The 144,179-nt window shown below is 28.4% G+C and overlaps 6 protein-coding genes across 11 annotated transcripts in view; 3 read left to right on the forward strand and 3 right to left on the reverse strand.

Moving 5' to 3' along the window:
* Positions 1 to 8,674: 8,674 nt before the first annotated feature.
* On the reverse strand, positions 8,675 to 29,504 carry LOC111033158 (protein PF14_0175-like). Its single transcript, XM_022313763.1, is given in 9 exon segments — positions 8,675 to 11,284; positions 13,384 to 19,339; positions 20,977 to 21,333; positions 21,413 to 21,645; positions 21,723 to 21,949; positions 24,778 to 24,923; positions 27,399 to 27,440; positions 27,442 to 27,489; positions 28,958 to 29,504. Coding segments are annotated over 9 exon segments (8,184 nt in total). The 5' UTR covers positions 28,961 to 29,504; the 3' UTR covers positions 8,675 to 10,112.
* Positions 29,505 to 57,114: 27,610 nt separating this feature from the next.
* On the reverse strand, positions 57,115 to 97,987 carry LOC111033142 (MFS-type transporter SLC18B1-like). 3 transcript variants are annotated; one of them, XM_022313741.1, is made up of 14 exons: positions 86,755 to 86,874; positions 77,049 to 77,600; positions 70,598 to 70,693; positions 69,175 to 69,248; positions 65,170 to 65,317; positions 65,009 to 65,077; positions 64,817 to 64,907; positions 64,561 to 64,715; positions 62,380 to 62,573; positions 60,673 to 60,768; positions 59,011 to 59,085; positions 58,665 to 58,758; positions 57,365 to 57,562; positions 57,115 to 57,221 (listed from the first exon to the last, which is right to left on the reverse strand). In XM_022313741.1, exons 1-13 carry the CDS (start codon positions 86,806 to 86,808, stop codon positions 57,374 to 57,376), a joined length of 1,887 nt encoding a protein of 628 aa, XP_022169433.1. In that variant the 5' UTR covers positions 86,809 to 86,874; the 3' UTR covers positions 57,115 to 57,221; positions 57,365 to 57,373. The 3 variants fall into 3 exon arrangements, with proteins under 3 accessions (XP_022169433.1, XP_022169434.1, XP_022169435.1); XM_022313742.1 differs by lacking the exons at positions 57,115 to 57,221; positions 86,755 to 86,874 and adding an exon at positions 97,728 to 97,987 and having other exon boundaries at positions 57,374 to 57,562; XM_022313743.1 differs by lacking the exons at positions 57,115 to 57,221; positions 57,365 to 57,562 and adding an exon at positions 57,616 to 57,742 and having other exon boundaries at positions 86,755 to 86,876.
* A 9,211-nt stretch (positions 97,988 to 107,198) lies between these two features.
* LOC111033157 lies at positions 107,199 to 111,763 on the forward strand. Its single transcript, XM_022313762.1, has 9 exons — positions 107,199 to 107,427; positions 107,511 to 107,591; positions 107,661 to 107,955; positions 109,006 to 109,318; positions 109,698 to 109,797; positions 109,925 to 110,274; positions 110,337 to 110,595; positions 110,768 to 110,935; positions 111,046 to 111,763. The coding sequence occupies exons 1-9, from the start codon at positions 107,368 to 107,370 to the stop codon at positions 111,571 to 111,573; spliced, it is 2,154 nt and encodes a 717-aa protein (XP_022169454.1). The 5' UTR covers positions 107,199 to 107,367; the 3' UTR covers positions 111,574 to 111,763.
* A 1,644-nt stretch (positions 111,764 to 113,407) lies between these two features.
* LOC111033154 (cytoplasmic dynein 1 light intermediate chain 2-like) lies at positions 113,408 to 117,941 on the forward strand. The gene is made up of 10 exons (XM_022313758.1): positions 113,408 to 113,588; positions 113,845 to 113,918; positions 113,989 to 114,105; positions 114,230 to 114,460; positions 115,210 to 115,337; positions 115,724 to 115,953; positions 116,101 to 116,212; positions 116,278 to 116,487; positions 116,563 to 116,680; positions 116,765 to 117,941. Exons 1-10 carry the CDS (start codon positions 113,566 to 113,568, stop codon positions 116,959 to 116,961), a joined length of 1,440 nt encoding a protein of 479 aa, XP_022169450.1. The 5' UTR covers positions 113,408 to 113,565; the 3' UTR covers positions 116,962 to 117,941.
* A 3,958-nt stretch (positions 117,942 to 121,899) lies between these two features.
* LOC111033148 lies at positions 121,900 to 124,208 on the forward strand. Of its 2 annotated transcripts, XM_022313753.1 has the most exons (3): positions 121,900 to 122,523; positions 123,491 to 123,791; positions 123,878 to 124,208. In XM_022313753.1, the coding sequence occupies exons 2-3, from the start codon at positions 123,565 to 123,567 to the stop codon at positions 124,083 to 124,085; spliced, it is 435 nt and encodes a 144-aa protein (XP_022169445.1). In that variant the 5' UTR covers positions 121,900 to 122,523; positions 123,491 to 123,564; the 3' UTR covers positions 124,086 to 124,208. The 2 variants fall into 2 exon arrangements, with proteins under 2 accessions (XP_022169445.1, XP_022169444.1); XM_022313752.1 differs by lacking the exon at positions 121,900 to 122,523 and having other exon boundaries at positions 123,070 to 123,791.
* A 3,200-nt stretch (positions 124,209 to 127,408) lies between these two features.
* The window catches only part of LOC111033146, a 16,829-nt gene continuing 58 nt past the window's right edge, over positions 127,409 to 144,179 (reverse strand). The window contains exons 1-21 of one of the 3 annotated variants that reach the window (XM_022313749.1): positions 143,971 to 144,179; positions 143,758 to 143,849; positions 141,250 to 141,456; positions 140,209 to 140,613; positions 140,002 to 140,140; positions 139,744 to 139,926; positions 138,191 to 138,379; positions 137,149 to 137,246; positions 135,961 to 136,003; positions 135,503 to 135,702; positions 135,342 to 135,438; positions 134,763 to 134,895; positions 133,963 to 134,098; positions 133,031 to 133,196; positions 131,532 to 131,644; positions 131,274 to 131,465; positions 130,855 to 131,042; positions 130,630 to 130,774; positions 128,410 to 128,622; positions 128,280 to 128,353; positions 127,703 to 127,810 (exon numbers count right to left, since the gene is read on the reverse strand). The exon at positions 143,971 to 144,179 is cut by the window's right edge and continues 58 nt beyond it. In XM_022313749.1, the coding sequence (XP_022169441.1) occupies positions 127,711 to 127,810; positions 128,280 to 128,353; positions 128,410 to 128,622; positions 130,630 to 130,774; positions 130,855 to 131,042; positions 131,274 to 131,465; positions 131,532 to 131,644; positions 133,031 to 133,196; positions 133,963 to 134,098; positions 134,763 to 134,895; positions 135,342 to 135,438; positions 135,503 to 135,702; positions 135,961 to 136,003; positions 137,149 to 137,246; positions 138,191 to 138,379; positions 139,744 to 139,926; positions 140,002 to 140,140; positions 140,209 to 140,613; positions 141,250 to 141,438 (3,003 nt within the window). In that variant the 5' untranslated portion in view covers positions 141,439 to 141,456; positions 143,758 to 143,849; positions 143,971 to 144,179 and the 3' untranslated portion in view covers positions 127,703 to 127,710. Of the gene's footprint in view, positions 127,811 to 128,279; positions 128,354 to 128,409; positions 128,623 to 130,629; positions 130,775 to 130,854; positions 131,043 to 131,273; positions 131,466 to 131,531; positions 131,645 to 133,030; positions 133,197 to 133,962; positions 134,099 to 134,762; positions 134,896 to 135,341; positions 135,439 to 135,502; positions 135,703 to 135,960; positions 136,004 to 137,148; positions 137,247 to 138,190; positions 138,380 to 139,743; positions 139,927 to 140,001; positions 140,141 to 140,208; positions 140,614 to 141,249; positions 141,457 to 143,757; positions 143,850 to 143,970 lie in introns of all 3 variants that reach the window. The other 2 variants (XM_022313750.1, XM_022313748.1) reach the window with 2 other exon arrangements.

The raw sequence follows: 144,179 nt of genomic DNA on the forward strand, positions 1-144,179 counted from the left end.
ACGTGTCCGCCTGCCGACAATACGTCCGGCCGACGTGCCGGTAACTAACACCCCGAGACGGCTGACGAGCGCGACGACGACCGCGCCGACGGGACACGTGGTCCCGCGACACGGCCGGCCGCGACACGCCAAACCGCCAGGGTGGTCCGGCACCGCCCAGACACAGATCCGACTACGAGCTTTTTAACCGCAACAACTTTAATATACGCTATTGGAGCTGGAATTACCGCGGCTGCTGGCACCAGACTTGCCCTCCAATTGATCCTCGTTTAAAGGTTTTAAAGTGTTCTCATTCCGATTACGGGGCCTCGGATGAGTCCCGTATCGTTATTTTTCGTCACTACCTCCCCGTTCCGGGAGTGGGTAATTTGCGCGCCTGCTGCCTTCCTTGGATGTGGTAGCCGTTTCTCAGGCTCCCTCTCCGGAATCGAACCCTGATTCCCCGTTACCCGTTACCACCACGGTAGGCATGGAACCTACCGTCGACAGTTGATAAGGCAGACATTTGAAAGATGCGTCGCCGGTACGGAGACCGTGCGATCAGCTCGAAGTTATTCAGAGTCACCAGGTCTTTGCGCGGGCCGCGATCGGGACGCGCACGAAGCGCGCCGCGACGGGCCGGTTTTGATCTAATAAAAGCGTTCCTCCCGCGCGCGACACCCGAGGGCGCCGCGACGGTCGGAACTCTGTCGGCATGTATTAGCTCTAGAATTACCACAGTTATCCAAGTAACTTGGGTACGATCTAAGGAACCACAACTGATTTAATGAGCCTTTCGCGGTTTCACCTTAATGCGGCTTGCACTGAGACATGCATGGCTTAATCTTTGAGACAAGCATATGACTACTGGCAGGATCAACCAGGGATCTCGGTTTTTTATAGCGACCGGTCGACGGATACGCGCCGTCGGCCGGGGCCGACGACGCGGACGCGATTACCCGGTCACGCGTGCATCCGAGCGCCGGTCCGCCCGGAGGCGGGCCGACGTCGAGGGCGGTCGCACGACCGCGACCGCTGGGGTCCCGGCGTACGACCGACCGCGGTTCGTGTGTGCGTACGAGGTGTGCAGACGCAACTCGTGTTAACCAGAGCTATAAGAGCGGCCCGACTCGAGGGTCGAACCGAAACTCACTCTCACCCGATTTATAACGGCCCCCAGCCGAGATCGCGAGGGAAGCCGGGACGCGACGCGAAATCCGTCTTTCCCGGCTTTCGCCACGGCGACCGCCGGGCACGGCGACGATGGCCGGCCGCGGCGGGAATGTTCTGGCATCAAGAGCCCGTAAATTGCGAAACGGTAACGGGAGTCATCATCAATGTTACGATGTATGATTTTCGCATTGGGAACCCACCGGTAGGAGGGCCCGCAACGCCGGTTGAGGTGTGCCACTCGGCGTGCGAGATGGGTCGGTAGCCGAAACTTGGACGTATACCATCTACCGGCACACTGGATCTCACCATTCCAAAGACTGGCAGACCAGTACTCGGAGATGGACGCGTTGGCTTCGGCGTCGCCCGTGGCTTTGCTGTCGTACGTGATCGGCGAACGGACGTCGGCGGAGTGCCGACGTCCAAGCCGCTCACAATATTACAAAATGTCGGGTTTTACCACCGGCCGGCCGGGTATCGACACGTGGTGGTTCATCCGAATCGATAGCATACTGCCATCTGCGTGCGTAGTGGTAATGTTCGTCATTATTTAAACTTCAACTAGATACTTCTAGTTCAGTACTTCGTTTACATTTTTTAAAGTACTTTCAGTAAATATTATTTTATTTTGAGTATCAGTTTCTTTTCTATTTTCCTCTTTTTTTTCGTCAATGTCTAATAAAGATAGATATTCTTCGAGTGCGTTCGTATTAATATCTACACTACTAGTATTATGAATCCAAACAACCATTTTGGATGAAAAACACTCATTATATCAAATATTGATGTTTAATCGCTATTATAGTAATTTTAATAATTTTTACCTGCACCCGAACCCGAACACATACCGGCAGTATCGATATCGAGTACTGGTAATAATAATAAATAAGCTGAATAGCAATCGGCATATTTTTTTTCCTTTTAATACTAAAATTAAAGATGTGTACGAGTAAAATAAAATCAAAATTATTTTATAATGCCGAAAGTAACAATAAAGAATAATTTTTTATTCATTAATATATGAAGACATGTATATATGAAAATTGAATTCAATGATCGTCAAACTTGGATATGCATATATTTTTATTTATTACTTATACCTACTTTAAAAAAAAATTGAGTGTAATTCCACAAATATTTTTATTAGTGTTTCAAGTTAAATTTTTTAGGATTTCTGATATTATAGGATATTCAAGTGAAAACTATAATGATTTCTTATCAAAAGATTTCTTTATATTGTATATCTAATTCAAAAATGTATAACTGTAAGAACTTGTTTTATTTTTACCTAATGCTTATATTCTATTCATTTTCCACATAATATTGTGTAGTAATTTTTAAACCATTTTGAGCTATTTATTATATATATTTGATATAATAAACATCAATACAAAAATATTAGCATGGTCAGTGTTAGAAAATGTAATAAAAGCCATTATAACGTTCCTCATAAGTTTTAATTATATAGTCATCGAATAATATTAATGATACAAAGTACGATTTTATTTTTATAGATATTTTGAAGCTCAAATTTTATCAAAATTCAATGTTTAAACGAATAATAACGATCTTATTTATTTTGTTGTAATTCAAAAACATTATTCGTGACGATTTTTCTTTATACGTATAACCTACTACTTACTGTATCATGTATCTACACATCTCGTGTTTTTAAAATTGCTTATAAAAAATAGTACTAAACAGTATCAAACATTACTTGGTTTTGTAATATAAGTTTATAACTATTATAAAATATTATGCCTAATTATATAACTAAATTAGTTATACCAAGTGATATTTCAACTTATATTAATCATAATACAAAGTTTCAAGTTTAATTGGACGTGACTTCAGACTTTTTTATATTATACTATACCTATATTTTATGTAGGTATGTAATTTACTAATATGTATATAATATAGTACAATGTGTCTGCGTTTTACACTTTTAATGTACGACTGTACAAAGTGACTTAGGACCAAACTTATACTATACCTAGTAGTCAGCGTTGTATGAGGACACGAGCTGTTTTTGAGGTCGTAAATTGCTCTCGACAGATATTATAGGATCTGAAAGATTAGAGTTTCATTTCGAATAGATTTATGTGTCGCAAACTCACAACACGCCCACTCGAAAGGCGCAAACGATGAATTCATTCGTCACTTACCTATTCATAAGCATAAAGTCGGATATGCAAATGCAGTTTCTGTTTCAGGCGGCGACCAATGACCCGGTGACGGGTCGTACGTGTCACGTGTGACAATGCCACTGCTACGTACTATTATGCCAAGCCCAAAAATTTGACCATCACGCAAAACATTCTTTTTCAGCCTCGTTCGTTAATGTAAACGCATATATATTATATACTAGCTGTCCCGTCACGGAGTTGCCTGCAGTGTATTTTATAGCTATATAAAAAAACCCATCTTACCCCCCTAGTGGCCTGATTTTGAAAAATCCTTTCAAAGAAAATAATAATAAATAATAATAATATTTACAAATTATTCCAATGATTCTATACACATATTGTAATTAAAAAATGATTCTATATAGTTATAATTTATAAATATAATTTGTATAATTAATTATTTTGATTGTGTACACGCCGATGAGCGGCTATGAGTGTAACTCAGCCGACAGACTCCTTAGCAATGTACTAAAATTCAATTTGATACATTCCTAAACCTGATCTGCCCGATTAACCAATGGCGACCAAAAAATTAAAAAAATACCAAGTTCTAATAAAAAATTTAAAAAGTTGAGCGGACAATTAGTTATTAATTAAAATAAACATGGAAATTGTATACCTTTTATAAAAAAGGGCCCGCGGGTGACTTAAGTTTGTTTAAAATTTTAAGCGTGATTGCTTAAACTAACCTGATGAACAAACACTTATCAAAAAAATCACTATACAATTTTTCATGAATCTTCCGATTGATTCCACTGTGAAATGAGCACTAAGAAATTATATATTAACTGTTTTATACTTTTATATCATAGATAGAAGATAGATGGGTCTATTTTAAATTTTTAAATGATAAGCGATAAGCGTGATGCCTCGACTAAGGGTAATAGGGATTTAATTTTATGTACCTAGATAGATATAGATAGATTGTAGAATGTTTCTTCTCGGAACAGTTCATATTTACACGCCGACCAAACACATAGTTAGACGGACAAAAAATTATGATTGCATGTCGCTATGGAAACCCACATGTCGCTGTGCTGTAAAATTTGTATATAATATATATTATGTACAATTTGTACGTAAACAATTTATTTTTACCTATTTCAATCCTTTAAAATCGAAATTTTGAAAATCGGGCGACGTGGTGACACTTAGGAAGGTATTTGGAACAACAATGTGAAAAAAATTAGAAAAAAATTAAATTGCGTTGTCGCAAAATCGGTACATAAAAAATACCTGTTCTTTTATGTATTTAAGGATAAAATATAAAAGGTGGGACAGAATGATCTAACGAATGAAATAACTTTTGTTGTGATCAATATAATATTGTAATATTAATATATTTATATAATTATTAATTTTTCTATATAATTTATAGATGCATGTGCACATGAGCTGCAAGTAACTACGGTATAAAATTGTTTATTTTAATTTTTGATGCTGAGCGGAGCGATGAATGATTGAATTCACAATGATGTGTGTTTTTTTATTTTTGTGTCTGTGATCAGACAGTAAAAGTGCTTCGATTTTCTTCAACAGCAACTTTTCTGGTAGGAAAGTGAATCTAGTAGGTGCATTCTGGATGTCAAAATTTGAAATTCCCAATAGTTTTCAATAGCGACAAGAAAACAAATAATAAATTAAGAAAAAACAGACATTTTTACACAAAACCAGCTTTTTAAAAAATCGATTTTATTTTTTAGTGTAACTCTAAAAAAAATTACCATCAAGCTCAATTTTTATGAGCGTTTGTAGTTGAAATTTTTACAACATTAGATATTCGCTCGATTTCTCATTTAGCGATTTTCTTATTTATTTATTGTAATTTAGACGGACATTTTTAATTTGCCATTTTTTTTTGTTTTTTTTTTTTTTCTATAATTGTCAATAAACTGTATTATTTTGTTGAGTCAAAAAAACATGAAGATTTAATACAAAACTTTTGGTATATTGTTATAATAGCAATTGAAAAATATTAAAAATACATATGCACGATTTTTTTATAAGGATTTAAAGTTCAAATTTTGACAGCATTTATCAAATTGAAAATCAAAAAATAATTTTGTAGTTAAAAATGTATAAGATTTTTATTTTTGATAGATAAGGAATGAAAATGTAAAACAAGGTTCTACTTAGCAGTATTTTCCGTAGCTAAACATCAAAAAAATATATAAATACAGTTATTTTTTACAGGCATTTTAAGTTCAAATTTAGCAGAAATACATATTAAAACAAAGAATAACGATTTTTATCATTTTGTTGTAATTCGGTTCCAAAGTAGCTCAATTTTACATAAGTATATTATATACTATTTTTCCAGCATCGCCGATAATTTAAGAATAACTTTATGAATGCAGAATTATAATAATTCAACTTACCGGCTAGTGGCTACCGTATTAATAATAAGTATTAACAGTATAAAAAATCCTAGACTGACATACCGTCTCCACTCAGAATCGTTTTTCGTTTACAATCATAATTATATCATTGAATTCAAATGTTATACCATCCATTACAGCGACCTTCTAGACATCTAATGTAGCCATGTAGGTACGGAAGAGTGACACCCACTTACCCGCTTTTTTTGTCATACCTACTGAAAATAAAATATGTTATTAAATTGTTTTTGGATAAATTCAACATAGGATTATAGAAACCTTACCTATTTTACTATTTTTCAACATTTTTTTTTGCTTTAAAGAAAAAGTATACTTATACACTGACGAAACTAACTCACTTATAGATACAGTTTAGCAAAAATATTTCCCTTATACGTAATATACTTAAAGATGTTTATTCGTAATTCCAGAATAATGTATTTTTGAATATTTACATTATTCGAATTATTTCAAAAAGCATACGAATAGTTATTTTTCTAATTGTATTAAGCTACAGGTATTTGCAGTCACAAATTGAATTATAATAAATAACAGTAAGACTTGACGCACAAGAGGGTACAGCGTACGTACATCGTTGTCTGTACAAGTATACAGCTATTAATTAATATAAGGATTGAATGAAATTCAGTTTCAATTTCAGTTCTGCTTTGAGTGAAATTTGCATTTCTCTGTAGCCTGAAAACATTTATGAGAAACACCATTGGCCAAGAATGATTTACTAACATGACTATTTTACGCATCATTGAAAAAACTTTTATAATTAATTTTGATACAATTATTGATCATTTTTATTATATTACCTATATATATTTTTAATGTTATGGAAAGAGCAATTACTTTAATGCACTAAAAAATCATAAAAATATCCCTTTAATAATACACGGTTAAATATGCCCTAAAAAAAATTGAGTGCCCAATGCCCATATCACACTAAAAAATGTAATCATATAATATTTATTATTTATTAAGTTTGTACATTAATTAAATATGCTCTAACAATAAAAAGATTAGATTTATTCTTTTAATATTTTAATCAGTTTATTTTATTTTAATTATTTTAGGTACTAACTTAATGTTATTAATGTAATTATATATAATATATACCTATAAAAAAACAAACAATTATACAGTCAATACTGACCACATTATTCATTCAAATTTAATATGATTGTTGACCTTCAATCATGAAAAAAATATATATAGGAGTACTTGATTTTTGATAAACTATTAAAATATGCTCATATAATCAAGAATGTCTTTTAAACCCAAAAATATCAAATTACGAAAATATACACTAAAAACTTTGGATAGGTATTTGGTTACATTGATATGCCATCATTTCATCAAGCTTTTTCCATTAGGTACGTCATTTAATTTTAAATACTTCAATAAAGATTTAACTTGTATAATATCATGTTATACTTTCCACAGATTAAGTCTAATATCTAGTATTTAAGTATACGGTATATCGACATAAAATAAAGTTTGCCCTTCAATAAAATATACAATTTTGTAAAATCATAAACGATAACTATCCTAATATACCCATATCTCTTATACATTTGTAGAATGTAATTATAACATGTAGCTAAATTCACTAAAAGGGCAAATATTTATTAATTTATAGCTGACATAATTCAAAATTGAAAATTAGAGAATTTTTTATACCACATCAAAATACTAGGTGTTTAAATCAAAAACATGCTATAACTTAATTTGAATACCTATCCAATGATATGATAAATTTTAGTTTGGTTATAGTTATAACTCGGCAACTGTTTAGCATAATAATTATAAAAATACATCCATGCAATCTGCAATAGGAAAAAGTAATCATTAACATAAAAAAAAAAACATGACAAATTTTCAAAATCAAATTTAGTGTATTAAAATCAAAGACAATGTAAACTAAATCAAAATCAGCTTGTGTTTAACATGAACAGCAGTCGATAAATCCTTAAAACTATCACATTACTTATCTACTGAAGCAAATAAGATTTATATTTTTTATAATACGTAAAAATCCCTAAGTCATATTTTTTTATTTAGAATGAAATAACATTGATTTAATGTTGTTAATGACCAATCACTTATAAAAACAATCGATTTTAATACAATATAAAATGGGATGTGGGTCAAAAATAAAATCAATTAAAACAAAATCTCACTACAAATTATCATATTAACAGTGAAAATTAAAAATAAATTTAAATCAAACAATGTCATTCTATTCAATGAAAATGCTAAGACATGAATAAATAAAATGAATATAAAATAAAGCTACTAATGGAAATCCTGTGTAATAGCAAATTAAATTTAATAATCAAGTGTTAAAATCGTTCAATTACAAATTAATAACATAAAGATTTATTTTAGTTTTAAATTTATGTAGTTCAACATTTTGTTGCACTTAAGATTTTATACAAATTCAATTAATAAAATAACAATACATATTGGAAAGACGAGGGATTCTTCTTTAAATAATCATAATTTATATTATAAATACATTAAGTCTTTTTCATGAACAATACATTATTTTCTCAAAATGTTGCATTTTTAAATTATATTTATACAATTGGTTACTTAATTTTTAACTTTTCAATAAACATTTTCATGTATTCAATTTCTTTGGTAATTTTCAAAAACAAAATAGTATAATATATAAATAAATAATAAACAAAAACAATTATCTATTATAATAGTACACTATTGTTATCTTTACAAACAAATTTACAAATTAAACAAAACAATGTTCAAGTTAATTATAAAGTTTTACACCTTATATTACTAATTCTATATACATTATTGAAAATAACTCTTTGTTTATTGTGTTCTCAAAAAAAAAAAAAAATATATTTATTGAATAACATATTTGACTGAATTTCTATCCGAATAGTATATAATATTTATTTGTTTTAAAAAATATTTGTACATGGTTATGATAACAATTTAAGTACAATATCTGGGAAGCAAATATATTTTTTACAAATACTGTTTTAATAAAATATACATTTCAACATACTTATTAAATATTGATGCAAATTTAAATGTCTCTAGCCTCATTGAAAATATTATAAGTTACAATTATATGAATATAATAACAAAATAAATTCACCAGCAAATGTATTTTAAAACAAAATAAGATAATTTTTTACTTATTAAATCATCTATTTGAATCATAATAAGTTAAATTGCACTCAAAATCGGAAAATAGGATATAAATAATATAATATATATATAATATGATAATTTAGTTTAAAGTAATGGCAATAAAATAATGAATAAAAACTAAATTTTTAATAACTGTGCTAACTGTTAAATAAATTTGAACCAGATGCTACTATTAGTTTGCAGTTTAAAAGTATGAATTATACATAGTACATACTATATAACTTTAAAAAAAAAAGATTTACATGTAAGCAATGAGTAAAAATAAGACAATTTTGAAATCCAATTATTTTAATTTATTCAAAGTTCAATTTTCAAAAGCTTCATTAATCATAAAAACTTGGTTTAAGTTTTCTACTGTGAATTAGTACAATTGTATATTGATGAATATTGTGCTTATTATGCAACTTAAATATATCTGTATTCTAATGGAAATTAAGATTATATAGATTCAATTTTTCTCATACCTCTTTAATTACTTACATGACAAAATCTAGGAAAAACAAATCTAATTATCTCTTATTATTTTATAATAAAAATTACAGTTTAAATTGTAACCATACAGTTATAGTCGAAATTAAAATATTTAACGAATAATTTATGATGGTACAGTTAAAATAGTTTTTATACTTTTTAATACACAAGTGAACAAGATAGACATAAGTCTTGTATTTAAAAAATATATCATATAATATTATAATATAATACTAAATTATTAATGTATATGTACAATGCTACTCATTTCAAATTATTGTATGATAATAAAATATTTATTTTATCATGCATAAAAATGATTATTTCTTATTATTTAATTAGGTATTCAATTAATGGTACAAGTAGTTGAATTAAAGAAGGTAAAATGTATCAACTAAAATATAAGTTCAAAATAACAAAAAAAAAATGTACACTGATAAATACTTTCTCAACACCTTAAAAAAAAAAACAAACATAATTTGGTTTCAAAAACAATTTAAAAATGGGTATGATAATTTTTAGTAACAAGCAAAACCAAACTGAGTGTAAATAATGGCTATACTCAATGACATTTTACAATTTTGATTTTTTTATGGAAATATATTCTTATTATAAATTAACAACGAGTACATATTTTCTGATTTTTGAGCTAGATAACAATCCAGCATTATTAATGGTAACTTAAGTAGCATTTAATAAATAACATATTTATATACTTAAACTCTGAAATTAATCAATTAGTTTTTCTAGAAACTCTCCTAAGAGATGCTCGTGTTGATGTTAGCTTATAAGATGGAATATCTAGCTGCGGAGATTTGCTTGATACTTGCTGATTATTCTTGACATTATTGTTTTTTAGACGACTCGATATTCTTCTATTGTGACATTCTTTTTTTTCAACTATTGGCTTTTGTTCGGGTGTCTGGGTCTTTAGGTTATTCAGTTTAGAGAGTTCAGATTTTTCTTCATTTTCTTCTGATGTACGACCTCTATACATTCGTTTTATTACCTGAGATTCAATAAATCCATCCTCTTCAACATTTTTGCGTTTACTTTTACGAAAGTTATAATGTGGTGTTCCACTGCTAATTGTTGAAGTACTGTCTTCCGACATACATGTTTCTGAATCCATGGCAGTAATATTTGGTGGTGATTCCGGACATGAATCAATTTGTTCAATTGAATCTAAAACAGTCTTGATGCCATTCATAAACGGTTTAGTCTCGCTATCATTAGAGTCTTGATTCATTTCATTATACAAAGCTTGTTTTAAAAATGATACTTTTGTTTTGTTTTTCTTGCAAACAGTTGTCTGTTCCCCACCAGCTGGAATAACTGTAGTGGTTGTTGTATGAGACAAAACTGATTTACGCCTAGCTTGCAAAGGACCAGTATCATTTGACTTTGACGTAGATGCTTGTAATAGGCAGAGTGTCGGACTTACAGATTTGTCTAAATCATTTAATATGGCCACTTCAGGAAAAAGTTCGTTTGTGCTTGGTTTATCAACACCAAGACCATCAATATCTTCAAACAAATCATACTCTTTGGGTGTTTCAACATTATTGTCAAATTTTTTACACTGCTCAAATACAAATAATTTCAAATCTTTAAAAGTTTTTATTTTGATACTTTGAAATGATTCTTGTAATTGTCTTAAATTTTCACCTTCCAACATTTTTTCAGTTCCTGGAAGCATTATTTTAGATAAACAATTAATCCAATTCTTTGCTGATTTGTCATTTTTTAAACGGAGAGTCAATGATCCAATTTTTGTATTAGTACTGTTTGCAGACTGGTTATCAAGCATATTATAAACAGTATTACTTAAGGTATTTTCGTTTTCATTTTCTGATTCACACTCAGTCTTAACAGCTTTTGGTGATAATTCGTCTTTTTGTTTATCTGAGAACAAAACAAATAAGAATTTGAGTTAATCAAAAACAATTTAAAATTATCATGATTGGGGAAAAAAATATTGATTTAATATAATATGAAGAAAATAGTGGTTGGTTTTGAATAGAATTTTTATCCAAATAAATTACCCTCTACCACATAAATAAAAATTAACTTATAAATTGTATTTATATTAGGTTTTAAATAGAAAAAAAAGAAGAATGATAGCTATTAAATAATAATGGAATAGTAAATTATTTAAAATAGATAACTTAATTTTTGTATAACAATATTTGCAATCTTTACCATAAAATTATACGAAATACACAATGAAAATATATAAAAACATAAAAATTATAAATAATTTTAGATTCTGAGTGTAGCGAAAAAATTTAATGATTTTACAATTGCTGGTTTTTTCCATCGACAACCTTAGAGGCAGCGTTTTTTTGGGAGAGGGGAGAGGGGGTTTGAAGACACTTAATTTTTTTCTCGAATATTCACAATGCTAGAATATCAACTTATGACCCCTTTGTTTATAATGTTTTAACTATACGCCTACTTTTTTTATGACTGTATAATTATGTTAACAACTATGGTTCCTACAAATCCAACATAAAATAAAATATTAACATTATTGTAAACTATAATTTTTTGTCAGAATATTATTACAATTTACTAATAAGAATACTAGACTTAAGCTTTAGGGTCTGGATTTGAATGCCATTAAAAACCATACAAATATATTCTAAAAATACCCATAAATTCCCTTAAAATGCATTTTACCACAAAAAATACCTTAAAGAAGCCATGTATTTTTTTGAAAAAATTTGGAATTTTTAAATAAGATATAATTATTTTATTTAAAAAAACTGAAATTTAAAAAATTGACATGATGTTGACACGCATGTTTTGGCCTTTTGGGGCAATATTATTTATACTAAGCATACTAAAATATACATTAAGAATTATATGAATAAATACCAAGAAAACATTTTGTATTTAGATAATATTTTGAGTAGGCTAAATATGCATTAAAACCAATAAAATAACCTAATAATAATAATAATTCTAAAAATGCTCTCAACATTAAAAAGTCGAAAAATACAAAAAAAAAAAATGCAAAATAAAATGTTTATCTTTGAAACACTGGTTACACAAAATGAATTATGTTCTTGGAAAGCATTGACTAAAATCAACCAAAAAAATATGCACTTTGCATAGAAATCCAGGCCCTACTAATGACCACATTATATTTTAATTTTTATCAAATATGATACTATCAACAAGCCCAAAAAAAATATTAATAAAGATTTTGGGGGTGGTAATAAGTATATATAGTTGAAATTTTCAAAATATTTTGACTCTTTTTGATCTATTAATAGCCATAAGAAATAAGGTTATTTTAAAGTATTTTTTTCAACTATTGTCAATAATAATTTTTCACTCGATCAATTGACTTAAAAATGTAATACAGAATTCAACATAAGTTTTTAATAGTAAAATTTAAAAAAAGGTTAAATCCACTAAAATTGTCTGAAGTTAGAATTTTAAAAAAATTAATAAAAATGCAAAATGTTGCAAATAGAAATTAGAAATTCATAAAAACATTTGAAAATTCAATAAAAATTCATTAAGTTTTTGTACTTTAAATAAAATAAAAGTTTACCAGAATGTTATTTTTTTTAACTATTAAATTTGATTATTCAAGAATATTAGGCTACAGCACCCGGTCACTACTCAGAATCATTTTTTGTATACAATAATTCATCATTGAATTCACAAATTTAACACATCTATCACAATGATGTACTCAAAAACTACTCAACAGCAGAGCAGTACCCACTTGTTCACCTTATTACTATCTTTATTAGTCTATTACTAAAATAAGACATCTAAACTTCGGTTCTAGTGTACATTTTAAAATTGTTTTAAGGTAATTAATTTATACTCACAGTACTCAAATTTATTAGTTTAAGAATATAAATTACAGGAACTTAAACCACATTAATAGAAGTATGTTTTGAATTTATACAAATCCATATTTTTTAACATACTGACTAAAATATTCACAATTTAAAGAAACAATAATACAAATTGTTACTTACAAGTATTTGAAGCTTGAGTGACAGTCGAAATTATTTCAGCAGCTGAAGCAGCAGCAACATTGTCTATCACTGTATTTGATTTGTTATTTTCTTCTTTTTTAGGGCTGGTAAGTTCTAAAATATTAGGTCTTTCCTCAATAGTAATATCATGTGTGTCATGTTCTTGCTTAACAATTGTACCGTCCTCACACTTCACAACGTGCTCATCATTTAAATTATTAGATACTTTATTGTTACTCAAACAATCAACCAAAGTTTGGCTAACATTTGTATTCTCAAATTTGTTTTCATTTGAGTTTGATGTGTTTTGTTGGCTATTTTTATTATTAATAATGGTCAAGTTTTCATTAGTTTCTTCTTCCTCATGAGTGTCAAATGATGGAAACTCAATATCTTCATAAGGAAGGCTACTGCTTTCTAACGATTCAGGTGGAATAAAAGGTGGTTCTTTTTTAAGAGCTGTACTTAATTTTTCTTGCTTATTAACAAATTGATTCATACTAGAGTTATTAATCTGTTCTTGGTTCATGTTTGTGTTTTGTTCATTATCACAATAATCTTTATGAATACTTTCTGAAATATTATTTTGAGCTTCAGATAATAATTCATTATTATCAGTTGGTTCTGATTTAGGTGTACACGGAAGAGTATGAATGACACTAAATGTACTTTGAGATGCTTGATTTTTTTTCATAACTGGAAATGACAATTGTTTTTGACTATTATCAAGTACTTGAGCTTTTTCCATTGATTCCAAAAGAATATCAGGTTTATTTATTTTATGATCAAAGTTTTGTAAGGTACTATGTACAATTTCACTTCCTAAACTTGTATTGGCAATTTGTAAATCATCCGCTGATAAAGCTGATAGGATAGTTGATTCACTTATGTTCTGTCCTAATATGTTAGAAGCCATTTTAACATCATTTGAGCAAGAATCTTTAGCGGTAATCTGATGAAAAACTACAGGTCCTGGTCCAGTTACTGGACAATGTAGCCTATACATTTTTTGATTATTCCCTGCTGCAACAAGAAGTCTAACATTTGCTGCATTACCATCAGGTATAGATAAAAATGATCCAGATGCACCACTTACAACAATTTGGGTGGATTGAGAAACTTTAGACTTCATTTCAGCTTCAATATTAATTTTTTTAATAACATCATTCACATTAATTAATGCATTTTCAATTAAAGGTGTTTCTGAAATCACCGTGGATTGTTCATCTGAATTTCTGGATGGAGAGTTGATAATATGTGAAAAATGACTAACAGCATTAGAACTATCCTCACTGTCAATAGCTTGCATATCAGATGTAGGGCTCATTTCCATACCAGATGATGAGCAAGATGTTTGTTGAGAGCATGTTTTTAAATTTAATTGATTTGTCTTTTTACGTTTGGCGTTCAAGCTTGGATTTGTTGGTGGGTTGGTTCTACGTCTTGGAGCTGGCTTATTTTTCAACTCGGGCGAATTACGAAGTTGTTCAGCGTATTTATCAAGTATTGCATAAATTCGCTGAGTAGTTTGTTCGTCTTCTTGTAATTTAGGCAAAGGTTTTTGCAAAACTGGAACTTTTACAGCTGAAGTAGATGGAGAACTTGCTGGTGTCTTAATAACAGGTTTTACTTTATTCGCAATCTGCTGCTTAACACACTGTGAATCAACAGGATTTATTGACACGTTGTTATTAGGTGATGTTAAAGGGGGTGTGGGAGTAACACTACGAACTGAAATTATAGTTGGTTGTATTGTTACTAGTTCTTTATCATCGCTAGCCAAATCATTTACATTCGACAGTGTTTGATTCAAAAATGAAAATGAACAACGATCTCGTTCATTATTCAAAATTGATTTTTTATTTAGAGGAAATAATGTTTGATTGCTATCGGTATTAAGCAAGTCAACATTTTCAGTAGGAGAAGGAATTTGTATAATTTCATGATTTATTTGTGGTAACATGCTGGCTGTACTCATTTCATTCATCAATGAAGTTTTCCTTACTTCCTCTAATACTGATTCAAATTCCCTCACTTGTTCCATCATCAAAGTGCTAACATTAGTTTCTGGAAGATTTGGTTTAATAGTACTTATTGATATTTTATTATTTAAAGACTCTATAGTAGTTTTAACAATATTTGGCACATTTGCAGGTAAGATCCTTTCTATTGAGGATGTCTGAACTTCTGTACTTTGTTTACCTTGACGAAAACTATTTTGTTGCCAAGTAGGATGTTTCCGTAACACTGTTTGAATTATTGATGGAGACATCTTTAGTTGTCTTTGTAGTTGTGTTACACCTTGTAAAGGTTTATCTATATTACTATTAGCAGATTTTGAGTCATTTAATATAGGAATTGAATATATTAAATTAGAACTAGATGATGCTATTGATGAATTGATACAACTAGTGGTAAATGTAGTTGGAACTTTTGAAATAGGCATACTAGGGAGTCCTTTTTTAATTTCAATGTTGCTGGTAAGAAGTTGATGAGTAGACGAGGCTGAAACTTGTGGGATATTGTTCGCAGAAGTGACAGCTTTGCATGTCATTATCACATTGTTTTTGTTGTTTCCAATGGCCATAACATTACTAGATTTTGACATATTAACAGTATGCTGAAGCTTATTTTCTACTATTTTTGGTGGTATACAATTCATATTAGAGCTAATTGTATCAACATCATGATTAGTCTGTACACCTTTTGAAGACGAATACACTCGTGACGTAGATGTATTGGTTCGATTAACAATTGGTCCAAGATTTGAAGAGAGATTACTTGCTACACTAGTTGAACACAGAGATGAAGTGTCATTAATAACAGTTGAATTTGGAAATTTTGTTTTACCAAAAACTTGTTGAAATCTTGGTAACATCGAGCCTGTGATTGTGATATTTGGAGAGGCATTTGGGGAAAGTTTTGACTTTTCCAAACATTCTTTAGACTGTCGATTTTGCATTTTTACATTAGTTGGAGCATTATTTCTGGGAGAGATGACCGATTTGGTAGGCTCTATATGACCAACAATTTCGTCTTGAACTGCATACAATGTTCCTTTCTCAAATACAAACATATCAGACATATTAGCTTGTTTAAGAGCTCTAGTTTTACTTTCGTAAGTTCTCATATTACCTCGTCCTCTAGTTGATGTTTTAGAACTTAGCTCATTTTCTTGACTGATTGGTGACACACCTTCAGAAGAACTTTGAAAAACGGCACGATTTGAAGTACTGTTTTTATCTGTACTTTGAATTAGACGTTGCGATTCCGTACTACTGGTAACAAATTTAATTGCTTCTGATGTAGCTGTAAATGTTTGGCTTATTAATTTCAGATTGTCAATCTTTTTTTGTTCATCAGATCTATTAGTTTGAGAAGTATGACTCAAGTCATTCAGCTGCATTCTTTGATTATGTGGGGATGTGTACGTTGAATTGGACTTGATAACCTGACTTTGTGTTGAAGCAATCATCAATGATATAACTGAAGCATTAGGATGAGAAACTTCGTTGGGTAGCCGTAAACCAACACAGGTTTGAGTCTGTATACTTGAAACTGGATTTACCATGGGAATGTTTGATTTTAAATTATCAAATGAATTTTCCTTTATAAATGAAGCATTCACAACTGAGGAATGGTTTACTCTACCATTTGCGGAATTCATTATTTGATCATTTAATAAGGACATATTAGTCGAATTATCTGTGATGTTGGTACCTACTTGTGTTCCTTGATCATTTGGGGACATAATACTTTGTATACTGTCAGACTGTTGGTTGTTGAAATTGACTTGCAAGCCTACTGATGTTTGAATTGGAGAATTTTGTTGAACTTTTGAGTCAAAGTTTGATTTATTTGTGTTTATCGCAAGTGGTATATTTGCAGAACGATTACTGTTGGTTGATATAGAAGAAATTGATGCTGGCAACGATAAATCAATAAATCGGTCTCGTGATTTAACACAATAAGTAGATGATTTTTTTGAAGCATAAGTCATATGCCCAGTAGTTTGAGTAACATGACTTGGATTTATTACATCAGATGTTCGTACTATCACATTTGAGGATAAATGTACAGCACTTTCGATAGCAGATTGTAATCGCTCTCCAGAATTTTGTAGTTGAATATCATTCCAATGTTGATGATCCAAGTTAATTTGATTTTGATCCAATAACACATCCTGTGTCCCAATAGGTTTACTTGGATCTTGTTGAACAGTGTTGTGAACATTTGTAGTTGAATCAGTAGTAATCCTTTGATTGCTTACAGATACACTTCCAGTGAAACTACATTCCCCTTGATGAATTCCAACATTTTGAACAGAATTCATACTATTATTTAATGAACTAGATTGATACACTGAAACAAAATCATCCAACGAATGAGTATTAGTTTGGTTTTCACTAGTTTTTTTTTCTATTTCGTTATTAGAATGATGATTTGAAACTCTTTCTGTTTGTGTTTGTGATACATTTGTTAGAGTATTTGAAGTTGTTTGAATTTGTACTACATTAACAATGTGATTTGTATTTGCTGGCACTATGAAATCTAATGAACTTAGTTGAGGTATTCGTTCTGATAACATATTTAAATGTTCATTAGTGGAATGCGAAAGTTCAAAATTAGCAGAGAAGCTTTTGGTTTGGTCACCTTTACATGGTTTTCCTACTGAATTGATTTTATTGTTTCCAAGTGCCTCATTAATCAATAAATCGTTTTTAACAGATTTTCCTTTTTTTCTGAGAGACCATGAATAGTCAAAGTCTTTGTGTTGATTTTTATTGATAGTCCTTTTTTCTCGTGTTTTTTTAAGCTGATGTTTAAATTTTAAAGGTAATCCATCATTTTTAACAGTTTCCATGATAGTTTCTTCTAAAACAGAATCAACAGAATTTTCTTCCATTTCATCATTAGTATTTGTATCTTTGTATTGAGCATCATCATTTAATAAAGATCCGACAGTTGAGTCATCAGTTTCATCAATACTTATACTTTTATTGGATCTCAAACTCCGACGCAGACCAACTGTAGGTTGTTTTTGAGTAGTCATGGGTTTTGGTTTATTTTTAGGACAAACTTTTCGCCGTTTTTGGGAACCAGCCTTTGGTTTACGTAAACTAACTTTTCGTTTGCGAGAACCACTTTTGGATGGTTTATTCCTATAGTTAACCATTTCTCCAGATGAAGCAATTGATGCTATGGACTCATCATCACTATAATTATTATCACTGCTAAAATAACCTTTATCATTTGTTAATTTTTTCATATTTATTTCTGCACACTTATTATATTCCTCAATATCAATGTCAAGATATGTTAAATCAGAACGTTTAAGTGTATTTCGCTTTAATACTAAATCCAAATTTTCTAAATATTGTAGACATACAATTTTCATTCTTGGCCATTCAAGGTTCCAATTGAATGTCCCATAACGAGGGTACTTGATAACTGAAATAAGGTCTTCTTGCATGACTGGCGTCAATGGATCATTCAATTTACTGAGGTCAGAATGAATCTTAGAATAACTTTCAGCAGAAGCATCAAGAATAGATTTTGAGTTTTTATCAGACTTGCGAGCTTTTGATTTACGTTTACGAACAGGTTTAAGTTTCGAAGTAGATCCCTTTTTGGATTTGTCAATGGAATTTTCAGGAACATTTGTTGGATCTATTGGGATCAGCTTACCACTCTTGACAGCCAAATTTTCTACTCTCATCATAAGATCACTGGAAGGCATTAAAGAATATGCCGTTAATACACATTCTCGGCATATGCTTAAAATATCTTCAAGTAGATTAGCCAATTTCAAATACCCTTGGACTAACTTTTTTAATGATTCAAATGATCCATCTCCGTCACTCAATTGTTTGCATTTTTCTTTTTCATTTATATTAGTAGATAACGCTCTGATATATATTTCTATATACAATGTCCGAGGCAATTTAGAACCAAACTGTAAAAATAAAACGTTCTACAGTTAGAAAACATAATAAAGTGTTATAAATTCAAGTATCCATGGGTTCTAATGTAAATTATATCCAACAACAGTTTTAATTTAAATGTGATTCATATTCAGAGGACAAGATGTTTCCAGTTAAGATAAATATTATAATAGATTTAAAGAAGTTAATTATTTAATGATTAACAAAAAATATATATATAAATTTGATAAAATGTCAACCATCATATTTTATTGAATACAAATAATGTATTATATTAAATAACGAGAAAATGTTAAAAAATGTATAATTCTGACAAACATGAAAATTTAATTATTGCGTAATAAATGATATTTTTTAAGTAATAAATTAACAGCCTATTTTATATTACTATAATTAAGGTAGTTAATATCTAGTTTTTGTAAAATATAAACCCTAAATTATAAGTAAGGATATTAAATAACTTTATAATGAGTAATGATTTATAAATCATATCAAAATAAATTAAGAACAATATTTAAATGTGAAAAAATTGTTAAAAATATAACCATCAAAAGAATTTAATATAAACTTGAATCTTACAACTTGAAATTATACAATTTATTAAAAGGAATACATAGTATTTTGGAATAACTCATTAATTGTGTTCACATTCATGATATATTTCAAATAATGCATGAACAAATAACTCGCATATTATATTACTTATAATTTTACTATAAATTCATATTTTTAATATTACTCTCAAGTTATTGTGAGATTTTACTTGCATGTTATTTATTTCTCGTTATTTTATAATATTTAAGATTATTTTGAAATGTTTATAGTCTAAAACATATGTGTTAGAGGCAATGAAGACTTTTTATTTGGCTTTTACTTTATGTATGTCAATAGATAGGTGTGATGTTATATAATTTATATTGGAAATGAATTCTATTTTTATAATTGATATAGTTTTATGGATTAATAACTATAGAATGGGGAAAAAATTTGGATAAATAATTTAAATTTCAAACTATACCCAACATACCACACAGAAAATTTTTTTAATTATTTGATATTGTATTAATTGTATGTTTCAATAACATGACTGCGATTTTAATAAATTTGGTATCCTACATCACTAGAAGTGATGATATTGGATAAAAGTAAAAGTATTTCATGTTATAGGTCATTTCATTGATAATGAATAATCTTATATTAAATTGTATTCTACAAGATTTAATTATTAATACTAAATTAAGTAAAAAAAATAAATAACTTTTATCAAAATGATTTAATCCATACACAACATTTAATTAAACATTTATAAAATAATGATTACAATAAACATGTTCATTTTTTAAGAATATTAATATGAGCATTACTTCAAATAATTAAAAATTAACATTAACAACTCATTTTTAACACTTTAAAAGTGAGTGTGATCACATTGAAAATTTGGTGACTAAAATAAAAAGTAAATTAATGCAGTACAGCATTCAGTGAGAATACTAGACATATGAATAATGTAGGTGAATTTAATTTTAATAAACAAAATAATATTTATACTATTATGTATTATGTATTAGACTTCAGGAGTTTTTTTTTTACTTTATTAGCATTTACGACTTAAAAAAATAATTTATTAATTTTTAATATTTTTACTTACTTCACTATAAAGAACATCACATATCAGATATAAATGACTAGCTGATGGTGCAACATCAATAAATGTACGAATTTTCTCTTTTATAATGGAGTAATTCATATCAGGTCGCAAATCAGTTTCCATCATCGTTATCACTATAAGACTCCACTTCTTTAAAAGGTCCGCAATATTATCAAAAACATTAGAATTTTTTAATGAATTCATAACCATAATGCAAGCAGCCATCTCACAAACAAACACAATATGTTTACAAATCCTTGGTCTGATTTCTTTTTGCAAATTTTTAAGTGACTGAATCTTTTTACAATAATTTTCCATTAGAATCTTCCCATCATTCTCAGGAGAATATTTCATTAACTAAAATAAACATTTGAATTTAACTTTTAAGTAAGTACTACAAGTTGACTATAAATTAAAATATATGAAGAAAACTTACATGACCAATAAGTTCCTTTCTATTATTTGTTCTATCAAGGCATGCATAATAAATATCTCTGATAAATTCATAATCATGTTCTTCAATTTGATATTTGTTTTTTAAATTCGAATTTTGCAAATCCATTGCTAATGATGACAGTTTAAGTGCTTGATCTTCACATTTTCCCTCACAAAGCATTCTTAAGCGCAGAACAAACACATAACTCTTTTCGTACTTCATAAATTTTGAAACTAAAATAAATATATTTAAAAAAATTAAATGTTAAGTTATTGTTTTTTTTTCCAACTGAATTATTTCAACAAATTACCTTCTGTTTGAGATGGATTTCCATAAAGTAATTTTGGCAAATTACGATGACCCCATGGATTTTTCATTAAGGATATCAAAAATTGACAATTCCTTATTGCCTCTGGTTGTTTTTGACTCAAACGTCTTAAAGCAAATAAAATGTGTCCCAAAACTGTAGATATGTCCTTTTTTAATTTTTTTGTAACATTTGCCCAGCCAGCATCCAAAAATAATGTAGTAGATTCCCTAGAAAAAAAAAATAATGAAATTTAGCATAATGTATTCAAATTGCACAAAGTATAGCCCACAAGGTAAAAGTCCACAATTTGGAGGCTAATTGTACATTTTCTAAAGATTTCTTTATGAAAAACATACTAAGTGTTACATATTAATATATCATACATTGTCAAGATTGGACAAGATAAAATATAGTTAAAAAATAATGGTAGAACGTCTGAACAAAAAATATATTTATTCATACAAGTTAAAAATCTAAAATTTGAGAATGTGATCAAGTTATTTATAAACAAAAAAATCAATGTATGTAATTTTTTTCTTCATTAGTAAGAGTAATAAAAACTCATAAGTAGATAGTAAAAATTTAAGGTTTGTACCGGGTATTTGAGCATTTTAAGGAGCATAATTAGTACACACATTCAAGTGTTTTTGAGTACATGAACTTTTATAAATGATATTCATAAAATATAATTATACAGCAAACATTAATTTTACATAACACATATAATTCACTACATTTGGGTGTGACATTTTACAGACATCAAACAAAATAATGTTAACACAATAAATATACAACATTACATAGTACTGTGTAAATAGTTAACAATTACACATTTAAATTTAATTTTTATTCATTTATTAAAGTCATCGAAGATTAAAAGTATATAAAATATTTATGTTATTGTGTTAAAAATATTAGTATTTACATTAATAAAATCAAGAATAAGTTACACTTGACAAAATTTATTTGTTCACACATTCCATCTGATATTATAGTCAAATGTATGAGCGGTTGGTAAATGCCCTTAACATGAGGCGTTCTAAAGCTAGTACAACAAATTTATTTTGAGCGATATACCTATAGGAATGCAATTTTATTGTGTGAACATTGCCTAAAATATCAGGTTGGTACTAATTAAAGGCAGTCGGAGGCAGAGTCACAGACAGAGTATACAACAATTGTATGTGAAAAAATGATGCACAGAAGAGTCCAAAATAAAACATTGTGTTATACTTAATAAAATGTTTTTTTATCATTAGAATAATTATTATCAAATCAAAAGTATTGTAATTTTGTCGTAATTTACATTTTTTATTGAATTAATTATGAACAAAAATATTGAAAAATTAAAATGAATTTTGTATTTTAAAATTAAATTACAAAGTGTAAAATTTATACAGCATGATCATAAAAATGTACTTAGATACAAGGTAACAAACCTACCAAAAATATTAACCCTGAAGAGCTTTACCTTGCCAACAAATTAATAAAATCTCTTGTTAAAAAATGCTTCATTTCAGGATATTTTTGGTATAAGTCCCTATATAAAAATTAAAAGTTGATATTAGTTTAATGAATAAGCACTGTTGTTGCCGGAACACAACAACAAAATAAGTATGAACATTTGTGATCAAGGGATGAACATCTGGTCTCATACTCTTTTATATTATATATTGTGTTAGCGAGTATTGCTACTAATATTAATATACCGAGAGGACAAAAATCCCAGCTAATAAATGTCTTTTAAATTATTTAGGAAAGGACTCGCTAGCCAGTCTGCTCTCCGCAAATTGTGAATTTTTTATTATTATTAAAATATTGTTGAGCCAGAAGTACCGCATATTATTTTTATACTTATATCATATCTATACTAATACATAAGACTCGTCAAATAGCTGCCAACATATTTTTTATTCTGTTGGCCCAGGAGGGCTAATATAAAATCATTTTTTTCTGTTTGTTTTTAAGGGCCGTGCACCTGTAACTTTTATCCTCTTTATACATTTGTGTAGCTGTGATTTATTTCTATATTTTAGACCATCAATTACTATTCAAATTGTGTATTATACAGCAACTCAACTACTAAAAACTGTGTTACAATTTTTTTGATAAATTTAAATTATTAACGCACCTCTTCACATACATCCTTATACACAAATACATAATTTGTCCTATATTATAGTACATAACACGTGCTAAATAGCTCAACAGTATTTGCCCTGCGATCACGACCTCTGCTCCTCGAGCTATTATACCACTACACACACCCTGCTAGTTATCCATATTTTTTACAACCAAAGTGTTATTGGGGTACACTACTCAGTTTGTGTCTAAAAGTTTAACAAAAATTAACCAATAAAATAGAATTAGCCTAACACACACACTACCATGTGCCATAGGATATTGTTTTATCGATACGCCAAGCATATTTTTAGATGTCTTAACAACATTTATACATGCTTTTGTACTTGAAAAAAATATTTAAAAATATAAAAAAAATATGTATACTACAACTACAATTTTTAAATGATTTCTGCTAAGGCACTACACTTTTTTGAAGCGCCGTGCAAAAATCAATCATATAAAACCATATTAATTTACAGTTGCTAAAGGTCATATGGCATGGTAGTAATGAAAAACTATGGACACTGGAGAGCATAAAAGCATAGAAATTGAACATTGAAGTATATCAGCCAGCAGGAACATGGCGGTAAGCGTGTTAAAATGGATCACTATGTAGAATTAATCATTCTCCCAATGTAATATATCATAAAATAACATGGTGTCTTTTAATTTCAGTGTATACTGTATAAATATGTATGTATATATTGTAAAACTATTTGAGCATACAAATTTAAATTTAAATAAAATAATTTTTAGTTACTCAAATCTATAAATTAAATGTATTCTATTATTTGCTTTGTGTTATAATGTAATATACAATGACTACAATGACAACACACTAAGCAAAATTCAATTTAAGATTTCATACGTAACACACCATATATATTATATAAAAATCAAATAAAAACAAATATTAATTGTATTTTATTACCTGGTAGCTTGATGCATAAAAGTAGTTAATTCAGAGGCAAAGGAATCAGCAAGTATTACAGTACTAGACTTCTCCCATGCGAATAATAACATTAATGCCCTTTTTAAAAAATCCTTTTTTGTATCTTTATTTACTGACTCAAACATCTAATTAACAAAAAAATATTAAATTAATAACAAATTAACTATTACCTACATAAGTTAATAAATGAATTTGTTCACTATTCATCACAATACCAGTACGGACATCATGATTGCATTTGTTTCAATTAATTTAATTTCTATGTTAAGGTCTAAGGTCAAATAATAAAAAAGTATATACATGATGAATTAAAATTTTACTTGACAAGAACAATTATATTTTATACTTAGAATTTCATAAAAAAATTAATTAATTAGGTAGTTGAATGGTAGTAAATAATGCTATCTTATATAGTAATGATCATTAATAATGGGATCCTTGTAAAATTTATCTTTGGAGTCTAGATTAGTTGTTTAGTTTCATATTAAATATTTGGAAATATGTAGAAACAAAGGAGTACAAAATACAATATAAATAACTAATGTAAAATCATGCCTTATTGTAAAAATAAATCATTGAAAAATAAATCATGTTAAAAAAGAATTAGTAAATTTTAAAATTATTAATGCTGGATTCCAATAAAAAATTTTATAACATAACTAATTAGTTTCTTTCATAATTAACTTAATAGCGTAACTAGTTTAAGTAACTATTATAATAACTATGCTTTTTCCAATGAATTTTAAAATTAATGAACATGTCAAGTTCAAATCAAGTTTACAGATATCCATAACAATCATAACCGTAATAAAAATGAATAATTAATCCAATTTTTTGAAGTTTAATGACTGTACTTACTACTCTATATAATTATCATAATAAATAAAAATAACCCTATACATATATTTTTAGAATTATTTATTTAATGAATTCAATTTTAAAGTTGCACAATCATTGAGAGATGAACCACGTCAAAATTGAAGAAAATATAAAGTTATAATATATTTTCTTATTAATAAGACTAAGAAGAACTTATGTATTTTCATGTATCTTAGGAAACTGCATATTCAAAATATGATTTGGCACAAATTGTTTTCATAATACACACCACTCACAAAAATGTATATTGCATATTTTACCAATTTTAATAGAGTTTGAATATTTTATAGTTGTATACATATAAGCTGTTCATAAATCAACAACAAAAATATTCAATCACAGAATTACACTTCTTATAATTGGGCCAATGCCCAGCAAGTTAAAACTAAATTCAATTCAATAACCCTCCAATAATATAAAATCTTAATCTACGACAGTATTATAATAGTAATCAACCAAAAAATAATGTTATGTTAAAAAAATAGTATATTAGTAACAAAATATATATACAAATTTCCTTTGACATGTTAATATAAATACAATCCACTCTACTCAATACTATTTCATTAAGAGTTAAAAGTGAACTGAATGCAAGGTATACAAATACATTACGTATACTACGCAATATTTATTATTTAACATACAGTTAGGCCAGTATAACAGTTTTTAATCTAACTGTAACAGATGAACAAAAATTAGCTATTATTAATTACTGTTATTCTCATTTTTTTAACTTTTAATACTGATAATATTTTATCAAATTTATAAATAATAAACACTAGATATTTCTTATATTGTATTTAATTTTAATAAGTTTATAATGCATACCTATTATTTTTTAGGGATCTTTGTGAAACGCAATATAATAATGATTAAAGGACATTTCCTATAATAGGGTAATCCCTATTTTTGTAATATGTTTACAATGTTGAGTTGTAAATTAACATTAATATAAGTACACAGGTATACTGATTTTCTACTCAATCAGTTTTATAGAAAACACACATTGCTAACTTTTATGTCAGAGAATAGGCTAGATGTAGAACTACAATAGGTTTATAGTTTGAAGAAATGTTCAATCGTTTAGAAGTTATTTTAATGTTAATAGTGAGTGGTGAAACATTATCGATTCTTTACACCATACACCAGAGAACAATCTAAGCATATTGTTAAGTATATTGGTAAAAGTATCTATCTAATTTTTATTTTTTTTTTAAATGTCTACTCTTTCAATTTTTTAAATATAGGTGTGTTGAAATTTCATGAAAAAATAAATAAAAAGTGATCAGAACTATTTGACATCCTTACATTCTTGTACTTATTAGAGTTTTTAAAAATTCTTATTGAAGTACACATTTTGCGCGACTGTTGGAATTAGAATGAGTATTTTTCAAGAGATTTTTCATTAAAAGAATCTGATGATTACAATACCCATCAAAAGGGTAATTTCACATTTTAATACATTATGTAAATGTAGGAATTTGTTTTGTCCCCTTTATATTAAAATAGAAATGTAAGAATAGTATAACATAGTACATAATATATAAAAATACATAGGTAAGTAAATGTATTAATGCTATTTAAATTTAAAAAAAAATTTTACTGAATAATAACTACATTTTATATAATATAGATAACAAGCATGTTAGTAATTTAAATACATTTAAATATATTATGTTTATGAATATGCCTAAATATTGGCATACTCGTGTAGTACTAACCTCAACTGCAGTAAAATTAGGTGATGACGTCATTTTTTTTTTCTGGATACATAAAACATTCAATTGATCTATGGTTTTCAATCAGCAGAATCTGTAAACATAAAACGCTATGAATAAATAAATAGTAATAAAGGAAATATTAATTTAACGATTAACAAATAACTGGCAAGGTTTTTTTAGTACCTAATTTTTAAAATATAAGTCCCTAAAAATGTTCAACTTTATTATAAGTACCTAGTTAAAAAATAACAGATTGAACTAAAGGAGTTCGAAGAAATGTTCTGGAAATTCTACAAAACTGTATATTTAAATGATAAAAAAAAATGTCAAAAATACTGTACAGTTTAATTTATAAATTAATAAGAAATACTAGAATTTTTGCACTGCTTTTGGATCTGAAAGAATTCATTAATAAAAAAAAAAAAATTGTATTGTGGAAAACAAACACAGAAACCTATCTTTTCTTAAACTACTCAGAATGTAAGTTTTTATTAAAATTTACTGATAGGTACCATCTACCCCTCGATCTACCCAATTACAAAAATAAAAAAAGGGCATAAAATAAATCAACACTTATTAATAATTACTTACCCATAGGGTAAACAATTTAAATTTATAGCAATGACGACTTGTATGATGGGTTTAAAATGTTAGTTACATAGTGAGGATAAGTATAGATTTGATCAATGACATTGGAAACAAATATTTCTTAAGTCACTACTGTTACACGATATGATAATAATAATTTATTACTTATTAGGTACTATTAGGTAGGTACCTGGTAGTATCTGTTGATACTATCATTCAATGTTCTTTTTAAATATCCTCGTAAATATCACTGTATAATCCTTATTGATAATTGAACTCATTTTTATCATAGGTATCAAACAAAATTAGGTTACAGAAATGTTTAAATAAAATACTTGATTTATGTGAATGATTACTGAAATTTAGGTAAAAGTTTGAAATGGAAATGTTGAACATTTAAGATGACATATTATTTACCTATAAATGCCTATTTTTTTTTTTTTTTTTTTTTATTATATTGAATCATTATCATTAGCCACAGTATAAATAATTACAAAGTAGGTAGTACTACCTATCTCTATCGAAAATAGTAATTTTAATTGAATGTTACAGCTAAAATATAAAATTTCATTATTAACTTGGCAAACACCCACAAACAAAGTCAAAGGTTGCAAATGTTAAGAAAATAATAATCAATTATCTACAATGCATATTATGAGTAAGTAGCTGAAAGCTCGTCCTCACAACACGAGAGCTGTCGACAACTAACATTTGAAAACATGGTAGGTACCCATAAAAAAAATGTTTAAGGTATAGCTAAAACCATTCAAAGCAGATAGTGCCAGGTGTGAGTGGAAATTTATTTTACCGCCCAACACAATATCATTAAACGTAGGTGCTCAACTGCGACAATCAACGCAACGGCCAGCGCAGTAAAGCGCTGTGCACCGACGACAAGAGCGGTGACGGCGAGAGTAGGATGCTTAGGTACCATAACAGTGACGGGCGGCGACAAGCATCGTCGGACTTACCATGCGACCGGATCAGCGTCGTGGAGACATGTCAGACGACACGACGTAGTTGTCTATACTCTATAGTACGTCTGTCTGTCGCCGAGCTACTACAACAGGTGCAGCGGCGATGACGGCGGCGGCGGAGCGGGCGGCTACGACATTTTCGGCGGAACCGTGCTGAGCGCGCGATAGACGGTGTCCGTGCGTAGAGCTGCTACTCTCTGTGCTCGGCGGACGCGAGAGACAACGCACCGAAATAATAATAATAATAGTTTTACGGGACCTGACACTAGGTACACCGTGCGCGAAACGTTATGAATGACGGACAAGCGATGGACTGTGTGAGAAGCGTCCGGTCGAAGACGAACGATTGTCGTAAGTTTTCATTACCGCGACACGATATATTACGGTGAGTGTTGGTACGTCGTCGGACGTCGCACGGCATTAAAAACGAAATGGTCGAAAACAAAAACCCAATGCGCGATTGAAGATAACGTCTTGTGCGCGCGCGGTGTGTGTGTGTGTATGTGTGTGTGTGTGTGTGTGCGCGCGCGCACGCCCGTGTGTGTGTATCTGCGTGCGTGTGTGTGCGTCTGTGTGTGTTGTGTATAATAATATAATAGCGAATAATAATAATAATAATAATATAATATAATAATAATAATAATAATATAATATCACTGTCGCGCGTGCGTGTGCGCGCATTTGCGTTCACGAGAGCGCGCCGGTCGTGAGGTGCGTGAACGTGTGCGTGCGCGCGCGCGAGTGTACGCGGCGGGGGTGCGGAGAGGAGACAAAAAAATTTGTATATATATATACACAACGCAAGAACCCGAAAGAAAATAAAATCTAACAACCTCTGCGCGAGTACGATCAACGAAAAAGGAAGTGCCTGCGATAAGTGGTAGTAGTTGCGCTGGTACAAACCACATGGGCGGTGGTGAATCGCCCCGACAGTGTGGCCGGTGGCGACGGCGGGCGGACGACGCTCCGCCGCCGCGGGCGCCCACGGTACAGCCAACCCTCGCAAGTCGCGCGGGGGTGTGTTTTTCGGGCGGCCGATGACCGCCGCCGCCGACGTCGCGGACACCCTGCGCCCGTGTTGCTGTGCGTGAGGGCGTCCGTCCGTCCGTCCGGCGGCGGCGGCGGCGGCGGCGGCTGCACCTGTGCGTGTGCCGAGCCGTGGAGGTAAACGAGTGAGCCGTTATCAACGACGACGGCGAGCCTCCGAACGTGATAACAACGGAACGCACGTTTGTTTTGTCATGTTGTTATTGTTATCGTCCGTGTGACGCCCATTCGCGTTATCTGACGATAATAATAATATTATTATTATAGTAATTTAAAACCTCGAAGACTAGAAATCAGATTATTCTCTGGTCGTCGGGAATGTATGAAAATATAATATCAAATAATAATTCTCGGGCCCAATACACTATCAATTTAATTGTGTCGGTATAAATTTAGGTTTAGGCAGTGTATTAAAGGTGACAATAATATGAAAGCGTATTCAATAAATTATTTAAAATATCAAAACAATTTTGATGTTAATCGATGAATAATAAAATAATAACAATAAAATTGATCCATAGTAATATAGTATTATAATATTAGTCTATTGTCAGTAGTCTGCTATAGCGCAAAGTAAAGCGCGTTCAAACAATGTATAGGTATACATACATATTTGCCGTGTATTTACGTAACAATAATGACAAATTAAAATCATAATAACACGGCGAAATGAGATGAATAAATTTGAATAATTATAGGAGGACAAAAATATTTTTTCATAAATCTGCTTTTTGTTATATTTCTAGATTTTAAACCGTATAGTCAAGCGATTAAGCAAAGGTCTGAAGTCCTGGATAAGGCACCCGGAAGTAAACATTGGTCTTATCGATTTCTTTTCTTATTGTAATCCATTTGTAATAATTATTTTTGTTTGGTTATCTCAATTTTAGAATATTAGTCGCCTAAGTATACACTTTCAATAATTCAACATTAGATTCCGATTACCTAGTAGGTATTGCAACGACGTAGTCTTAGCACCCGCAAAGAGTAAACATCGTTGAGTCGACTTTGGAGTTCAGACCGATTTTATTTTTTGTAATTATTTGTCCTATCTCCTAACACAGTAACACCTTCATGTGTATTGACATGGGACATTGATACAAATAATTGATTATTTTTTACACTCGACACAACTTCATAAAAAAAACTATAAAACGTTAAAACAATACGAACAATCAATTCATTTTTTTATAATTATTTGAAATGCAAATATGTAATCAATGGAAATGATCAAATGTACATATAGTAAACTTTAAATTTAATGTATAATAAATAAATAAATATTTATAATTTATAATGCAGCAGACGTATTCAGGCCCGGACTATACCGGCGAGCTACTGAGAAAATCTCGGTGGGCCGCTTAAAAATAATGTATTGTGTTAAAATAATTGTTCATACCTATTAGTTATTACCTACATCTAATTATATAAATGTATATATATAAGCAAATCTAATTTTAAAATTATAAAGTCATTGTAAATTGATTAAAAATAATGGTCATACTCATACACTCATACTACTCATACTAAAGTCATGATGACTGACGAATATAAAATGAAATGTGTAAAAATTGCATATATCTAGTTCTAAACTTATATTTTGAGTTTTTTTTTTAATATTATACCTAAGTACGTGTATATTAAGTAACTTAATTTAATGTATTAGATAATTTGCAAATTTGTTATAGAGAAACAATTATGAATTAAAGTACACATACTAAAAGAGTGATCATAAAAATGTTTTTGTCAAATGGGCTGATATTTCGTTGAAGGCCGGTAGAAATTTAAAATCTCGGTAGGCCCAATTAGACTCAATCCGGAGCTGGGCGTATTTTAAATGTTTGAACTATGTGTAATATGTAGAATCTTTTAGCACCCCTGAATTTTACCATTAATGTTCAATTTAATAATTACTAATAAATAATAATTAATCTAAATTAAAACTTAATTAAAGTTAAGTTAACATTTGTTAAACATGATTTGTATTGTAGGTAATTAATATTTAATATACTTAGTACAATATAATCTAATTTCAGTCAGAAATTTAAAGTTTTTTCGCAATATTTTGATAAATATATTAATCTAATAATTAGGTTTCGGAAATTGTTGCATTTGAATGGTTTTTGGGAGGCTAGATTTATTGCTAAGTTAAATTAATATAACAACAGCACGAATAAAATATTAATAGCTTATAGCCCATATTTTTGAGTATGTGATGATTCATCATAATGTGTTTAAAATACAATTTTTAAATTTGACAATAAAAAAAAATACTTTATAATGTAGGTATATATTTTATTTTTAGAGTTTTCACTAGGTATTGGCTTATTGCGTCGATATACGATCTGCTGTACATCAGTTGTCGAGTGTACCTTAACACCTCGCGATTGAGTAGAAGGGGGGGACTGGATATTTTTGGTCCAGAGAACAAAATTAATTTACGGGGGAGGGGGGTAGATATCTGGGGGATCTTTAAAGGCCTTTTTATCAGTGTTTCTGATAAACAAAAATTATATTTTTAATTATAGTCTTAGAAGACAGTGTTTTTAATAATCAAATAGTGCATGTTAAAATATCAGCCATGCCAAGACAAAATAATTTGACCATCACTGGGCTCTGGCACTGAGATCCAGTGACGTTCTACGACTTCTACGAGGGGAAGGATGAATATTATAAAACCAATTTGATATTAATTATTATAAATTATGATAATACGATTGTCGATGTTTGTTATTGTATATTTGAATTAATATGAATTCGATTTAATACTCGTATACCCTGATTCCTGGTATAAACATCGTTTGTCGAAGACTCGACTGCTGATTATAATTGAATCACAGGCCACAGCTAAAAATAAATTTGAACTCGATTCCAACGTAAATGGACAAAATGAACGAATGAACGAGTTAATTTGTTTTTTCTTATTGATGCTTCTACTATTGAGGCTTCACAATATAGATTATAATTTATATTCAAAATAAAATTATGGCAGTAGTGTAAGTCTATAGGTAATTTATTGTCAACTGCTTTAGAGCTACGTACCTATAGTGTAATATTGGTGTGTTTATTTCTGTGTTTAAAATGAATTTGAATAGTTTTAAAAAGAGTGTTGGGAAAAAATTCTTCAAATAAATTTGACAAGAATAACCAATTGGAAAAGAAAATTATAAAAATAGGTAGGTACATAGCAATTTCTTTTAAAAACTGATAAGTGTAATAAGTATATGTTCCTGTCAATAGAATTTCATACTTGTAAGTTTATTAATGTAAGAAATTATTTCAAATTTAAGTTATACAAAATATCACAAATTACAATATAACTATTGAGATATTAAATATTTAAATCAAAAACGAAAGTTCATCGTGGTTAAAATATTTAACTTGTGAATATTTAAACAGATAATGAAGGAGCACTATTATTAATTATTTAGAACTTATTTATTTAGATGATTCAATAAAAAATAATTTTTCTAAAGATTTGAAACGGTATGGATCATTTTTAATTGTTACGGCACTTATCAGTTATCATGAACCGTTTTAATTTTTAATCATTGGACCATTTATATTTTACTAGACTCTAGAGAGTATTGAACGTGCAAATACCAAATGTACAATCAGAATAACAGTAATAACACACTATTACACTAACTACTGACGTCTAACACACAGATTTTATCATATATCATATACTACAGACAGGGCCGGCGCAAGAAGTATTGGAGCTCTGGGCGAAACCATGTTTTGGCGCCCTTAACAAGCCCCCCCCTCCCACCTAGTTTGAGTAGTAGTAAAATTAAGTTGGTTTTTTAATAATATCTAAGTTAAATAAAATTAGTATGTATCATAACTTTAAAAACAATAAATTCGAAAACAATAAATAATTGTGTGTGTCAGACAATTGTGTCTTTTTGATTTACGCTAGACTGCGTTATTTTCGCCGTAAGGTCCGAATGAGTTTTAAAGCCGAGGTTTTTCTAAAAAATCTAGATGTAATCGTCTAGTTTTATGAAGTTATTTATAAATCGCTGAATATAATGTGAAAATAATTATTACGACCATCTATATATTTGATTGACACACACAAATGCGGTGGTATGCTTCCATGATCCATAGTTCCATGCATTATTTTTACATCAAAACCAGAGGTATCGAATATCGATACACTGTTTTATTCTTATACATTATAAAAATATGGAACAATTGCAGATGCATCTTCAATTAAAACGACATTAAATAATTATAATTTCAAATTGTACAGATTGTTAATGCCTATTAAAAGATAATTTAAATAAAAATAATTTACAGTTTGGCGCCCCTTCCGTGCTGGCGCCCTGGGCAGTCGCCCAGGTAGCCCATAGCTTTCGCCGGCCCTGACTACAGAACCTGTATAATTATACAATATATATATTTAAATTACAAAATATATTTAAAATCTATCGTCTAAGGACGTTATATAAACGCGCTAAACTGCAATGCTAATGCTAGTGCAGCAAGAAGCATTGCAACCATTATTATAATATACATAATAATATTGCTAAATTGTTGATTTGTTATCAAATTGTTATCATAGTCTGTTCCTATATCAAAATAATGGTTGGACTTATCACGAAGTGAGATTTGAATTTGAATAATTTTGATTTTGTGTTGGATAAATTCGTAAATTGTTTTTATTGATGAGATGATATAATAATTGTTATATCATGGTTGATGTCGTCATTGTTATGCATTTGGATTTGTGTCAAGTACTACAAAGGTAATAATTTGTTCTTGGATTAACATGTAAAAGATTCTGAATGAGATTACCTAATTAAAATGTATATTAGGTAATATAGGTACCTGGATATTTTTTTTAAAAAATATTTTGATACCTACTTTTCAATTTTATATCCATATAATGAGATACAGTAAAATAAAAACTAAGTATCATTTTTTTTACAAACTACAAACTTATGATTGAGTTTTATGTGACTACATCATTATGACATAGCTATTTCCGGAAATTATACACAGACATTTTTACGTCATTTGTAAAAACCTATGAATATATAATAAGTACCTACACCATTTTTAGTTAATCACACTTTTTAGGTGTATATCAAATGACATTTCCATGAATTAATTTACATTTTACTGTACAGTGTATGATATACTACAAATAATATGTTTCTCTATGTACCTACTGTATACAATTTGTTATAACAATAAATGTTACTTAAAATAAATTTAACAACATACTTTAAAACTGTTGACTACTATATAAGTATTAAATTTAATATGGTACTCATGTTAATTTTATGATTTACCTGTTATTGTGTATTAAATTAATTTTGAACATCTACTATTAGCTTAGGTACATAATGTTCTACAAATTCAAAATAGTTGATTTAAAATTTGTTGGACTAATGTCACTACAAAAATGTTCGTAAGTCTATATTTGTCAAGTTTGATTAATGAATTTTTCTCCTAAGCTTGTGTGTTGTTAGTAATTAATAATAAGCAAATTAATGCTATCAGCTTCCTAGTTAATAAACCCAAGAATTGACTCAGTAGCTCACAGAGGTATTTTGAGAGCACATAGAGTTATAAAGCAAGTTACTAGCCACCCAATATTTTGTATTTAAAAAAATATACTTGCTGCACTTCACAGTTATAATACTTTACAAGACATAAGTAACTCACTGTAAATTCTAATGAAAGATGAAGATGTATATTATTTAAATATGATTGAACTATTATTATAAGTTTAGTTATTTTAGTTAAAAATTTTTCGATATTACTTTACAATTCCAATAACTATTGAAACAATCAAATATTTGTTATATGAAATTTCTTTATAAATATTTAAAATTTGAATAATGATATGAATTTTAAAGTAAATTTAACTTTGTTTTAAACCAATTTTAAAATGTTTTTTTTAATTATTGTTTATTCATTTTCAGTAAATTTAAATAATTCAATTACATATTTTTTTTTTTTTCTAGTTTTCAAAAAAGTCTTGAAGCGTATAAAATAATTTTTATTAGAATATTGCAGTTTATATATATATATATCTGTTGTATCTGTTTATAATGTGGAATACCAGGTAATGTGCACATTAAAATGTCGATGTGGTCCCGCCCGGATAATGTAAACCACAATTTTTATTTTAACCAACTAATATTATTTTTTATTATTACTATAAATTATAATTTTTACCTATTTATGGTATTGATTTTTTTTTTTAAACAATTATTAATTTTATTCATGTATCATAAATCATAATATTATGAATATTTTGATAATAATTTGTAATTTTATTATTAACTATTTATTTGCACAAGATTTAAAAGCATGGCACTTGGAACTACATAGTCTGTCTGCTTTTCTACACTTGATTCTTAAATACGCAGTACGATAAGTAACAAAAATAAGTTATACACAGTGTTTAAAATCATAGTGTATTGTATTATGATACATGAATAAAATTAATAATGATTGTTTTTAAAAAAATCAAGGTAATAATAGGTTATTATAGGTATAAGGTTATAAATAGGTAATAATTATAATTTATAATAATAAAAATAATATTAGTTGGTTAAAAAAAATTTGTGGTTTACATTGCCCGTAGCCGTAACATATCCATATTCAGGCGCGGACTCGGATAGAATATTTGAATATTTATTAAGAACATATATTTAGGAGGTAATATTCAATACTTATTCCTAGAATTAGTTAAAAGCTATTATAATTGTTCGTTGCATATCTCCACTTACCAAATTTAATTCATTAACAATGGGCAAGTTGCAAGGACTTATTTAGGTATAAGAGCAAATATTATATTATATTATTGGTAAAAATCATAATACCTATTCAATAGTGTAATGTAAAATAGTAATGAAACCATAATGATTTTTTTTCTATTATTAAAAACAAGACAACTTATTATCCATACAATAAGTAAATTTGATAAATTTATATATACTTTATAATATGGCACTCACAAATGAGTAAATTACCCATTAATAACACCTCTTCCAACTAGGAATATTTTTTTTGCCCAAAAAAAGTTGATTTATAACTCAATACCTGTAGAATGGTATGGGTTTGTTAAATTATTCTACACATTTCAAAAATGTTATAATGAATAGAAATTGAAATTCAAGTAGTAGAATGCTTCAAGTTGCTACCTACCATCAATATTTTTTGAATAAAAACAAAACAACACAAATTGATTAATGCCGGTATTTTAAAGTACCTTTGTGTAAGTATCCAAAGTAGTCAAATATTAAATTTGAATTGCTCATGCAAAATGTGGCTTTACTAGTTCACCCTAAACTTTTTGTTTATTTCCAATAAAAATATTTATGGGGAATCTTGTACTACATTTTCATACCTTAGGTTAGGTATTAGAGTAAAATATTTTATGCATTTTTAACCACAGAATAATTAGAAAATTATCATAGTTTTAGTGAATTATAACCATATTCTGTCTCAAAGTCAGCCTATCATTTACATCTGTATTGTGCATCTCCCACCAATTTCCCGGTGTTATCATGATCACGTGGTCATCAAAACCTAACTTAACCATCATTTACAATGCGCAGAAAGAAATTGTTCTCTTTTGAGACAGAGTATATGTATTTTAGGTATTTTTAATTAGTTTATGAATAACTCATAAAAAACCTTTTACCACATTTTCAAACTTTTTACTCAAAAACCAAAATGTGATCATACAACACAATAAAAAATTGACATTTTCAAATGTTTATAAATAGTACCTACAAAAAGAACCTAACTATTTTAAAAATTATATCAAACTTAGAAAATTTCAATATACCTAGAATAAGAATGTTTAAAATGTCCATAAGTTTCAACAGTTATTCTTATTTGAGTTACCTACTATTCCCGTTTTTCATTGTTTTTTTTTTTGTTTTTTCTGTTATTTTGAAGAGAACTGTGAGACTTTTATTCTGTACAACCCAAACTACCAACTGGATCTAAATACAATTTAAAAAAATGCTCATCAGTCATCATTGTAGAGCCAATAATTATTATTAATTAATAATTGTCTCCCTCTACTCAGTACCTAAAGGTATCTTAATAAGAAATTAATTTTTATTATATAATAGGTATTATACCTTACACCTATTATTGTATTTTATTAATTTTTTGAGAAATATATATCATCTATAGCATTCTTATCTAATAATTTGTTGTTAGATCTACTAGCACTACTGTACACTATACTTCACTTGTCTCATCATCAATTATTACATTACCTACTGGCATCATCAGTCTGGAACTAATTTAATATGTATTGTTCAAAACATGGAGTGAATACTTAATAAATCATGAAAGTTTAAAATTTAAGTTCAACTAGTTCAACTAATTATCAACTATACAAATTGTGAATTATAATAAAATATCAAATAATTACTGCTTATCTAGAAACATTAAACATTAATTTAATAAAAATAGTTAATTTTAAATACCTTAATTTAATCCAAAAATGAAAACATTTTTAGGTATTATTTATAAAATATCATATTATAGATCAAAGGTTTAATTGTAATGTTATTGTTTCTCATTAAATAAAAGAGAGGATTTTGAAAAATATTCTCAAAATTATTGTGTTTTATCTTAGCAATAAATAATTGGTACCTGATTCTTATTAAAAAAATCAGAAATTAAAAAATGTTTGTTATGTGGAAGTTGGAAAATAACTGTTTTCATACTTTTTAAACACACTGTATATACGAGTGTATACGATGTGTCAAACAAAATAATTATCTATTGTATATTTGATTTGTGCTATTTCTTTTTGACCGATTTATATTATTTTTTCAAAAGAATAATCTGCACATTATTCCTGATGTTTCGATAAGTACCTATTAAGTAACCAATATTTATCAGTTAATTCGTAATTGACCCTAATATTAATTAATTAAAGTCTAATATTGACGGCAGTGTTAACGTATTAACAACAAATTTACACGGTTTAAACGGGAAACTTTTGGTTCAAGATAATATTATTATTGTAGACGTATAATACTATAATATGATTATATTGTGAAGTATGAACTTACTATGAACACAACTAATTTAATACAGTATATACAATATACACATGGTCATGGGACGCGAGACGTTCAATTTTTTCTAGGAAATTGGAAATTAACTTATACTTATCAACTGGTCAAATTGCATTGTCCCCGTGTCGTCCAGCCTCACAATTATTGATAGGCATAAGAAACAAAACAAAATGTGCGTACGTGATATATGCTCAAGTTGCGTCCGGCAAATTACCCAGTACCCACTCTTAAAATCTTATCAATTCGAGACTCAGAACTCAGAAGTGTATTATCATAATTTTTTTTAGTGGATTATAAATTATAATGATTGTACAATGACGTAATTAGAGCCGTGCACTAAGCTCGCCGCTCTCTGACTCTCCCTCACACAATATAATATTAGTCTCTATATAGTACCTATATATTATAATATATATATGGCTACCATATGGATATGGTTACCCTCTGACAACGAGAAGTCGACAACAATGAGCACGAAGAGGGACTTCGCGTGTGACGATTACACGCACGCCGCGCCGTATTATTATCGTCAATTATTAACACAATGCGTAGGTAGTTATTACTTAGGTATTATTGTCATCGTTACGGCGTGACGCGGACATTTTTTTTTACGATTAAGGGGATTGGCAATATTGGCATCGGGGATTTATTCTCTATTTATCACAATACGGGAATCATGCATTAAATTGTATGCGTTTGTTATAATATTATTTCCGACGTAGGTACCCATCTAACCTGACCAAGGATTTGAATTTGTTATTCATGAAGTCTAGTCTACTTCTACTTGAAATTTGTCTATGCTGCATTGCTACCTAACATTTACCAAAAAAAAAAATTGAATACAATAGATTTTAATGTTCCGATTTTTTCTATTCACTTTGGTGCGGCCTACAGAGGTACAAACATACAATCGAGAATTTTTAAAATTAGTTATCAAATAAATACTTTAAAAAAATCATATTATGTTAAATCATCATAATATTATCGCAATATTTTAATATTATTTTTATTATCTTACGTCGTCACGTCGACCACACAAACAGTGTTTACTTGCTTAGTGCAGTCTAACTGCCGCGATATCGTTTGTCGTTCGGTTCGGTTGTAGTAAGTAGCTCGCGTAATGAACAATTTAACATTATTTTTAACTATCATGCTATTCAAACTATTACAGTCTACAGAAAAGTCGGAATAAACGAACAAAATATAGTCTAAAAAAATAATTCTATAATTATTATTATTATTATGTTAACAATTATTTAAAAACATATTTTAGTCATTATTTATTATTATTAATTGACAATAATCAGCGGTCACAATTACTGATTTTTTTCTTTTCTCTTATAACATAGTTGTAAAAAATGTTTATAAGACTAAGGCAAATTACCATCACAAAAACAATTATTTGCATAAGTAAGGCGAACCATCGTCCAAAGCAAAAATAATTATTACTCGTTCATCAGAACATGGTCCATTATCATACAATAAAATTGATGTTAATGTATAAAGCCCTGTCACCAGTACCTATAATAATTAGCTTAGATAAACTTTGTTTTTTTTAGGATATGCTCAACTTTATAATTCAGCAATTTTTTGTTTGGGTTGTTGGACGTATTGATGTACTACCGTAGTACCTATGTAGTAGTATGACTAGTATGGTACCTACCTACTAATTACTATCATTGATCGTGACTTATAAGCACAACTTATATCAATGGCCAATGCTACTATTCAATATTATTATTACTACCATTATTATAATTCACAAGTTTACACACATCGCTGTTATTTTACAGACTCTCAGCGAAAATATTTGAAAAACATTACAACACTTTGTTTTTAATTTCACTGAGTAGGTAGTATAAAATATTAAAATGAATACTAATAAGTAATAATGGTGATTAATAAGGATCGAAAATTATTCATATTTTTTTTTATGTTTGTTCCTTACTTTATATACTTAGTGATAAAGTACATTTATTAACGAGTAAAGTACAAAAGTTTTTATAGCAAATGTTTACAATTCTGCATATTACTTAATGTTTTTTTTTTCATTTCACATTTTTAAGTGCATTCCTATCTATTCGACATTCAGTGGTATTGTGGTAAGGATATAATTATATCTATATGACTACCATACACTTCATAAATTTAAAAATTGTATAGGGAAAATAAAAGTAGCTACCTGAATAAAAATGATTGATATTTCCCACGACCATATTATTTTGTGTCTTTTAATGGATGTGTTTTTCACAAACATGACGTACACTGTGGTGTCACAGTGTAACTGTATTTATAGCCTTAGATAATATAGGTTTATATTTTATCGCAGATGTTTTAATTGAAAGATACATTCAAAACGTAGTTTTAATCCAGAAATATGTTTTGAAAATGTTTAATTTATACCAATTTCTACGCATATTTATAATGTAGTTTTTTCAATTACATTTGTATTTGTGTAGTATTATAAGTTATATCTATGAACTGCATAATATGCTAATTTTTGGATCTAGATACTTTGAATATTAATTGCCGAGCCACGAGAACAATAAACTTATAAGATTTTTTATGCATTTTAAAAAGATTATTTTTCGATCCCTAATAGTAAATATTTAATAAAATAGCAATTTAATTAATTTAGCTACACATTTGTAGAGATGTATTGATTATTATAGCCATAAGTGGCAGCCGAAGTTATATTAGATCAATAAAAAAAAGTGTAAATAATATAGGTATTTAGTAGTATTAATATAATGTTTTTAAATCTTTATTATCTTTATTTTATTGGCTTTTTCCCGGATGCATTTGAATTCTATAGGTAGTTATTTTTTAAATTTTTTTTGCTATAATTTGTCTCATAGTCTCATATATCTACATACATTCTACCTATATCATTATATGTAATATGTTAGGGATACCTACCTAGTTGATAAATAATAATTAAAAGAGGAGAGAACATGGTAGGTGAAACTAGTGGCACGGAGAATTATTTTAATTTACTTAATTTGCTTAATTGCTAACGTTAGGTTGACTATGTGGACATTTAATGACTAATTTTTTTTCTATCACAAATTAATTTATAATTACACTTTGATAACTGGAGTTTGTATGCCTTAAAGTACTTATGGTTCGTACCTATAAATGTATGCAACAGCCAACAATCCGCCAACGACGTTTACTGAGTGAATGGTCCAAGCAGGCACTTGCCGGTGTATCGAATGATTCGAATGTCACATACTCGCATTGTCACCCAAAGTTCAAAACATACTACTACACAGCACACGCCTCATACAATGAAATGAAACAAATTGCCAATTATCGGACATTATCAATATTATGAATTCCCTCATGTTTATTTTTATACAAACGATACTCAGATTACTGATTAGACAAGTTGTAACACTAAACACTACTGTCTACTACACGTAATACTATATAATACGTTATAAAAAAACTATATTACAGTATTACACGATAAAAAAACGGGAACTCTCTCAGCCCCTCCGCTGTATAGAAATAGGTAACATATAGTAAATGTCGAGTGTCCTATCCTCTTTGTATTTACTCACTATTGTAATGGATGTGTTGAATTTTAATTAATTGATAAATGATTGAAATGCTGTGTTAACCTCTGTTTTCAATGATATTTTTTTAGTATATTTAAATCACTATAAGCCGTTTATTGCTACTAATTACTAATTACTAAGTAATATTTATTTTTCTAATAGTAATACTACTGATTTTAAATATTAGTATTTTTAATCAATAGTAGTACTCCGGGTTGAACTATTTTTTGATAAATTATCTCATATAAAATATATGTTATTAAGTATTATAATATTAGGTATACTATATTACTATCATACAATATGTATATACCAAGTTACCAACACATAATAAATAAATACCTATTAATAACTATTTAATTATAATCATTTATTAGTAGGTAATCTTTTATTACCTACTCTCGTCACTCGTATTCCTACTCATAACTCCATATTTCATACATGTATATAATATATAAGGAGTACCACTAAATTGGATACATTTTCCACTCATGTTAAAAAATAAAACTGCAGGTACTTGTGACCTAATGCAACAAATGAAATTTGAAAAATAAAGTTTTTCAGTCAATCGAATTCACTATTTTCCGCAAGAAACGAGAGTAGAGTATACTTACGCGTAACTACTAAAATAATTAGATACTTTTTATTACATTATGGACAGGGTTCGGGACTTATAGCAATTGCATATCCATTATAGGTGATGTAAAACATAACAGAGTGATATACAAATACGTTTCATAGTACGGAGAAATCAAATATGAAATTTTACTTTGCATATTTTTTTTTTTGTTATATTGACGCATATTTAACGATTTTTAACGATTGATGGATATTTTTTTGAAAATATTATTGATTAATAATATCCGTCACAAAAATATTGCACATGAACGTGATTTATAAATACTCAATAAATCGAAAACCATGTAGTTATCTGAGATGGTTAATTGAAAAGGTCTGATATGCGTACTTACCTACATTCTTACATTCGTATCGCTCGGTAAATTATGAAAATAATCTATCTAGTAATAAATAAACTGCTCTGCTGCACATTTTTTTTTCAGAACATTTAAAACCCAAATTTTATAATTTTATTTTTGTTTTTTTAAATTTATTAATTCATAATTATACTTGAATTCCAATTTTTTTAATATTTATATAAATTAAATTATTTTTTTAATGACTTCTTAAGTACTTTTTTTCATTTTTAGTGCATATTCTTAGGTTTATCGTGTCATATATAAGTGCATAGTTTATGCGTAATGTACAAATAAAATATTTGTTGGGTGGTCACTGGTCAGGTAAACTTAATTTATAATTATCACTTTTATATTTACTAAAAAAAGTTTATTTTTAATAAATTAGCACAATATCGTATTTATTTGAATAAAAAAACACCTTTTTAGTATTTATAAAGTCATATTATTATGGGGATTTATACTTAACCGCTAGGTAAAATTATTTGTTGTTTAATATACCTATACTGCGGTTGTAATTTTCTTCACATATTTTTTATTAGTAACTATGAAAATGGGACATATTTTAAAAAATGGAAAAATTAAGCATTTTGAAAGCTCTTGTCTGGATACCCTACACGGCCTACATATTTTAAACGGTTTTTAAATTATCAAATTAATATATTCAATAACCATGTTATTCGTGTACGTATTAAGCTATAAATACTTATAGTTATAATACGGAGAAACACGAGAAATATCATTGTGTATTGGGATGTATATAGTGTGTTTACTTGAAGTAATTTGTACTCGAAAATAATAGGAATGAAAATAGAAATGCGACGGTCTAAGTGTATTCGACCTTTCTAAGATTCAGGCACTCGTAAACTGATGCAGTAATCGCGGAGGTGGGCGGTAAAATACATGACAAATATTATTATGATTTATTATAATGGCAATACTACTATAGCCACCAAGAAATTTCTAATGCCAAAAAAAAAAATTGTAATTTATAAATTAGAAAACTACAATAATTTCATTTAAATTTGTCTTTAAAAAATGTCAGACCCTAAATATTTTTTACCCGGGGCCTACTCCCTTTCATCCTTCCATAACACGCATAAATACAAGCCATTACCGACTGGTTATGTAAATATATTTATGACATAAATAGCTTAAAATTAGTTTAAAGATTTTGAAAATATCATTGTGTATAGAAAGTTATGATATAATATGTCCTAATGTAATCCTAATGGTGAAAACAGGGTTTACTGATTTTTCGGTTAGGTTAAGCCAGAGTTATAATCTTAAAATATAAGATATTCTCTTTAGTCTTTACTCTTTATGGTCTTAATGTATATTGCTTAAGTGCCAATTCAACATTAACTCATTAATATGGAAATGTAATCTAATTTTAAGGATTGAAGTTTTAAAACAAGGTCACACATATTTTTAATTTTATGTTTAATACATGTTCAATATTTTTCATAAATAAAATTATTTTTGTTAGTTATATGAATTGTTTAAATAGTCTAAACGCATTAGTGCATTTTCAGAAAACATTTTTTTAAATAAAAGAAATACCTATAGAAAAATTAATTATTCACTTTGTTAAACAATTTATGTATTAAAGATTGTTTTCTTTGGCCTCAGGCACATTATACACACACGACACGTCCTTTATTTCTATACCTGCAGGAGTCTCAAGTACCCTATATTATGCTTATGCTCGTCTAATGCGAGTATAGAAAATAAATATTAGGAATAGGATATCTATTTTCACTACAAACACATTTTAACGTGGTCAGCGAAGAAAGAGGATATGCAGGATACGTGACACTCTTCTGATGATTACGTCAAGGCTTTATACGTAGGTACTATATACATACTGTGTGTTTGGGCTAGTAGGGTAGTGTCGATAGTGACCGTTTCCCTTTATAGAAACTTTCCCTTTTGAACACGCGTGTACTGGGTGTAGGAATATCATCATAATAATATGATATTACTGAATACGCTGCAGATGGTTCGTCCAATCCACGAGTTATGGGGACCCATTTCTACTATCATATAAATTATTCAAGTTAAAAATAGGTATATGTATATGAAATTATTATTACTATTAATAGGTATAGTAGTTTGTTGATGAAATAATAAACTTTTTTCACCATACGACGTTATATAATAAATAATGCACTGCGGTTTGTTTTCCATGAAAACGAAATGTGATATTGTATTATCCTATTGGATTTTTAAGCAAGCTATATTTTAATGTACCGGGTGATTTTTAAAAAAACAATTTACATTCGTCAATTTAAAAGGTGTTCATTTTTTTACCCACATTTTCTATCTGGAATATATACAAAACCTGACGTTTTAATATTTAATATTTCTCTTTTTTTCAGATTTTCGTTTCTCTAAAATCACAATCAACATTTGTGTTTTAAATTACAAACTATATTACCGAAGCAGAATAAATAAATATTTAAATTTAGACTGTCGATAATTAGTATCAAACATTGAAGCAATAGTATTATTTTAATGTTCAACCATTTAGATTTTATGTTAGTGAAGGCAATTAAGAGAGGAATGAATTAACGAATACCTACTTCTTATTAGGATTGTTGGTGCTGGTCCACTACTCCCTTCAACTTAACTTTAATTGCTTATTATTCATAAGTGCTATTCAATTAATATTTGGTATATTTCATATAGGATACATGTTCAAGAACTTTTTTCATGAAACGTGAGTTAGTATAGACACGTTTAACATGTGTTTGTTTGGTTAAACCAAAATTGGACTGATTATATGGAGAACAAACTAACGCACAAACAGCATATTAAAGCAGCATGTTTAGTTTCGTAAATAAACATATACAAATATTTGAATATAATATTTCATAATTGCAAAAAAAAGGGTACACACTCTGGTGTACATTAAGACAGTGTCCAGGGAGTCACTGTAATGGATGTGTTAAATTTTAATTCAATGATATAAAATCATTGTATACGAAAAACGATTCAGGGCGAAGACCATCTGTTAGCCAAGATATCAGGGAAATGTTATTGGTAATTTTTGCATTTGTGAATTCTTGATATATTGTTAAAAGTTAAAATGTATAGGTACTTACTATTATATATTATAGTATGTATCATATTATAATTTATTAATACAAAATACATACTGTATAATAATATCAATATAATGCGTCATCAAATTAAATAAAAATAATAATAGACATTATTACCTAATCAATAACTCTTTTACTCCGTTGTCCTTTATGACGTTTTAGGGTTGTGAAATTATTGATATATAATATGATGGCCCTTATTGTATTCAAATGTATGAAAATTAAATAATGATATTTATTACTTATAATATTATATGAAATATGGAATTATATTAGGTTTTTTGAATTATAAGATGCATGGAAATGAAATATAATTATATACGACTACTTATTAGTACCTAATATTTTTTTCTGTCGTGCAAGAATTTTCATATATGCATCTTTTTTCCTATATAGGACACAGATGTACACGTCTTATTTTTATATTCGTATCGGAACTAACCTAGCTACGTACCTTTTTTTTAATGTTTAGGACAACTCGAATGTAGGAATTATAACGTATGTAATTTTTTACCTGTTACTCTTGTGTAGGAACTTAAGATCCCTCATATATAACCATATGTACTATGGTCACGTTAACCATGGGCCATAACCGCGATTGCGCTGATCCGTTTTATTAGAAAGAGGAAATTTTTATTATTACTATTTCTGTACAAGCAAATCTATATTGACACAATAAGCATACGACAATTTAATAAAAAAAGAGTGACATGAAAAATCTCAGAAAAGTGATGAAAGAGACTAGCCATTGATGGCACATTATATTATATTATTATTATGTATGTTTACCAATTATTATTGAATTTGTAAGAGATCACAACACGATTTACGCTTCAGGCGTCTACGCGAGATTGCGAAGATTACCAGGAATCGATAAAGAGAATACGTTTTTAATTAGTGGATGTGGGTGGGGTGACAGGCGATTATGGAATCTTAATTATCCTTTGAAGAATCATTTGACTTTTCAAAAACTGCTGTTATAATTTTATATCTGTTTCGACTGTTTGTAATGTTAAATTTGATACGCAGGGAGGGACTTTAATTAGATTACATATTTCTGAAAACTATGTTTTGAACAGATTAAACATTTTTTATTCCCTGCATAACTGCAGAATTTCACCAAGAAGCATACAAATTGGTTTTAAAAAATTATTTATAATATATAATAAGTTTAATTTTAACAAGGGAGTGTTTATTATAAACTAATTAAATTCTTAATCACCAATAAAGTTAATAATTAGGGACGTTCTGGGTATCCCGCAAAAAAAAATGCAACTTCATGTTCGATTTATTTATAATGCCTCTAAATTTGAGATGACTCGAATTCGTAACTTATCCAACTTTGGTGGATTTGCATTAAAAATGTTCAAATGCATCAATTCACAATCCTTACTCATGACCATTTGAAGGAACGGTTTCCCAGCAGTGAAACAGGGCGGCCACTTGTGACGCTGACCTATATCCGGACCGATAGTGACACTAGACCCTAGACGCCTCGCCGCTTCCTGCAGACACTGCAGGGAAACCATACCTTAACACAGACCAAAACCTATATACATTCTACATGTTTTGCAACAATAATAAAGTGATATAAATTATCATGATTTTTTGGAAAATTATACGAATTTTATAAGTTACTAATTATTAACCATTATGTTTCCATAACATCTGACACTTTAAAAATACTATGAAATAAATTAACAGATCGATATTTATATTCATAAAAAATACATATTTAAAAAAAGCCAATACCATGAAGATTTTTCAAAGTTAATCATTATAGTTGAATATTGTTAGTTGATTTGACTATACCTATATAACTATAAATTTCAATTTAAATACAAACCATAATCTTTAGACATATACCTAGTCCTAGTGAATCATAAAAATAAATATGATGTAGGTAGTAGGTACCCATGCATTTGTATAATATACCACTTACCTGCTTGCAATTTAAAATTGAATAATTATTTTTTTATACTTGTATTATTTTAATAATAAACATTTAAGTAAAAACATTATTAATTCTAAATCGCAGTGGTTGTATAAAACTAAATAAAAAAATCTCGCAATTTTATTTAATTATTATTTATTTTGTATTTTGAAATACATTTATACACATTATTAATCCATCTTAAATATTTTTAAGGCATTAAAGGTTTCATACTAAATTCTTCATTTTGTTGAAAACATTAACGGCTTTTCCGGGATCCGGAACGTTTACTAAAACAATAAGTTTTTTACTTAAAAATAAAATGTAGGTACCTAGTTAAAGAAAAATCAATAATATATGACTATATATTAATTGTTTTTCTTCTAGATTAATGTAAATTGTGATCGTTTTATCAAAACTTAATTAAGTTTAATTTATCGTTTTAATTATTTGCTCATGAAATACGAAAAATCTTACCACTTCTCCATTTGTCTCTTGTAATAACACAAAGATACAAATGTCGATTTGTTACACTTGCATTTACAACATTTTCCGCGTAATCCTGGTACCCTATTTCTTGTCATTTTTAAAATGACTGGACTGATCCATCCAGTTTTTTGGCCGCATTTCACACAAAACGATATTTTGTAACTGGAACTGGACATGTTGGAATCCTAGGGAAGCCATATTATTAATTACTGTATAAGTTTTACTAAAATTTTTAACAGTTTAATTATACTTACGTTTGTATGGATAACACTTTTAGCAAAATTAATTCCCCGGTTAAAATATTTACGACTAGCAATTATTTACAAAGTCAACAATGAGCTATGTAGAAATAATAGTAATCTAGATGTTTCAATAAACGCTGTGAAAGTGGCCAGCACAGTTTACAATATGTGATAGCCAGCACCATTAATATGTATTCTTATTTTAAATATTAAATGTAACGAACTAACGAAAATATACAATTTTTAATTTGATGGTTTATAGTATTGTTTTTTTGTAGGCGATTGAATTGGAATTTTTTTTTTTTTTTAATATTGGAAAACGGGACGTGCCCAATTACATAGAATATTAAGCATAATAACTAGGAAAGTTACATAAATTACAAAACTAGAAGTATAAAATATTAAGATAAAGAGCGATCAGACATAATAACATAATAACTAAAAAAAATGTTGCATAAAAATACAAGTATTATATGAATATAGCGTTCTGAATTTCTGATATACGTAGGTATATAATGCACAGATTTTAAACAAATACCTACTGGAAAAGGAAAAACTTTGATGATTAAGTATGTTAGCGGACAATACATGGTATAGAATAATACGTGAACAAGTATAGTACAATAAGTAGACTGGGATTCACTTATATTTTATACAAAATTATAATATTGTCTATTGTGAGTATATGATTATTATTATTACAGTAGGTAGGTATTCATATTTTTCATAATATGTTATGTATAAAGGTATATCCGGTAAAGGTTGTTAAATATATTTAAATTATTATTTCTACTTGCATGGAAGCTTATCCGATTAATAAAATTGTGTTGGCATACTCACCAATCATCAGTACTGTACATTCCATTATGGCCGGACGAGTAGCAGTAGGGGATATATACCTACAGACTTTTACATTTTCGTGTAAATAAATAAATATTCATGATAAACCCCTAAATTAATAAATGTTAATGTAATTTAAAAATTATTTTACTTTTATTATGAAATTCGTTTTTTTTTTCGTAGTTCTGAATCGTCGTTAAAAAGTTGTTTACGAAACGTTTATTTACATTTTAAATAATTGAAACCAAACTAAAATGAATATTAGCTCGATTTTGTCAATAATTTTATGTTCGAACATGTATACTATTAATTGTCTGTTATAGACTAAATATCCACATTTTTTTTTTTAGTTTATTCCAAATTACTTTTATTTTGACTTGATTGTAATAGAGAATATTTATAAAATACAATTGTAAACAAAAATAGGCCCCGACGCTTATTTAATAGATAAATCCCATACCTAGTTTAGCAAGTAGGTAACAATTTGGACGCCTGCCGAATTTTATAGGTATATAAGATCTATAGAGACCTTCAAATTCAGAAGCTTCTATTTTTTGCTTTATAGGTTCCTTATTTTCCTAAAAGTATTACGCATAATTTGTTAAAACAGTATATTCACGTAATGTGCACACATTTATATAGCACCGATAAATATAATGTTTACTTTACAGCCATGTCCGCCGCCGGCGTCGTCGTGACACTGCAGTCATTACACGGTAACTCATTAAAGTTTCTCAAGTTTCTGTCTTCGAATATTCCACCCCCCATTTCACGAGCGCTTAAAATTAATTTCCCAAAGCGCGTTGGTTAGCGCCTTATAACCGATGTGACGGCAATGCGCTTCGCCAACTTATTGGCGTGGATGTATTTACACGGAGGGTGACGAGGGGGTTTCGGCCGCCGCACTAAGTTTCATGAAAGTAGTATTTGAAATTGATGTATTTATATTAATGTATTATTATATTATGTGTACTTATACCTATATGTATTACATATTATACCAAAAGATAAGTGGGTATAATCCGGAAAAAAGCACAACTTAAAAAAATAAAATATAATTATATTATACATTATTTATTACCTATTGTCTTATTTCAGCTTACATAGACATATTAAACGTGTAGTACTCATTAGTTATTGTTCACTGCAGCCTGTCGACGTTTATTTTATATTTTTAGCCAATATATAAAATTTTAATGACACAGCATCACGTATCGACGCATTTTCAATGTTATATTCATAGTAAGATTAATACGTAAATAAGTAATAACTATGCATTGTACGTAGGCAGTCTATTATATTATATAATTTCTACTGCTATCATCCTTTGTGTGTGACTTCGGTCGTACAGACTATACCAAGCTTAGTCTACATTGGTTTACAAAATTACAAGTCAAGGTTAGCAAGTCTAGGCTCGAAACTATTCTTTTACATGACATTCCAGCACCCATCTTTCTCTTCCGAACGTGAAAAATTTGTATTTATGCTCATAAAACAAACAAACACTCACGCGTGTTCAGTAAGAATTTTTTTGGCCACATCACTTTTCTTAAAATATTATGTAACACTATATGATTATTACATATATTTTCTACTAAACTACCTATTGCTCTCCTGTGTAATTTTTTTTTACCACGCTGTGTGTTGGTAGGTACTTATCATTCATTATATACATAAAATAATATATATATATATATATACATAATGCATAAACTCAATCCCATCCCCCACCACCTGACATTGATTTCCCACTCTGTAGTTCGTCATCGTAGAACCCCATCGGCCGAGCATTACTATGGAAACGCTTCATTACACGCATCACCCCCCCCCCCATTCCACCCCTTACGAAACTCGAACCACTCGAGTCACTCGCCACCACCCCTGCCGAGACCCGAGGGGGATATTCGAACGTCCGCATGACGTGTTGATTGCGTGATATGTGTTTGGCGCCCGTTAATTAATATGTTTATTTTCTCTTTTATGCCAATGGCCCGTGGTATGCCACCCCGCACATGCCGTATAATAGTGTATATTTCTGTACCGTATATTTATACCTGTACAATCTTCTACGAGTAATTAAAAATATATTATAATTTATATTTCACGTCATAACGTCCACTGTATATTAATTATTCGATTATATTATATGGTATTCAATATTTTTTATCATAAAATATTGTTGGTGTTCGGTAGGCGGCGGAGATGATCGATATCCTATCATATATTATTATACTGCGATCGGCTGCAATATATGCATAATTATCGGCATTCGATTGCAATTTACAAATTTTTCATTAACACGATATATTATAAAATGTAATTATTAAAATGTAAGAATTACTACACCATTATAGGTGCATATGGCACTTTTTCTATTTTTTTTTTATTTAACATTTCGATTTTCGATGTAGCTATCCAATGAAGATGCAAATTCTTAATAATATGAATTACAATATAATATATTCATATGCTACTAATGATACATTTTTCTTTCTGTATAAATTAATAGTTTAAATTATATTTTTTCTACAATACATAATATGTACATTGTACTCGTGTATGTATATTTTAATATAGACTTGCAAATGATATATATATAATATATATATATTAGATGTCTAATAAGCATAAATAGATTTATATATAGCGAGAGAAAGACACAATTAATGTACCCTAATTATACTTGTGCGAAATTAATTTTAGTACTTAATAGCTTCCTACTACGTAAACAAGTGAGAGCACCTAAAGTTAATGCCAGTGGTACCGCATAATATTATGGCGAGCGCTCTTTTTTATGTTTGCATTTCAAATACATATATTATATATATATATATGTATTGTAAATTAATACAAACTTCTCTGAACTCCAGTCTGAGTCCCCTGGTCGAATTAAACAATAATAATAAATAAAATATGCGCAATTATTAATTTTCAGAATTCAGACAAGCTAATTTGTGCATGGATATTTTATTAAGATACGCACAATTGAAATAAAAGAGAGTTGTTTTGTTTATATTTTTTTGAAATTTCAATAATAATAATATAGTCCGTTCACAGTGACTAATGAAGCCGTATAGAAAATGAAACATAAATGATTCCTTGACGATATAAACGTACATTGAAATAACTGTGCGCTGTGCAAACACACCTATTTATATATTATACCAGCACGTCCGGTCATAGAACCCACTAAATCAAACTTGTAACTTAAGCCACAGCCACTAGGAATTCTTCCACACCTTGGTTTTGCCCAGAAAACTAAGCTCGTGTACAACAACTATACAGAAGGGTGAATAATATAAGTGTTGCAATGTATATATAGATGTATTGTATATACATATTATATATATATATATATATATATACAGTATACACACAAAACACGACCCAGTTCCGCTGTATATATATATATATGTATATGTAAACTGCTCGGGGGGAATTTATTTCTCGTCGTTACTCACAGACCACACAGTATGTGTATTGTGTATAATATTATAATATATATATATATATATATATATATATTTATACACGGTCAGTACGTGATGCTTTGTTCGCGAATCCATCCCCTTGTCGCACTTGTCTCTTTCATTTGGTATACCCTCCAACCCTCTCCCTACACACTTTTGTACGAATACCGTGCTACACGCACTGCACGTCAGCGCAACGTTGCACCATATACGGCGTGTGTAGTCTTCAGACCTCAATCCCCATATATTATTATTATATATTATAATGCACGGGTATATTATTTTTATTATTTTTAAAAAAAAAGTTAGTATAATCGTTTTTTTTTTCAACCAACGCCATGAAACGAAACCTTCCTGTGTAACGTGGAAAACTCTCTATAGCGGACATCGTATGATGATTCTAATGGTGGTCCACTGCAGACACTATATTTTTCAAGCGAAAATAACTCGCGGCTAGTTAAAAAAAACAAAGAATTCTCATATTCTCATGTTTTATAATATTTTTGAGACCCGTTTGTCCATTTATCATTAACCAGAGTCCAGCTAGGGGACATCATCATGAGGAGGAGATTCTCATTATTTTCCGAATTGTATTTCATTAAATAGGTAAATCGGCGATAATAATAAAATATTCTATACCTATGAATAAAAGTCGAACCTAAACGGAAAGGCTCAAAATGTTTTTCAATATGTGACTATTATTTAAGGGGATTCAGTCCCGGCTGTGTTCTCCTATCGTTGACCTATCGTTTATCAAATTATACCGAATATCTTACAGTGAACTTCTGAAAACATACTACCTACGTCTCGGAGATTGCTTGAGAACGACTTTCCCAATTATTAAAATTGAATTATTAAACTTTTCAAAGTGAAATTTTTAAATGTTGAATATCGACAGTCTTAAATTTTAAAATGTTCATGAAATTAATGTAAAAAACGAATTATACCTAATTGAGACAATCGTTTTCAAGCAAATGTCATGACGAGTTCAAGTTTGATTTCAAAATATTTAACAGATAAATATGGGTGATCAAATTTTCAAAAACTTTTAAACAAAATAATTAATGTTCGTGTGGCGCGTTATTGACAAGTGTGTGCAAGTGCGGGGGCCCGCTCCACTACTTCTCTAACACTATACACGACCGACCACTAACTACAGTCACACACACACACACACACACACACACACACACACACACACACACACACACACACACACACACACACGTCTTATGACAGTAATGATCACTTACTACCTTCACATATACAAAACTCTCGCTCACGCAATTGGAGAATTGCCTATATCGAACTCCTTAAAAACGGTCGGAATTGAATCCCCATCAAGCTTATAAATTATTTATTAATTTTAGTCCCCGTAGTTGTATTGCTCATATAGTTACTATAGTCGGTTATATTTAAGGTTGAAAATTCGAATGTATTTTACAATACTTAAATATTGCATTACATTTTAATTTTTTGGAAAATATACTTACAAATAATATAAAAACTATAATAGAAAACAAAATTCTATACGTAACTAAAAATTTATAAAATTAATATTTACTTTTTTACCAGTTATTCCATATTTTAAAATCTAAAACAATGTATCCTGTTTAATAAAATTATGTTTAAAATACGAATTAATATAATATTTACACATAAAAACATACGTTTTTTCATTTTTTTTATTTAGGTATCTCAAAATACAACTCTGCAGCACGGGCCATTTAACATACATATCTTGATTCATGATTTGAAAAATATGAATAAACGATACTTTTATGACGTTATGGCACGGTGATAAAATCTTGACGATAACGACGGTGACGGCGATGGTTTCACATTCTCACCGATATGTTAATAGAATGAAATTATAAGTTAGTAAATTAATTATAATACTACGAAATCGGTCTAAAACGCCTTCATGAAATGTGTTAATTTTGTAGTTTTGAATTTATTACATGCATTTTCATATTTAAAATACGTACATTCATTGTAAGCGTTTAAGTACTTTCATAAAAAAAAAAAATTTTAATGAAGTATTTATACTTTTTTTTAAATTGTTTTTTACGAAATGGTACCATGTAAATAAACATTATAGTCATAGATTTATAATTTTTTTGTAATTATTTTTACAAAATACAATTAATTGGTTTAATTAAATTATTTGTCATCACATTTATTTGGATTTATGTTAAGGCGCGTCGTCGTAAAACATTTTTGAGAACCACTGTGCAGTTATACTTAAATATAATGAAATGTCCAAAAACAATGTACACAATTTTGCTTCCGCAGCAGTTACCGAGTTCGTAAAAAATGATTTGCCACATGATAAATTACAGGGGTGGTTTTTGCATAATGTTCCCGAGGGGGGATGAATTAAAACATTTAAAACTATATGTATAATGTATATAATAATAATACGAGAACGCAACTAAAGTAATAAAAACCTCCAGAGTATGCATCCACTCAACCACCCCAACAGATATTCGCCACCGTATAATATTAACAGCGTAGCCAAGTAAAAAACATTTCTCATTTTATTTGAAAGTTTACTAGGTACATCAGTATAAATACCATTCCACTGTGTGTAGATGTGATGGGTAATCGAATTTGAAAATTTTACTAAGCCCGCGGAACTACTATAAAAATAACAATATTAATTTTAATTTTTAATTATTTAAATGTATGTTTGTAAAAAAATATAAATACGTATTTTAAGCATAATAAAAATGGAATTAAACAATTAAAAGTTTATGATAATTTCCACAATGCTTCGTATTTTTTGAGTTTGGGACTTGCATAGTTGATTGCAGTATCTATTTACTATATTATTATTATTTTATTAATTATATTATTAATTATTATTGCTATAAAACAAAGAAAATCATCATACGCCTTATCATCGTATAGTACGATAGATAATTAAATTCTACTCCATTAACTATAATATTTTTTTATTTATTTTTTTATTTTCATACTGTTATTATTTTGGGTTAATTTTTAAATAAATCAAAAAGATAACAATCAATAATTGCATAAAACAATATATTTATTATATATATAACTATATAAGTATTATATTATAAAGTAATATTTATATTTATTTTTACAAACAAAATATTGTTTTATTTGTTGTGATTCATACAATCAGTCAATTGAAAATGCAACATTATATTGTATAACATTAAAATATAGGTATCAAGAATTATGATGGAAAATAGAATAAACGTGTACTAAAAAAATACTTATCTAATTCACATACAATTAGTAATATTATAGTTTAAAATAATTAATACAAAAAATCTTTAATATTACATTTAGGTACTATAAATATTTTTCGAAAAAATGTTAAGGTCAAGTATAATTATTTGAAGTAAATTAATTTATCAACTATAGTTATTTACTAGTTGGAATAATAATGATAGTGTCTAAAAATGAGCTATTATTAACGGAACTCCTTTTGTCGAAAACTGTGAACAAATACAAAATGGAACTTTCGACTCGAGTAGACCGGTTTACCTAAAATATAAAATTAATAATTATTTATAGGTATACCAAAATATACTTAATTTAGTAATATTATTTTCTGATATATCGTATTACCTAAACATTTACATGTATGTATATTATAGGTAATATGAATATTCGCTTATGCTACTCACAGATTTTATTTACACTTCAGTGGTTTCGGTTTTGGATGAAAATTTTGAAATCATCAATGATCCACCACGATCGTCGTTCAGTGAATTATACCGTGGATGTATAATTTTCGGATCGTTTAATGGACTTTTGTCGGACATCCTTCTTGGACGTTTTTTTTTTTTTTTCGCAAGACCAAAAAACCCAACCGACATTACACCCTAAAAAATGAAAAATAGTAATTATTAATTAGGTATTTAGGTATTATTTTAGAATATAAACTGTGACATACGATCGCATATTAAACTGTGCAATACTAAATAAATTCCTTAAAAATGTTTAATGCTTAAATCGTCTAATGCTTCGTATTCAATAGCTTATTTGTTTGTAGAATTGCAGAACTACAAAAAAAATCGCTTTCATAATATGAATAACAATGTAAAGATTAAATGTCATAATAATGTTATCGTTAATCTTGGTTAATTCGTATTATTTGTTTCACTTTGGGTGGAAGAAAAGTTGACGTCTACTTATGTAGATATTTGTTTATACTTTTACTTTAAATGCGAGGGATTAAAATACTTTTTATTGAATATCTTAATAAATTTCGAGACGAATATAAGATATTGTGCAACTATCCATGCTTGAGCATCATCAAACTTAATTAATATAGTATCCAAAATAATTAAACGATAAATAGAGATTGAAATTAAATAGTGTATAATAAAATTAATGAACGAAAAAAAAAAATTAAAAGAACATAATATTAAATACAATAAATTAATTATAATGTATAACTTTATAAACGTTGTAATTCGATTGAAATTCGAAATTGCGTTAGGTATATTGTTCGATGTGTAGGTATTATTTAAAACAATAATACAATTTAATATCGTCCCTTAATAGAACATTCGATATTCTTAATCGAATTTCCCACAGAACAGGGTTACTCTAAATTCAACTATAATTTACTAAGGACAACGCTTTCCCCGCGCACCACTCAAGCCCACACAAGACTCGTCCGATAATAAAAGGTAATTATACCTTGACACTCCCCTTAGCTACAGCGCAGGATATTTCTGGATACACAAAAACGCACTATTGTGACCTAATAATCGCAGATATTTAAAATACTTTAATAATAATTGTCTTTACTGAGGTAAACGTCAATGTTCAATTAAAATATTTTGTATTTAAAAATACCTTAGCTTTAATTTTAAATTTTAATAATAAATTAATATGATATTCCTTTGCACAGAATATTTGAGTAGTAAATAACAACATTTATTGTCGACATTAAATAAAGTAATTTATTTTTCTTACCACTACTAAGCAAAACAGACCCATTGTGGTCATGCATATAGAAAACCCGAAATGTTGTAAGAGAACGCCTCCCAAGGATGGACCGGTCATATCACTAAAACGATAAAAAAACATGTTTACATTTTATTATCTTCAATATATTATGTAAGGTTAGTGCAAGTCGAAAGCGAAAGGGACAAAATGTATTATCAAACATAGACAACATGTTAACGCTGTTTAATAAACACAAACGAAAATTGTATGGTTACAATAATATAAGCTGTCATAAATCCACGTTTTAACTAATTTTTCGTTTAAAAACTGTTGTGATCAAACATCTTATAACAATAAAAATTGTTGTAGTTACCCGAGTGAATAGGCTGATGACCAAAACCCGGCGACAGTTCCAAATGTAGAAACGCTTTCTTGAAATCCATTTTCTCTAAAAACAAAAGTGTCCAATAAAATTTAAAACTAAATTATTATTAATTGCAAACTGTGTCGATGGCCGGTGACCAGTGAGCCAACACATTACACTATACATTTCTTACACTATAAATAAACCCTATGCATAAATGCAATAATGAGGGATATGGGGGGGGGGGGGGTGTTAATCCCAAAAATCTCATCGAATTTTTAAAATAAAAAAAAACCGTTTATATTATGACATAATAATGTAATAATAATAGATATGATGATATGATTTTTTTTAAACTAACAGATATTTTTTTGTCAACATTTTTATTACGTAACAATTTATAACCACAGCTGCTGTAAACTATAATAACGCGGAGAGTACATATTTATCACCAAAAATGTAAAATATCGATTAAAAGCATGTCAGTGGCCAGTGGACTACCACGTGAAATGTAGCAAATTTGCGTTTGACAGAATCAATCTTTTGTCTTTAGGTAATACTAGAGTGAATTGACCAATTTGAATGCAAATTTATGAGTAGGTATGTAAAAAATTAAGATTTAAAAATTATCATTATTTCATAGAAAATTTAAGAAGACGCTATACCCGCATATTGTGTTGTCTCCGTCTTACAAGAGTGTTACATATCAAATTGTACGTTCAGCAGAACACGGTTAGCTCAGTTAGCTTAAAAATTAAAGTAAATTGACTTCTTATTAAAATTAAAGGTAAGATTATTACGGAGGGCTTCTCGTGGGCTTTTTATTATATTTTAATTTTAAAGAAAGTTAAGAGTATTTTAAGTTGTACAAACAATTTATAATTTTTAAATACTCATAACTCTCTTTAAAATTAAAATATAATAAAAAGCCCATGAGAAACCCTCCATAATTATCTTACCTTAAATGCTAATAAGAGGTCAATTCACTTTAGTTTTTAAGCTAATTGAGCTAAACGTGATCTGCTGAACTTAAAATGTAATATGTTACGCTCTTGTAAGACGGAGACAACACAAGACCGTCCTCTTTATTGCAACACAGATAAAATGTTCTTAACTTTAACTTTGCTAATAGGTCGATTCAATTTAATATTAAAAATATTATTATTTACATTAAAGTTGACAACACTATAGATTAGTTTTTTCGGACGGAAATTTGCCATATTTAGTGTGTGTCATCGAGAGTGAAAAAAAAACAAAATACAAATAACATAGTGCGCTGACCTCTTATTTATAGGTACAATATTATCTCAATTTGGGCGGCATCGTCCATTCGTCCATTACCAATTATTTTCTTTTTGATTTTAGCTACCACTTTTTCCAATCGTTTCTTATTTTGCGTCGTAATTTACTGCCATTGTAAACGGGCGTGTGACGCACAACCCCCACACACCCCCTCTCCCGTGGGGCAGTCCAAGATAAGGTTATTTTATAACAATGTTCCAATCAAATGCAAACATCTTATAAGACGTAAAAGTTGTTAAGGTAAAATAAATAGGGGTGTGAGCCGTTTCAGTTCATCATCACCCCTCCCGGGAAAAAAATGAGCCTAATTTGATTACTTCTATGCCTATACCATGAGTATAATATTATTACACAATGTGTGAAACTTACATTGCACTCGATAAGATGAAGTTGAATGCCGGCATCATCGTTAATGACGCAGACACGCCCAAAATTCCAAGTCCAACGAGGTTCAACCATAAGACACTGTAAATTATAATATTTTATTCATAATAATTATGCCGTATTATACTAATATTGTTTATTATACAATCTATAATATAAAATACTTGCAGACAATAATAGATTATAATAATATTTTGTTTTTATTTTTTATAATTATTAAAATATATTTTATTTAAACGCACGGCATGCCTACCTACCCACATATTTTTTTCATTAAATATTAATTACAGTTTTTTTTTTAAGCCTTGTCCATGAATATTGGTGTAGTTCTGACCTATATTTTCTCTAGTTCTCTAGTTTTCTCTAGTTGGGTAGTTGCTTGACATAATGAACAGTACACTGATAATCGAAACTGTATATTACAATATTCAAAGATAAGCTATTATACTGTCATTTAACAGTTGTTACAGTATGTCTTAGTAATTCAACTATATATGTGCAATGCCCACCTATTTAACTGAATATTGAATGCGTATTCATTCAATATTTAATTCTAAACTTTGAAACTGTCTAGATATATATATATTATGTTTATTTATGTACAGCTTTACACATAGCTAACTTCCAGTTTCAGCTAAAGTCTGAAAGGTTCTAGATGTTTCATATTATATGTGTTTCCTCTGTTCTTCAAATAATATTAGCTTTTTGTTAAAATTGTTTTCTTTTACTCGTGATAAAAACACTGAACTGAAAACATTCGCACTATACTATACAGTATACACGACAAAGCTCTCTCAATCAAGATGGTCTATCGTCAGTATAAAAATACGTCAAAATACGTTTGGCCAATTCGTCGTAATAATAACAAATAATAAGACTTAACAACAAACTGCTAGAAAAATGATAATAATAATATAATAAAATAACAAGGAATACAGAAATCTATTTTCTTCACGATTCGGGTAAAATATCTAATTTTGAATTATTATCGTGATTAATAGTTTTACGATATCTAATTGATACTTAAAAAAATACCAGGTAAGTTCGGCTGCATAGTAGAAGTCACGTGTCTACCCAATCATGAAATAGGTCACTGTAATATGTGTACAAATAAGTGAATAGAAAATATAATAATAATATACCTTCGTGTTACGTAATAAAACTTAAAATGTCCATTAAAATTGATATAAACATTTATAAAAAAAAAACTAACAAAAATTCGGAAATGTCAAATTTCTATAAACAGCACAAAAAGAGAAAAAACATTTTGAGAGTTATATTGAGTTTAGGAGATGATAAAATAAATAGTTTTGTCAAGGTTTCATGTACCTATCTATGTATTCATTTTTGAATTACAACGCAATAAAATAAAATCGATTTTGCCCGAAACTTGTGTTACGCTAATACTCGCATTTTTTCATATTTTTTTTAGTTCCTGCGAATTTATTATTTTAGTTTATTCAACTATATAGTGTGCAGCAATTGTATAAAAAATTATTCAATCATAATTAAATGGTTTAAAATTAAATCAAAAGCTCTATGGTTTTTAACAATAGTTGATTATGTTTAGGTAGGTACACGATGAAGGAAAATGCACGTATTTTATTGATTTATATCAAAAATTAAAAATATACTTTCTGGTCGCCTGCAGATTATTTTAGATACCATTTAAATATTTATAATTTTTCTTACTCTTTATTCAGTGGTAACCATGGAAGAGGAGCTAAGATGAATAGCCCGATAGCTGACAAAAACAATCCAACGGACATCATTGACCAATGGTTATCATACTTGTCAGCAATGTAACCCCAAATTGGACTTGATACTCCATACAGTATTGAACAAAACAGAAATACTAGTCCCACTTCGTCAGTTGATAAGCCCATCTGTGAAAATAATTATTTAAGTACACTTTGAAAAACAAATCTATATAATTTGCCACAACTTTTATTTTCAGGCTTTTTATAGTTTCCGCGTATATAGTTGCATACATTCATATTTATTGTCTAGGAATTAAATTAGAATCCAGTACGTTATATTCGATAACTTCTACTTTTTAATTTTGAAGAAAGCTCAAATAACTTGTTCGAAATAAATAAGCAATATACCCGACTTTTGATTTAATATTTTCCATCAACTTTTATAATATGGTGAGACACTAACATATATAATACATATTTTGTATACACGCTAGAGGGTGTTTGGATGTTTTAAACTTTCATCGTGTTTGACCCTTCAGGCAATACATTACTTACAGGAATATTTTTGACATTCCTGTATTATAGCGTCAAAAGTATTACAATTTCTAGTATGTTTATGACTTTATGTGTAACTAAGCTCAAACAAACTAAAACGTGTTTTTGAAAAAATCGTACACCGGCAGACAATCTAATATTTACATCCCTAATTAATTTACGTAAATATTTAAAAAAGAAACTTTGAATTTCTAATATTTTCTATTGTTATTTAGAGGCTATTTAAGTTTCAAGTTTTAGGCGAGAAATGCGTAAAGGAGTGTAATATTATATATTTATACAGGTGGGCGAGTGAGCACTAGCGTGTAATATTATATTAGTATTATAAATATACCTATATTGTATGTGGTTAATATATATAGTGTATACTGTAATATAAATATTATATAAGTACTCTACCGGCTTCATGTCTAAACATAAAAACCTTCATAACTAATACCCTCTTAAAATAAATTAATAAATTTGAACAATCATTTCCGTATTTATGGACTACGGGGTGACCATGGTGGGGAAATCGCTCTCAAATAAACGGTGTTCATTTTTCAAAATCATATTTAAAAATATTAACGCTAAAATAAATGTTTTTGTTGTAAACGAAAACGTCGAGACACTGTATAATAATTCAATTATATTAAACAATATATGTCATATTAGGTCATGAGTCATAATATTATGGTAGTTTGATGTACAAGGCGATTAAATCAAGCATGGCCGCTCCCATTTTTTCCTTTAATGATGAATTCATTCAAATAATTCTTTTTGGAATTTTAAAAATATTCAAAGACAATTTTTTCAAATTCTTGAATTTTTTGTTCAACCTATGGAGTATCCTATGGTGATACAAATATGGCTTTTCAAATGAAAACCACATTTTTATTGTAAATTATTTAGTGAATAATTTTTTTGTACATTTTGATGTAATAACTAATGTTTCGTGATGTAGTTTCTTAGTTATTAACATGTTTTTGCTAAGGACAGTAAACCTTTAAAATGGTTACACGAAAATATAATTTTAATACATATTTTTGAAAAAATACACGTATTATAAATGTAGGTTAATAACGATGCCACAAATACACAGTGGTTTTTTTATCATGAACCAATCATTATTTAAAAAAGTATTTTTGTTTTTGAAAATATTTTTTATCCTTATATTTTTCTAAGTTTTTTACTTTTTGAATAACGACATATAGTTTTAATTTTTTCTTCGAAAGTGGAATATTTTTCTGAGTAAGAAATTTATGAGGATAAAAAAAATATAACTTAAAAAAAAAAGTTTCTTTGAAACAACTTAGTTCATGATAAAAGAATCACCTGGTATTGTCAGCAATCAATTGTGTGGATGAACGTACACTGGCTTAAATTCATTTCAACTCCCATAATCCTGTACTGAAAGTTATTATTTATTACTAAATATATAAATACTCTATCGCCCTTTCTATGACGAAGTCCTATTCCCAAGATAATGGTCGTTCGTTCGAATCGGAAAAAAAAGAATATAGATGGATTGTGAGTTGAAAAAGTATTTACTTAAAATGTCGTTGCTGTAATGACGTAACAAAAGTACGAAACACATCGACATGTTCGGAATGATTGTATTTATATTAATAATATATACCTCTCTTAAGTGTGGCTCGAGTGTTGGATCAAGTGACGCCCAAAAATTGGATGTGACTGTAATGACGGCGCCAACAACAAAAGCTGACGGGATTATGAGTAATTTGATTAAACCTTTGGATCGGTTGCCAACAGCTTGCGATGCTTTTACATCATCTATATTTTTATGATTTATTCACATAAACGTATTTACAATTATAGGTAGTTATTAATTATACCGTAATATATTATACAAACACAAAAATCAAATTATTTACCTCTGATTGGAGGCATAAGGTAAATGTGCAGTGGCACCGTAGCCACCATCAAGAGGCCGACGACGAAAAACGGCATTGCATAACCTCCGACCTGCATGAAAAAATTCAGACAAAATCCAAATTAATTGACGGTTGAGAATATGCTTAAAATAATATTCAGTACACATATAAATTACAATATTAATTACTTACCGAGGATAACAAGCCTCCTATTGCGGGTCCGACACTCATACCTAAACCGACAAATGTTTCTAGTATACCCTTTGAAAAGAAAAAAAATGTGTTTAAAAGACTGATACATACGCTAAAGAAAAATATTTAACAGGTGCCTATTATGTAGACTGAAAACTTACTAAAACGCTACTGACGTTTTCTGGAAACAATTGAATGACATAAACAAAACTTGAAGTAGAAAATGCACTGGCACCGATTGCTTCCAAACCTCGTACTACAAAGCACAGTACTTTGAATTGGAAGTTATCTTGTATCATTGGCAATAGCCTACAATAACAACGACGATATTACAGTATTATTATTCATTATTCATTCAAGCCATAAGCATTTAAAGATTATGCCTCATATTTATAAGTTATGTAGATACTATAGGCGTTACATTTTATATCATTTTGAGACTTAAAATGAATGTTCCTCCGCCGTTACCTACCTATTATTTAAATATATATATTTTTTAATTTTATTGAAAATTGTTTACACTTGCATAGATAGTTTTATTTTATTATTTTATATGTTAGCAGTATACAAATATTTTTGTCCAAAAATCAATCGACAATATACTTTCCTGCTTAGTGCTTACGTAAGAATTGCAGAATTGAGTTTTTATGTAAATGTGAGTACAATTACGAAGAAATATTATTTTATTTTCATGTCCTTTACATGGCCATTGGCCAAACTCAAAATATATTATCTTTATAAATTGTTTCAGAATATCAATTTAAAAGTGCATACATGTTATATACCTCCGACTAACAAGTTACAATCTACTACTTGTATAACAATATAGGCATTGGCCATAATATTGCACCTATAAATAATAATAGGGTTATATTTTGAGTGGTTCAAAATGTACGTACGTAATGATATAAAAGCTATTTATATTTTATGGCAGTAAATTCAACTAGAACATTTTGTTTTTAAATATTTTAACTTACTAAATCACGTTTATTAAACATCAAAATAGGTACAATATAATGTTAAAATCGAGTAAAAAGAGTAATCGAGTACTAAAGCATTAGTTATAGAGTACTGCGCTACGCATGCGTCTGATGTCTTTGTCTTACAAACTTACAACTCATGAAAAATTGCGGTTCACTAGCTTCAACTGTGTGCGGTTGGTTTTACTATTTGAGTGAATTGACGTATTATCAAAATTTTAGGTAAGAATAGTATTTGTGCTCAAGCGTCGGCGATTTTTTTTCAATATTATTATTTCCAACCAAAATATGGGTATGCGAAATATCAGAAATTAAAAATGCTCATATCTTCCTCGAAAATTAAAACATCTAATTTAAATGCCAACGCTTTAGGATAGATAATGTTCTTACCTAAGAGTTTGATAATAGGCCAATTCATACAAATATCAAAATTAACTACAAACAGTCGAAACTAGTGAACGAAAATTGTCCATGTACGTGACATGGAAAACGACATTGTAAGACGAAGACAACAAATGCTAGCTTTCTCTTAATATTTATAGGTTATTCAGCGAAACCACTTTTATGAAACCGTGTAATAATTATTTGATCTGTGTTATCATATATGTTTAGTGGAACTATATTTTTTTCACAGGAAATGTTTATAATTATGGTCGACGACGATCACATTGTTATTGAATTGTCAAACATATTTTATTTATTGATTTCCATAAATGTATTGAAAGAAAAATTAGGACTTAAGAGAGTTGGTTTTTCTTTCTGACTCACGCATGACATGGACAAAACACATTGACGAAAATCATTGTTTTAGTTTTTTGAGTAATCTCACCCATTACAAAAATTATAGAAAACAATATTTTTAAGTGTATGGAATATAATAAATTGTTTAAATATTTTCTCGAACTGTTTGTACCTACATAAAAGTTAAATATAAAGTCAAATAATAATAAAACATAAAACTGATAGGTCAAACTCTCAAAAATATTATCCTCTATAATGTTTGTAATAAGTTATTTTACTTAGAAGATTACCCAAAAATAAAAAAAACGATTCTACATTTTTACATGAATGCGTTTTATCTGTGTTGCACGCGGGCCCGAGAGATAAAAATAATTATAACGCTGACATCACTTGTAGACATTACTTAAAAAATGTCTTATCGTCGACGACAATCGATGACGGTACGAAATTGGCTTCAACACAGTAGGTACGACGATATTATTTTATATTCGTAATTTTATGATCAAACGAAAATAATAATACTTTTTCCGTGATGAACTACATTCATGTTTCTGAGCGTACAGTATTCAACACCCAAGTTATACAGAGTGTGTCAAATTGCACAAATATAAATTACACAGTCTCGATAACTCAAATCTCGTGATGGATAAAAATAAATTCGACTTATGATTTTTCGATTTATATACCTCAAACACAAATTAATAATACTTCAATGAGCCAGAAAAAAATCGAATTATCGAGACTCCACTGAAATCACACGGTAGCTCGACGTCAACACGTTGTATAGTTTCGGGACCAATTATTTCGCGTGGCTACACAGGCAACGTGCGTCACAAGCCACTCAATGCGTTTTAAAGTACAGGGTGTGGCAGTCAAATCCGACGATTTAAACAAATAAAAACTACACAAGTAGAATTTTATGTTGTATATTTAAAAACTTCATTTCTTCAAAATTCTTTCTTTTTTTTCAATATTCTCCTCACAGTCCGATCACTTAGGCCAAGTTCTTTGCTGTGACGCCTGGCTGACTTTCGAGGACTTCTCCCTACTGCTTGTTTCACCCCCCTCTACATTTTCTTGAGTCCGTCTAGTTTTTTTTACTACCACCTCTGTTTTGAGTCGTGCTAGCTGTGGTTTCAAAGTTTTTCACCCCCAGGTGGATGGTACCACGAGGAGGCACAGGATCGCGAGGAAATAAACTAAATTGTCGGCGAAACGCACGTTGAGCGCCTACGGAACTATCATTACTAAATTCCGGGTATTTAAAAGCGATAAGAACATTTCCGAAATCTCTACCACTTTAGTCCTGCCTACCAGTTCTTGTTAAAATCTTCAGGTTTGACTGCCGCGCCCTGTATATATCACATATTCGTAAATATATCTCAATAGAATAGGCGAATACAAACAATTCAGGTAATATTCCATTCTAAAAGCTATAACTAGGAGCAGAATGATTTTAGTAGCCTTACCTTTGGCATAGATCTAAGTATTTAAATGTATAACGAACGTCGTATAACTATTAAAAATGGTCCCTATTAAACGTAATTTTTATCCACCCCACTAGATAAAATTAATTTTTAGCTAAGTAAAATAATGAAAAATACATTTGGGGCACATGGGACGATGGACTATCATTTATTCTTAATAAATAAACAAAACAATTACATAATTATAGTATGTTTAATATCATTGTTGTTGAGAAATTATAAAACCTAAATTTAAATGGTACTGTAGGCTTACACACAGTTGATATATTATGTACCTTTAATCGAATACAACTTCAGATTCTCAGATGCATAGTAGTCACTCTGTAGTCTGTTTATAGTTTATTACACACAAATATACAAAATTGGTGGATGTAATAATTGGTAAAAATATATTACAGATATGAGACAAAGATATTATGGTAAAAATAGCGGTAATTGTTCGACAATCGATTTTGCTGTGTCTGTGTATAGAATGTATAATAAATACTAAAATACAATGTAAATGTAAATATATTTTATGCTTTTTATAGGAATGAATATTGAATATATTCATACTTATTATTCAATAAAAAATATTTCTATACTTCAATAGGTACTCAAATGTATAAGGAATTTACCAACAGTGTCATCATTTTCGCAATTTCCTCTAAATAAGTAATAAGATTTTTTCCATGTAATTAAATCCAGGGAACCCGCTACCTGGTACATAGTGGCACGAAAATCTACTACTTACTGTTAATAAGTTATAACATGTAGGTACATATCCATGTCAAATTTACGTTAATTGTTGGACATTGGGTGAATTGTGAATGATGGAACTTTTTGAAAACTTATACAGCTTCACAATAATTATACTCTCCGAAATTAAAACGGAATCAATAATATTCTGAATGAAAAATCGGACAAATCATACCTATCATATTAATTTATATAGGTATATATCACAATGTGTACTTACCCGAACAGCATATTGCATATTCCGGAAATAAACACTCCCGATATAAACAAACATTTTGTTCCGAATATTGGCATCTAAAATAAACATTTAAAATTTATTAACAAGCACATTTTTATATTTATCTTTATTTGTAGTTTGTAAATACGAATATAATGTAACGTGTAAATCAAACAGAAAGCGATTTCATTTAAAATAATTTTATTGAAAAAAGATTTAATATTTTTTTCTCATAGCAATGTATATAGTTTAGTTTTGTAAATCCTAGTAGTTCAATTTTTTTAATTATAATAATGGATTTTTTTTTGTGGGGGGGGGGGGGTGGAAGTTGTAACATTTTGTGATTAAACAATTCCGTTTCACTTAATGTTTATGAAAATAAAGTACATGTTTAAATTAACCTTTCATATTTATCGCAAAATTTTTGTTAAATTTCTTCATAGTAATATTTATTATAGTATAATACAATTTGTTTCAAACATTGTACATAAAATGTATTTTAGTTGTGTGAAAAATGTGTAAAGGTAATTCTATACATTAAAAAAATCAATAACTATATAGGTGCTTAAAAAAGAACATAACAACATTTGATATTTGATATCAATTAGGTACCTTAGATATTTTTGGGACAATCACGTGGGAAGAATTGTTATTTATTTGGCCGTAAAAGAATTGTCCGTTGATGCCGTCGATGGGACGCAAAAACTTGGAAAATATTTTCAGATAATATATATTTCTAAATACGTCATATTTTTGTTGCCATTATAGGTACTCATCATTGTTATAAAATAGACAGACGTTAGACATGTAATATTATTATTTATAAATCGATTTTTTCATTTTATAAATTATAATTTATAGTAACCTAAGTCTTACCGTTGAAATCTATGTTTTTACCATTTGGGATGCTGCAGGTTTAATCTGGACATCCAAAATTAACTTTTAACTATACGTTTTTTTGAAGTTAAGAACTCAATAAGTTGCCACCCGATGAATAAAAACATTAATTTTGGGGGTAGAATTAATGTCATAAATTTCAAATGTAACTTATTGAATAGTAATTTACTAAAAAAAAATTGAATTCTGAATTCGGGGCTCTTTTATGTATTTATATATTAATATATTTGCATATTATTATAAGTGAATATTTAATGGATTTTTGGTGTAACGTATACAAATCAGAACCATATAAAGCATAAATTAATAATAAATTATCAGGAATTTTTTTAAAAATGTATTCATAAAAATGTACGATTCACAATAAGCATCAGGTAATCGGTAAGAGCTAAATAAAATAAAATAAAAATATAGATAATATGAATGTAGCGAAGAAAGAAGTCACTCAGTAGTCAGTGGTACAACATTACTAAACATCAATACAAGCATTCAAGTATATAAATTATATTTCAAAAAAATGTATACTCACTATTGATCCCATTGCCGGAGAGAGCAAAAACATTATCAAAGCAAAAAAACTAAAAACAAGACCAGCTTCGGAAACTGTCATATCTTTCTTTTCAGCCTGAAAAAAAAACAATGAAAAAGTATTATTGTACGTACATATTCTCGTCTATAGACTATTATATTATATTAGCTGTTCAGTAAAATAATCATTACTCAACAATATTTCTGTTCACATACATAAGCATATTTTTTTTCATAATATATTTCATTATATGAAATTACATTTAATCACAATTACGGTCTTACTAAAGTATAAATCCGCATTGTGCTTGAATTAACAAAATGTTTGATAGAATTTAATGTCATATAATATTGTAGGTACAAGGTACTTCTATAATATAGGCTATACTCGGATGTAAAAACCTAACAATTACTAATGACTACTGACTACCGATAATGAACTATCATGTTTAGATTACTTATTGGACATTAGTGAATACCTACATTGTTTTTTTCTTGATACAAATGTATTATACTAACTACAATCAACTCAACCATATTTTTTACTAGTATTTGTACATTGTATTAATATGTCTTGATTATTACTACAATATTAATCAGTCTAATTAAGGACCAGTGGCACCCTTCCCCTTTAACTAAATCGACTTTTATTTAAAAATTTTAATTGCAGACAATCAAAGATTGAAACGTAAAGTTCAAAATTATTTATACATTATATTATACTCATGCTAACTAACCAAATCTAAGGTTACATAGACTAATTCGAAGATATTAAGGAAAATGTTATTTAAAATTATATTTGAAAAATACGAAAAATCCGAAACTAAATTTGTAAGATAAAAGTGTGAGCGTATTATTTTAGTAGATTTTTTAGTTAACGAAATGTACCTACGCTAATGCCATGGAAATCAAAGAAGCGTTAATCAATATTCATGCCGAGCTTCCGTTATTGCCAGAAGCGTTACGTATAGCTTACAAATATAACAAAAAATTCTAAAAATATATTAAATGTTCATAGTTATTTTTCTTAAAATTAACAATAGGTACATATTTTGTATTTTAAATTAATAATACCTTTCATTCAACTATTCGAACATTTAATTAAACTACAATTTGCAATTAGGTGTATGAGTGAAACTAACTAGGTACCTACCGAGTATAATCTACCTTTATATAGGTTGACCTATTATAATTTGTAGTAATATACTTATTAGTTAATAGTAGTTTAATTTGTTTTTGATTCGATATATATATAGTAAATACATAGTAAATATTACGTATACGTATATGCTCATAAATCGAAGCAGTGGCGTATATAGGGGGGAGGCCCCCTTGGCCAGAGCCCATAGTGAAATTGCAGGTTCGATTAAAGCATTGCATGTTTATTTACACTGTTTACAGTTTTTCACCATGATTAAGTTAGCCGGTTGATCAAAGTCATTTTTGAGGAATCAACAAGGAAATGTTATATTCACGGGACTTGCTTTAATGACTTATTGACTTTGATGTTAAATTCATAGTAAGATAACCTTAAAATATATAAACGACACTGCCAATATTTTTAAAAAAAGAAACAAAAAATTAATTTTACATAATAATTATAAAATTTAATTGCGCAATTTTTATTTGTACTGTATAATATGTCATAATCATTAATTATATAACCACGCAGCTGCTCCCTTAAAAATGTACCTATAATTATGGCTATGCTGCTTGACTAGTGATAATTAATAAATTGGCCCATAGTGAAAATAATTCGTATATACGCCACTGAATCGAAGTGTGTTTCTGATTTTTTTTAGAAAAGGGATTCGATACCGATCGTTTCAGATGATATTTTATAAATGAGTGCGTACGTATGTGCGAGTGGTGAGTGATCGTATAGTTAGTGTGTGTGACTGTGTGTAAATTGAATATCGGAGAGCTACCGCACGTGCACGCACATACCAATAAGGGCTACACGAATATTATTAATTATTTTGTTTTTTATTTCTAAAAGTATCAATCATTTGCCAGTCGAACGAATTAACATATTTAACCGATATAATTTCAAAAAGAAATATTTTAATTTGCTTTGAAGTTATCTTGAAAACTACTTTCTTACATTCTTAAAAGCATTTGTTTAGTTAAATATTATCACCATAGTAAAAACTACGGAGCTAGGCTGGTCAGGCCATGGCCAGACATAACACTGACGTAATAACATTTGATTAAAAATCTTATTTTGTATAATTACAATTTTTTTTCATACTTATCATTTAACCTGTCCTAATAACATTTTATAGTTTTGCCTATGATTATTACCATTTTAAAATTCTTAATTTCTTAATATTCAATATTTAAAAATAAAAGTACGAAGGGTTTAATAATTAAATTTCAAAAAAGTGGAAGAGCCGTTTTTAAGTAATCTTTTTGACGAATTGAAATACGCATATTAATATATTATGTTTTCATACGTTTTTTACGATGACTAGTATAAAGACAGTAAAGTCTGTACAGTTGAGATAAGATAGGTATATTTTAGTGAAAAACACAGACAGGAACGAATCCACTTAAGTATTATTACTAAGCTAATATTAAATTTTGCTCCGATTACTTACCAGATTACCAATATTGTAACTATCAAAACCAAATCGACAAGAACCAAACATTTTTGTGAGAATTTAATAGGTGCCTACCTAACCTATTTAAAGAAAAACTACTTGAAATATCGTAAGAGAGATGCTTTAATAGATTGACACAGGTCACGGAGACGTATTCAGAAAAAGCTCGTGAAACTAGTGAGGGGGGCTTAGCCCTCTGACTGAAGTCATAATAATATATTATTATGTCGGTCAACGACGAATAGTAATATTCCACGTCAAAAATAGTTATCGATAATATTATCAACCGCACAATCATTATTCTGACGTTCGGACGTATAGTGCAAGCGAATGATATCATACCTTACATAGTTTATTGTTCACGGTGTTTAAGTTTATTGTTTGTTGCTCATTATTTAGCGAATAATAGTGCTATCGTTTTCTACAAATTTAAAAACGGAAAAACTATTTAATAATCAAAAAATGTATTGTTCCGTTTGCTAACATTCAGGGCTTGCACAATATTATGTTCCGCCCCAAGGCCATCACTCGGCTAAACCCGAGTATCCAACCCTGGGTAAATCTATCGTAATATTTAAAACCAAGTGAGTCGTCGTGTGCTTTATCATGTTTGGACCTTTGGGGTGATCCCGACCGCACTTATCGCTACAGTTTTAACATAATATTATACATTGTGATTACGATCGGTATGGGCGTTTTATTTTTTTGTCGATACGATACTGTTACACGTATAGGTACCAAAATCGGAGTTGGCGCCATGTCGTCTAAATCAATTGGTTTACGTCACGTAAAACCTCGGGCAATATATTTCGTACATTATTGTACAGTAATTTAAGTCGCATTATAGATAAGTCTAATAATATATATATATATATAAATACATACAGCATATCATTATGTAGATACCTACCTACGGGTACTAACGAAACGGTAGATAAGCAGTATTATGCGCTTTGGAACGGTAAAAGAGGATAGATATCGTTCCGCAGCCCGTACACATAAACCCATCACGAAATCCCATAAAACTGTAAATGCAGGTAACTTTAATATATAGCGCAGTATATATAAATAATAATACGGCTGTGCCTCGTGCAGGATTTTAAGGGTTGACGGTGGTCAACGAGCGGACGTCGGTATAATGTGTGTACCCATAGTAGACCGCAAAGACAAATAAACCCGCGTACTTCTGACGTGAGACCTGTAGAGAGGTAGCAACCACGATAACGACGTGGTCACGATTTAGACGGACGCACGGACATCAGCCGACGTGGTTGTATTATTAATGTGTAGGTACCTAATACATCACCTATTATAAGACTTTGTTAGGTACACATTATAAATGTATTATAATATATAGTATGATATGAGGGACTGCGTTTTCGAGCCCGCCGAAATTTAATGCGCCAACAGGATAGAATATGGGTGCATGCGTGTTAAAAAATACTTCTGGAATGAAATTAATTAAATTTTCCGACAAGTACTTAAACACACTATGGATGGTAAATATGTATTTCAAATAATTATTTAAATAACACTTGCTTATGCTCGATTACAGCTCTTCGGAACTGGAATTTATACGGAGGATTTTTTTTTGATAATTAAATGTATTTTTTTTTAAATTGAGTGGAAACAAATTCAACAGGAAATCATGTACTTGGGTTTTTTTTTACAAGTATTTACGATTTTTTTAATACAAAACCACAAAATAATGATTTTAAGTACCATTTAAATACCTTTTTAAACTCACTTCAAAGTAGGTATTCGTAATGCATGAAATAACGAGGAATTGTTCTGCTGTATAGAAGGCTTCGAATACTCTCGTAATTAAGTAGTATAAATTGGTCGATCGAAATTGTAGTAGATGAAATGCATTTTAAAGCAGTGGTAAATTATTTCAGTATTATAGGTAATAGGTATGCACTACTATGAATGTACCTAGTTGCGGAATTTGAAGCCTCAGAAATTTGAAATAATTATTAATTACTAAGAAATAACAAGACTCGAATTGAACAAAATCATGTTTACCATTTTTCGGAAATTTGTTGATAGTTTTCCTTTGAGCATTTATCAAAAATGTCCAAAAATTACGTTTCACAAGTACCAATAAGATAATACATTTGTTACCTACTAAAAAATAATTACACATGGTTCAAAATCTTAAGATCAAACCAAAAAAAAAACCAAAATAAATATGATAGTAAAACCACTATGGCTTTCTCGGTCTGCTCAGAATCTAAAAAGTATTTAAAGAGGAAATTAAGGTTTAAGGTGAATTCTAAGCACATGGTATATTGGTATTATAAAATACTATTATAATATAAACTTCGTTTTGAGCAACCGAAATAAAATGTTTTATTTACGAACACCCAAACTCCTCAAAAGTCGTTTCATTTAAATTGACCTATTTTAATCCCACACTCGGTTGCGCCGCATTACACCCGGTGGCCAGTGCTCCAATGGAAAAGAAGAAAAACCGTTAAAGGTCACATAGGAATTACGTACCTAAGGTATATTTATTATCGCCACCAGCCTTGTTACTATTGTCATTAAATTATAGTTGCGTCGCTTGTCATACAATTATAATTGCTGCCTGCCGTACTATTAAGGTGCACTTTGTGCCTCGGTTGCGTAACAAATACCTCCCTATAGTTATTTCAAACCAAGTGGCTGTCGATGTCTACATCTATAATTGTCGTGTCGTACAAATCCAGACAAATTACAAAACAAATGTCAAAATAATTATTTTTTGGGAATTTTATGTTGGGGAGGGGGGGCGACATAGTATAGTATAGTTGACAAGTTTGGCTGGTTGGGTATTTCCTCTACACATCAACCTGGTTGTTGGACTGAACTAAAAAAAAGTTTTACCGGTGCTATTTTACAGGAAACATGAATTCCGTTCGAACTAACTCAATCGAATACGATATAGCAACGTAGATTTATTCAACGTCTGAAAGAGTCATAGTAACACAGTAAGTACCTACACTATCCCTGCGACTTGCGAGTAACCCAGTTTTGAGGGTGCTATTGAAAATCACTGTAGAAGTAGCTATGATGTACTGGTTGAACAATTAAAATTAAAATTTATTAATATGTATATTATGATGGCTGAATGATTATTATGATTAATCCTGTGACAAGATAGTGGATCTGTCAGCGATTTCACCTACAGTTAATCTATTTGAAATGGTACTATGTTAAAAATGACGTAGAATTGACTGTTTTTTTTTTTTAGTTTCTACCTTGCGAACCAAACCCTCAGACAATTGTCTGTGTAAATAATATATACATTCAACGTTCCTGTGTTATTGTCAACTTATAAGCAAATATTAACCGAATGTGGCACTAACGGTTGGACAGTATATGTAACCTTTTTACAGTTGCTATGCAGTCCCCTTTATCTTATTATTATTATCATTATTAAACACTACTAGAATAACTGTTGTAGGTACGTCGCCGGTGGATACGGTTGGAGGATATTCGGATGTGGGATTCACTGTATCAAAATCAAAAGCTTTTATAACATTTATCGAGGGCTTATAAAAAATGCCGAGTTGAATGTTGAGACTATAATACACAAAAATGTCCGATGGCAAGGGTTGGCCCCGCCGAATTACCGGCACGGCAGCAGCATGATGGCTTTCGCGAGAGACAGTCGTCGATCGCATTCGCCTGCACGATCCCAAAGCGTCTCAACCCCATCTCCTTAGCCCTATCCCCAAAAGTCATTGTACCCTTACTGTATTATGTGCACTTACAGTGGACTGCAGTGCAAACTATCTGCTTAATCGAAAGCAGCGCTAAAGTGCCTATCTGATATCAATGTAAAGTGTATATGTATATAGGTACCTCTTTCGGAAAGGTTGGTGCCATGACTGACATGGAGCAGAACCCGAGGAAGTCGACCAGCGCGAGCGAACCGAGCGCCATGTACTGTTTGATGGTGAACCCGAAGTACCGGCGGACGCCCTTGTCGCGTTCGTCCGGTTCGCCGCCTCCGCCGCTGCCTCCGCCACTTCCGCCCTGGTCGAACGGCACGGGGCTGCGCGAAAACCGGCACAGTTCGCAGTAAGCGTTCCGTTCCATGGACAGTGACATGCTGCGGGCATTGTGGAACTTTTTCGGGTATTCGATGCGGAACTTTTCGATTCCGGTTCCGCTTCCGCTGCCACCGCCTCCATTTCGAATGCCGTTGACGAGGGCTGTGCCAGCGGTCGCCTCGGACGCGCCCGCGAATGACGTCGAGAAGGCGTTGTCTTCGTAGTCTTCGTCGTAAGACAGACCGGTTCGTATGTGCTCGTCATCGTCCGCACTACCGTCCTCTTCGTCCATGCTCACGCCCGCGGTGGCTATGTTGTTGTTGGACTCCAGCCCACATGGTAGGTTTGTCAGGCTCTGGAACTGAGTGGGCAAACAAAAAAAAAGAAGATTAAACACCGTTCATATTCGCAGTGGTTTGAGTCGTTGATGATGGTAGTGGGGGGGAGGGGGATGGGGGGTTGTAAGAGGACGGAAGAGTACATCGCCTTCTTTTTATATAAAGTCAACATTTTTGGTCTCATTGGATTGTAATAATATAATATAAAAATCCGGAAAACGATCAAAATAATGTACCGCCTTTACACAATACAATTATATAACATAATGTGAAATGACTAAATGAGAAATTAAATTTATTAAATAAAAAATCCAAAAATCAGATTTCAAATAACTGCATTATTGGAGGAAAAATGAGTTATCTTGCCTGGTGAATCATTTTGCACATATTGGTATGTATCAACATGAAAATATTGTTTATTTTGTTTTTCACGCGTTCGAAAAATTGTATACACTAACTATAATACCCACCTATAGTATTATATAATTAGATACAGGAAAACGAAATGGGTTTAAAAGTACGTTTTTATTCTAAAATAACAAAACGTAAGATTTTTGACCCCATTCCCCGAAATAGATTCTGATGTACGTCACTGGTAGATACGTAAATAAATATATAAATACCTAAGAATAAATAAATTTAACAAAAATGTGAACTTTTTCTTATTCCACTCATGAACTAATTTAGCATTAAATAACATTATAAATAAATAAATAAAAATATTAATAAGGACCTACAACCTACACTATAGTTATACATATTTAAAAAAAATGACTTATGCATTCCTCTTTTCATTGTAAACACAAATAATTTATTTTAATATTTAGGTAATATTACTAAATATAACGACGAATCAATATTTCAAATTCAGTCTTACAATTTACACTACTTACTTACTCCTAAGTCCTAGTTAATCCGCATGATTTAAAATAAATTAAGTGGCTGAATAGGCAGGTACATTATGCTTACGAGTTACGAATAGTTTCCATACTATACACACAGTAGGTATAGCTAGGAGAACATATTATTATTATTATTATTATTATTTACTTTTAGAATATCTCAAAGACTCAAGCAAGTTTCGAACTTTACCTAATCGTTTTAATTAAAACAGAACATGTATTCAAAGATACTATTATAATATAAGTTGATTCTAATAATTATTAACTTCGGAGAGCGCCTTTCGGAAGCAGACGCCTCGTGCTAATACGGGGGTATGGTGCAGCGTGTTTTTTTCTACGATGACAATAATTAAATATATAGGTAGAATTAATTAAAAATTAAAATTGAAACACAATTCCATATTGTTGGTCTTACGTATACAGTTCACTTAACAGGAAGCCATTAGGGGTTGCAAATATAAGAGAAAAATAATCTTCCGCCGTCCCTCTACCAGCACTGTTTGAAACAGAAATAACACTCACATATTTCACAGTTCACAGTCAGAAGTTCAAGCACTTCATGCACACAACGTAGTCGTATTGACATTTACAATTATAATATATTGGTTGACTCTACGATGAACACATACAATACGGTGTGTGATTAAAAACGGAAACCCTATACAATTTGTATAAAAGGTCCCAGAAAAGTGCATGCACTTCCACAAACGAGCGATTGAAAAAGAAATAAAATGATCGGCTGCGAATTTGAATCGTATTTTATGGCACAAAAGGCCTAGCCGCCTAGGTGTACCCTATTATATGTAAAATAACCTACGATTAATATTTTATTTGGCGTGCATTGTTAAATCAAATAGTTTTAAATTTTAAAAAATTCGGATTCTCCTCACGAAAGTGCCGGGTTTTAAATACACCTACGCGGAAAATGTTGTACCTACGTCTTAATATTAAATTCGACGAGATTAAAACCAACGTTATAAATACATATTTATTAGAAAAATTGAAAAGCGGTCGATAATGGGTATAACCTACAGGTGGTGTTTACAATCAAAAACAAGCTATAATAAAATTGTCTATGATTTATCAGTGTATGACATTATGGACCAACGTTTCTTAAACTTTCTTATCCGTAGAACCACTTTTATCATGGAGCACCTAATTACTTTTTTTTAGCTTTTAGATTTTTTTATTTAGCTTTCGGCAATACGTTATTACAGCTTAACAATTAGAACCCCTACTTTGTTTTAATATTTTTAATGCGTAATTTTGTGTAAGGATTATTTGCAATATAAATTTATAATAATAATGTGTATACTGTATTTAATTCAAAAAATATTTTAAAACAAAAATAGTATAAGATAATAAAATAGTGTTAATGAGATAAGTGAAATTGATTTTTATTATTACAAATGTTGTTGAGTTGTACTCTCATATTATAAGGTTCAGCATCAAGTCTGTTGTGGTATTTTGTTTTTGTTGATACATTTGTATCAACGAATATATATGATATTAAAAAATATTATTTCTATATAGATACCGAATAAGCACTTTGATTACACTATAGAAGTATAGATTATACCGTGTACATTATTATTTAATGTACAAAGTTCTTTTTTCTATGATGCAAACATTTTTTCCCCCACTAGACACTTCTAAACTTGAGTTAGATTTTTAAGTATTTTTTTTGAAAATTTTGAAAAAAAATCACTTAATTTCGAGGAACCCTGAAGTGTCGAAATGATCTCCTTGGAACCCTGGGGTTCCTCTGAATACAGTTAGGAACTGTATCTATAATTAATAGTAATATCGTATTTTAAACTGAAAAGCGGTATTTAATTTTTTACTTTGGCATACTATTAGTTAAGTACCTAGAGTAGGGTTTTTGTTTAAATAATGAAAAAGTGAAATACGCGTGTATATTATAGGTACAATAGTATCTATATGATCTCGTTCCTGAAATATTTTAACCTAAATTAATTATATTATTTAACTATTTATTTTATTCAGAATTCGTATAAACATTATAATAAAATAGTCGAATTGTCAAACGTACATATTAATACGTTTTGAAGTATTATACACCTATACTGATAAGTGATGATACTGTAAAACAATATAAATCCATCGTTGTTGCCTGTTGTAGTTATACATTCCTTCGCAATCGAGTTAATTTATTATTACGTATTGTATTGATAAATGTTAAAAATTTCAACAGTCATACATTTTCATTGCAAAACTCTTATTGTATCATTATATGTTTATACCAATTATGAAGTAGGCATTTCGACGGAATTTCGAGCATTAATTTTACAGTTCAACAATACAAATTGATTTCAATTTTTAAACGATGTATACCTATAGCAGATACCCATACATACATAGGTAATAATGATTTTGTAGGTTTAAATGTATTTAACGGGCATAAATATTTGTTGTGTAACAAAAGATATGCACATTTATTTATAGTACGTTTATGAGTGCTACGATGGGTTGTTTTTCTATTTTTTTATGATCTGAATTTTTTTAACGTGTTTCCTTTCGTTGCTTACATACCTATGAGGTACCTATGTGTACACGAACAGGTCACACGTACGTCTATTCTAAATCTTTATCTTTGTACTCATTTCCATGAAAAAAATCATTGGATAAATATCCACACACCATAAACACCCACGTCGATCTCGGTCCTCGCTATTGCATTTAAACCTGTGTTTACAAGCGCGGTCGTTAACTCAATACGACTGTTATGTTATGTGTACTTTTATAGTAGGTCGTAGTATATTGTTATCGTAAATCGTAATTAAAATATTCGAATATGTACACGAATAAAAATCACAAAATAATAATGTTAGCTGCTGAGAGCAGTAATTGGACTGACGTAGAGCTGTACGTAGTAATCGACATATTTTATGAAATATAACAGTTAAATAACAAACTGTTAAATATTTCGTTCCACTCAGGATCCAAGATATTCGTCGTATTCGCGGCGATTTGCACTTGACTAAGAGGGGCAAGAGAGATTCTATGTACAGGCATCACTAAAATATAATAATAGCAAGATAAATTTCGACGTTACAAAAAATACCAGATTTATTCAACTATAGGTGTTACAATTATTATAATAATTAGTATCTTATTCTTAAAAAATGTTTACGTAAATTGACGAATCTATTAATATGTTGTTTATTATTACATTTTTTAGTCACCAGCGCCTTTTGAAAATACGTGAGTTGGTTGTCGGGCAGCTTGAATGACGGTAAACGAGAAACAAGAGGATTTTGACTTTTGGTGGAACTTTATAGTTTGGTCTTACGGAATTTAGTACAATAGTTTTTGGGCAGCTCAACAGTTTCTATTTGCAAATCTTTGTGTTAGAGGCAATGAGACGGAAAGTTGTAAACTTAAAAGCTATTGTATGATACTACGGTGTGAGTTTGAAACCTTTTGTATGGCACTTCCGTATAACACAAAATGAGTACCTAAATGATGACCAAAGCACAGCAAAAAACCGAATCTCTTATAAATTCAAGTGTTAGATTAGGTACTTACTACTGCACCAAACTTTTCGAATTCCTGGTCGCATTGGAAATTGATTTTTTAGCATTCTTAGTTTTTTATTTTTAAACTAAAAATTATTGCTAGACATTTTTTGTAATTCTTAAAAGTTTAATTTCTTTAATTTTGTATTTATTGGTACTACCTGTTTAACATTTAAGTCGGTTGGAATACTTTCGTGGGTTGACGTTTATTTTTAACTTGAACACTAGTGTATAATATAATCCATCTTTTTTTAGGTATATATTTTTATTTGTATATAATTATGAGTATATTTGAAACTTATTAATTCAATGAAAATAAAACGAATTACCTATTATGTAATATTATAATATTGGTAGGTACCTACTCGAGAACACAATTTAACAAACGTCGCTCACTGGAATTATCTGCAACATTATTTGATTTAATGGATAATTGTGGATTATACGTATAATATATTATCTGCATTCTACAAGTATGTTTTTGTCAGATAAATAGTGGTCGTGGATAATAAACCGCTCATGTTTAACAAAAACAAAAATGTACGTAGGTGCCTATATAGTGCATAATCGCAGTATGTACCTATCAGCCATATTTTACCATTGCTCTACCCAAGTTTATATAATGTTCTTATTCAATGTTTCGTACATTGTACAAGTTATCTCTCAACACACTTATAATTTATAAGTCTTAAATACACTATATTATTAATATATTACACACAAACGAGAGTTTTTGTTTGAGTCTTTGTGAAATGAGATGTAGGTCGGTACTTATACTCAATATACTATATTACCATGTAAATAAATGGAATATTTGAACGTTAATAATTATATTATACAGTGTTCACCGCTTATTAGACTCACCTTGGAACCTGACCATTTGAGTCCATTAACCGAATGAGTCAATAAGGCGAATGACCCCTCCAAAAAAAAATTAAAAATCCTTGCATTTAAAAACTTATTCAACTAAAAAATATTTATTGAGATTCGAGGTATGTATGTATAAAAATCTAGGTTAATTGGATTTTCCCTTCTTCGGCCAACTTCATAATCATATCTTCGTAGGATTTATGTTGCTCGAATACGTCAAAATCGCTTCTTTGCTGAATCCCTCTACGTAAAATTTGAAGCGCGAAATACCGGTACCGACTTATTTCACATTTATAACACGTTTTTTTAGTGTATGCACATATTTTATTTATTTATCTAATTTTCAAATGACCCTATTAACCGGTGTGTGAGTCTAATAGGCGAATGAGTCAATTAACCATGAGTCCAATAAGTGACGACTGTATAATAAAATATCCACGACTCTGCGCAATTTATTTATCATTGAATTATTTACTTAATGGTAATAAATTAACTCCATTTGTACTTTCGTAGGTACCTAGAGAATTCAATCAAGCACCTCTTTTGTGATCCCTCCTCAGAATCCCGGGATTGGCGAATAAAGAGTTTCTACAATACCACGTGCATTATCCCTAAATTCGTCGAAAAATTTAATTAAGAATTAATGAATAAAATTCAAATGGATATAAGATGAAAAATAGATTTTTATTTTTTATTTATAATATTATCAATAGTAATAACATATTTTACGGTTGGTGCGCGCTGAATTAAATTGAAGTAACCTAAACAATATTTAGTATTTACATCGCAGAAACGGTGGATAAGCTATAATACTACGCGGAATTCATAATAATACATAATATAATATATCGAATAACAATAAAATCATATTGCTGTTTTTTTATTTTATTTTTTTGTGGGGTTTCAGCTTGGAGATATTGCGTCAAATCGCATATACGGTGTAAAATCGTGTTGAGAAAGTCGTGTGTTTCAAACGCGTATTAAAAAAAAATCTAATGATTTCAATAATGAACTCGCTCCGCGAAGGTCGTTCCTCAAAAGTATTGTACATTATTGTTTTCTGCGCTGAAACGAGCGCACACTACTCTTAGTTATTTTTGTAGCTGCAGGTGTTTATAACAATATGTATTATATTCAACCTGTATAATGTATTCGGAAAAGATCGAAGATAATGATGTGACTACGTCTTCAATACGTTTTGATCGTACCTACACATAGTTTGTTCACCGCAAGACGAAGACAACGTAATCGTATTCAGAGTAGTTATTTTTTTTCTATTTCTCATTCGAGTGAATAATAAAATAAAAATATGTTGTCTCAGTGTTTTACAACCAAATCCAAAGTCCTAGATATTATATTACCTACACAAACTCTATTTAAAAAAAAAAAATAATTTGTAAACATTCATACTCAATAAGGTTTTTGGAATGAGTACTAATAAATTACTTAATCTATAATAAATAGAACACATTAAATCATAGAATACTGGATTTGCGTTATTTTATAACACTCGAAATAATAACGAATATTAATTACACTTACGTTGAGTTTGCATTAGATATTCAACAAATCATAAGATAGAGATTCTTCACAAAAGATGTGGTTGGAAAAATTAAAATAAAGTGTATTATGTCTTAAGGATAATATTCGTCCACTCTCTTAAATTGCTACATATCCTTTACTTGAATAAAGTATACTCTCAATAATTTTCTGATAAGGTGTTCTGAATATTTGTGATGCAGTTCATTCGAAATCTGATGTTTGAATGTATAGTAATTAATTATTAATTACCATTATGTTGACACACCTACGAGCTTTAATTACTAATTAATATCCATATTAAAGTTACACGTGTATATGAGAACGATCGAGACAAAGCTATTATAGGCATATTTAAAATGCATCACTGGTTTAATATTATGTTTTAAACATTGCGTCTGGTTCCTATTATTATAATATTATGTTTACCTTTTGAATTGCGGTTAATACGATTTGTAAATATACACAGTATGATGGATACTTAAATTCTAAGAGGTTTTCAAAAATAAATTATTTTTATTTTGTTTGGATATGAAGCATTGATTTTTTTGTTACGTAATAAAATAAAATAGGTACGGTCTATTAATAACAGCTAAATCAATGATAATATGTTTCTAGTTTTTACGCATCAAAAATATTATTCAAGCGATAAGGTGGGTTGTATCATGCTAAACATGTATCATTATCATTTTGAAGTATCATATTATTTAGTCAAGTACTATTCTTCATTAAGTAGGTACTTAGAAACTAATGTATTTATTAATTATTAATTTGTACGTAGTTTTATTATTTTTATTATTTATTTATTTTTTTTGCTAATAACTTACTTATAGATTAAATTAATGAAATTCAATTTTATCTGAAAATAAGTATTACTTTTTAATACTCAAATGGAACAAGCATAAAAGTGTAATGGAACTTAAACATTTAGTCTAGTTATCTATTATATAATAGAGGTTATAAGTTTAATGGGTAATATTAATAGGCAATAGCTTTTATGATCCCAAATCAAAGTTAATATTATTTATCCAAACTTCAAATATTCACTAGGTAACTGTTTTTATTAATTGCCTTCTAATTACATTAACATAAAATTTGGAATGCATAAATATTTTCCTAAAAATTTTAATTTATAAGCTATATTTTATAATAGGTACACTATAGTATCTTGCTTAATTCGGACCAGTAAAGCTTAACATAATTAATATAAATAATTTTATATGTTGAAAGTTATTCATTTCAAGTAATATTTTTAGAGTCTAGACCTTTTTAAAAATGTACATTAATAATTATCAAAAATAATTCAAAATATTCTATAAACTGATATTTTTTAGTTATTTTTAAATAAATGAATTTATATCAAATAGTGGCAAGGTAGCCTAGGTAGCAAAACATTGCTGTCATAGGAATATCTTTGTCCAACATTTACAAAAGCTGCTCTTGGAATGTATTTTGTACTTTATAACCAAACTGATAAAATTAGGCAAACATAACCTACTAAACAAATTATTTAAAAATGTTACTAGTCAATATTGAGTTAATAGTTAAATTTAAATACTGGAAAAACCAATTTCGAAAAATACGTAGAATCGTTATTAGTTATTACTTACCTAACCAATTTTGAATTTCTTTAATTATTTTTTGTAAAAAAATGTGAAATGTATTTGTTTTATCTGCGATTTGGTTACAAAATAAGAAATACTAATGTTAATTCTGCTATATGCTGATATTGCGACGATTGTGTGATACATAGTAAGTTATGATACGAAAATGTATAGGCTGACATCTTCCTGGCTTCCTATAAGTATTTTAAATATCTACTGTTTTAAATATTATATCATTCACATCTGACAGATATAATACTGGTACTATATTAGTAAGGCGCCGTCTTAATAAAATAGTTTTACATTGGACAACGTACTGTTTCAGAAAATTCAAAGTAAAAAAAATATGACACATACTATGATTTATAATAGATTTAAAGTACATTGTACTTTCGAGATTTGTATAAGTACTTTCGCTGTTATTTTTGTCACGTTTTATGTATTAAAGAGGTCACAATGGAACCAGTAATAACAGTTAATCCGAAATTTATTTCGTTATTGGCCGCATACAATATCGTGGCGTTAATCAAATAAATTGTAAATTCTAAGCGATTAATGAGATGATCCGACGCGGATGACGTACCTAAGTACTTTTTATACCGTGGCCCGCGTTTATGTTAAACATTGAGCCCAGCTATAGGGCATTATCGCCGTGGGTTTGTGATTAAGTTGACTGTACCTATATAGATAACTGTAATCGAATCAATGAAGTGATTTACGTACTTTAAGAAGATAACGTTCAATGAAATTGCACAGCGCCAACACTAATTCGTACATGAAGCCGTATGAAATTAAAATTATAAATTACATTGGCTCGAGTAACTGTTTGTAGTTCTATTCACTGCAGCGACTTGAATGGAACCAATTAAAACACTAATTACACACGGTATAAATACGCAGGTATGAAAATAATCTCAAGCAGATAATATAGACAGGTGCCTGCCGGTGGCACGATGGCAGGAAAATCGACTAGGCGATAGAAAGAAAAAAGTCCGTTTGTGTCCCCGTGTCGGCTCACGACTCGCATGTATTATATAATAATATATTATTTAAAAAAAATAATAAAACAAAACCGACGAACTACTGGCGTAATAATAAATGTATACACGGCAGAACTTCTCAATTATAAGCTGTATTAAATTTCCAGAGGAACGAAAGTCTTACGGCTTCCGCGCTGGAACGTATTCGTAAACCGAGAACTTTTGTACGAAAATGTAGAAACAGATATAGGTTGGTATTGTAAATTGTAATATATACATGTAGTATTATAATATAAGCGAATGGAGATAAATCGATTGGCGGTTTTTCTATAATTATAATTTATAATCAACTTTGGGACGTATAATAGTTTTATCGAAATGCTGTTCTAATATTATACCTGGGTATGAGTGTTATGCCTCTAGAGTTATACGTTTTATCTGTTTAAAAGCTATTCACAAAACAATCAATTTTTTCGTATTAAAAAATAGCACCTATCATTGGAACATAATCTCCACAGTAGGTATTAAGTGCTGATGTGCATAGAACGATTTAAATAAAATATATGATGGATTAAAAAAAGCTGCTATTTTTGGAATTATTTTTTTACAACAATTAACTCCTAGGGCATTTTGGTACGTGACTAAAAAAAAATAGCAAGATTTAGCAAACGTTGCATAGAATCTTTTGAATCTTTCAGCATCTACAGCACAATATTATTGATAGGTATTATTGGAAACAATATTTTCTTATGTCCAATATAAAAGGAGAAAGGGACAAACCACATTTTAAGTGTTAACTTAAAATGCACTTATTATTGATGCAAAGTTGAATAATACCTACTTATCACAGTTAAAAGTTGTACATAAATTATAGCATACATAATACTAACTTAAAAATCATGATTGTGAAAGAGTAATGGTAAATAATAATTTATACCTAATACAAATAAATAGATAGGTAACCGACACAGAAATACTATAAAGTACTTATATAATATTACAATATTAGCATAATAGACAATTATGCAATACCCAGGGCACCATTGATAGTAAAGGCAGTAACCTGAACTGACTTTATGGATGAAAATCGAAATGAAAAATTGGGTTTATACATTTTATACAGTACTTAGTACCAAATATACGTTTCGATAGGACACGATTTTACCAAACCCTGATTATAATATTATGATATTAATTGTATCGCTATATATCGGCGTTTCTCAAAGTGTGGGTCGAGACAACTGGTGGGTCGTCAGTCGATTTTTGGTGGGTCGGGAACATATTTTTGAATTATATAGATTCCAAGAAATTTATGTTAGGTACCTCATTATAAAAAGTACATTTTAATTATATTAATTATATTTTTATTCATATTAATTATAAACTTATAAAAAAACTAAATACCTAATAAAAATGTATACATATTTATAAAATACAAATTTTGTTTTCCACAAATTATTGAAAAGTGAAACAATGTGGGTCGGGGAAAATCTAGGTCCCGGTACTATTAATAAGATTGAGAACTACTGCTATATATTATGTACCTATACATATACCTACCTATTTGTACACACTTATTGTCAAGCTTGGTGTAATGTTTGGTGGGGGGGGGGGGGGTAAATCTTAAGGGTACACTTATTTTTATAAAATATTTTTTAAGTGTTCTTTCAAAATAAATTTAAAAATAAAAAATGAAAAATCTTTATTTCACGAATAATGACTAAATGATAAATTTATATTTGATAACAATACAATTAGGTTGTAAGTTAATGTAAATTTGATGCGTGGTAATCCCGTATAATTATTGAATTATATTATTAATTAATGCGATTAGGATATTCAATTAGGCATTAATTATTGATATTAGGTGTTTTTGACTTAATCAATTGAAGCAACAATAATTATATTAAGGTGTCTACTGTCTAATGTTTAAAATAATATAATTTGTAACTTCCGCTGTTGTGATGACTAATGAGTAATGACTATATAGTACATTTGTTTAATTATTTTATAATAAATTGTATATTAATGCATAATATAATATTACATAGTTATTTTGCTCGTCTTTTTAATGAATTTTTTTTAAATGGTACACAATTATACAACTTAAAAAATAGTAATTAAAAATGTTTTGAAGTGAAAAGGGTTGAAGTTTGAGAGTTGAAAAGGGCGCACAAGTGTCTGGTGTTCCAGGGCCCAATGGATCTTTAATTTTTAATTAAACTATTATTAAAAAAGCTCTGTAAATTATAATAATTATAAAAATGATAAGTCCAATGTAATTGCACTTAAAAATTCTTCCATGCCGTTTGTAAATTTAAGTTGAACGTTTTTCTTATAATAATTTGTTTTGAATAGGTAAGTGATTAAATTATGTTTTTCAGTTTCATGATGGTATTTCGTAAATACCTAAGCTAATGATAATTCACCGGAATGATATGGTCTTGAAAAGTATTGTAGCATCTTTCAGCGACGATTCTGTATTGTTCGGTACCTATTATACGTTTATACGTATAGCGTGTAATGTCGAATATCGATAGGTATAGGAATTAGGAATACAAACCAAATATTTTCCATCAGATAAATTGGTTTACAACTTCACAATAATGATGATCTATTTAGTTCGTACACGAAGACATTTATAACAAACATATTATTATCATGCCGTATGACATTTACCACGACGAGTTAATTAAACATAAAAATATATCCGTTTCAAAAAATTAAAAATGTTAGGTACTTATTAATAGCAGTAAAAAGAAAATTTAAAAAAAAATGTTTGCTTATACTTATCAGTGGACAGTGAATTACCTATAGCACACGGGATTTCTTGTTTTGTGAATTGTGAGGATTATTTATAAATTTAAAAGGACAAAGCATGTACCAACCTATAATTCTTATAAAACTTTTATTTTTGTGGAGTATTAAAATATATAATTCAGTCCTATGCGTTTCCGTAGATATACGTGGAAATATTATATTGTCAATATTTATTGACCATTATTTATTGTTTGTTTATCAGAATACCGAGGATAGCATTCGGTAATGATTCCGGGAAGATTGGTTTTTTGTAAAAATAAAATGGCAAGTATTAGAGCGATAAAAGAGAAATAAAATTTCAAATTCACAAACAGTGGTCCAGCTTTAAAGTACGTTTTAGTTTTCCATTATTTACGTCTTAACAAAAAACAAGTATCCTTAAAAAATAGTTTAAGCTTTAAAAGGATGCCACACATTTACACATCACACATCCATAAATTGTTTGTTAAGGACTGTTTAGTGCGGGTAAGAACTAAGAACCACTCAGGCTATAATAGTTCTAGTTAAATACAAAATTTTCACCATAAAAGGAGATAAACTTGAACCATGCGATATCGGTTTTATTTTTTCGATACCGTAATACGATAATAAATAATATTTTTTTTTAAATTCATTTTTCTTATATTTATTATAAACTTGAATTACTTTCCTCGCAATCTTAATAAAAAGGACATTGCACAATAAAAAGTATTTATTTTCATGGTGAACATTTGGTTTAAGTATTATCTATCACAGTATAGACTTCTCAGTTTTTCTATAGTTGTCTAATTATACAACAACTTACAACTATCTAAACTAAATCTTGATAAGTATTAAATTTGAAATTTTGATCTTCCTTATAATTTCATTAAAATTGTCAACATTTTTATTTTTGTAACATGTAATGGCTACCCTATTCAATTTATGAATAAAACAATTATTCGATTTTCGTGGCCCAAAACCAAAATTCATGTGCGAGTCAATCAATTTTGAAACCTATAATAGTGTTGAAAAAAGAAACTTTAATATAACAACCTTCTTAACGGGAATGTATTTTTATAAATAGTTATTGAAATCGAATTGGAAGTTACCCATATTAAACATGAGAACCCTTCAGACTAAATTATAATATTAAGTATGGATGTATATTATTAATTCGTATGTTGTTTGATGTCGATCGATTATTATTATTATTATTATTATTATTATTATTATTATTATACGTTTAATGGCCATTACCGCATCCCCTACAGTTTTATAATATTGTAGTATTTCACTCAGATATTATTTAACTTTTGTGTCCCTGCTGTACCCACGATAACCGTTGAGCCATATGTGTACCTAAGTACACTTTATAGATCACGTTTTGATTTATATATAGTATCTAATATAATGCCAATATTTACTTTATCGAAATTTCGCATCATTGCATAAGTATGATAATATCGTTTATAATAATGTTGAATACTATGACTCAGAACAGGTCTTGCTGGAGTGACGTCAATTCACGCATGTTATTCTAAAAGGGTATCACGGGGGTGGCATGTGCCAAACTAAATCAAAACCGATCGCTTTTCTCGTGAAGCTGGAATCCATTAATTTTGTATTTGAATATTTACTCGGGGGAATGTCCACTGTAACGAACAAACACCCTCTCTCTCTCCTTGCGAGTTTAGCCAAGGATCATCACGGCGAGTGCCATACATTAAGGCATGCCAGCAGGAGATGGGTAACATGCAATAATAATTGTATTCATTAATATAATATTAGTATATTAAAAATAAAGACTCGTTATGCACCCTCGTATCTCTCAAATGAGGCCAATGTTTACAATGTTTTCAATAACCTTACGAAATTTTCATTAAAACGTATATAGCCGTTGAGCTACACAGTAAACATTATTTTAAATACATATAAGGATATATCACAACAAATATATTCCACTGCATTCAACTTTTAAGCGAATTTCAGCGCAATAAAAATTTTAAAATGGTAAACAAATTTGGTGTAAATTAAAAAACAAAAGTTTGGACGAGTAAATTTTTTATTTTAGGACTAGGTGATCAAAATAGGTATAGTTAATAGATATACAATATTTGGGACGTCTATAGATCACAGTGTAATTCTTAAAAGTATTAATACATTTATCACAGCAAAACAGATTTATTTTTATTTACATTTTATGTTATTCATCACGTCAACAAATCATATTAAGAAATGGAAGTATGTTATAAAAAGGAATGTCGTCTCTATATATATCACTGTATCTACTGTACATAAATAATAAAATATTATGTATTGCAATTCCCGATAAAGTTAAAACATTTATGCCTTTTATGGAACTTTGACGTCAACATATTAAATTATTAACTACCTACTCAATATTCGGTACCTACATATATATAGGCATCTACTTATAAGCTATGTAACAATTGCAACTACATTATTTTCGTATTTTCGTATTTCGTTATTATTTAAATTGATAAAATACAAAAATTATTCAAACTAATAATGATATACAATGATGTAAGACCCTAAGATGTAACAAGTTTTACTGATTTAATAACAGATTAACACTTCAGTAAAATTATTTTTGTATAAATATTTGCTTCACCTGTATTGATGTACAAATAAATACAAATATTAAACGAATATGAGGACAGTGCTTAAACGAATATTAATTACATTACTTCAATAGAATATACATTTTTTTATTTTTTATGCAGGAAGGTACCTAAAGGCTATAAGACACTACTATTTACTATCTGTATTGTATCATTTTAAAACAAAAATGAGCCAGCAATAACGTGTAACTATTAACTTTTTGATTTATAAATTATTATGTTTTGGACCGTTAAAAACAAATTGTATGCTATTTATTCGCAGTTTCTATCCCAATATATATTTCAAAAATGAAATATAAACATTATAAACAATTCATCATAATGTTAGGCATATATATTTTTTCAAATGATTTAAGTCATTTTTATTCGATTATTTCTGATAGTACTTAGGAACTTAGAGAAACCTATGTTCAGTATTCATTATCTACCGATTACGGTTTCAACATGCAAATACATCAGACAAACGTATAGTATGATTTTTATGATATTGATGGTTTTATTTCTATAAGCAATTAATCTTTTTCTCGTGATTGTTGATCAATCCAATAATCATTTCACGTTTGTCTTTTCATTATTGTTTAAGGTATTAACTGCATGGTTATTATAGTTGTCGATTACATTATTTACATGATTTATGTAATTAAAATAATCATTGTTTTCAAACTATAACCAAATATCAAATAAGTATTTTACATACATAGGTACCATATATATATACAAATATACAAAAGTAATATGTTTATTCTTTCATGACATAAACATAACATAAGAAAATAGGTATTATGTGCATATTTGTATATTATAATATCGTATTGTACATCTTGTGTAGGTAAACTGTAAACATAATGCTATACATCTTAATAAATACGATATTATAATCTAATATCTATAGCATGTATCAACTGAACAACATTTTTTACACGGTAGATATAATGGTAGATTAAATATATTTTTTTTAAATCTACTTATTAATTATTTCACTAAAGTTTATGGGTACTTTATTCTGAAATGGACACATTAAATATGCAAAAACAATAATTGCTACTTAGCGCATTATTGCCATTAATTACTACAAGTTGCAACATTCAACATAAGTATAATATAACTATATTAAGTATATTCTATGAAGTTCCGAACACGTGATTATATCGAAGTCAATTTAATCAATTTAAGTTTAAATTTGTAGCATTTTATACGATTATTTGAAGTGTCATTCGTGATTAGTTAAATTGCTCGAGTTGTAAAATAATTCTGTAGGTAGGCACCTACCTATAAAACGTTTATTGTGTGAACCTTAAAGATTTAAATACCCAAATCTAAGTATACCTAACTTATATATTATTAAAAAACCTAGATTTCGTAGTCGCAGTGTCAAAAAACAGCTGGGCTTCATTATAGTGGATTAATTGCAATGTAGGTGTAACTATACTATGATACCAATATAAGATCTGTGTACTGTATTTAAAATAAACCTTTAATCTTATTATCTTGTTCCTAAATACGAGTTTTAAATAATACTTATACCTACGTATGATTATAGTTTTCTATTTTCTTATGTACACCAATAATAGATAAGCAACCATTATGTACCAATATTCGTGTATTGTTTATTTTATAAACTATGTTATAATATGATCATAGTTAACCAAAAGTTTTGGTTATTTGTATGTACATACAAATTAATAAGGTAATACAGTTGTCAGCCGTATAATAGTGTATACGAACTGGTATAATTAATAAGATACATAAATGCACAAAAAACTAGTCAAAAATGTTTAAAAAAAAAAAAAAATACCTTTAAAATATACATTTCAACCTCAATATCCTTAAAAAATAACCCATCATTATTTCAAACACTTTTTGTGCAATCGTAAGTACGAATTTTAAGAAATAAACGAGAATATGATGTAACACTAAATGACCAATTATTTGTTACTGCCGGTTTGAGTTTCGGACGATCATTAGTCTTTAATCACACTGTAGGTATAGATAAAGATGTTATCGTCGTATCGAAATCATAATTAGGTGGACAAATGATAAATGGTCAGAACAAAATTGCTTGAGCTAATATTTTGAATTTTAATTAATTTTAATCTAAAAACGCATATACCTAATGTATAATTAAAAATGCACTGAAAATTAACAAAATTACAAACAAATTATAAAAATTGGCAAATGTTACAAAAACACAAAAATTGCTAAAAATGCAAAACAATGCGAAATAAAAGTCGAAGCTTTCAATTATCTAATGTATAATTTCGTACTTGAAAAGCATTGCCTGGTACTTCGAAAAAATAATGTATTTTGCCTTCAATTCCGAGCCCTAATATTGAAGAACATTACTTTTGCTGAACAAAATAAACACACAATCGGGGAAGTCACTCGGCTGTACAGTAATTCATCGGGTGTAGCTACCTCATTAAATAGGTCGTTGTAATAGATGTGTTTAATTCGAACGATAATAAATAATAATTGTAGGTACTTATTTCCAAAAAAAACGATTCTGAACGAAGACAGTTTTTCAGCTGTTATTGGTATTTCTAAGGACAAGTTGTTATAATTGTGCATTGCTATTAATAATTTATTTTTTCTATTAGTTAATATTCTACTAGTTGATTCGACTTTTTTTTTACTAAAACAAATCGCATATATCATATATAATTATAGTAATGTTATTTCATATAATTTATATCATCGATTAACAGATTCACAGATAACTGTAAAAACGCAGTTTCTATAAACAAATTCTCAATAACTTTTTGAAAAATCAAATTTAGAAACCAACTTTATTTGTAATAAGACTTATTTTACTTACTTACAACGGAAATAACTCGATTAAAACCATGTGGATTATTATTAATTGAGTCTGTTAAAATAATAAATAAAACTGAAGACTTATTAGAAAATGCACCAAACAATATTAGAGTTATTAAAAATAAAATAAAATTTGTGTTGAACAATAACCCGGATATCAAAAGCAATTTTTAAGATTAGTAAAAATATGTAATCCGACAACCACCTCAAGTTCCTATTCGAAAGTCTCAAAAAAAGTCTTATCGTTCAAATTAATTTGGAGAAAATGTACAAAATTAGGATAATAGTTTTAATATTGTTATAAACTTAATTTAATTTTTTAAATTAAATTAAATCAAAAGTAAAACAGACAGAAAGTTCCTGTTTCAAAACTTCAAAGTAAAGTATTTTAATTATAGCCTTAATAGTATTAACATTTTCGGAATTTAAATTCTAATTATATTTTTTCACATTTTCATACCAACTTTAAAATGGTTTAAAAACATTTAACCTACCTATTTATTAATGCCATATTTTACTAATATTTTTTCTGGATTATTTGCATCCATTTAACGAGTTTTTAATGTTATAAGCATACTCCTAAGCCTGCTTATCAACATTTAAAATTTAATCACATATAAAAATATATATTTATGTTAAATTTTTTTTTAATCTCAAATATAAAAAACGTATAATGAATCTGGAACTCAATTGTTCAATCTATAGTGATAAAATTAGAAACTTTATGAATTTTTAACTACAAAATAATTTACATATTTTGTGATTTTGATGAATTTCATAAACATTTGAACTTTAAACGCTTATATAAGAAAAAGTGACTATGAATTTAAGATATTTTTTAACAGTGGAAAACGAATAAGGAACTTTGTATTAAAAGTTCAATCTTTTCATTCACAGACAATAGTTTTAATCATTTGTGAATCGGAAAATAACTAAAAAAAGTAGGTAGGTAGATAATTTCAAATATTTTTAAAAAGCACAAAGAGAGACAAAATAATATTTTGAAAAGTATACCATGTCTAGAAAATGCTGCATGATATAAAAATGATATTGATTTGTTGAAAAGTTCAAATTTCTACAGTAATTCATTTTTTGGATAACAATGAAAAAATAAGATCGATTTTATCTCAAACTAATGTGGAAAATTCTGTTCTGTTTCACCCAATTATTTTGAAAAGTACAGGGAATTTTTCACTTTTGACCTATTAGATACCATTTTCTACCAAAAACTACCCTTAAAAATGAAACACTTGTTAAGTATTGGTGACGATAGACCCTAAAAATAAAAATATAATTAAAAATACATAGATACATCACTGTAAAACTATAATAATCGCTTCTCTCAGAATCTAAAACACATCAAAAATAAGAGTGTGTAGTAACGTATAGTGTATACAATTTGATGGTCTGCCAAATTTATTTTAATAATTTGTAAGTTATATGTTTATCGTCTAACCAATTATTATATTTTTACAGAACATTTTTAGGATCAACTGAAATATTTCGAAAAACGTTGCCTACACATTTAATAATATTAAATATTTAGTATAATAATTAATAACGATTCTAATACAATCTTAACAATGGTATAAAAATTAATTCTCAATGTAAATAATCAAACCTGCACATTTAATATGATAATTAACCGCCATTTTCCCTTAGTAAATATCAATTAAATTGCAAAGGAATGAACGTCGTGAATCATTATGACACGTTTTAATGACATTATTAGCATTTATTTTAATATTTGGCAAACAAACAGATAAACTTCGTGAAGACATGAAGTGCATGGCATGCCTGTTAAACGTGAACTTTGGTCTTTGTTTGTGAGTAGGTATCAAAGACACTATATTATTATAATATCGTCTTTTGTGCATCGTTTCAGCACAGCTTAATTAATACTGTACTATTTGATTTGACTGTATAAATAATCACAGTGATATAGGTACGCGCTGGTTGATACGTTATTGGTAGTCGAGTATGCAAACAATTATTTTCTTTTGTTTTACATTACTAATAATAATATAGATCGTGGTGATGACTTGACTTGTGTATAAATGTGCGGGTTAACAGACCATAAAAATATTTAATGACCATTACGGTCGAGAACAACGTTCTGCAAATTGAAAATGCCATACATATACCTACATATTATTATATAAAAATAATATATACAATAGGAAAGAAGCAACTAAAAATTATAAGTCTCTCTACATTTAGTATTTACATCCATTGTACGAATACACTGGTGGGCCTATTAAACACATTTTACAAATGGATATAATATTTTCATAATTTATTTGTAAAAAATATAAAATAAAATTAAGCCGAGAAAGCGTACACCTAATAGCGGTAACGACGGCAATAATTAAAATTTGAATTGTATCTTAAATCTATATGTATTTAGTATTGGATAATTAATTATTATTTACAAGTGGTTATTATACGATTTTCAAATCTTTTAATACGCATTTATTACCTTTATATGATTGGTAAAATGTTGACGTCTGGATTCGTCGAAGAGCATAATATCACGTGTTTTTATTGGACACAGTTTGTTGAAAAAAGTTGAAAAATTGGCAACTTAAAAAATATTAAAATAATTTACTATTAAAAAGCATGAACAGTTGATTCGAATGAAATTAATATAGGTATATCTATATCGGTTATAGGTTAGATCACTGGTGATCACAGGTCGCAAGTGCCTGAAGAGTTTTGAACGATTGTTCAGAAGAAAAAAAAGTCAATAATAAGGCATTAGTTATCTTATAAAATACGTCCAATAAAAACAAGTGAGATAACGTCGGTCGTTAAGTGTGACATAGACTCAAAGTACAAAACTCTATAGACAGTTATAATAATATAATTATTAGTGTCATAATAAAGCATATTATCGGATATACTTACACGTATCATAATATTAGGTACAACAGAGGAATGATTATGTTTGTTATAATTTTGTTAAAACCGATGTACATCGATATGTACATTATTCCATCATAATTGATAATTATTGGTAGGTGCTGTTTAGATAAGGTACATAATATTATAAAGGTGTACAGTCATCGGTATACAGATAAACTGAGATATACAGAAATACGCGGTTTACGAAATACGCGTTGCAAGACAGGAGTAATTCTATATACTCGTATTTTGAAAACAATTATATTTTAGTAGTTTTGGTCGAGTATTTTTGAACTATAGCATGGCCATCAGCGATGTTTTTGGTTTTAAATCGTTACCCAAGTACTCCGTAATATCGTTACTCCGGTTGTCGTTTTATTAGTGGGCTTAATGAAGGAAATATCGATACACCCCGTTTGTTAGGACGACTCAATACTCGTGTTTCTGGTAGCATCAGGTTTAAGGGATTATTAATTTACCTACTAGTTGACCATAATAATTTTGCCAATAATTCTCCCCTGATCAGAATGATGTCGATAGCCAATTTGGCAATGTGTAATTTTTTCGTACCCCGGCCGGCTTCAATGCCTCACAATATTCTTTTAAATATATGTAATTCTCTGTGAAACTAATTGAAAGTTATTTTTATATGTTATAAGTTATTACAATTTATTTTGTTATATCTTACGTTTGTAATAAGATTGTTAATTTTTGTTACTTTGTTTGTATTGTTCCGAAAACCGTTCGGCATTAATTCTAATAAATAAATAAAAATAATAATATGAGATATAAAACATCAGCCGATGACTCGAGCACGGCAATTGCCAATCAATTGACTGCAGAAAAGTTCTAAACCTTAAATGTAGCAATATATCCATACGCAATTCTAAATTGATCTTAAATTAATTATAGGTGCATGCGATATCATTTGTCATCAAACGAATGCTCATGAAACATGATAGATGTGGTAAGCGCATTTGAATTGCATTGCTATGCCAGGATTACCGCACCGAGCCAACGAAATAACGAAATTCCGTCTGCCGACTAAATGCCGAAACATTTCTGCGACATTATCCAAACTGGCGACACAATTACGTTCGTGTTTCTAGAGAAATTTTCGAGTCCGCTCTAAAGCTGTAAACATCAAAGGGTTTCTGTTTTGGGTGACATTTGCAGTCTATTTGCAAGTGTAAACGAGTAAACGGGTGTGAGTAAACGGGTGTTGACACAACATCCGTCAAATTGAATTTTCAAATATATATGTAATACCTAATTTGTCTCTTATACCTATGTTTCCATATTGTTTTTTTGATGTAAATAGCAAGTTTATGTTTTGTTGCTGTTGCTAGTTATTATCTCCAAACTTAAAATTGTCGTAGTGATGTAACCTAGCATTAAATATTATTTCTATAAATACTGGCTATTATATGGTATACAGATATATATTATACATATTATGTGCATTGTACAGTGATCAGCGCGGTGTAGATACTGAAAAGGTTTTAACTCCCTCCACAGAACTAAAAATAAAAACGTTTCATGATCAATGATTATTATTACGAAAATAATATACTAATATGTATAATATGTTTATTTAAGTATGGTATTATAATACAGGTAGGTACATGTAGATATAACTAGTAAATAAATAATAACTGTACACTCAATGGAGATAAGTTATTCAGTTTTTAGGTATTTACATACATTAGCCGTAGGTATAGGTACATTTACCATCTCATATTTTCAAGCGCTAGGAGAAAAAACAAATTTTCGTTGTGTGAACTAGGTACGTATAAAAATGTAGCCATATAATATAAAGCGACAATTTTCAGGTTTGTAAACAATTTATCCACACGGAGACAATTATAATATGGCAATAGTGTGAGATTGTAAAAGTTTAAAATACTTAAGTGAGTTATGGCTTGATGCAGGACTTTTCACTTTTGGAACAAACAAGTTTAACATTGCATACATAATTTGATATTATTCGTATGTACATCCTATGCTTAGTCTCCTCATAGACTTTAGTAAAATATTAATGGAAAAAATAGTTTTATAAAATCATTTTTAAAAAATAAGTATAATATTTTATAATATAATACATATAGGTAGCATATAAATATCTTGTCATCGACTAAGGTAATTTATAATAACAGTTATATTTTTGATAAAATATGTGTTGTATATTTGCATAATTATCTGCATTCGTCAAAGTGACTACGTACATCCAAAAGCGTAAAATTATCAATCCTGGGCATAGAAGAGTCAAAAAGTTAAAGTTAAGTTAACGTTAAATTTTTAAATTTTTAAACTTAATAAATAACATATTACTTTTATTCAAAACCAATTTCTTAAATTTAGAAATAATTTAATAATAAACACTACCTATGTAATACATTTTCATAAACATTTACTTTTTATTATTTTAAACCATGTTAAAAAATAAATAAATACATAACTTAAGTTAACTGTAAGTTTCCAAACGCCTTTTAACTTAGCCGAGTTAAAAAAAATAGGACAACTATTAACTTTAAACTTTTCAAAATGTTTTTTATCAACTGAACTTAACTCAATTAAAAATTATCATTAACTTGCCCAGGCTTTAGTGCATTGTAGAAGTATAGGTAAGATCCTATATCCAACAAGTTTTGTTATTATTTTTATGGGTGAAATATTGTTAATGTTTAACTCTTTTTTCCTTTGTGTGTACCTTCAAAACATTTGAACTACGTGATTCGAATTAAGGCTTAATCACGGATCAATTGACGTTTTACGAAACGACCAAATCTAATATTTGTGTTAGATTAGATACCGACACAATAAGCGAGCAATATATAACATTTGTACCTATGTGGTATTACCACGGTGTTTCATAACAGTTGTCAATATTTATAGGGAATTATAACTATAAATCGTAGCAGCATTTATCCTAATATTTGTACGTGTACCTTATTTATTCTTCCGAATATGAGGAGGATCACGTCAAACAGAATATTTCATCATCCACTATAATATTATAATTACCTACGTGCTATACATGTTGTCATTTGCCTATCAATTATTATAATTTATAACCGTATTGACAACTTACAACATTGTATTATAGAATATATTATTAAGAGACCAGTTATGCACACACGCTTCAGCATAATAAATGTAAAATATAATATCATTTCATGGACACCTAACGATGAATCAATATTGCAGATAATATAATAACAATAACTCTATTTCACTGTTTTGCATATTTGCAATGACAAATCGACGAAATAATGTGATGCAAACATTTTAACAACCATGTTTTAATATCCGTCCGGAAGTGTTTAATAATAAAATTATGAGGTATACCGTACAGTGCGTTTATACATTTCCGCGTCCCTATAACCTATATATATATATATACATTATGTATACAGTATACAGATAATATAATAATATATTAGCGTACAGTTTTATGCATTATTTGCATAAAATCACAATACAGTTTTAAAAATTGGTATACGCAGTTTATAATATAGACATTTTCATAAATTGAAAATCGGATACAGATTTATTACAAAATAATTTGAACTTGAATGAAATAGAACTATAGAAATATAAAATAAAAATAAAAGGATGATAATATATTATTTTGATGATAGCAGCATATCTAAGTGTAACAATTAATGGTTGTACCAAAATGTTCTGTATAATATGCTATTCATTAAAAAATCATTGACTTCGATATGGAGATGTAAAGTCTAATAAAAATTATGGTACTTATTTCGGCGTCTATTGTTTGATTCGACCTGTAGGCAATGCGAACATAACAGCAATGCAATAATTGTACATTTTTTTTATAAGGTGTTAGTGAAAAATTTTCGGTACTTGAGCAGTGGTTGAGTAGGTACATTGTATTGTATTTACCTAAGTATATTGTGTATATCATATTATAAACAACTAAACGATTGCCGTAAAAGGAATAGAGGTAATATAGGTAACCTATTATAAGACTTTTTTGTTTTGTTTAAGTACCTATTTTAATGATTGTAAATAAGAAAGGTTAGTTAATCATTATAATATATGTTCAGAAATTTAGAAGTTCGGTAACTATATTGTTTATAACTGCTTAAGTATATACTTATAAATGTACAATAATCAAAACAAGATTAGGTAGGACACGTTATGTACATACATAGGTTCATCGATCATTATTATTTACAGTAAGTTAGGTATAAACAGAAATAATAATATATTATACTATTGTCTTGTGATACTTTTGTTAGGTACATCGGTTTAAATATTAAAATTATGGTAAAATACGATTGAGCACTGTGTTTATCAGAGCAACATTTTTAGGAGGCAAGTACCCATTACGATTGAGCACGCTTTTTTCTCCAACGTTGCCAAATTCAATATTCTATAAAAAAATAATGTGTTATAATATTATGGTGTAAGTTACAGTGCGTATGTGTAAGTGTGTTATTCACATTTAGTATCAACACAATAACATATATTCTATTATTATTTATTATAGTTTATGATTTGATATTTAAATATTTTATTTATATGTAATATATTGTGCTCTTTCCGTTATACCATTAGGTACCTATTAGTTAGAAGTACTTTTGATACATTTTAATAATTTTAAATTTTGGTTAAACTTACATAGTACATTTTTCCTATTAACTCCGCACACAAACAAATATTTGGTAGATGTATGTCGAAGAAATAAACAAAAATAATTCTGTAACTAAAGGTAAACTATATGATAATTAACGATAGTTAATGTCTTTAGTAAATATGTATTTATACCATTTCTTACTATATTATTTTTTTTTAATTGTAAAAGAACTTTTACAAAATAGAGTGCTTTTCCCGTTTCACATGCACGATGAACCTACCAGTATTATACGCGAGCTGATTAAATTTTACCAAAATTATATTCACGCTACTCTATGATAGTGTTTTGAGCCGTCAGCTCAACTCAGCTAGTACTCAATCGAGTAAAGTCGGAATACCGTGTATCAGTGTAAACAAATACCTCCTTTATTATTATGAATTACAATAACTCAACATTTAAAATGGTAGTCGCATATAAAGTTAAATGAAATGTAGTTCCGGTGACAAACAAAACATTACCTATATATTATAAGTGCAAATATGAAATAATAGGCTATGTCATTTTAAGTGCAGAGTAATAAAACCATTCCGAGTCCACTTTATAATCTGATGAAAGTTATTTATTTTTAAGTGCTAAGTGACGACTGACAGTAAGGTTATCGTACCTTAGACTTAGAAATACCATGCAAATAACTGACGTATCCGAAAGCTCTGCAAGGGACCTTCTTGTTAGCTATATGTGCATATAATATTTTATGTTATAAGGACCACCAATAGGGTAACGTACACCCATGGAACTTTAAGGAAATGGACTGAAAACAGAGAGAGAGAGAGAGAGAGAGAGAGGTCCAGGGGTCAACATTGTAAGAAAAAGCATACAACTTGGGTACCATTCATTATATATTAATGGGTATAAATGCTATTAAGCAAGACGAAGGGAGAAAAGTTCAACGACAAAGATAACAACATTTATAGAAAAAGATAGCATACACCTTTGGTTGTCAGGTCCATTATATTATACCCAGTGGCGTATTTATAGTCATTAGTTGTCATTGCGATATCATCGGTGAATAATAATAGTCTATAAGTCTCTTTTGGCAATTTGGATAAAATTAAATAATGCAACGATATTTTGGCTTCACGAGTCTGCAGTCGTGATATATCGGAGATATTAGCGTAAATAATATAATATTATATGCATTGCATTGCTATGTACATTACTAATCACGATTATTTTCCCTAAACTTTAAAAGGCCAGAATTCATAACAGTAAAGCGTATACAAGCAACAGCAACCGATTGATTAGAATACTTACAGCAACGTGCGAATTCAGACGGAGCATCTATAGGTTTTGATTTACGGTAGGCTTTGATTTATGTGTGACAACAATTTTGTAGTACAAAATCTGGAAATTGTAATACAAGTCTTTCTCGAGTTTTTATTACATTTCAATTACAAAAATATCGAAAACTCCCACAATCACAATTTTATTTGTGAGCGTCTGATATTCAGATTAAAAAAAAATTTCGAATTATTTTGTAGATATAGCCACACACGGGTATAGGCTGGCAGACCAATTCGGCTTAAAATCGATTTTCATCATAATAAACAAATAATAGTTAAAATTGCTAAAAACACTGATTGGTTAAATATTTCATAACAGTAAATTTATTTGTTACATTATAAAATTGATTATAATAGTTATATAAATAAATTATAAAATATCCTTAAAAAGAGAAGCTGACCCATTGTCTCCGTCCAGGATAATTTTTCATTTGCAATGAATTGTTTAGGCCTTAGGCAATGACATGATAACTGGATTTTGGAAAATGGGCACTAAAATTCATACAGACTGCTTGTCAAATATGTGCAAAAAAAAAATTATGTAGTTCGAATGTTGGGCTGCTAGGGTAATGGTAAACTACCTACGTTCGAAAAAAAATTGTTTAAGTATCCGTGGCAAAAAAAAAATAAGTTCTGCCATCTAGTGGACAATTTTTCTAATTTGATTTTGAAATGTATTCAGAATTTTAGAACTTAAAATGTTTGATGTACTTAGGTAATAAAATTGTAGCTCTAATTCTAAGCTGTTCTGGGCTCTGTATCCCATTACCTTACTATCTGGCTGAGGAATTTAGTGTGCTAGCAACTAATGGCTACTGAACGTCGAACGAACGAGCGAATGAGTTTAATAAATCAACTCTCAAATGTAATCGAACTTGTCGCTGCACGCTCACTTGGGCACAACAATGTTCCCTGACGATAGCAGAATTTGTCAAATGTAATCGACTGATTCGGACTACAGTCATAGTATATAGAATAATAGTAATAAATAATATTATCCTCTACGCTGTACTTCAGTAGTTCAGTACTTGAGTCGTGTTTTTTTATAATTTCATCAGTACGCCTATGAAACGCGTCGAATGGTCTATGTGAAACTCGGTAACGGTCACAGATTAAATTATTTAATAAATTATATATCCGTGGAAACCAGTGCCGTAGATATGAGGGGGGTCAGGGCTTAAGTCCCCACCGAAATATCAGACTTACTTTACCCGGTAGTACCCTGGCCCTAGCAAGTAGCAATAAAATATTGTAACAACCACCGAAAAAAATCGGTGGTATTCGTTTGAACAAAGTACACAATTTTTTATCTGTCAGGTGACTACTCGTTTTGCGTACAACGAAAAACATGAAAACCCGTTAAAACAAATTTCGACTTGAAAAAAGGCGAATTGTTTGAGTACAAATATTAAATCTCATACCCAATTATTTAGACAAATATTGTAATTTGTAACTTTCAGTATCTATAATAATGATGCGATTTATCTTAATAGGACGCTACACCCGCATGTGTTGTCTCCATCTCACAAATGTATAACAAAGCAAAAACTGTTAAAAATAAAAACAACGTTGCACAGTTAATGTTCTCTTCTTTTTAAAGTGTTAAAATTTGGTTACTTAGTCTGGACTACAGCTTGGGTGGTTCTCTCCCGAGCAAAACAGTTTTTGATTTATTCTTTTGGGTTTTGTTAGACTTTTGCTATATAGTCAATGTACGCAAATGAGTCCTACGTTTGGGTCATTCGTCGCTGGAAGGTATTGAAAATTCGTGAGCGCAATTGAGTTGTGCATTTGTACTCAAACTAGTCGCAAAAAGGGTAAATGTACGCAAACGGGTATCACCTAAAAAATTATAGTCATACGGTACTGACGGAAAAGATAACTATGTGTACTTGGAAATTATTATCCCATCCATTATTCTATAGTTATTATTTTTTACACATACAGTTTTCAAAATATTCAGACAAATGTTATGCTCTTTTCTTTTTTTCTATATATATAAATGCATCACATTTTGAATCTTAATAGCAAAGGCTTGAAAATTCAATTGAAAGTTCTTCGTAAGTTCAAAAACTTTTTAGTTTTTACCATTATTAATTATTTAGTAAATAATTATACAGTAGTAAGTATACTATACTGAATACAATTTTCATTATTTTTTAATACATTTTATGCTATTCATTCCACAAATCTATTAACAACGTCAAACGTTTTACGTACCTACTCAGTACAGATAGTAATACAACGTATACCTATTTATATTATTGTTGGAAATAGGCTGAAATCTGGTATAGGTGGTTAATGTAATAAATTATAATAATTCAGTCAAAATATTTATCACTTTTGCTAAGTAATAAAAAATATTCCAAGTTTCACCCGTGGGCAATATTAAATACTTAGTATAAAGGGAAATAGGTATTAAAATTATTTTTCAACCGTAATATGAGGGCTTCGAATTTTCCAATTTCCGCCAAGCAGTATGATGTATTTTAGTAATTTCGTATTGAATGGGTAGAAAATCTATTTTCTCCTGACTAAGATCCAGTAGGCAATGGCGGATCCAGGGTTGAATTTTGGGGGGCCTCCTAAAAAAAATTCCAATAACATTCCCGATGGTTTCCAAAGTAGATTATGTAATTAATTATGTAAATTGTAATATACACACAATTTAAAATATTTCTCTAACTAAAAAGTCGTTGAAGAGGTCTGGGTTGGGGGAGACCCCTAGGCTCCCCCTGGATCCACTACTGCGATAGATCATGTGCAAATGTACAATGTATATTATGATCTAAGGCACCTTACATTCAAATAGTTCACCAGCTCACTGCGTCACTAGTTCACTGTACTCCCTATTTATGATTCATAAATTATTATATTCAGCAATACTTTTAAGCCTATCTACCTTTAACTAAACCGGGGTAAATAGGTAAACGAAACCTTTGTTGATTTGAAGTTTTATTAAATATAGAAATACGAGTGTGGGAATTATATGATAGCGATTGTGAATTTTACAGATATTTCGATTCATTGAATGCCTTCAGTGATAAGAACATATCGCGCCAATTCGTTATCAATATTTAAGAATTTCGTTCTGTTTACTACTTTACTGTATACGCTGTACAGTAAGTGGACGTAAATATCTATGAAATTATTCGTCTTAAGCAATTTATCTCGAAGCATTATATACATTTTAGAAACAGTATTCTACACTAATTATTCATTATTAATCTATTGACTATTATTTCATTAATGAGTACTCGGGGAAAATAATGGATGACAGTACTGAGGCAATCTTTTTAGATGACTATTGCTACACAGATCTGTTAAAAGTATTTTGATCATTATTTATCTAATTATGAATTAATTACTGGTCTGTCAAATGTTTTAATTGTATTTATTTAACTGACCATAGAAATTGAACGACATAAAACAAATCGTTAGTGATTCAAACTATGAAGGAAGTAAAGAACTATCCATACATTCATTATTGCAGGTACTGTTATATCTCAATCATTTCCAAGGAAACAATTATGTGATCATTAAACATTTGAATGATTTTCAGGGTTGCATTGAAATACTGAGCACTGGGAAAAACTCTTTGGAGTGTATTCAGGATGAGTCCTGTGAATCAAGCATCATAGTTAGTGGATTCTTATCATATGAAAAATGCATAATTGCTTTATTTAAACATTGTTCGGAAAGCAATCTGATTTATGGAAATTTAATTATGAGTGTAAAGGAAATGCTCACAGAATTATTCAAGAAAACGTCTGAAATACAAATATTATTTTTCAGTATCTTAGAAAAAGTGAAATTTGATTTTTCGTTGAATGGAGACTTAAGCTTATTGCTAAAAGGTAAGGGAATGGTATATTTGTACTTATTGCTTATTATATCTAACTTTATGATTTTTCAGTAGACTCAATGTTGTTGTTGTCGATTACAGACTACTACAAGTTAACATATTGTTTGTTGTATTATTTTAAGTAAATGTCAGCCCAATGATTGTTTTCTATCTCATACCCACGCCCGACATCAACAAAACTCATTATTATTTATTTGCAAATGCATTTTTTTTTTTCAAGAAGTGCCTAGAATCACTGATTAATTTTGTTTATAGATAGATTTATTGTGTACTGCACAACATAATATGATCGATACTAAGTCATAAGGGTACTTGTACAGTATATTTGTTGTGTTAATACAAAACATAAATAATATACAATTTCTTGTGTTTAATTTAAAAAAAAAATATTTTTAAATACATAATTTTGAGTTTAATATAAAGGTTCAAAATTTGAGTAGGGGCAGGCCTACCAGTCCTACCCACTGGACAAGACTGCTTTGCTCTGCAAGTAACCTCAACAAACATAGGCTGCCACTTTACTTATTTTTACAGGATTTTCATTATATTTCCAAAATATTTATTTCCTAAGTATCATTTGGATTTGTGATATCTCTATATCTCTTCTATAGAATATTATGATCAATACTCTCTAGAAAAGTTTCAGTAATCTTTCTTTTCACAGTAAATCCCTGATTTTTGAGGTGTAAATGTGCGTTACAAGGAATTGGTTTTTTGTCTGTTGTATATTGTTTTTATATGCTTTACGTTGTACGTTTTATTGGGCAGATCTACTATTGTATTATTTTGTCTTGTGGATGACAACATTTTCTAAAAATAATACAATCAGGATCAACATGAAGTGTTTGTAATAACACGTTGAATTGGATATACTGAAAAATTGTATGTTGAAGATTGTTGTGATGACCTATAAGTATCAATATATTTATTGTTTCGTGTTGATAATACATTTTTGAGTACAAATATATATATATAAATAAATAATATTAATATAATATTGCACAAAGATTAAAATAGGCATTTGAATATTGTATGTTTACAGTATTGCAGAACATTTGGTATGGTGCTGAATCGGTTTATAATGTGAGTAATAAAATTATGGCTACTCATTGGAAAGCATATATTACCATATTAAAGAAGTATTCTACCGAGTTAAAAGATTATATCATTAATGATGAACCAATTGATTTTCTATGCTCAGAAATTAAGAAAACAATTTCATCTTTTCACTACAATGATGAAGCCTCATTGAAATTATCAACATATATGATGAGTGTTTTAGTTAAGCTTTGCTCATATGGACGTGTTTCAAAATCACATAACATATTATTAGAGTTTATTTTATTCTTAAATAGGTATGCATGTGTAATGATATCATGATGTGTTGTCTATGTCTTAGAACTATGAAACATACCAAATTTTAAGCTCAGCAGATCACGTTTAGCTCTGTCAGTTTAAAAATTAGAATGGATTGACCCCTTATAAACATTTTTATAGGTAAGATTATTATCTAGGGCATCTCCTAGAATTTTTATTATATTTTAATTTTGAAGCGAGTAATGAGTATTTTAAGACGTACACACCTTAAATTGTCATAAGCAGTCAATTCATTCTAATTTTTAAACTAACTGAGCTAATAGTGATCTGCTGAGCATACAATTTGCTATGTTACACACTTGTAAGGCAGATAAACGTGCTCTTAATGCATACTGATTTTTTCATTTGTCATTTTAGCTACTGGTTATCTGATACACAAGATGCTGTTGCCGTCAAAGATAGATTATCACAATTTGTTGATCAGTTAGTGTTATTATCTGATGATGCATTTATGGAGGTAATTAAAAATAATTTTCATATATTTATAGTTAACAAAAAAATAGTTAATAAGGCAATAGACCTAAATAAAAAAATAAACTTTAACCTTATAAATAATTACAAGTTCTAATTTTGTAATATTTTAGACATTTCAGTCAAGCTGTCAAGAAATAATTAATAACAACTCTTCAAGTCGGAAGATGTCTGCCATGTACATTGCAATGTTGCTAATAAAGCGTTTGACAAAAAACTCTTGTGATCAAGAAGCTTATCAGATTATTTGCATTGTGTTTAATTTGATTAGACTTACAGATTCTACAATATGTTGTTATAATGTAGATATCTACGAAGATCTACTGATTAATTTAGCATCAGTAATACTAGTGTCTGATTACAGTTTGTTTGAAAATGTTGAAAAAATTTTAATTCAAAATATTCTTAATATTGAATATTGGCCAGCCATGTTTAGTACTGATTTATGGATAATTATTATGAGGTTTGATTTAATTTTGTTTCTTTTTAAAATATACATACAAATAAATTCCAATTTTGTTTTAGGTATTTGTCACCAGATTTATGCAACTTACAATTTTCAAAATTAGCCAGACTTTTTGAAGCATTAATTGTTTTTCCGAGTTTTACTCAATGTCCACAGCATATTTATCTTGAAATGTTGTTGAAAAGACATTTCTCTTTAATAACAAATAAAAATAAATTAATAAGCTGTTGTCCTCAGCTAAAATTACAAAGTCTGAAATCTGCTATAGGAATACTTCATATTCCAACACTTTCAAAATACAACAAATTATCAGAAATGGTACTAAAAACTTTTTCCTGGTTTGCTATTTCAAAATTGAAGTTGTTTCATTTATCAATTTTTATTAAAATGTACTGTTATTGTCTATGTTTATTTTGTGTAGCATGTTCGTGGAATTAAATATTATAATATTAAATATTATATTATAATATGCTGTTTTTTTTATGTATAGACAAAGATCATAAGTGTATTACCAGAGCAAACAAATTATGAACACTTAAATGAGGATTTAATACATTTATGGAGTTGTATTAAAGATGAATACCCACCAGAATTTATATGTGCATTAGTTGAAGCCAGTATTGGTTCCGAAAAATTATTAAAAACAATTATTCCAAAGGTATTACTATATTAAATTAAATGATGATAAAAAAGAATACATTAAATGAAAAAAATATTTCTATTATACCTATAGTAATATTGTGTTTACTTATTATTGTTGATTGTTAGACTACTAAAATATTGAGTAGCTGTGCTTATGATGACACTACAGAAATGAAGCGATGTAGACTACGGTTGATTCGATCAATATTATTGCACATGCCAAAGTTTCAAGAAAAACTGTTAATGGATATTTTTCTTCAATATTTGTTTGATCATCATCCATTAGTAAAACAATGGACCATTGAAACAATAGTGTACTTTTCCAGTGTTACTGAAAGTCAAAATAGCTTAATTTCTGTGCTCTTTAAACAACCTAAAGTTAGAATTATTATAAAAGATTATTTGGAAATGAAAATTAATCATACTTATAATCATAATGATTTAATACAATATTTTGAACAATTGTCCCTTTGTGGAAAATTTCAACACATGTGTTCATTTAATGGTAAATTAGGTAGAGTATTGGATACATTAAAAACAGATATTGACTGTTTGAATGATATTGTAAGTAAAACTCAAATATCGCCAGATGAGTTGGAAAGATTAAAAGAATATTCATATCTTTTAAATAATATTTGTGATTCAATGAAATAGAATAATGAAGATTTTTAATGTTTTAAGCTGAACAGTATCTTAATTAATAGAATGCTATTTTTAATTTCTAATACATTTTACATATAATAATCATGTTTTTCTAAATGTAAGATTTTGTAAGAACAAAAAATCAATTAAAAATATATCCATTGAAATAAAATACATGACATTTGTGTCAATTAACATTTTATAAAAAAAACTATAAATTATTATTTTACCTATGATTCCTATCCAATATCAAATTAAACTGAAGTTTTAATTGAATATGAGCACATCAAAAACAATTTAAAATGTATTCTATGGATTCTGTACTATATTGATCATAAGCTAAACAATTAAGGTCAACAGTACATAATGTGATTGATAAATGAAGGTAAGAATGTATTGAATGTATTTTGGTATATAAATAAAATAATACATTTTATAAACATAAAATATCAAAAATATAATAAAATATTAATTTAAGTTGATCAATTGACATTTGATTTCAATAAAACTATAGTTCGTACTTATGTAAAAATTTTCTTGATTTTAAATATCTGAAATTTTATTACAAATAATACTTATTGTGAAATAATTTGTCCAAAAAATAATATCAGTAAAATGTACATGTAGTTTTTTTTTTATTTACAATAATTATATGTTTAAAGTGTGTATAACAAAATTTAAATCGTAAATGTTCTTAATAATTTTTAATTTAATATTAAAATACCATATAAATATTTTTTATTATGTTAAAAATTAATCATGGCTTGTTATTTTCTGGTTATTGATAGATTAAGACTCAAATATTATAGATTCCTTTGTTAATATATTTTTTTTTTATCTATGAGTTATGACTAACCAAGTAATTAATTTATTTAGAAAATCTGTATTATCTTTGTAATTTGTATTAATTTTAAAGATACGTTTAAAAAAATATAGAGGTTACAAGATAATAGATTCATCAATATTTAAACGGTCAATACGCACTTACACAAATACCTGTGTTCAATAATACTATGGATTTTTTAAATCATCAAATGTCAACTGATAAAATATACGATTGTAGGCTACTTTTTAGCAGCCTATCCCTGCTGTAGATAAAATAATACTAAGAATTTAAAATCATTAGTTTAGTTAAACTATAATCTCTATTTCAACTTATTTGCCTTTCAAAATAGTATATTGTTGTTAATGATGTTCACAGAGTTATGAATATACATATAATAATTCTGTAGTATTTTTGACTACACTAGTACTTAATACTACCGCCCAGGAGAGAACGATAGTTAAAAACCATGAATTACGGCAAGAGTATACTTTACTATAACATTGTTAATGTAGTAATGTTTATTATTGCTATTAAAAAACACTGACATTGCATAATAATTAATAGTGATCCCGAAATATATACTTAAAGAAATGTAATCCCACTTAACTATAAAAATTATCGGTCTTATTTAGTCACCCACCTAACCAAATTCCCGAACACCCAGATAAATCTTCAACTTAGAAACTTTCTCGAGCTCATCCGGTTTTAGAGATGATTTTGTTCCAAAAATCAGAACCCTAATTCAATCTTCAATACTTGTGTTGAGTGTCATATTATAAATTTATAATAATATGGTCGAAGAGAAATATTCTGGTCTTCTTGATTATAACAATAAGTACACCAGACGTCTCTGTGATAGGATGATAACAGTGTTCTCGACGAGTATTCTTATCACGTCTTTTAGTTTGATAAATGTTATCATAATCACATAAACAATATCACTGAATCACTTCTAAACAACAAAAAAAAAAGTACCAATTTGATAATTTATTTAGTACATAATGACAAAACAGTTTTTAATGTATAAAACTAGATTATTTTTTTATTATATTGTATTAAATTAAAATTTTAATTTTGTTAATTAGTGTAAGTTTATTATTATTGTTATAATTTTGTGAGGTGACTGTAGTCTGCTGTTGAAACTTCAGAGTCAAGCGCTTAACATTTCTAACTGTAAAATGCAAGAAGAAGAAAACTTATGGTGAGTGATTAATACCATTCTGTTGCATAAGTATGTACTATGATTATACTGAGCTTAAGATGTCAACAGTAAAACACTAATGCTTGGTTATAAAAACGTCTGTTTGAGTTTGAAAATCATCAAATATTTTAAACATAAATATTGTAATTTGTAAAATATTAATCCGTAATTATTCCATTAAATCTTAATGAATGATTAATCTTTATTATCTGTTATACATCCTCACATTGACATACTATTCTACGTTTTGTTATAGGAATTCCATGTTGATCTCCTTAAAAGAAAAAGGCGGGACTAGGTTACCTACAGACAAGTCTATGATTATAATAGGTAAATTATAATACAACTATACATTTTTTTGCTATAGTGCCTATACGTATGTTAACATTTATATTTGCAGGTGATAACCAATGTGGTAAAACTACTCTTGTAGCAAAGTTGCAGGGTATTGACGATCTGACAAAGGGAATTGGACTGGAATATGCGTACATTGATATTCGTGATGATTATAAAGAAGGTTAGTTAGTTATCAGGTGTTCATATATGTTTTGAGTTAACTAAATATTTAGAAATACATTCACTTAATTATATATTGGAAATGAATGATTATGAACCCAACATAAAATCATGTTTATTTCTAGATCATACGAAATTGAATGTATGGGTACAAGATGGCAACCCTAAATACTCGTTTCTATTAAAATTTGCTTTGTCTGAGAAGAACTTTAAGAACACGTTAATTATGTTTGTTGTTTCTATGAAAACACCTTGGAATATAATGGATCAACTAGAAAGTTGGGCGACATTACTGCAAGACTATATTGACAATTTACCAATTCCAAGTGAAGATCTTCGAGAATATAGACAAAATTGTAAGTGACTACTCTAGAATTTAGCTTAAAAAAAAAAAAAGTTATTTAACTATTGAAGGCAACTTAATTATTACCTTAAACAATTACAGTTAAATTACATTTAATATAAATTAAATTTTAGGTGTATAATATATGCTAACAGACATAATATTGTTGCTCATTTAATTATCAATGTTTTATTTGATTATACTAAATTTAATACCTATATTAATTATAATTATTCGATATTCATTATTAATAAAACGTACCTTTTATTTATTTTTTTTTTGAAGTCAAGTATGACAAGCTAAACCAATGTATAACATACCTAATAATAATTTTAATGTAATTTTAATACTCTGTAAGATAAACTAGTAAATGTAATCATAATATGTAGAAAAGTTAAATGATTTATATTTTTTTTTTTCAATATATGTCGTCTGCTACAATTGCCTTTGGGGTAAATAATATTATTTAACACATTTTAATTTATAAATATTAAATTCAGTAGTTTTTGGATTTAACACTTTTAATACAAATTTTGAAGTAAGTATTAAGTTTTTGAGCAACCTAATTAAAGGAGATGGGTTGGGAGTCAGAACTAACGTGTTATACCTTCAAAAGCTATGTTAACCATCTCTTATATTATTTTATTAATATGATAGATTATTTTTTTCATAACATTTTAGATGAATTTTCATGTAATTATCAGCTGTTTTTTTTTAATACTATTTTTTTATCTGACTAAACTTTTTGTTTCTTATTTATAGGCATTAAAAAATGGAACGAATACATCGAAGAAAATGTTGGTGATAAAAATGGATATTGGGAACCATCTCTTGGAGATGGGGTACTTACAAGAAATTTAGGTTTAAATATAATTGTTGTTGTAACAATGGTATGTATTATTGATAGTATTTTTATAAAGAAGACGTCTTATCCTATGTGCTATGTCTGTCTTACTGAGGTAAAACATGGCAAATTGTACGCTCAAAAGAATCCATTTTACTCTGTTATTTATAATTTTGTAAATTGCAAAATATTCATAACTTGTTTCAAACATCTTGTGTGTAGCCCTGAATAATATTTGAACTTTTAAATTTAATTAAAGGTGATATAATTCTAATAAAGAAAAATAACAGAGGGAAATGGGTTCTTCTGATTGTACCATGCATTAAAATTATTATAGGTATTGGTAAGACGGAGTCAGTGCATGCTGGTATGCTGTCTTCTTAATTATAATTTTATAATTTATGTTAATTATTGTTTCATATATTATTGTAGACTGATTACATAAGTTTTTTGGAAAAAGAAAATGACTACAAAGATGAACATTTTGATTTCATACAACAAGCAGTACGCAAATTTTGTCTACAGTATGGTGCGTCACTATTTTATACATCAGCCAAAGAAGACAAAAACTGTGATTTATTATATAAATTCCTTACACATAAGATTTATAACTTTCCATTTAAAACACCAGCATTGATTGTCGAAAAAGACGCAGTTTTCATGTAGGTTTATTTTTATTATAAATATTTGGATTTTAAGCGATTATTAAATTATAACTTTATAATGAATAACAGTTAATATGAATACATATATTGCATGTTGATTTTTATAAACTTATTAAATATGCAGTACTTGGTTTTATGTTTCAGACCAGCAGGATGGGATAGTATGAAGAAAATTAGTATTCTCTACGATAACATGCAGACCATTAAACCTGATGAATTTTATAACTCTGTTATAACAAAAGTGAATACGAGAAAGGTTTGTATTGTGTGGTAATCCCACTAAAAATATTGTATTTTATAATATCCATCTGTTTTTCTTAGGCTTTTGCTAAAGACCACGAAATCCAAGCAGAAGATGAACAAGTATTTTTGAACAAACAATTAGGTTTACTAAACCAGAGTGCAAGCCAACAGTCAGCTATTGGTATACCAAGGCAAGACTCTGTAATGAGATCATTGACAGGTGTTTCTAAGTCAGGTGATAGACGTCTATCGTTAACCAGTCAAGGGCAAGGTTCTCCAACAAAAAAGGTCAGATAGCTCCCTATAAAACTCTTGACATTTTCAGTGGCTTAATTTTATATCTCCACACTATATTTTTGTTAGATTGATCCAGTAAAATCCAGTAACACATCAACCCCAGGTGAAGGAGTGTTGGCTAACTTTTTCAATTCCTTATTGCATAAAAAGTCAAATCAAAGCCCTGTTTTGACCAAAACTACAGGTAATTACACATTTTTATTGCTGAACGTATTGTCCATCATCATCATACCATAACAATTCAAGTTATTTTAATTATATTTTCAAGGTGAGTTGTCTGGTTCAAAATCTTTATCCATGGAAAAATCTGAATACCATACAGACACAGCAGCTGAACTTGACAGATTGGCTAAACGAACATTAAACTTATCACATGAATCATCTACTGAAACTAACTCGTCTGAAAATGGAATTGAAGAACAAATCTCTACTACTTTTGGTGAAAAATCATCGTCAGAATGTTAATTCAGGGTCGATAAATTATTTTTCCTATTTTTGTGATAATCTAATAATCATTAATATTTTGTGCAATTTTATTTATTTATTTTTTAGCTTAGAGTGAACATACAAAATATTTATTTATTTATTTATTTTTATATTAAACCTTTAACTATTATTTTATCATTTTAACTTTAATCATACTTTTGCACGGTATACATTTGCAAGGCAAGTTAAAAAAATAAAGTTAAGTTACTTAACAAGTTACTTTTTTTAAGTCACTTAAAAAGTTAAAAACTTTTATTAGTTTAAAAATAAAAAAGGTAACTTTTAACTTTAAATTTAACATATATTTTTCTATATTAACTGAACTTAACGAGTCATAAAAAAAAAAAAAAACTTGCCTAGTCGTGAGCATTTGTATATCAAAAGAGTCTATAATTCTTTTATAACTTAAGCCAAACTTAGATAAATGAGTTGTTATCATACACAGCATCCCTAGGATATGAAATGGTAAGGTGCAATATTAAAACTGAATTTTTATTTTTATTCTTCCATTTATTTATAAATCTCAAAATTCTTAAAATTATTATACCTTTATTTTATATTTAGTTTGTTTAAAATTGAAGTATATGGTTTATTCATATAATAAAACTAAAAATCATTGAAATATTTAAAGCAAATAGTATCTTCTTCAATGTGTTGACGGTTATGTGGTAATAATTTTTAAGCAAACAATTCAATTAAAAATAGTTACACAAAAATAAATTGCCCTATCACAACATTTTCTAAGTTGGATTTTGTGTATTTTGTATAATCTATCCTCAATGTAATATGTGCATGTACTGTAAGTTAATCATAATATTTGAAATATATAACGCATGCTCCTTGACTAAAGCTTTCAATTTTAACTAGCAACTTTATGTTTGTATACTTTTATAGTTTTATACAATTTTTATTTTTTTTCATTTTTTAGTATTATATTATATTTTTGTTATCGTGGTTAACATGCACTTTAAATTTGTATATGAAATTATTGTAATACTTTTTGTACACATTTAATAGACTATTTTAAAATGATCGAACTAAAACAAAATAATTTATGAAAATCTGATGCTACTTAAAAACACATGTGGATTTATCAATAGAGTAAATCATTTGTAATAAGAAAATAAACTACTAACCAAATTGCTATTTTATAATATTATTGAATATAGCAATTTATTGAACAATTATTCTCTTTGATTAGTTATATAAGTATTTAATTCAATTCTTTAAGCTTTGATTGGATGTTGTACTAGTGTGTATTATCTTTGTCTTTCTCTTACACACATTTGTAGACCTTATAGACAAAGTATGGAGATAGTTCCTGTGGTCAACGTGAGTAGTGCTGATCATATTGTTCCACACTTCTGTCCATGTGCATAGACCATGTCAGTTTGCATATAGTTAAAAACAGAAAAATCATAATTATTTAATTATTGTATTATACTATGACTCATTAATATTTCTTACAAGTTTCTAATGGACTAAATTAACTATGTATGAACTTGTATTAAGTTTTACTAGTAACTTTTTTGATTTTGGTTTAAATGTTTTTGTTATATTGACTTATTATAATAATACATCACTGTTTCACATTTTGCCGTGACCGCACCACCCAACCCTACCAGCCTAGCATACTTCAGATATGAGTATAATGTCTATGCACACATTAATTATCATACTTGATATACATACAGGATTCTTACTACAGTTTATTTATAGTTAAAATTAGAGTTCATTTTTCATTTAATATAATTTGTGCAGGAGAAAATTACTGTGATTGAGCCAAGATAATAATAAGTTATAAATACTTAATTAATTTTATTAATTTAAAAAAAGATAAAATTAAAAAAACGCTTAGCTTGAGTACAGTTTTTATTCTCTTCTACACATTTAATTAAATTAGATCTAACATTAGCTATTACTAAACTTGTATATTGATTTATTGTGGAAGCGTAAATTATATTTTATACAGTGATGTAATTTAAAAAACATATATTTTAATTATGGTAATCAGTATCTACTACAAAATTCAAATCATGTAAAAATCCTAGAGTTACAATTTATTTTACTTCCAGAATTTGGAATTAAATAGGTAGTAAATCAATTCATTAAATATATATATATATATTTCAAATAATCCAACATCTGTTCATCTAATCTGCTTATCCAAATTTGGTTCACAAAATGATTTATTGATTCAAAGTATTACCAACAGACTACATATTACACTGTAAGTATTCGTTAGTGATGTAAGTGAATTTATTCCAATAATTTTTTTTTTATTATTATAAATGCAAGGGTCATTGGATGCGATTGGTATGTTGCATAAAGGCTTTTAGTACATAATAATATACGTAGGTAGGTGTATAAGATAAATAAATAAATTTTTAGAAAAAGTACAATGAAAAACTTAAAAATTTAATAAAATGTAAAAAATATCCCAGTAATGAATCAATTTGATCATAATATTATGGCGATCATGTTATAACTTGTAGGATGGCTTGATGATATTTATTGTGTGTTTTGTAGTTTTTACAAATTTATTTTTTAATAATAATAATAATTAATTGTAAGTTAACAAATGTTACAAACTTAAACAAAGTCGTTTATCGTTGTGTAACAACTCGTTAAATAATTTTTATTTCCTCTATTGAATGCAATTCATAAATGTATTCTTTCACTATTTGGTATGTACTTAAATAAACTTATTTAATATAATAATATAATATTGCCTATGAATAAATACTTACATTTTTCAATCGTTAAATAAAATAATTGAACATGAAGTAAATTTATTATTTTAATTCCAAACAAACAGGAAACATGGACACTTAGTAAATGTAATAGATTATTTAATTTATAGCTTAACATTCACTGTCATATATCTGACGTGCTGTAGCCTAATAATTTAAGTGGAAATTAATTTAGTCACTATTAACACCCAACTAGTGGCTAGTGGTATAAGAAACAATAGTGCTATTCTGGAGTTCCAAAAATGATCTACATTCGACTAGTCTCTACAACTATTTCATGTAATTTAGTCATATTTTACAATTGGCAATCAATTTCCGAAAACTAAAGTACAAAGGTGCATAACTTATACACAGTATTTTGTGTTTAAAATTCTAAGTGGAGCAATAAATTAATGGAATGATTTTACAATTATGTGTTTTTTTTTCGTGTGTGTCTATCATCACCATTTGGGACAATACAAATGTTTTGATTTTTGTCATAACAGAATCTCTCTGGCTGGAAAGTAAGAAAAACTGCTATTTTTACTCAAAATCAGTTTTTGAAAAAAAAGATTTTGTTTTGTAGTGCAACTCTAAAACAAAATCGTAGATACTTAAAAAGGTTTAATACATTTTATTAAATAATAAATTAATTTTTAACTAGCATTTTAAGTTAGACATTGGATATTCCGATAACCATTAAATTAACAAATTCTCATACAACAATTTTCTTATTTCGTTGTTATTCGAAAACTATTAACAGTAGTACAGTATACTTGAAATTATTTAAAGTTCAAATTTTGACAACATTTAACAAAATCTCTAAATTGTTCAAAATATTTTGTAGTTAAAAATTTATAAAATGTTCAACTTTTATAGGTAAGGATTGAAAATAAAAAACAAGAATACTCATAAATAGTTTATTTATAATATTGTAACCAAAAAATCTAAAAAATAAATGCCTAATCACAGTTTTTTTTTACTGACATTTAAAGTTCTAATTTCGACGAAATGATTACATTATCCACTGATAATGTAACTATGTAAGAGTTATATTATTCATAATATTAATTCAACTCACCGGCTGCCGTATTAATAATAAGTAATAAACTAATAACAATATAAAATATCCTAGACTGACATACCGTTTCCGCTCAGAATCGTTTTTTGTATACAGTGATATATTATATCATTGAATTCAAATTTAATACCATTCAGCGACCTTCTACTTTCTAGACACCTAATGGTTGATGTACAACAGAGCGACTTCCACTTGACCGCTTTCTTTTTTTGTAAATTGATGTAGATAAAAAAATATCTGCTCCATCAAAAAACTTGAAAATGTATTACAAGGTTCCCCGTAAGTGGTTGTTAGTGGTAATTAAAAAAAAAATTGAGAGTAAATGGATACTAATTTTTTTTTGAGCAAAATACGTAAAAATTACCATAATTTTAAATTTATTTTGAGTCAGAAATTCATAAAAATTGTTCTTTTTAAATCTAAGATTTGAAAATTTAATACAAGATTCCTCATAAGATTGTATACTTTTATCAAACACAAAAAATGTCTACTGGGAATTTAAATTAAATTTTATGCACGTTTGAAGTTTAAATTTGAATAACATTGGAAATCAACTCGAGAAATTCATGTGTTATTTTTCGTTACTTAAAAACGAATACTATAACACTGTAGAGTGTAGATGCGTTTTTCAATTAGCACTAAATATTTATTTTATCATTTCCTATAGTTGATTTTGAATGGTTTTGAGCTGTTTACTGACATTTTCAGTTAACAATGTTTTTTAGTTTTTTTTTCTGGAAATGTCAATACAGTTTTATTCGTTAGGTTAGAAAGCTTTAAAATTTAATATCTATTATTTGGTTCGGTAACAACGTTTATCAAATTGAAAATGTACAAAATATTTTGTAGTTAAAAATTTATAAAATGTTCAACTTTTAAAGGTAAGGATTGAAAATTAAAAACAAGGTTGCATACAAGTAGTTAATTCGCTGTATGTAACTAAAATATTTAAAAAAATACATAAACACAGTTTTTTTAGTTATAAAATAACGATTTTAGTGGTTCTATTGTAATTTAAAAATGTTATCCATGGGTACTTGAATCTTCTAAAGTAGGTATATTTAATATTATTATAATTTATATACACAATGACATTTTCAAATGCAATTTTTTCGACAACAATTATTTTAATCTACTATAGGATACTAATGCCTATTATATCGTTAAATAATTTACTTTTAGCAATAATATCATAAAATATACCCATTTAAAAATATTTTAGGATGACTCGGTCCGTCCATTAATTACTCTTCGCTTAGAATAATTATTTTTCGTACTCAATGATTTCATGTCATTGAATTCAAATTTAACACAACCATTACAGCGACTCATTAGTCCCTTGATACCTAACGTACAGCAGAACGTTATCCAATTTTTTAAAATTTGTATACCATTAACTTTGTTTTAATTACCTATACAAAATGCATAGGTATCAAATAAGTTTTTAAAAATAAAAACAAATATTTATGAATAATATTAATACCTATTGACTAACCGGCCGAAGGCGTTCGGGAAAAGATAACATTATTTAACTTGCATTGATGCAATTTGGTTGATTCACTACCGTGCGCTCAGATATACTTAAAATAATAATCATTATTATTTATTTACTTTTCTAAATTTATATGACAAGAAATGGACAGTTTTTAATTGGCATATTTTTTTTTAGTATTCGAACGTTGAGTAGTAGGTAACAGAACAAATACGATAGTGTATATTTGGATATAGGTAAGTACTTGTTTTTGCTCAAAATTTACTTTTTTCGTAAATAAATTGTTATATGATATGGGTATTAAAATGTTATTTAAGCTGCAAAAAGGTGTTTTAAGCAGGAGCGTATATCAAGCAAGTTTACTGTAGTAGGTACCTATATTCTATAGCATCAATAACGTTTTCTTAATTGATTTAAAATAGGTAAATCAAATATTCCAATTAATAACCATCCAATAACGAATTATTTACAGCTAAGAGCCGCTTTTAAATAATATTCTGCGACTCTGCGTTATAGCTTATCAATATAGGTAGATACCTATATATTTCTAATAAATACGAATCTACCTAATTATATATTTAAATTAATATAGAAAATACATAGGATTAAATTATATTTTATGAAAGTGTTCAATTTTCCAATTCTTCAAAATAATACAAATTTGCAAAATATTTTGTAATTATAGATTAAAAAAGTTATCGTAGTACCTATTACCTATTAATCCTTCTATAAAATGTAGGTAATTTATATTTATCATATTAATACTCTTGCTGTATGTACAAACAATAAATGAATAAAAAAATAAGTAATGTTCCGATTCCAACGAAGTATAAGAAATTTAAATCTACGACGATTATTCTACATTTGATATGTTGGCTAGCAAACATTTTTCAAACAGTTTAAAATAGTGTTTATAACATAATATATAGGAGTGAACGACCAACACAATATTTATTTAACATAATATTAAACATTTCAATTTCTGAAGTTCAGTTTTTTCTTATACTTTGCTACGATTTAAATAAAATCATCTTGAATAATTCAGAACCGTCACTCAGGCACACATTAATTGGAACGTCATGTTGCAATTAAAGCAAGCATTTCATATCTATAACAGTAGGTTCCACCAATAAAATAATCTAAAAATACATGATATTAATGTTTGGGATTTATTACATTTTTTTATTTTTATTTTGTAAGCAGAAACACTAGAAGGAAGATATTCGGCGGAGATTGGTAATGAAAAATCGAAAAAAAAATTGTTCCGCCCTGAGTCAATGGTGAAATACAGTAACGTAACTATCAATGACTACACAGCGCCATTATTTGCCAGCAAAAATGCTGCGACTTCACATTTAAATAGTTGTACTGGACGCAGTAAAAATCCATCAGAACAGAAAGTTTCGAAAGAACAGAAAACTCTGACTGTCCCGACAGTTATCACAAAACCCTCGGAAGCTCCAAAAGTACCGAAAGATCCGATGACTCCGAAAGCCAGACCAATGTAAAATACTTACACTGCTATAATTTGAATGGTTTTTGCTCATTTAAAAGTTGTAATGTGTTGTTTTTTTTATATTTTGTGTATAGTGTTAGCCCGGAGCCTTATATTTGCATGTGTTGCAATTTGGCGTTTAGACGGAAAGTGACTTATAATTATCATATTAAAGAAAAAAAAAGAAAATCCTCCATGTCCTCGTCCGATGAAGCTGAAACTGGATATGAATCTTCTCAAATGAAGAAAAAATGTGATAAGAAGTTCGAAAAAGACCCAACTTTTTATCCTAACTATCATTAAAAAGTAGCTAAATGTACCTAGACATATTTATTCAATTTTGGACTAATTTAGAATTCACCTTAACATTGCATAAAAAAAAACGTTCACAAGTATTTTGTATACTACTAGCTAACTCTGTATTCGTGTTCAATTATTCTTGTTAAAATATTAAACACAAATATTATGTAAAGCATTAAATTATTAAATATTTGTTCTTTTTTATAAGAAATACTTATACTGGCTATACTCCAACCAGGCGCGGACTGGTAAAAAAGGGCGCGGGATGCTACATAATTTAAAGGGCAAATAAAACAAATTTTAAATAATAGGTATTATTTATAAAATATTTAAACATTTTCTTTTGTTTTAATAAAATATCGTAAATACGTTAAGAATGTAAATAGGTGCCAAATTACAACAGCAAGGCAAGGTTAAGCAACGGCAAACTTAAGGGTCAGTAAATTGTGATTAATTTTTGCCCCCCCAACCCCCCGCACCATAACAATTAGAGCTAAGTTCCTCTTATAAAGATTGTGTTAATAATAAATTAAAAAAGTATATTTAATGTATATAAAAAGCTGCTCAAATTAATTTACCTGTCTTCTTATTGGCTACCTACTTTAAATGTATTTTTTTTTCTTTATGATTTTTATAGTTATTACTTATTAGTTATTACATAAATAATAGATCTACATCTACCTACGATTTTATCAGAGAATTTTAACCTTCTCCTTCAAAATTCAGATTAATTTTAGGTGGGCACATTTATACCGATAGGGGCAAATATATTTTAGGGCAAGGGATGCTGTAGCATCCCTGCATCCCAGCCAGTCCGCGCCTGACTCCAACAATAACGCAGAAAATTCATAAAATGTCCACATTTAATTTATTAAATCAATGTAGATAAAAAAAATGTTTGTTGGATCAAAAAAAAAAGTAGGTTCCTCGTATTATGTTGTTGATAGTGTAAATTTAAAAACAACAAATTTTTTTTAGGAGTGTCTACATCAGGAAAATTTGCCAACTATTTTGAATTAGAAATTTATAAAAATATTTATTTTAAAATTTAATACAAGATTCGTCATAAGCCGCAAAATTCATAAGTAGGGGCAGTAGGGCTCGGTTTTATAAATGCCCTACAAATATAAAAAACGACATTTCAAAAAATACATTATTTATTAAATAAATTCAAATTATTATAAAAAAATGAAATTACCTTACATTACACTGAACAAAAAAATTTTAATTAAATTACATTTGCGTTGCACTGAAAATTATTTATAATACATAGCAGATACTATACTACTATGTAGTATTTACTTATATTTCAATGAGGTCAATTTTTTTAGTCATAGTACAAGAAATAGGTCAAAAATGTCCTAAAAAATTAAAAATTCATTAAAAACGTCAAAAATGCCCGAAAAATATAAAGTCCGTTAAAAATGCATAAAATGCAAAAAAAAAAGCCCCAAAAAATGTTTGTGTTTAGAACGCGAAGTAGATAGGTACTTGAAACATATCTGTTGCTTGGAAAGCATCACGTAAGATGTACTAAAAAAAAGATGCAAATGCATCGAAATTCGAGTCCTACTCATAAGCTTGTCTACTTTTTGATAAAAAAAAATGTATCGAAAAATCAAATTACAATTTTTTTCTATAAATGTCAGTCACATTGCATTTGTTGGGTCAAAATGCTTGAAAATTGTATATACGATGCTCCTAACACACATTGTTTCTATAGTAGTATAAAAATATTAAAAATACATAATTTATATGAAAGACTTTTTTTATTTAGCATTAAAATTAAAATTTAAACAAAATGTATGAAATCGAAAATATACAAATAATTTTATAGTTGAAAATGTATGTTATATAGATACACTTCTCATAGATAATAATTAAAAATGTAAAAAAAAGTTCCACGTAAGTAGTTCATACTGTAACCAAAAGATGTGGTCACACATATCATAGTTATGGTCGTCCTCTGTCCTCATTTTTTCCCTGGCATTTGAAAACTATTGTGAAGTTTTCACTTTTAACTCCCCCAATATACCAGCTAGATTCATTTTTCTATCAGAAAATATGTTGAAAAAGAAAATTGAAAGATTTTTTCTGCCCTATAAGGTAGGTAATAGAGGAAAAAACACAAACCAATGTAAAATCAACACATTCATGGCTCCGCTCAAAATCTAAAGAAAGAACATGGGAGTGATCCAGCCCCCGTATCCCCCGAGTCAACGTTTATGTGTGGGTGTTACATAGGAAAAGGAACAAAAAATAATAGAAATATATGCTCGGGAGAAATGAACTTTTGAGTTACGCATTTGGGATGGTTAAAACTTTTTCCCACCTCTATTAAAAACTAAAATTAGAAGACTGAGTTCCCCCTTGTTTTTTTCTGTGTCAATCATCAGTATATATATTAGAGTTGGGATTTCAGTGATCCAAAAAATAAAATGCTTTAATCTTCTAAAATTTTTGAAAAATGCACTCATTTTTTTTTTTAATAGATAATTCCGATATAAATTTTAATACAAATTTGGTACAAATAAAAATAAACATTTTAAAGGATTACTTTAGTTTAGGATGCGAGGTAGTGTAGATCAGATTCGTGGGCACAGCCGGTGTGACCAAAAAGCGTCTCATGGGCGTGGTTTACTCGACACTAAGGATCCAATCTGACAATCCGATTTCGTCGTGTCTCTCCTAGCGACCTAACACAGAAAATATTCTGGAGCCGGCGAAAAACGTCACTTTCTGTTTACCACAGTCTAGCTTTATACCTCAGAGCAGAGGTTCCCAACCTTTTGACTCACGGCACCCTCAGTCATTTTCTAAAAATCCGGAGGCATCTTAGGCCCTATAGACTACTTCGATTTTATTTATTATTGCATAAGTATAAAAAAAATAATTTGTTTACAATTAAAAGAGTTGAGAATTATTTGAAATTGTCAACAAATAAAAGACGAATATTGAAATTATGAATATGACTAAAAAATTATTTTTTTGAAAGATCATCTAATTTGTAGTTAAATCGATGACCACGGTACTCAACATAATATTTATAGATACATTATTATTATTGCTCAAGCAAATCACGTTCTCTCGGCGAACGGAGTATTCAGTCTGTGCATTAAACATAGGTAATAAACCTATTTATGATTTAGGATGCAGAATAGATAAATAATTATACACTCCACAATGAACTGGTGATAGTTTAAATAGATAAAAAATGTTAAATCAAAAATTTTGATCTAGGCACACCCTGCACATCCCATGAGCACACCTAAGCATTTACCATAGGTGAAATTTTTCAAGAACAAAAAAAAAAAATACACACATAATATTGAACAAATTGTATTACAAAGTAAGTAAGAAAATTTTGTAATCAAATAACTGAGTTAAGATACTCAACATTTAAGTTAATAAACATAAATAAATATACATAATTAAAAACATGTTTAATAAATAGGTATTAGATCATAACGAGGAAACGTTTTATTAATAAGTGTATTCTGTCCTTATCATACTTTAAGTAGCAAATATACATAAAATAATACAGCATAACTATATTCAAAAAAATGATTTACTAAACAAAGAATTTTCTTTGACTTCTTGTTGCCATCAATTTCTTTTTCTAAAAAGTTCAAACTTCTGTCTCTTCTGTCTCTTCTGCCATTACTTTACAAATCATCCGTCTCACAGATTCTTGATGTTTACTTAAATGATTTAGAATTTCTTTGGAACTAGGAATAACATTTAAAATAAATTAAACAATACAATGGATTACAAAATATACAATTATATTCTTTGCTTTTTTTTTTTTGTGACTGCCGCAAAAAATAAAAAGCAGGTAAGTGGGAAACGCTCTATTGTACATTAGGTGTCTAGAGAGTCATTGCAACGGATGAATTAAATTTGAATTCACTGATTTAAAAATTGTATAAGAAAGATGATTCTGAGCGAAGAATGTCTGTCAAGAAAATCGAAACATTTTTAAGGTCCCAAAAAATGATGACTGACAAGAATAAAAAAACATATCATTGTAAAATCAATACATTCATTGCTTTGCTCAGAATCTAAAAAGAATTCATTACTCATCACTTCAATATCGAAAGCACCAAATTTTAGGTAATACATTGATGATTAAAGAAAATAATTAGAATTTGCATAAATAATTGAAAAAAAAATGTTATATTTATGAGGAAAACTTACCATTTTTTGTTTATATTAATTTTACTAGTTTGAGTATTCATAAATAATGTTACGGTTTTCTTTTCAGAATCGTCCTGAAATAAAATGAAACTTAATAATTAAGTAAAACTATGATTAATTAGGAAATTACTTCAGATACTTGTGAATGAAACTGTGCTTCTAGCACATGGTCGTCAACCATTTCAGCAAAAGATTCACTTATTTCTCGTGGATAGTTTAATTCATTATACTCGTACAAACCGCAATGCACTCCTTGAGCAGGATATATCCCAAATTGAGATGCCAAAAGTCTAACATTGGTTTTTGGTACTATTTCAATTGATCCATAATCAACATATAATAACTAAAATATAACAAAAAAGATGTCAATTTTATCTTCAAATAAATAAGTAAAAATATTATATGTGAAGCCGGGTGAATGAAGCACTAATCCCATACACACTACACAGTGTTACAATATGCACTAAAAATGAAACATTAAATTATAACAATAAACTATTAAGTATAACTTTAAAAAAAATGCATAAGCCATTACATGTCTGTGTAAAATTGAATTATAAAATCAATAAAACAAAATTAATATATTTAAAAAAAGTATAATGTTTATATATAAAATATCGATAAAAAGATGAATACAAATAGACTAGTAATGACACAATAATAACATCACTTGTTAGTGTACTTAATGATATCAACCGTCTAAGTGAAACTGATAAATAATTAAATTATTGGGTAACGGTCCAATATGTGACCTACAAATGATACTTGACCTACCAAAAAGATTGTGTTGATCTACATGTTTCTTTATCGTGATAGGGATTTTATTCTATTTTATTCTTGTTCTTCAATACTTACAATAATTAATACTTGTATTTACTGTCATGTTGAGAAATACCAGTAAATTTTTTTTCAAAAGAGAGAAAATGGGTGGTCATGGTTGAACTGTCCAAATTGACGAATACTTTTTTCAAGGTAAAAGGAAGTATAACCGTACTCGATTACAATGTGAGGGCCATTAGCCATTAAGAGAAGTAAATAATTCCAACAACGGAGATTCTGACAAAAATGAAATAGTACATACAAATAAGAATTACGGGAATCGTATGGTAGGCCCATGGGTATTTGGTATTTGTTAGAAACGGCCAGACTTATTATTAGATTGGCGGGTTTTATCGTAGAAAAACGGGACCGAGAAACTCTAACAAATTATTAAAAATGAAATAAAAACTGGAACGACAATTTATAATGGAGAGCATACTCAACATTAAATCATAAATATAATTTATATTATATATATATATATATGTATACATTTATCAAACAGTTAACCATTCAGAAATTTTTATTGATCTGGAAACAGGAACACACACTCAACAAATTGAAGGCTTAAGAATTCTAAAATCCAAATATAATATTACAAAGAATGGGGTGTCTCATTTATTAGATAGACAACTCCAAGAAGAGTGGTGGAGATCGTGTCAAAATCCAAAAACTGTTTTTGATGACTTTTTGACCGATATGAAAAAGACGTTTCATAACAATACGGACTGAAACAATGCAGTTCTTGACGACACTGAGAAGTGGAATAAAAAAAAAGCTTAGTTAAAATTATTCGTATTTTACATATATGACGAAACTCACGTGTTGGACCGTAAATCAGCCTGTAGGTCGCATATTTTATTTATTTTATTTTATATATATGTATGAACGACATATTGGACTATATCAGTGTGTAGGTCGTATATTGGACAGTTACCAATAATTGTAATACTGAATTTTATTCAAATATTTATTTTTCATTAAAAGTTCTACCAACATATAGAACTATAGTAATCATAAAACATATAGTACTCTACAGAACAAGACAAGTGTTAAAAAAATATTATGAATATTAAGGTTACAAATTACTAATTACAAGGTGATAGAATGCTATCCCTTCCCTTCACTGAATAAAATGAAAAGATACTGAATTTGATTCTTGAATGAAAAACAAACACATAAGTTGATAAAAAGGCACAGTAAATGATTTAAGATAAATAAAACTAAATGAGCCAAAATAAAAATGATCTAAATTATAAGAAGTTGAAATATTAAAGTATACTCAATTTGCATTTGAAATTTTTCCAAATACATTAACATTTAACTTTGAAATACTTCCAACACACATGACTTAATTATTAATGTTAAATGTTATACTTAATTAATTTGAATGTGTGTGTACTTGGATTGTATGAATACTGGTTTAAAGTTAACTAAATAAATGCCTTATATATAACTAATGAACAAAAACTAATATTAATTAACATTTGTAGATTCATATAAATTATATATGTTCAAAAATCTTAATTACTTGCACATTTTCATCATCAATTATTTTTAAGACAGTAGCCCTGTGCCATAGGCCAGAATCTTCAAAACATGAGGTACATGCTAATCCTTGAAGTATTAGTTTTGGTAGAACTTTGAATTTTTTTTCATTTTCGTTGTAATACACTCTAGAATAATTAATAATACACAAGTTACAAATTTTGTCAGTAAATAATGTAATAACAAATCAATGAAAGATAAAACCAACTGTAATGAGTCCATTAAACTATTCAGATTATTGACTTCTGCTGCTAATTGGATGTAAAATGAACTTGGGTTGAAAATTTCAGCAACAATGACATTTGTTAACTCTTTAATGTTAAATTTAACTTTAGAATACTTAAATCTACCGTTACAGACATCATTGCCAGAGTAATGTAATAAAAAATCAGTATCCTGTGAATAATAAAACAATTAAGTAAAATAATAAATCAATTTTTTATTCTGTAACAAAGGACATTAAATACATTTAAAATTAATTTGTCTAGAATATATTCCAATTTATATTTGGAATCATTATTTCCAAAACATCAGTTTTTTTCCGAAAATTAGATGATTTGTATTTTTAGGAAAAGATAACACAATATAATATTTTTATTAAAAGGTACAAATTATTTTAATGCATACTGGTAAAGCAATTGAATTGTTATCATAATTGTCAGTATGATCTAGATCTTGTACAGGTTTTGTATAGGCATAAGGATTTATTGTAAATAGCTCATTATTTTCTATTTCAACCATTTTGTCTAAACATTCAAACATGTGCTTTTCGGAAGAATATCCATACTTTAATGGTTCATAAGCTCGGCCATATTCTGCCTGAAAAATAAAATGCAACTTAAAAACTGGTTTAAAGAAAAAAAACTTCTTAATTCATTCTTTTACACAGTATAAAGTCAACAGTTCATTGAATTTTACTCCAGTTCGATACTTATCAAAGAACTTTGAAAGATTATACAACACAGTCTTCGGAATATTTTTATAATACAGCGATGGATCTGAAAATAATATAATGTATTATTTTTAATTAAAAAATAATGTGTACTCATATTATGTACTGTATAATTTAAAAGCAGCTTAAATGTACTTTACACACGGGAAGAGATCGTAATAAAATAATTCTAGTGGATGGGTTTGTTGGTTGGTAGATTAATTGGTAAGATACAAATAAATAATTATTTTATACTATTTTTGAGAGTGTACTTTGTATAATAAATATAATAACATAAGATGAGTTATGTAGAACAGTGATAGAAATAAAATAAGAATAGTCAAAAGCCAAATACCAATATAGATTCAATGGACATACAATTGAATTGCATTTTTTTCAAAAGTAATAAATGAAAAAAATAGATTTTAACAAAATGTAATCAGAAATTAACACGGCAATGAATGCTTGTAGGAATAAAGTTGATGTATCTCCCATCAGATCAGAAAATTCTCAATTATCAGAAAACCAAGAAATAGTAAATATTCTTATGGGTATTATATTGTATTTGTTAAAATGAGATATTCCCATGGTCATTAAATTTTTTTGACGAACACATCATCTAATAAAAGAAATATTTTAGGCTTTACTAAATTTGTATATAATAATCATTCAATATTATCTGATCATCTAGCATCTAAATGCCTCAATAATTCTTATGAAAAAAGAAGATTAACAATAATGTCAAAACATTTTCAAAATTCTATGTTAAAAACTTTAGCAGAAAGTGTTAGTGAGGGAATATTACAGGAAATTATGTTAGCTGGTATGTTTTCTGTTTAAATCATCACAGCAAGTTACAACAGATGTAATAAAAGATATTGTTCAAATGATGGTGATATTAATATCACTTAATAAGACTCCATTAATACAGAAATGTTTGATGTATTTTTTGAAGTTAAGTGAACCTAATGGACTAAAATGAAAAATTCAATTCATAGGAAAAATCAAGATTAAAGCAAGCAATATGAGTTTAAAGGACCCAACCTCAGTTTAAATCTTTTTTTAAATCTAACAGTAGTTGACACTTGCAAGTAGCAAGGTTAATGAAAATATTTATTTCAGAAAAATTTTAACTTAAGTCTCATTCCTTGGATTTATGAATACATTGATTAGCAGTAGGAATAGTGTGTACCTACTCAACATGTAAGGAGTCTAATACATTTCTATGACACCTGTTGGACTTAAAATGGCTGCTAAATTGAAACCATATAAAATATAACTATTGTTAGTGTACCACTAAATGTTTGATATAAAATAGATGTACATTAATATATAGAGTATGATGAATAAATACGTCGGAGTATTCCAACATTGATTATTAGTAACCAGTTTTCTTTTTTATTGAACTAAGAAATTTTGATTGTATGACACTAACACATTCACCGTTACTTACCATCTGAGTTATTTTCTAATTCACTTCGTCTATGAGCTTCAAATAAAATACATTCATTGTTATCTTCAGTTACTTTAACATAAAATACAGATGGTAACTTGTATGCCATATCCCGCATGCTGCTGAATCCATACTCAGAAAAATTGAAATGACTGTTATACGCGCTCTATAAAATAATTTGCCAAAAGATTAATCATTGAATGGTTAAATATATTAGTTATTTTAAAAACGAAACAATTATAATTAAATACACATTTAGGTATATAAATTAAGTCTTAGCTAACAATATAAGTTTATATGAAATATTTAGTTAGAACTATTTACTAGTATCAGAACTGCTAAATAAAGTTAGAAGTACTCCAATGATAAACTTAAAGACACTGATAAGTAAAATATGGAGAGAAGAAATAATACCAAAACCATTTGGCAAGTGTCAATGTTATGTCCAATACACAAAAAAGGAGATTTTATTTTAATTTAAATTATAAGAGCCCAAGTGCACAGAGTACATAATAATGTGTAGAAAAAATAAGTAACAAAATCATAGGTACAAAATGTCAATTAATATTATGTTATTTAACAGTTAAAGGTTATGAGAATTTTTTTTTGTTATTGAGAGCACAAAAATACATTGAGATAAATAATTAATTACACGGATACAAATAAAGTACGAGTAAAAAAATAAGTATTGTAAAATTGTATTATTGGTTACTCATAATTAATGTTTTTAGATAAGTTTTCAACAAAAAAAAAAACATTGATTTTTTTAGAGTGTTTAGGTCTTTTTTGTATTATTGTGTATTTTTTAGGTCATTAAAATCCTAGCTCTATTTACAACAAATGAAAATCACAAAATTGTCTTCTGCTTCTTATTGTTAATTACATGCCATATGAGTAAATAGAAAGAAAAAATTACCTAAGCGAATACTTACACCATAAACATTCATAAAATCGTTACATAATATGCCATCTTTGTATTTACTTAAAATCTGACGCATTTTTACTTTCATTGTATCCAATATCGTGTCAGCATCGTATATTTCATATGAATTTATTGAGTTTTCACAACTAAAAAGTAAAAAAAAAAAAATCAGAATAGAACAATTTCATTGAAACCATATTTTAGAAGATAGATTGGATTCTAGTGTCATCATTTTGAGAGAAATATACAACAATAAAGATATATTATTTCAAGGTTATAGCCATATAATTCATGAACAATGTACCTACTAAGAAAGTAAATATAATATTTGTGAATTTATTTATAGTGAGTTACTGTAGACTTTTGATAAGAATTAAAAAATAATATGTACAATTATAGTTGTACTATAAAAAACAAACCTTAAATAAAGTTAATTAACATAACTCAAAAGTCATAATATACTAAATATACTTTTAATACCAAATTTAATTTGCTTTTCAAAGACATTTGAAAAAGTTTTTAAAATTTTGAAAAATAAATTGGGGATTTTCACTCTTTTAAGTATTAGGACCATAGATTTTAGAAAAAATTGTGACCTTGTGCATAATAAAAACAAAACTGCAGGTTGTAGACCCCTGTATTACATTAAAGTCTTACGAGTTTAAAATACTACAAATTCCATAAAAAATTACAATATAATAAATACTATTAGAATATTCAGTTAGCTTTCAATACATTTGAATATTTTATCATAAAAAATTTGAAAATAATGTATCCATCTTAAGAAATTGTAAACAATGTTATACTTACTGTGGTTGGCATGAATTATCTATTGCAGTATCTTTAATTTTCTGATCGTCATCTGATAAAAGTTCAGATATAATCTTACTTTGATCCAAAATATAATTTTCTGAATTGACAACAGCAACATTGTTAAATATGGCTTAAAATGTAAATAATAAATAAACGTTAAATATTTAACATAACTTTTTTAGTAGGTTTGATTAATTAAATGAACAGTAATAAAAAATAAGTTTCCTATAATAGATATTCTGTACTTAATTGGTTGTAACAAACTTAATAAGGAAAAAAACTGATACTAGTTAAACAACACATTGTTAATTGTAATTTATTAATATTAAGTTAACCCATTTGTACAAAACTCACACATAAGTATTGAAATACATCTAAAACAACTTTTTAACTATGTTCTAAAAAATACCAATAATTCTATTGATTTATTATTATATTTTGTACTATAGAAATCATTGAAAATATAATGTAATGCAATTTAAGCCCATCACACAATCAACATTTTAGTTATCACAATAAACAGGAAATAAGTAGGTACATAATTTAACTACAAAATTATTATTTTTTATGACTTACATGCTTTACTTAAGTATTTTCTAACAGTTTCTTTTCGTTTACATATTATTTGTTTTTGTAGACTTACAACACTGTTTGTAGAGCATTGATTTTCCAACTAAAAAAAAGGAAATTTTATTTAATAGTATTAAATAATATTCTGAAATTGATAAATTAATTACTTTAAACATATCTGGGTACAGGCGAAAAAAGTCCATGTACGTTACACATGAAAATTCTTGGAATGGAAAGTTGTAACCATGTTTTTTTTTAAATTTGTTCAATACATTATTTACAGTAATTGGTTGATCAGATTCGGCTATAATAGCAACAATGGCTTTTTTATATTCATCCTTTTGAGTTTTGGAAGAATCTGGAGTGTCTAATTAATAAAAAGTTGAAAATTATATTAATTTCAGTTGGATATACAATAATAATCCTACTGCGTATTATTAAAAAATCTGTTTTTATAGAATAATTTTCATATGGTATTGAACAAAATGGTAAAATATAAATTATCACTGATCATGTTGGATCCATCATGAACATATTTAATGAGTTTAAGATATACAAATACAAGTATATCTTTAGAAAACTGTAAATAATAAAATAATAAAAGTAACAATTGCTGGGTACTTACTTTTTATATCACAATTTTCTTTATGTTCTATTTTTGATACAATCTAAAAAATTGATATAGAGCACATAACTATTAACAAATGTTTTCTTTAAAGTTTATAAATTACATTTATTTAAAGACATTGATTTACTTCTTAAAATAAAATGATTTCTTATTATAAATCAGATTTAAATATAATCTAAAACTCAATTATACATCAAGAATTAGAATATATAGTTATAATATAACTAATAGACTATAATTATAAAAATCACATTTTAGACTATATTTTCCCAGAATTTGTTAAAATAATTCAAACCAGAATAAATAAATACCAATTGTTGTAACAATAAATCACTTGCAAATAAATAGCATTGATTCAAACATTCAGCGATAGTAAAATATGGTTATTTACCATTATCTGTGTTAATATAGCTGTGGCTTGGTGGTTTTTATTTTCAAAAATTTAGTATAAAATGTAACTAAAACTACCTACATTATAACAGAATTTTATTGTTATAATAATACCTAACTGATACATCAGCAATATAATAATAATTGAAATAATTCATGCTTAAAAAAATAAATACAAGATGAATTTAGGCAAAACCCCATGACAATTATGTCTAGTGATAAACCAAATCTAAAACATTGGATTACCCAACAATTACCTGACAACGTTTTTTTTAATTATTATTATTAAGACAATTTACAATCTGTAATTAATTATATCATAAGTAAAAGAGATGGATGTACATAAACATAAACATAGTATAAAATAAGATACAAGAAATACATGATGCCAGAAGTCATCCAACGAAGTCAAACGGGAAAACAGAAGTAAACGATAAGAGAAAACCAGGAGAAACAAAATTACACCAATTCACACGGGCATTTTCTTTTATTGAAGCGATCCTAAAAACTAAATTGTAACTGCTGAAATTAGGTAGGTAACATGCAAAAGCAACTATGCACTAATATCCTCTCTCGATCATTTTATACCTTCTGCAAAGAAGTTTAACTTAAATAATTGTATTATGATTTCACAATTTAATTAATTAGATATACTTATTAATCATACATTAATGAACCCGCTAAATTACTTAACTAACTTTACCGCTAATTAAACTTTATTATTAACTACATATTAAGCAAATTAACTACAAATACAATTAACAAGCAATAATTAAATAATAATAATAATCTTACTTTATTATGAATAGGTTTAGTTGATGATATGAATGTATTTTTATCAATATTTTGAGCTGAAACTGTATCACTACTTTTCGACTTTGAACCATTCAAATCTACACATAAATAACAAATATAAGCCTTAAAAATATAATTTTAATTGTGCACAATTCAATTTATTATTAAGAACTCTTAAATCAAAACAAAATTTTATATATTTTTCGATATTTTTTCCCCATTGAGAACCAACAGCATGACATTTAATGATTATCTTCATATTTAAAAATGTGGTTAATTTCATTAGATTAATAGTTGTACTTTATTTTAAAAGTTGTTATATCTTGTAATTAAATTTCTATTATAAGTATTTAAATCTTCATCAAATGTTTATACTAACATTTTCTGTAAATAAATTCTATTAGTTAGTTTTATATTTTAAAATTTAATATTTAACATAAAAGATATTTTAAAATTTAACATTTAACAACAACAAATTACGAAATAAACAACTATAACAATATAATCAGTTTTGTAAATTAAGATGGGAGTTGTGAACTATATTGTACACATAATAATCCTTATTATCTATGTTTGTAAGTGATAATAATTAATATTAAATATAATTTATTGCTCAAGTTTAAAAAACCCAGACTCTAGGGAGGTCTAAGAAAATAAAATCACAAAACTAAGTCAAAACACTTTTAGTACTTATAAAAATGAAAAAATAAAAAAAAAAAGTATAAATAATAAGTATAAAATATATTGCATACATATTTGTTTTCACTACTACTCTAAATCTAAAAAGTGATGAAAGTCTAAAATAAAAAATGAATACGATCACTCATTGTTTTCATTCCCTCTCACTTTATAGTAAAAAACAAATCATAAAATTTTGATAAGTCTGTGCATTTTTACAGAAGTAAATACAGAGTACTATGTTCTAAACCTGAATTTTTACTAACTATTACTCAAACATTAATATTATACTCAATATTAATAAAAAATAATGATTAAAAACTAAATAAATTAAGTTTTAATATACTGAATATCATGATATGACCTGTTTTGAACATATTGACCATGTTTTGAGGATCTAACCGATTTTGTCCATTTGGTTGTGAGGATGAATTATAGGTGCGCAACTTCTGCCAACTATCAGAATGTTGAGGAGAATTACTACTACTCGACAAGATTGTGTTATCATGATGTGCAGTCCTGGTTGATGTCTGGCTTACTTTTTGTTCATTTTCTATTATAACACATTGCATAGTTTAAATTATATTATACTAGACAATGCTAATTCTATATGTGTTGTCATATTTTCTCCTACGCTGAAGGACGCGCATGCATTCACATTGAATGTGCGTGAAGTTGCCCCCCGACTTAGTCTGATCGTTTTGAAATCTATGCCAATATTTTGCAAAATTAATTGCACATATTGTATTATTGTATATTATACATTATCATCCAATGCATGTTGAATACAAGACTTTTATACAGAAACACCTAACATGCGAAAATTTAATACAAAATATTAACAATGAAAAGGTATAATTAATTGGGAAATTATTATTATTTTCTAAGTACCTACCTATAAGATAGGTATATATAAAAAAAAATAATAATTCTCAACTAAGTAACAACAAAACTACACGCGAGTAGTACCATAAAAAGTATGAAGATCATTCAAAGGCCTAATAAGTAATGAATATCGCCAAATAATATCTAATAGTAAAAAATATCTTATTGTTGATAGGAAATAAAAGAGTGTGGCATAAATAAATATTTTTTAAATATACAACTAAAAGGTAAACTATATAAATGATCTACATACCAATGCATAACAAGTAGTTGCGCAATTACAAAAAATATATATATTTAAAACAATTTTTCATAAGTATTCTATAACGCCGGAGTCATTCGGTAGCAAAAAACTTGTAAAATTTACGAAACGATTAGACCAAGTCAGGGGGCTGGCTAAAAAACTTGTAAAATTCGCCAAAAATAAAATATCAGTTTCCAGATTCTAAAAACTAATTTGCAATTATTTGCAATTAATTTGCAAAATATTGGCATATATTTTGAAACGATCAGACAAAGTCGAGGGGCCAACTTCACACACATTCACATTGAAGTATATTAAGATGACATTAATGAAACCAGTTTCTCAGTGATCAAGTGTAGTTGTAATTTAAAATTCTATACTTGTCTTCATTAGCTTAAACACAGCCATAAGTCATAGGGCTTACACATGGCAAGGTTCAAAAGCAATTAATTAGCAACATTGATTTAAATTTGCAATGCACTATATGGATTTACATTTTACAGTGGCTAAGCTATATAGTAATGATATTATTATATGCTTTATTTTTTGATTAAAATTTTAAGATATAAAACACCACATACACTGTTATAGCTTATAATAATTAATCAAAATATATGCTATTTTATTGAAATTGTGAAAAATGTATATCTAATATAACAAGTTTCGTATTATTTTGATAGTTTCTGCATTGAAACAAAAAGTTTAACTGCACACAAAGAAGATTCAAACTAGTAGCCATAAATGTATTAAATATTAATATGCATAATAAATATACAAAGTAAACCTACCATGTACTTTAAGGTTTTCTAAACTTGAATAATCCATCTCATAATCATAGTCATCATTATTGATCTCACTATACAACAATTCTTCATTATCATCAACAATACTACTTAGGTAACTTGCAGATGTCGGTATTGTGTACTTCCTTTTATCAGATGTCTTAGACCGAAATATTTCTAATGGAGAATCTTAAATTTAAATATAAAATAAATAGTAAGTACATTTAAAATATAAAATAAATATATTATTATTTATATTATTACCTTTAAGGTGTACACCTCCTTTATCAATGTAGATAAAAAATTTTAACATATTTATAGATTCTTCGATATTAGTTGTACCCAATTTATTATAATCTGGATGATTTATTAAACAATTCTTTAATTTATTAATAGTTATCATCTAAAAACCAATTAGAAAATATGTAATTATAAAAAAATAATGGTCAATGTTGTAACGATAAAACTTACTTCTGAACCGGAGGTATTACACAGATTTTCGATAAAACTTCTGAGATTTGGTGTAACAATACCAATAGGTTTTGTATAAGATTTGGTTTTAACATGATCATATCCACGAGCACTGTTACCATTCCTATTACTATATTCATATCCACGAGCACTGTAATCATAGCTAGGGGAGCAATTTTTGTATCTAGACGTGCTATAATCTGGTCTATGATTATTGTGATTGTAATCATGAGATTTAAAATTGGAAGACTTCAACAAGTGATTATTACCACTTCTTCCAGAGGAATAATTTCTTCTAGGACGCTGTTTTTTAGATTTTTGATTTACAACAAGTTCTCTAAGGTGTGAAGTTTTTTCATCAACAATTAGTGTAATCAGAGAATTCATATTTGGGTTTGACGGAACCTAAAATAAAAAAAATGTTAATTATAAATAGTACATAAATAATTTTATTCAATATTCAATCAAATATTCTATTAAACTGTATAATAAGTAGGTTAACCACTATAACCATCTATAAGTACTGTATTAATAATTTGGTGCCCCTAGCACCTGAAATTGTTATCCCTTTCCCACTCTCACAAGACAATTAGAAGTCATTGACTTGAGGGAAATTCTGTAGGCCATGTTTTAAGGAGAAACATCTAGATACATTCTGATGAATATTACCACTCAAAACCGTGATGACAGACACGCAAAAATAAAAATAATAAATATAAGAACACACATCATTGTAAAATCAATATATTCATTCCTTCGCTCAGAATCTGAAGTACAATGTTAACTGAAAAATAATTGTACTAGTAAAAACAGTAGCCTTAAAAAAATGAAAAAATAAAATAATAATATTTTTTTCTAGACAATTTAAGTGAGTAAAGATACCATCCTCAACAATAACTCTTAAAAGCAGGTCACTGCAATAGGCCATGATGATCATATAAAAATTGTGTAATAAAAAAATTTTAATTTATTTAATTCATCGACCGTAGAAAAATATTAGAAAACCCCAATTACACTTGTTAAAAGAAACATTCAACTTACCTTTAAAACATCATTCATATTTTCCAGCAACTCAAAAACAGTATTGAACCCCAAGTGCTTATATGGTAAATTACAACCTTCATAATTTGAGTATTCATTTAATATTTGTGAAATTGTCACTCTACCTGGAGAGCTAGTTAAAAGACTCCGTATAACCATCTTTAAATACTTTAAATCTGGTTGTTCCATGGTAAATAAATGAAATACCTGTAAAAAAAAATATATATATTTATAAATATATTATGTTTCTAATTTTGGTATTAAAAGTAGACAATATTTTAAGTTATATTTAAATTTCAAATATTTATTACATTAACATAGTTATTTAAGAGACAATTAATAATAATCACATTTTTAAATATTTATTTTAGTATCACCATTTTTGAAAAAAAAATGGTTATCTTTAGTTCTTGTCTCATATTATTAAATTATTTTAGGTTGAATTAGTAAACAAAGTACAAAAACAGTGAAATCGTGAAAATATTTTGAAGAGTATTGAGTTTTTCAATATAGATCGATGAACGACATTTTCAACAATTGTACATATATATTTTTTATTGTTTGTTTCAGTGCATTAAGTACTATCCAATAACATTACTTTTAGTTAATTCGATATTTAGCAATGAATATAATTAAGTTTGCTTTTTTTCAAGAGGATACCATCAAATGAACTTATAATGATTAACTGATTATTATTTGTGTAGAAATAAGATAATAATCACAAAAATTTGAAATTATATAGTCTGAATAGACAACTATACTTATAACACATACTTATCACTGTTTTCTATCAATCGAGTATTCTAGTGGTTCTCAACCTTTTTTGGTTCACGGCATACTATGATACATCACAAGTTTTCACGGTACACTCACGCACTTGACAACCACAACATATTTGGCAACTTCGGCGAAGACATTAGGTTATCGCCATGCACCTAAATATGTATGACATTTCTCACGGCACATCTAGTCGATCTCGCGGCATAGTAGTGTGCCGTGGCACACCGGTTGAGAACCACTGGAGTATTCTAATAATATTTACTTGGCCATATTATCTCTTAATTACTTATTTAACAGCTATTTCATTATGGATTGAGAAGACAATAAAAGCGCAAAAGAAGTAATTGAAACATATGACTCAAAAACCCACATTTAATACTAAAAAAATATTTGGTTGGGAACATATCTTATCAATGCCAGTAGAGTATAAGTTTAATAATTTTATTCAAAATATTTCAATGATAGTTTGTTATTTAAATAATTAAGCGGTATTATTTCAATTTTTAGGAGTAACAGCTATCAAATTTAGATAACAATCACCATCAGCTAGCTTCAATAATATTTATTTGTGATTTAATAAAAGTTATTATAAAATAGCTTTTTTATCAATTATAAATTTCCACCATTTTTTTAGTTTGAGATTATAAAAAATTAAGAACATACATTAATTATGTTGTATCAATAATGTAATGAAAGTGAACATTAGCCATTTCGATAAAAATTTTAGAAATAATTTCTCAATTACTTAAAATAAAGCTTTATTATTAATAATTTTTTTCCATAGGTATTTAATAATACTGATTATTCTTTTAAGACAATTTTCAAACAATATTTTTTATTAAAACAAATAATTGTTAGGTATGAATTTATTCACACTAGTATAAAATAAGTATATTGAATAATTAAATCAATAAAATATAATGTTAAAACATAATAAATGTGTGACAATGGTCAATCAATTATGATCTTAGGGATATTTAATATAATCTTCAAGAAATCGTTTTGTTTAACTGTAATTAATAATAGCTGTGCAGCAGTAAAAGATATTAAAAAAAAAAAATTAGGGTAAGTTAATATTTTTTTGTAATTTATTTATAAAAATGTAACATATTTTTCTTACACATTTCATGATGTTGGATAAAATCTACAATGATAACCCTACACTTCTAAAAACGTATGTCCAACTCGTTGGTCATCAAAACATTCGGTATGCAAATAAAGGTTGATTAATTACTTAATATTATCAGTACTATTTTGGAGTTCTTGAAGTTTTTATCTACTAATTTTAATTTAAGGAATGTTATTAACACTTACCAAAATATATTACATATAAAATAAAATAATTTGAATCTGTCGTCTTCTCATTGTTACTACGGAATTGTCTACTAACAAAACAAAATAAATGTGGCATCATTTACAGATTTATAATAAATATAAGGACTTCAATGATAGTTAGCTTGGCACTGGTTGTAGCATAAAACAAATTCTGATGTCATGTTCATTAAAACGTACTAACCTAGATGTTCTCAACATTGTAATTAAAAGTAACTTTTTAATTAAACTTTAAGATTTAAGAGAGAAATGTCTAACATAAATTTGTATGCAATTGATTTTCAAATAGTGGACTGAACGATAAACAAGTAATTATAAAATAATAAGATCTTTTTATTGATTGTACAAATCTTAAATCTAAAAAATGTAAAACTAATTAATAAACCAATACACTACCTATAAGGTTGTATCTATTTGAAAATTTCAACTCAATATCTCAAAAAATTACTCAAAGCATTAAGCATGAGATCGGTGCATCCATTTTGTCTCTATTGTAATAATTATTATAATTCAGTACAAAATAACAAAAACGCTAATTTCGGTCAAAAACGGAAACGAGCGTCGTATTCGTCAAAATACTCATGCAGTCACAAGCTCATAATCACTTACGTAAGCAGCGAAATGGTAAAGGGTCTTCACAGGGATAACAGACGAGTGTTGAAATGTACCAAATTCACGGCCATGGCCCGTTCAAAATCGGTTTGGCAGGTATTTTACGAATTTTCGTGCGACCGTAGGTAGCAAGTGGAAGGCACTTGCGACCTGCCGATAAAATGATGATAATGTGCACAAAAACCGAAAACGCCGAAACGAATTGT

The sequence above is a fragment of the Myzus persicae genome, unplaced genomic scaffold (genome assembly GCF_001856785.1).
Source record: "Myzus persicae strain clone G006 unplaced genomic scaffold, MPER_G0061.0, whole genome shotgun sequence".
NCBI lineage: Eukaryota > Metazoa > Arthropoda > Insecta > Hemiptera > Aphididae > Myzus > Myzus persicae.

Excerpts from the sequence above, each read along its gene's own strand:
- LOC111033157 (XM_022313762.1), top strand. The coding sequence starts at position 107,368 with ATGGATGACAGTACTGAGGCAATCTTTTTAGATGACTATTGCTACACA. Across the intron at positions 107,592-107,660 it reads CCATACATTCATTATTGCAG|GGTTGCATTGAAATACTGAG; the intron begins GTACTGTTATAT and ends AATGATTTTCAG. Across the intron at positions 110,275-110,336 it reads TTATGGATAATTATTATGAG|GTATTTGTCACCAGATTTAT; the intron begins GTTTGATTTAAT and ends ATTTTGTTTTAG.
- LOC111033148 (XM_022313753.1), top strand. The coding sequence starts at position 123,565 with ATGGTGAAATACAGTAACGTAACTATCAATGACTACACAGCGCCATTA. Across the intron at positions 123,792-123,877 it reads ACTCCGAAAGCCAGACCAAT|TGTTAGCCCGGAGCCTTATA; the intron begins GTAAAATACTTA and ends TTTTGTGTATAG.
- LOC111033142 (XM_022313741.1), bottom strand. The coding sequence starts at position 86,808 with ATGTACGAATTAGTGTTGGCGCTGTGCAATTTCATTGAACGTTATCTT. Across the intron at positions 64,716-64,816 it reads CCTTATGCCTCCAATCAGAG|ATGATGTAAAAGCATCGCAA; the intron begins GTAAATAATTTG and ends ATAAAAATATAG. Across the intron at positions 57,563-58,664 it reads GTCTGTTTTGCTTAGTAGTG|GGTGTAATGTCGGTTGGGTT; the intron begins GTAAGAAAAATA and ends TTCATTTTTTAG.
- LOC111033154 (XM_022313758.1), top strand. The coding sequence starts at position 113,566 with ATGCAAGAAGAAGAAAACTTATG. Across the intron at positions 115,338-115,723 it reads TAATTGTTGTTGTAACAATG|ACTGATTACATAAGTTTTTT; the intron begins GTATGTATTATT and ends ATATTATTGTAG. Across the intron at positions 116,681-116,764 it reads TGTTTTGACCAAAACTACAG|GTGAGTTGTCTGGTTCAAAA; the intron begins GTAATTACACAT and ends TATATTTTCAAG.